This window comes from Neovison vison, chromosome 6, assembly GCF_020171115.1.
Source record: "Neovison vison isolate M4711 chromosome 6, ASM_NN_V1, whole genome shotgun sequence".
Classification (NCBI taxonomy): Eukaryota; Metazoa; Chordata; class Mammalia; order Carnivora; family Mustelidae; genus Neogale; species Neogale vison.
Genome location: NC_058096.1, coordinates 217,142,185 through 217,273,941, shown reverse-complemented (window position 1 = coordinate 217,273,941; position 131,757 = coordinate 217,142,185). Strand labels below are relative to the sequence as shown.

Here is a 131,757-nt window from a genome sequence, read left to right as displayed (position 1 = left end):
GTGACGTCACGGCTCCGGCCCGGAGCCCGGCGGGGGCGGGGGGCGCCCAGACTGCCCCCACTCCCCAGGCCCCGGCGCCGCCCCGCCGGGACCGCCCCCCCGGGTGAAGGCCCCCTGCGGCGGTGTTCCCCACCTGCCCCACCCCCACCGCCGCGGCATTCCCAGCCCCGCCCCCCCAGCGGTGTTCCCGCCCCCCTCCCCCCCCCCCCGGCCCCCGGCACTCCCGGGCCACTCTCCGCGCACAGTCCCTTTCGGAGCCCTCGGCGCTCGACCGTCCCCCCCCCAACCCCTGGGCTCAGTGGGCAGCTGCCCCACGCGGACCACCCGAAGCTGGCAGGGACCCGGAGTCGCAAGCCCCCACCTCCTACGGTTAGAACACCGACCCCGGCTCTCTGGAACCCGGGAGCGCAGGCGTCGCGGGCCGTGGGGGCGAGACCCGTGCGCGCCCCTGAATCGGGCAGCACAGGGTCTCCTTTCCCTCGGGGAAGGGGCTTCCCCGGTACCACTCTGGGGACCCCTCGGTGGATTCGGGACCAGGGAAGCCCGGAGTAGTAGGTCTAGAGCCAGTGGACGCGACCGCTTGGATGACGGTGCGGCAGTGGGGGGGGTCACCCGGGCAGCCCGGAGGATTTCCCACTACACCGAGGGGCGCATCGTAACCGGGGGCGGCTGAGACGGAGGAGCCAGCCTTTTGCAGACTAGTCCCAGGCGGGTCTCCACTCACAACTCGAACTTGGGGTGGGGGCGGGAAACTGACACTTGGGACCTTCCTCCAGGCCCCAGGGCTCGGGGCTCGGGGGTCCGCCCCTTCCACGCCGGGGGAGTGCAGAGCGGTCCCCAACCCACCCACGCACCAGCCGGCGGCGGGGGCGGCAAGGCGGCCGGGAGGAGCACCCGGCGGGTTTTAATTTCCTCTGTTTTCCCTGCAGTCACGCCCCCTCCCGGCGTCCCCGCATCACCTCGCGCTGCCGCCCCGGCCGCCGCCGCCGTCGCCCGCAGCCCGCGGCCGCCGCCGTCTGGAGGCGGCGATGACTCAGGCCTTTCCGGGCCGTGGCCGCTAGCCGAGGGCTCGCCGAGGGAGAAGCACTCAACACGGCGGTAGGGGTCTTGAAACTGCCCTTTTTTCTGAGCTTAACTCCGAGGCAGGTGCTGAGCCCTGGTGACCCCCAGCAAAGACCCCTCCGCCTCAGTTTCCTCATCTGCAAAGGGGGTGGTTGTGAGGACCCATGTACCTAATATGTGTAAAGGGCTCAGCTGTCCTGATAATCAAAGATTTACTGAACATCTACTATGTGCAAGGAACTGCGAACAACAGATAAAAATGCCTTTGTGGAGCTAAACACTGCATGGGGCAAGGTAGACAAGAGGTAGGAGGGGGAGCAGGAAGAAAAAGTAAAATAGGTAGGGTAAGGGGAGGAAGGAACATCCAGACAAAACAGGAGAGTAAACTTTAGTCAGGATGGTTGGAGAGTGATATTTGGGCAGAGACCTGAAAAACATAAGAGAGGAAGCCATTTGGATATCTGAGGTAAGAGTTACAAAGAAAACAGCAAGTGCAAATGCCCTGAGGTACTAAGATAACTTCAAGGAAAGGCCAGTGTGGTTGGAGCAGAGTGAGCTGGGAGAGCATGCGTGTGTGTGTCTAGGGGAGTGGATGCTGTGCTTATAAAGTACTTTGCAGTGCGTCTGGGCCGTGCCAAGCATTTAATAAGTAGCAGCTGCCTTTATTATTATTTGCAACTAATGATAAACTTTAAAAAATGAGATGTGTCCTAGCCTCCTTGCACTACAGCTTGCATTTACAAGTGCTGAACACTTAGCAAATGTGCTGGCTGAGCCCCAGTTGCAACCTCCCAGGAAAAGTACAGCAACATCCCTATTTGCAGGTGAGGAAACTGGGCTTGAAGAAGAGAGGAGACCAATTTGAGGCGACCCAGCAGGTAAACAGGGGCTCAAGATTTTAATCCAGGCCTGTCTGATTTCAGACTCCAAAACCACTGGGCTCCAAGATCTCCCCACCTAGAGAATTTGGAACCCACTGACATTCTCTCACTCACCATTGGTGCTGTGGGAACATGCCCTATAGCTCTTCCCATCAGGCTCTTCCAAGGAGTGGTCTACCCTCACAGCTGCTTTTGCTGTCTCTACTGCCTCACCTCCTGCCTCCTGAAAGCTCCCAAACTCCTCTCACCAAAGGCAGTAGTGACCTTCCAACCTGCCCATCCCACAGCCTCACATGAGCCCTTATTTAGTTATCCCATAGGTTATAGTCTTCATGGATCATTCCCTCTTCCTTTTTTCTTTCTTTCTTTCTTTTTTTTTTTTTTTAGATTTTTATTTATTTATTTGACAGAGGGAGAGAGATCACAAGTAGGCAGAGCAGCAGGCAGAGAGAGGAGGGGAAGCAGGCTCCCCGCCAAGCAGAGAGCCAGATGTGGGGCTTGATCCCAGGACGCTGAGATCATGACCTGGGCTGAAGGCAGAGACTTAACCCACTGAGCCACCCAGGCACCCCTCATTTCTTCTTTCTTGAAAGTAATTTCTCTTTTGACTTCACCAACACCTTATCATTTCCTAGTTCCACTCTCCCCTCTCTGGCTGCAACATCACTATCCCCTGCCTTTTCCCTAAATGTCTATGTCTCCCAGGATTTTGTCCTGGGTCCCCACTCATCTCATTCTGTGTAGGGTGCCTGGACCATGACACCCACTTCCAAAGTTTTGGTTCTGTCTGGCACACTCCCACCTCAGGACCTTTGTACTTGCTGTGCATTGCTGTCCACTCTACCCAGAACACTTTTTTTTAAGATTTATTAATTTACTTGAGAGAGAGCATGCATGCGAGTGGGGGCGGCAGAGGGAGAGAGAGAGAGAATCCTCAAGCCAACTCCCCACAGAACTCAGAGACTGACATAGGGCTGCAGCCAAGCACCTTGCAATCATGCCCTGAGCCAAAACCAAGAGCCAGATGCTTAACTGACTGAGCCACCCAGGTGCCCCCCAGAACTATTACCACAGATACACATTTAGCTGTTCCTTTATTTATATCTCTGCTTTATCATTGTGTAGGTCAGAGGCATGCCCTACCTTTCTCCAGAAAACTACATTTCCCAGGTTCCCTTACACACTGGCTTCCTGTTAGGCTTATCCAATGGGAGGCACTGGAAGGAGACTGGAGGGTGCAAGGGAGAGAGAAGCCAGGGTATTTCTCCCTGCTCGTTCTGCTTGGGGTTGTCGTGCTTTCTGGTGGAGGCTACATCCCCCACCATGGCCCCAGCTCCCACAGAAGAGCCCCCTTCTCATCACAACACCCATCTGTCTGGTCCCTCAAGCAGTTTTGTTCTCTGGTCTATTGCTGGATGCGCTGATCAACCCCATCAGTTTGGCTTCTCAACTCTTCATCTTACACTTAACCAATTCCCCGTATTAAAGTCCCTCTCCTTGAAACACCTAGAGTGGTTTGTTTCCCCAGCTGAAGTCTGAGTGATATGGCCATCGGGTCTGAAGGACCTTCCCTGACCACTTCATTGACGATAACAGCCCCCACCATACTCTGTCCCTTACTCTTCTTTATTTTCTTATTTATTTATTTATTTGACAAAGAGAGATCACAAGTAGATGGAGAGGCAGGCAGAAAGAGAGAGAGAGAGGGAAGCAGGCTCCCCGCTGAGCAGAGAGCCCGACGCGGGACTCGATCCCAGGACCCTGAGATCATGACCTGAGCCGAAGGCAGCGGCTTAACCCACTGAGCCACCCAGGAGCCCCAGGGGAAAAACATTTCTTGACCTGGCTCCTGGTCCTGGTGCATTCAGTTTGCTCTAATAGAATACCATGGATTGAGTGACTCATAAACAATAAAGATGTATTTCCCATAGTTCTGGAGGCTGGGAAGTCCAAGATCAAAGTGCTGGCAGATTGGGTGTTTTCTCTCTGTTTTCTTATATGGTGGAAGGGAGACAGAGCTCTCTGGAGCTCTCTTTCTTAAGGACACTAATGCGTTCAGCCACCGTCATGACCTAATCACCTCCCAAAGGCCTCATCTCCAAATACCATCACATTATGGGGATTAGGTCTCAACACAGGAATTGGGGGGTGGGCCACAAACATTCAACCAAAGGCACTCCCCACCACAGTGCTTAGAGTGATGGTAGTGATAGGGAAGAAGGGATACATTCCTGGGGCGCCTGCCTGGCTCAGTTGGAGGAGCGTGTGACTCTGGATCTCAGGGTCATGAGTTTGAGCCCCACATTGGGTGTAGAGATGACTTAAATAAATATCAGCGGTGCCTTGGGAGGGCACAGTCGGTTAAGCATCACACTCTTGGTTTCGTCTCAGTATGTGATCTCAGGGTTGTGAGATCAAGCCCTGTGTCAGGCTCCAAGCTCAGCATGGAGTCTGCTTAAGACTTTCTCACCCTATTCCCCTCCCCACCTCTGTAAAATTAAAAAAAAAATCATATATATATATATATATATAGAGAGAGAGAGAGAGAGAGAGAGAGAAAGAAAGAAAGAGAAAAGGAGAGAGAGAGAGAAGGAGGAAGGATAGTTTCTGGAGACATTTCTGCATCAAGATCAGTGAGCATTGGTTTGAATGGAGTAGGGAAGGAGAAGGAAGGATATGGGGCCATAGTCCATAGCTTCTAACTGAGGTAACATCTGGGCCAGGACCATGGGGGAGCAAGCAAGGAAACGGGGGCACAAAATTTAAGGACTCCTCACATCAGTGCAGTTGCAGGGCACATCAGGGGAGGGGGCTTGAAGGGACAATTTAAGAATGCTCCCCCTGAACAGTTTTGTGGAGGTGTAATTTACATGCCAAAAAATCTACCTGTTTAAGTGTGCAATTCAGTGACTTTTTAGTAAATTTTCAGAGTTGTTCAAATATCACCCCAGTCCAGTTTTAGGATATTCCATCACTCCCAGAAGATCCCTCATACCCATGTGCAGTCCATCCCCATACCCACCCTTAATTCCATGCAATCACTAATCTAATTTCTATCTCTATTGGTTTGCCTTTTCTGGACATTTTGTATAGATGGAATCATACAAAATGTGGCCTTTTTTTTTTTTTTTAAGATTTTATTTATTTCACAGAGAGAGAGATAGAGTGGTCATAAGTAGGCAGAGAGGCAGCAGAGAAAGAGGGGGAAGCAGACTCCCTGCTGAGCAGAGAGCCCAAAATGGGCTCGATCCCAGGACCCTGGGATCATGACCCAAGCTAAAGCCAGAGGCTTTAACCCACTGACCCACCCAGGTGCCCCAACCTTTTTTTTTTTTTAAGATTTTATTTATTAGAGAGAGAGAGGGCAGGAACCAGAGGAGGGGCAGAGGGTGAGGGAGAGGGAGAAACAGACTCCCCCCTTAGCAGGGAGCCCAATGTGGGGCTTGAACCCAGGACCCTGGGATCATGACCTGAGCTGAAGGCAGATTCTTAACTGACTGAGCCACCCAGGTGCCCCAAAATGTGGCCTTTTGATTCTGGTTTCTTTCACTTGGTGAAATATTCTCAAGATTTGTCCATGTTGTAGCACATGTTTGTTCTTTGTTTCTTTTTATTGCTGAGTGACATTTCCTGTATGGATGTACCACAGTTTGTTTATCCATTTGCTACTTGATGGGCGTTTGGATGGTCTCCTTCATGATCAAAAATGTTGGCATGAATATTCACATACAAGTCTTGGAATGGACTTATTTCTCTCAGGTATATGGTATTGTTGGGTCTTGTGGTAAGTTTCTGTTTAACTTTCTTTTAAAAAAAGAGTATTTACTTATTTATTTATTTTAGAGAGAGAGTGCAAGCAGGGGCTTGGTGGGGGAGGGAGGAGGAAGAAGGAAAGAGGGAAAGAATCTCAAGCAGACTCCACACTGAGCTCATGACCCTGAGACCATGACTTGACCCAAAACCAAGAGTCCAATGCTCAACCGACTGAGTCCCCGGGCGCCCCTGTTTAACTGTTTAGGAAAGGGCTAGATTATTTCTCAAAGTGGTTGCAACATTTTATATTCTCTGTAACAACAGGTTCCCATATCTCTACATCAGCAGCAGCACTGCCCGTCTTTCTGACTAAGATTGTTCTGGTGGGCGTCATGTGGTATGGTCCTGTGAAACACAGGTGAGAATGTTCAAGAAGCAGATGGGCATAAGGTCTGAACTCCAGCTGAAGATCTGAGCTGTAGATATACCTTTGGGAGCCTTAGCTATAGATTCATTTAGTCAGTCAATCAACAACACTTTTTTTGAGCACCTACTATGTGCCAAGCACTATTCTAAGCCCTGGGGTTTCAGTTGTGAAAAATATGGCTAGGTAGGTACTCTTGTGAAACTGAGGGTCTGGTGGAGGAGACAGACCATAAACAAATAAAAATCATGTTACATGGGGATAAATGCTGTATGAGAAAATAAAGAAGAGGGCTCCTGGGTGGCTCAGTGGGTTAAGCCGCTGCCTTCGGCTCAGGTCATGATCTCAGGGTCACAAAAATCTACTTGTGATTTCTCTCTGTCAAATAAATAAATAAAATCTTTAAAAAAAAAAAAGAAGAAAGAAAGAAAGAAATGTTTTTCCCCTGACCTGAAAATTCTCCGGAGGGAACAAGTTGACAACGGTAGGAAATAATTACCACGGTTGCTAAGGTTTACGGAGTACGAATCCCATGCTAGGTATCACAGGCAGCAATGTACGTGTAATAATTCACTTAGCCCTCAGAGGTAGATAGGACTACAATTCCTATTTTTTAAATGAGGAAACAGGGGCACCTGGGTGGTTCAGTCATTAAGCAGCTGCCTTCAGCTCAGGGCACCGTCCCAGGGTCCTAAGATCGAACCCCGCATCAGGCCCCCTGCTCGGTGGGAAGCCTGCTTCTCCCTCTCCCACTCCCCCTGCTTGTGTTCCCCTTCTCACTGTCTCTCCCTCTATGTCAAATAAACAAAATAAAACCTTAAAAATAATAAAACAAAATGGGCAAACAGAGGCACAGAGATGCTAAGAGATTTCCTGAAGGCCCCCAGGACACGATCCCAGACGGTCAGGCTCCCAAGTCTACATGGTGCTTGGTCAACTAGGTCTATTCACAGGGGAAAGAAAAAATGTTGATCCCTACCTCATATCCTATGCAAAGATCAATTCCAAATGGATTGTGTATCTAAATGTGAAAGTCAAACAATAAATCTTTTAGAAGAAAATACAGAAGAACATCTTCATTACTCTGAGGGTAGGCAAAGATTTCTAAAACCGGACACTAACAAGCACTAACCTTAAAAGGGGACAAATATTATCTGAACTACATTAAAATTAAGAAGTTCTATTGATCAAAGACTCCATTAAGAGAATGAAAAGACAAGCCACAGAGTGGGAGAAGATGTCTGCAACCCTTACGTCTGACAGAGACTCATATCTTATTTAATCTCTATGAGGTCCGTATAGATAAATACAGATCCATATCTAAAATCTGGATACACAGGGACACATAGATTCCTACAAATCAGTAAGAAAAAGGCAGGCAGCGGAATGGAGCATTTCACAAAAGGGAACACTGAGTGGTCCATAAACATGTGAAAAGGTATTTAATATTAATCATCAAGAAATGTAAATTAAATCCAAAACATGTTACCACTCCACACCCACCGGAACAGCTAAAGGAAAAAGGAAAGACACCACCAAGTGCTGCGGACAATGCGAAGCAGCTGGATTGCTCAAATCCTAAGAGTAAATGGAAAGACTGAAGAGTCTTTGAGACTTTGGAGGAATGGCAGCATTTCCTAAAGCTCCATATATTCCTCCCTGCAGCTCGGCGCTCTGCTCCTTGATGTATACAGTGGAATCTCATTATTTGCAGATTCCCTACTGGCAAACTCACCAACGTGCTACGATTTATGTGTAACCCCAAAGTCAATACTCATGGGGCTTTTGTGGTCATTCATGGACATGCATACAGGGGCACCAAAAAAAAAAAAATTGAGTCACCATCCCACAGGTTCCCAACTGAAGTCCAACACAGCCATTCTCTGCCTTCTTGCTTCAACTCTTAAAACTGTAAACAAGCGTTTTTTTAAAAAAAGATTTTATTTATTTATTTGACAGACAGAGGTCACAAGTAGGCAGAGAGGCAGGCAGAGAGAGGGGGAGAGGAGGAAGCAGGCTCCCCACCTGGCAGAGAGCCTGATGTGGGGTTCGATCCCAGGACCCTGGGATCATGACCTGAGCCAAAGGCAGAGGCTTTAACCCACTGAGCCACCCAGGCACCCCAACAAGCATTTTTTTCACTGGTTATTTGGTGCCAAGGTTTTCATTTTTTTGGTGTACTTTTCATTATCATTGGTGATTTCACTATTTTTTTTTAAGATTGTTATTATTTATTTGAGGGAGAGAGGGAGAGAGCATGAGAGCGGGGAGAGTAGAAGGAAGAAGCAGACTCCCTGCTGTGCAGAGAGCCCGATGGGGACTCGATCCTGGGACTCCAGAATCATGACCTGAGCCAAAGGCAGTCGCTTAACCAACTGGGTCACCCAGGTGCCCAGTGACTTCACTATTTTAAATGGCCACCAAGCAGAGTGCTAACTGCTCTGTCGTGTTACAAAGTACATGCAAGCTGTGACATGTCTTTGGAGAAAACACATCTTGTCAATAAGCTTCGTTCAGGCTTGAGTTATAATGCCTTTGGCCGTTGAGTCTGATGGCCGTTGAGTCTGATGTTAATCGACCAACAGTACATATTAAATAAGGTGTTTTTTAAGCAGAAACATACATAAAACTAGGTGGCATCCTGTTTGGTCAACAAAATATGCAACCAGAGGCTTACAGAACTCTAACCCCGCTTTGATCCCCCGCCGTCAGTCGGTACCGTCAGTCGGTACTCGCGAAAACCCAACAGAAATGCAAACAAGCATTTGCTGAAGACGGAGTGTCAGAATATTGATACCAGCACTGTCTGTGTCAGCCGCCAGCTTCATGCACCCGAATGCCCAGAAAGAGTAGAATGAATAGATCACAGTAGAGTCACACCATGGAAAGCCACAGACAAAGACCACAAAACGGGAATATTTTTGGAGGCATCTTACAAACATAATGTTAAGTGAGGCCAGCTGGGTCCCCAGAACAACATACCTCCCGACTTCACGAAGTTACAAAGCTGGCCCAACCCGTGCATGGTGAGAGATGTTAGCGTAGAGCTAACTCGTGGGGAGCAGGTGGTAACTAGACAGGGCACGAGGGGGCCTTCTGGATATTTGAAAAATTCTGCTTCTTGACCGGGGACTGGTAAGACCATGTCACTTCAAGACAATTTCTCAAGCTGCACCTTTACGATCTGCACACTTCTCGGTAGATAGGTTTCACGTCAAGAAGAAAATTGACTCGATATATGAATTCAGGTATAAGTTCCTTCCCTGTTTGATGTGCAGCAGGTAAAAACGATGGGACTTTCCGGCAGAAAAGCTGAGAAACACAAACCCAAAAGAAACCAAAACAAAACACAAAGCAAGCAAAACTAAGTGTCCTCTGCAAGAAGCCCTGTGGCCTCCTTTATTCACACGTAAGGAAGTCATGAATTCATGTACACACACACACACACACACACACACACACACACAAAACTTGGCACGCCTCAGAACACAAAGGGCGTTACTCTCCCGGCCCAAGCCTGCTTTCTGCGTTTTGCTTGGCGACAGCAAGCGTTTGGAACTGGTGTTGAAACATGTCTCGCTTTCGTCTCCCTGCAAGGCTCAGAGCCCCACACCCCTCCTGTCATCTCTGCTTTCCTGCCTGGTTCAGAATTCCAGGAGGAGGCTGGGAAGGAGACAGTTGTCCTTGTTAAGGATCCCAGACAGAGGTTCGAACAGAGAGGTTCGCTCCTTCCATGCCCCAAATGTTAGTCCTGCTAGGCCACTGGCTGCCACCAATTTGCCCCAGGACTGCCAGCTCCTGTGGTAATCCTGTCTTTTTGCCTTCACTCTCCCAACTGCAATGTCTTTCCATGTTATAGCCAGAGCTCTGGCCCTCACCCAAATCCAACCAGGTCTCATTCTGGGCTTTAAAATCTCTTACTTAGGGGCACTTGGGTGACTCAGTAGGTTAAGCGTCCAACTCTTGATTTTGGCTCAGGTCATGATCTCAGGGTGGTGAGATCAAGCCCCCTGACTGTGCTCACAGGGGAGCCTCCTTTAGATTCTTTCGGTTGGGACACCTGGGTGACTCAGTTGGTTAAGCGGCTGCCTTCGGCTCAGGTCATGATCCCAGTGTCCTGGGATCGAGTCCCACACTGGGCTCCTAGCTTGGCAGGAAGCCTGCTTCTCCCTCTGCCTCTGCCTGCTACTCTGCCTGCCTGTGCCACTCGCTTGCACGCTCTCTCTCTCTGACAAATAAAGAGAGTCTTTAAAAAAAAAGATTCTTTCGGGTGCCCGGGTGGTTCAGTGGGTTGGGCCTCTGCCTTCAGCTCAGGTCTTGATCTCAGGATCCTGGGATCTAGCCCTGCATTGGGCTCTCTGCTCAGGGGAGAGCCTGCTTCCCCCTCTCTCTCTTCCTGCCTACTGACTGACTACATGTGATCTCTGTCAAATAAATAAATAAAATCTTAAAAAAAAAAAAAGGTTCTCTCTCTCCCTCTCCTTCTGCCCTTCCCCGTCCACTCTCTCGCCTTTTCCTTAAGGAACAGAGAAACAAACAACCTGATTTAAAAATGGACAGAAGACTTGACGTATTTCGGAAGAAGACACACAAGCAACAATAAACACGTAAGAAGAAGCCCGGCATCACCATCTCTTCGCAAAGTGCAAATCAAAACCACAGCGAGAGATGACGTCACACCCGTGGGCTCAAGTCAAAAAGCCAAGGAGTAACAACACTGCCGGCGAGAGGCAGAGAAGTGGAGCCCACGGGCACAGGTGGTGGGAGTGTGACCTGGTGCAGCCGCTGTGGGGAACAGCCAGGAGGCAACCCCACCTCCGGGCACACGCCCCAAAGAGTTGGACACCAGGTCTCCAAGAGCTATTCCCGCCTCCTGTCCACAGCGGGGTTATTCACAATAGCTCCACATTCTGCTTATCCCTTCATCCTTCAGTGGACATCTGGGTTGCTTCCGCCTTTTAGCTACTGTATGGGGCGGGGAGAGTGGGCACAAGCAGCGGGAGCGGCAGGCAGGGGGAGAAGCAGGCTCCCCACTGAGCAAGGAGCCTAATGTGGAGCTCGATCCCAGGACACTGGGATCATGCCTGGAACCGGAGGCAGCCGCTTAAAGGACTGAGCCATCCAGGAGCCCCGGCGAATTGTACATTTAAAAACGGCTAAGATGGTAGATTTTGTTACGTGTATTTTGCCACAATTTTTAAAAATCTTCTTTTTTGTTTTAAAGGTTTTATTTATCTATTTGACAGAGAGAGAGATCACAAGTAGGCAGAGAGGCAGACAGAGAGGGAGAAGGAAGCAGGCTCCCTGCTGAGCAGAGCCCGATGCGGGGGGGCTCGATCCCAGGACCCTAACATCATGACCTGAGCCAAAGGCAGAGGTTTAACCCACTGAGCCACCCAGGCACCCCTAAAAAATCTTCTGTTTAAACACACATACACACACACACGTCCTCCTTAGTCCTGAGAAATACTGCACAGTGGGCTGCGTCACACACTTCTAAGTCCTCACTTGGTGTGTTTCACATAGAAATGACTAGAGACATGAGGAAGACAAAGAATCCGGTTTACCATGTGTTCATCACGTATTTTGGGGGGAATAACTGGGACTTTCTCGGGCCAAAAAGGAAAGGAGCTATTTGCCAATTTCATCCAGTGGCTTCAACTGACTTTGCCTTGTGGTTTCTTGCTTCTCCCGCTGTGACTCCCTGTCTTCTCATCTATTTTTTTTTAAACATTTTATTTATTTACTTGATGGGGGAGACAGAGAGATCACAAGTAGGCAGAGGGGGAGGGGGAAGCAGGTTCCCTGCTGAGCAGAGAGCCCAACGAGGGGCTCAATCCCAGGACCCTGGGATCATGACCTGAGCCGAAGGCAGAGGCTTAACCCACTGAGCCATCCAGGCGCCCCCGTCGTCTCGTCTACTAAGCAGGGCCCAGATGCGAGCTGTCCAGGATGTCCAGAGCAATGTGTAAGTGAGAGTAAACGGGCTCGGAGAAAGCCTACGGGGGCTCCCACAAGCAATGGACACAGACTTCATAGACTCTATTCTGACTCCTCTCTGTTCTTCCTGGTTTCTCCTTGGTTTGTGGCTGAGCCCTAGATGGGTGAAGCTCGCTGTGAGATGCACGGGCCTTCCACACAGCACAAAGACATATCCGTGTTCTCAGGCGAGAGTTCCCGAAAAGTGGGTAACAAGCTCTCCCACTCCTGTCACAACCCCCTTCTTCCCAGCACAGCCAGACTCAGCTTCAGAGAAGTGCAATCTACCATCCCACCCCTTAAGGGCTCACGTCGTCACCCAGACCTTGGTGTCTGGTGTGAGGCTAAAATGCAGAAGATTCCCAACGAGCACTTTCTAAATTAGTGAAAACAGCAAGTTACCACCTCCCAGGTGCTGATGCTGAGTTCTGGGGACAAAAGTCATTGCCCAGACCTGTTGCCAGGCTCGTGAGAAACTCATCCACATGCACGTGGTCAAACCATATGAAGATAGTCACTGTGGACACCTACCCACGTACGTGATTATGGCACACACATGCCCCTGTGCCCAGCTCGGTCAATGCCAAGTACGGGGTCCTGAAACATATGCACACCCCCGTGCACACCGCAGATGAGCTCCTGTAGGGCCAGGGGTCGTGAGGCAAGTGATATGAGTCATTCAAGGGCAGAAAGAGTTCCATGGTTTATTTAAAATTTCGATATTTTGTATCACAGATTTTTTTTGTATTAATTTTGATTTTCTTAAAATATTATTTATCTTAGTTTCTGACTTTTTTTTTTGTCATCCCTTACAATTCTGCACCTGAGGCTAGTGCCTCAGTTACCTCACCCTGGCCCGGGGCATTGACACACTTTCTGCCTGCACATCTTCAGCAGAGCCACGCGCGGCCACACACCACCTCTGCACAAACCTCATTTTACCACTAGGTGTCGCCGCAGCTCTTTCATCTTGAGCCTGGGTTTGACTCCCGGCCCCCCTCCCCCTTCCCTAGGAAGAAAATGTCCAATTCACTTATCTGAGTGTCCTCAAGACTTCCTTTTACTTCCTTCCACCTGGGACATTTACATTTTCTAAAGGAGCCCAAGCGAAGAGGGTGTTAACCCCAAAGAGTGGTGCCCTATAATGGTGGGATTTGAGGCATAGATGAAGAAGGTGGGGTTTCCTGATGCCTCCCATCGAAGAGCGGAGGTTGAGTTGAAATGGGTAGGGCATGACCCAAGGGGACAGTTGTTCCCTCCTTTCTCCTTTGGTACAAGAGTCCCACTGTTTGAGAAAGAAAGAAACTCTGTGGGAGGAAGAGGGAGATTCATCCATTCACTGAAGTTTTTATTTTAACAGATGCTTGTTGAGCACCTACTGGGTGCCTGGCTCAAAGTCCACCGGACCCTGAGGAGCTGCCACTCTAGGGGGAGTCAGACAATGAATGAATAAACAAATTGTGGAGAAGTAGTGACAGGCTATGAAGAAAAACAACAGAGTGAGAGCTCAGAGAGTGGTTGTGGGGAGGTCATTTTAGAAGGCTAGTCAGGGTGGGTCTCCTGGAGGAGGTGTCACTGAAGTGGAAGGAGAGGGAGGGGAGAGTGTCCCAGTCAGAAGGAATGGCAAGTGCAAAGGCCCCGAGGTATGCGGTACAAACTGAATTATTCTTCCCTCCCATCATTTGGGGACCCCAGGGAAGAGATGATGTCAGATCCACAGAGTGGCCAGTCCAGATCTATAGCTAGATCTTAGGGAGGACTTCCCAGTAGTCAGGAAGTGGGCCTCTTTCACTCAGGGAAAGCTATCTGGTAGTCTCCAAGGCAGTCACAGGCCAGACCCAGAACATCTGACACAAACCCTGGATGGATAGATGGATGGTTGACTCCTTGGACAGGTGCTACTCCCTGTTCTCAGGGTCAAATCCAAACTCCCATCTATAGCCCACAAGTTCCCACTGCATCTGGCCCCTGCTGGCTTCCCTGGCCTCATCTCTCGGCAATGTCCCCTCCCCTCACTCCTCTCCAGACACACCAGCCTCCTTATCTGCTCCTCAAAAATGCCAAGATGCTTGCACCTCAGGGCCTTTGCACTTGTCTTCCCTCTGCCTTCAATGCTCTTCCCCCGGATCCTCAGAAGTTATCCTCTCTGACCTCCTTCAGGGGTCACCTCAAATACCACCTCCTTAGAGACATTATCTCTGGCCACACCTGTTAGAATAGCTGCCCACACCACCACAATCCCTCTTTAATCCCCTGGTTTTTATTCTTCACGCCACCTGCACTGTATTATACATTCATTTTGTTGCTGACACTGTATTACACATTTACTCAGGTCTTGCCTGTCTCCCCCCGCCCCCCAGAGGGCGGGGATTTGATAACTTGATCTCCCCAGTGCTTAACCACATCTGTTGTTCAAATGGACAAATAAAGGATTTCCAGCAAGGACCGCTGGTGGAGCCCAGGACCCATCAGGGACTGAGAAGGGGACTCTGGGACCAGATGGGGTGTGGACAAAGGACTGAGCATTCATTCTTCAGAGCCTTTCCTTCTTTGGAGCGCCAGACTGGGTGGGCCTGCTAGGTGCTGAGGCCAGTTTAGGACGCTGTAGTTCCCGTGGTGGCCGCCTGGAGGCACTGCAGCTAGTTATAGGACCCCGCCACCGCCAACTGACTACCCCAGCTTAGCCCCGCCCTCCTAACCCAGTTTAGTCCCGCCCCCCCAAGCAACTCCCTTGGCCTCAGGGGGTCCATAAACTCACAGCCCCACCCCCACCCCCGCAGCACCTTTCTCTGCACTCTCCTGCACCACTAGCCAATCTCAGGGCTAGCAGGGGTGGAGGAGAATCCAGAGGTGGTGATTCCCAAGGGTCCTTCTTGGAAGCCAAATTCACCTTCCCTCCTGGTTCATTTTTGTGCCAGCGTTCTCTCAACCTTCTTCCTCTTTAGGTCTCTCTTTACTTCTCTCTGGCTGGCATCTCAACTGAGCGTCTCCTGTGTGCGGCCTGATGCCAGGCACTGGTCACACTCCCCATCCCAGCCACGATGTGGGTCCTGAGATGGGAAACCAAGAAGTGAGGGCTGGGGCCCCACAACCTCTCTCCCTGTGGCCTGGAGGTCTATTTAAAGTCGGACCTCCAGCCCTCCCATGGCCCCCTGCGGTGGGCATTTCTTCTCTTGACCAGGAAAGAGAAGGTGCCAGGACAGTTTTCCCTCCGAGCTTCTACCTAAAACACTCTTCTAGTTTCTACACAGGCACTGTCCACACCCACGGAGTGGATTATTTAACAAGAAGGTAAATGCGTGGGCTCAGGCACGGGACTGCCTTTGTTCAATTCTGTCTTGCCACTCCTGAGCTGTCTCAGCTTGACAAGGGACTTAACTTTTCTGTGCCTCCGTTTCTTCGTCTGCAAAATGAAGGGAACAGTCACGCCCACGGGCGGGTGCCAGGAGGGCCTTCTTTCTCCTTGTGTGCTCCAAACAGCGCCCAGCACATAATGAGCACTTAATACATGTTAGCTGTATTATAATTATTATTTTAGACTCCAGCTTCCCTCTGAGCTCCTACAGATCTGGGGATTGAGGGGGCTCCCGCCTCCAAGATGGAGGAGGAAAGAGGTTTCCCAACAGCTGAAGAAAACTGGGACACCCCCTCCCATTCTACAAGGCCCCCCAAGCCTGCCCAAGAGATGGGGGAACTATGAAGAGGAAGACTTGTTTCTGGGAAAGCATGAATGGGGCGTACGAGGCACCAACACACACGTACACGCACACACACATGCATGGATGTACCCGTCTGCACACACAGCTCCTGGTCTTCCCCCTCCCTTTCAAAGCGATTTACTCAAAGGCATAGAATAGCACACGGTCACCCCGAACTCTCACACAGCCACACACCTGGTCATGCACATTTTGTACAACACCCAGACAGACGGAAAGAATCGTGGGGACACACACAGATGTGTATACACAGACCTTTATACACGGCTTCAGTTGCCCAAACACGGCCAGGATTAACACAATCCGCGCTCGCTGTCACACCACCAGCCTCACAGACACACAACTCCAGGTGGCAGGCTCACAAGCCTGGCACTGTCACATCACCCCTCCAGCCACAGCCTCCCACTGTCACACACAGGCTCTCCCTCACGCACAAACACGCTCTCCCATCACACCCCAACTCAAAGCCGAACACACAAACTCTCAGTCACACCCAGCCGTGACACAGACACACACACATTCACCCAGCACCTCACACACGTTCCCATCAGTCACTCACACGTGAGTCCCGCCCCCTTCCCCACACTAGGGGAGCAGGAGAGGAGAGGGGGGCTGCAAAATTTGGGCACCTCCTGCCATAATGGGGGGGAGTGAAGGGTAAGCAACACCCCAGGCCCCCCTGAAGTTGCCCCCGCAACCCCACTCAGCTTCAGTGAGATGGCGGGTGTGGGCTCCGGGTCACCGAGAGGATGAGAACCCCGAAGCTGGGGTCAGACTGTCCCCCAAACCATCTCAGCTCGGGGCTGGATGTGAAGCCCCCTTACCTTTCCCCAAAGCTAGTGTAGATGTCCCAGCCCCTCCCCCGCTGCGACCTCCGCCCCTCTCAGCCCCGGGACGCTTATGAAGCCCCAAACCGCCTTTCCGTCGGGACCCCCTAAGACCCTCTCCCCTCCTGGAGCCCCTTGCGCCTGCACCTGCCCGCCGGGCCCCTACCTGTCCGGCGAGGCCTGAACACAGCAGCAGCAGCAGCAGCGGCGGGACTGTGAGCGGCCACATGACGCGCCCCCGGCCCGGCTTCCCGTCCCCCCGCCCGCCCTAGCGGCGCCTGGGCGCGGGGACCGCCACCTTGCGCGACCCCGCCCGCCCGGCCGGGGGGACCCTCGCCGCCGCCTCCCCCGCCTCGCCGGCGGCTGGGATTCCGCCCCACCCCCGCCCCCCTCGCGCGCTCCCAGTCTTTGTTACGGGCTCCGCCCCCCGCCCCGCCCCCAGCTCGTCCGCGGGCGCGGACCCCGCTTGGGTCTGGGGGCGGGGAAGGGGGAGGAGCTGGCATCTGGGAGGAGAGCTGGGGACAAGGCCCGGCAGTCCCCTAGGCCCTATGGGGACGGGTCATGGAGATGGGGGAGGGGGTTCCGTCACGTGTTTGTAAATTTCACCCTCCCAAGATCTTTCCCACGTTGGAAATGGGGGTGGGATGGGGGTCAAGGGGCAGGGAGAGTAGGAGGAAGACCTGGTAACGTAGAAGAGAAATGGAGAGGCCCCCTCCTAAAAGAACTCAAGAGTCCACAGAGAAACTGAGGCAGAGCTTCTCAAATGGGACGTTGAGGGAAGGGGGTCAGTGCTGGGACAAGGGAGGTCGGACGGAGATGGAACGAGGAGTGAGATACCAGTGACCGAGAGGGATGGCCAGCTGGGTGGGCCCGGCGCGGGGCTGCCTTGTTTTCCCTCTCCCACCCCATTCTCCAGGCTCCTCTTCCTCAAAGTCCGCCCTCCCCCGCCACACCCGAGACAGTTTCCCACTCCCGGTTCCACCACCTGGGAGACCAGACCTCCAGAGGATCAAAATATTAACACCCTGAGGAGAACCGTCTGCACATGAAGGGCGTCCTGGTTCTGCCTCCAGCTCCCTCCGCTTCTCCGCCCATAACCCCTCAGTGGCTCTTTTTTGATGGGGAGAGCTGGAATCAGCCAAAACCTACCCGGAGGGGGACGGGGTGGAGGACGGGTATATATGCCAGGCAGATAACAGGTTATGGAGAGTTTTGTCCACGCAAGAAATGAGCTTGTCCAACAGAATTGGGTTTGACCCTGGTTCTGTCACTTCTTGGCCATGTGTCCTTAGGCAAAGAGCTTTCCTCCTCTCGGGAGACCAGTTTCCTCATGGAGGTGTCGGGAGACAAGTGTGAGTCTTGAGCAGATAGGGCACCCAACCAGCGCTCAGTCACCACAGTGAGGCGCGGAGCTAAGACTTGCCATGGCATGTGGGACACAGAACAGAATCTGAGCCCGGGAAGGCATCGCCTTCATCCCTCAACGTCCTCTCTCCAGATGGAAGATGGTCCTTTGCTGACTCCTCAGACCCAGCCCCAAAAAGGTGTAGAGTTAGGAAGGGACGTTATGTTGGTTGGTATGAACCAGAAGCTTTTGGCCAAGTGTGGGCTGTGGTCAACACTGCGGGGGTGGGCAGGGGGAGTCCCCGCCAACTCTCACCATGTCTGTTTATCACAGAGCGGCACCCTTGTTACAGCTCTGTCTCAGGACCATGAACAATACCCTCTGCGCCCTGAGATGGTCATTGTCATGGTCCAACATGGCCTGTGTTACGCGGTGGACAGTGGTCCGTGTGCCCTTAGGTCCATGCCGCATCCTTCCCCAGCTCTGTTTCGGGAGTGGGGCCCCTGCAAACTACATTTCCCAGGCTCCCTTGCATCCAGTTAGAATGAGCCGGAGGGAGGCCTGAAGAGAGGTTGGGGTGGGGAGTGGGGAGAAGCCAGTGTTTCTCCCTCTCCTTCCACTTTGGCAGTGGCAGCTGAGGCTCCTCTGTAGTCTCAGCACCCTGGGATGGGAGTCCCCACTGTGGTTCAGGTCCTGACAAGGGGCGTCGGGCTCTGGACTCTGGTAAGTCCCTCCTCTTTTCAGCGTCACGGGCTCTCGGGAAGATGGTGATTGGCTACTCACTCTAGAGTCAATTCACGTTCTCCCATATACTCTTTTTTTTTTTTCTTAAGATTTTATTTATTAAAAAAAAAAAAAGATTTTATTTATTTATTTATTTGACAGAGCACAAGCGGGGGAGTGGCAGGCAGAGGGAGAGGGAAAAGCGGACTCCTTGCTGAGCAGGGAGCCTTATGCGGGGCTCGATCCCAGGACCTCAGGATCATGATCTGAGTCTAAGGCAGGCACTTAACCATCTGAGCCACCCAGGCGCCCCGATGCCCTCTCCCATGTATTCTTAAAGCTCAACTAACATCTCTATGGCTAAATCCCCATAGGAGATTTTGCTGCGGAACCACCCGGTGTGAGTTTTGTTTTTCTGACTGGATCCTGGCCAATACACGACCACAGCCATGGTCAGTAATAATTTGTGTCCCAATCACGCTGTGGTCAGTGTCCTGTGGATGTGCGATCTGTGCTAACCATCAGCATCCTGGTTCTACTGGGGTCAGCAGAGTGGTCAGTTTTGTGGTCTCCATGGGTCATTCTTGGTGGTGTTGGGATCAGCGTGCTGGTCAATTTCCTGGCTTTGATGTGCTCAGAGCCACAATCACTGTCCTGTCATGCTGTGATCAGGGTGACCTGGCCATGGTATGGCCAAAATTACGGTCAGGTCACACCGCGATCAGGGTCATACCCGAGTCCTGGTTGTGCTGTTGTTAGCCTCAAGGTCAGCACTACCACCAGAGCTGTGATGAGCACAGGTCTCCCTTCCTCCATGGTTAGTGTAGTGGTCAGATTTCCGGACCATCACTGAAGAGAGATCAGCTTCTCAAGGACCTCATGCAGCGAAACTGATGAACCAGGTGACCCAGGGGCTGGCACTGGACAGTTTTCTCTCCACAATGTGTGAAGGCAGGACAGAGGATCATTGGGTCCCCGCCAGCTCTCACCAGCTCACCATTGGCTTTTCCTAATTAGTGCTTGGGCAGCCATTGACTTTACTCTCCCGTGACCCCTTCCTGGGTCTAGCCAGAGGAAGACACATCCAGGCCTTTGTTTTCCCATACTCTGAACAGGGCCCACACAGAGATGACCAAAAGGAGTTTAATGAGTGAATGAATCAATGACACACGTGCTTACTCATGCTTTTGCTCTTGTGGGTCCCTCTGTGTATTATTCAGTAGCAAGTGGCAGAAAGGCAACTAGAACTGTCTTAACAAAAAATAATAATAATATCAGCTCATGCAACTGAAAAAAAAATTTCAGGGGTAACGGAATTCAGGCATAGTTGCATCCAGGGCTCCTGTTATACCATCAAGATTCTGTCTTTCTCCATTTCTTGTCTCTAAAGCATTGTCCTGGGTTATTTGTTGCACGTCTTTCCCTTCTTGTCAAATCCACATGGGCAACTGAGGGTCAGTCCTGCCAAGGACCCTTGGTCTTGAGAGAGGGTAGAAACTTCCCGTTGCCCCACCTGAGGGCAAGGGAGGTGGGTGCTTCTTCTCCAGGTCCTACATGTCGTTGAGGGAGGGCCCTTCCCTGGGGGTGCCCACTCTTTAGCATTTCTAGCCTGTCCAGTGTGTGAACTGAGACAGCCCTCAGGTAGGAAGAAGTATGCACAGGAATGTGTCAAAGTCAAGGGGATGTGGGCAAGGCACTGACTTCATCTGCCTTTGTCCCATTTTTCAGTTGGAGACATTGAGGTTCAGAGAGCTTAAGACACCGGCTGAAGGCCACAGAGAGGATGTACAGCACAGCTGAGACCGTAATTTGGTTCATGTCTGACTCCAGACATGAGAGTTTTAATGCTGTGTTTGTAGGGGAGTAGCTGGACCAGCCCCGGTGGTGTTCACGGCACCGAGAAGGCCCGGCAGCTCAGCTCACCGAGCATCACCTCTATGCCTCCCAAGCCCATGCGTCTCCACGGGCATCGTTCCAGTGCGCTCCAGGTCCAGGGCTCCCAACTCCGCACCCCCAAGTGCTCCCACAGAATGGGAGCTCAGCCCTCCTTCCATGTCCCAGGAGGTTCCCAAGTTCCACGCTCAACCCTGGGAGCTCCCCGCAGATTGTCTCCATTGCTCAGCCCCATTCTCTCCTTCTCTGGGCCATTACTCACTGTGGAACTGCAGCCACCCCTGGGACTCCCTCCCTTCCGGGTTTCTCTCTCTCTCTCTCTCTCTCTCTCTCTCACACACACACACACACACACACCATGGACACACAGTCACCCAGGGGCACCACACCACACCAGGATAAAGTGGTGTTTTTGGAACTGGCACACAAAAGCACATGCGACTCACAACCCAATACACACCTCCCAGGCCCGAGGGCGCCCAGAAATGCACACGCAAGATCCGATAGTAGAAGAACATCAGAGACAAAACAGCCATAATTACCCAAGACCTGGCACTCATGAATACAGTGGGTCCAACACACACAGACCCACCCAACACAAAAAAATGCACAAACCCACAATCTGGCCACACAGCGCACATGCACACAGATCCCCTGTGTGAGACACAGAGTTCACACCGTACAGAGAAACCCCACATGAACACGCCATCCCATATGGACAGCACAAAGCTCCTACACAAACACATATACCAGGCTCCAGGACAGTCATACACGAAAGGCAGGCACTTCCTACACAAGCACACAAAAGAGAAACATGGTTGGCGCCCCAAACACCCAGTGACCTGCGACTCAGACCCAGTCACACGCCCAGATGCACGGTACAAGGCACACAGTTCACACACACACACACACACACACACACGGACCCATAGGGGATCCACAGACACCCTCTGACACGCAAAGCCCAGGCCAGGGCAGCGTGGGAATGAGGTTGTGGGAAGGGGGAGGTGGACAGAATGACTAAGGAGGCCTCTCTTGGGGAAGCGGGGGGAGCAGGAGGGAGGGTAGGCTTGCATCCAGCACATGTGGTTCCCATTACCGGCCTGGGAATTGAGGGATGAGTTGGCGGGACAAGGAGACCCAGCATTGCTTCCCAGCCCTGCCAAGCCAGGAAGGAGCGAGGCCCTAATCGAGGTTACAGGCCCGGAACTTGGCTCGGAATCACAGCAGCTCCTACCAAGAAGGGTCGAGCCTGAGCCAGACCTGGCTGGGATTCCCTTCAACCCCTGCAGCAGTCCGGGGAAGGGTTTCATAGGAGAGGAAAGTGAGGGACCCAGAGAGGTTAAGCCACTTGCCTGAGGTCACACAGCTAGGACGTGGTGGAGCTAGGATTGGAGTTCAGGTCTCCGGGCGGCCCTGACTCAAGCCCCGTAGTAGACACAAGACTCCTCCGTTCATCCACAAGTAGAGACAAGGCACTCGCTCCAGGTCCAGCCTGCCCTAGATTTGTGACTATGAGTAAGAAAGCCTCTGCCCTCAAGTAATTGAGAGTTCGGTGTATGCATAGATGGACAGAGTTCTCTCTGAACCCTGAGTGTGTTTGGAGAGCCCTGATCTAGCCTGGGGGCAGGGCAAGTCGGGGCCAAAAATTGAGTAAGAGTTGGCAGGTCTCATTGGGCAGAGAGAAGAGCAGACGCAAAGGCCCTGAGGCTGCAGAGTGCAGGAGGCTTGCTCGCCTGTTGAGGGATGATGACAAGTGAGGCCAAAGCTGCCAGAAAGACTTGGGGCCTGAAAGGGAGTCCTGGAAGCTTGGGAGAGTGGTGAGTGGGAAGGGGAATGGTGTAGTTTAGCCAACTAGCATGAAGACTGCACCCAGGACAGCTAAAGATGTGTCTTCCCCATAACCCTGAATTTCCATTCGCCTATATTCATACGCCCCAGAGACATGTATCCATGTGCACAAAGACGCATGCCAGCATGCGTGAATGGAACAAAATGGAAAGCACCTAAAAGTTCATGAGTACAACAGACAGCCTTGCTGAGGTAAGCATTTAAAATGACAGGATTAGCTCGCAAGGCAAGTTGCCAAAGACATGTTCAATGTTGTACCAGTTAGAGACAGTTCAAGAACTTGCTAAACTCTGTGCGTCACCCATGGATATGGGCCCCCGGGATGCAGTAAACATGGAGAAATACTCCAAGGATAGAAGTTCCCATGTTCAAGGGAAGAGAGAAAGCGGGAATCGTGTTTAATGGCTATGGAGTTTCAGTTCGGGAAAATGACACAGTCCCAGAGACCGTGGTCATGAATGCACAATGTGAATGTACCCAAGGCCACCAAACTAGACACTTAAAAATGGCTACGTGGTAAATTTTATGTGAGGTATATTTTATCTCAATTTCAAAAATAAATTTGAGAGGCACCTGGGTGGCTCAGTGGGTTAAGCCTCTGCCTTCGGTTCAGGTCATGATCTCAGAGCCCTAGGATCGAGCCTTGCATCAGGCACTCTGTTCTCTGGAGAGCCTGCTTCCCCCTCTCTCTCTGCCTGCCTCTCTGCCTATTTGTGATCTCTGGCTGTCAAATAAAGAAATAAAATCTTTCTAAATAAATAAATAAATAAAAATTTAAAAATTTGAGTTCATACTCTTTTACCCATAGTGGGGAAAGGAAAGGCAGTCTATGGCAGAAATGTATACAGGAACATCAAATGTGTGTGTGATGCTTTGTTTTTTAGGCGGCATGGTGGGCACATGTTTATTATAAAGTTCTTGCTATATGAATTTTTTTTCTTTTTTTTTTTTGAGAATGTGCTCGCACAGGCATACACTCACACACACACGAGTTGGTGGGGCAGAGGGAGACAGATAGAGAAACTCTTCTTTTTTTTTAAAGATTTATTTATTTATTTATTTGACAGACAGTGATCACAAGTAGGCAGAGAGTCAGGCAGAGAGAGAGGAGGAAGCAGGCTCCCTGCTGAGCAGAGAGCCCGATGCGGGGATTGATCCCAGGACCTGGAGACCATGACCTGAGCCGAAGGCAGAGGCTTTAACCCACTGAACCACCCAGGCGCCCCTAGAGAAACTCTTAAGCAGGCTCCACACCCAGTGGAGCCCAAGGCAGGGCTCAATCTCATGACCCTGAGATCGTGACCAGAGCTGAAACCAAGAGTCTGACGCTTAACCAACTGAGCCACCTAGGTGCCCCCGCATTATATGTATTTTTTATAATAACAGTCTTTTAGCATTTTACCGCATGGCAGACATTGTTCTAAGTGACCTATTTTAAGGAACTTAACCCTCACACAACCCAATGCTTAGGTGCTGTTATTCATGGTGGAGACCGTGGTTCACAACAGTGAAAGTCACACTTGCCCCCGCAGAGGCGCTGGTACTGGACCAGATGGCTTGGCTCTAGCCGGGATAGCACACCGCCTCCATACACCTTCCATATTTCATTCATCGGCTTTGTAACACTAGAAATGGATCCAAGAAGAGGTGGTGTCTTGGAGGGGGCGTGGGAAGGGATATGAGGAATTTCTGGGGTGCTGGAAACAAGTCTGCATCTTGTTTAGGATATGCAGACATTTGTCAAAACTCATCAAACGGAACCCTGAAGATCCGTGCAAACAAATGTTTAAAAAGAAATACACCGGCTCCAGCAATCCCACTTCTGAGTATAGGTCCAAAAGAACGGAAAGCAGGGTCTGTAAGAGATACTTGCACACCCGCGTTCACGGCAGAATTTTTCACGACAGCCAAGCGTTGGGAGCAACCCAGGTCTGTTGACGGGGTGAAAGGAGAACCAAGATGTGGGGTACAGGCCAGGCAGGGGGTAGCATTCGCCTTAAAAGGGAGAGAAGCTCTGACCTTACATGATGGATGACCTTGAGGATATTATGCTCAGTGAAATAAGCCAATCCCAAAAGACGAACATGGTGCAATTCTACTTATATGAGGTCCTTAGAAGAGTTGAATTCACAGAGACAGAAAATAGATGGTGGGTGCCAGGGGCTGGGGCAGAGGGAATGGGGAATTGTTCACTGAGGACAGAGATACAGGTTTGCAAGGTAAAAAAGTTCTAGAGAGCAGCGCCTGGACGGCTGTTGGTTAAGCACGGGGCTCTTGGTTTCGGCTCGGGTCATGAGCTCAGGGTTGTGGGAGCCCCGTGTCAGGCTCCTCGCTCCACGGGGAGTCTGCTGGGGATTAATAAATAAATGATTATTAATTTATTATTAATAAATAAATCTTTTTTTTAAAGTTCTAGAGATCTGTTGCACAATGTGTATCTACTTAACACTAATGAAGAGTACACTTACAATGATTAAGATGGTAAATGTTGTTAAATGCTTTTTACCACAAAAATAAGATTAAATAAAATAATAAAAGAGATCTACCAAGAGCAGGGAAAGCCTATGGAAAGACAAGACCAGCATCAAATAAGAGGTAGGACAGCCTCTCAAGATCAGTTTGGTCCTCTCTCTGCTCAGGGACCCTCATCTCCCCAGTATCCCCACTGTCCTTTTAGGGTACAGGTCCACTCTCTTTTTTTTAATATATTATATTATTTATTTATTTGACAGACAGAGATCACAAGTAGGCAGAGAAGCAGACAGAGAGAGAGGAGGAAGCATTCTCCCTGCTGAGCAGAGAGCCCAATGAGGGGTTCGATCCCCGGACCCTGGGATGATGACCTGAGCTGAAGGCAGAGGCTTTAACCCACTGAGTCACCCAGGCGCCCCCAGGCCCACCCTCTTAAAAGGAAACTCTGGTGTGCAGAGCACTCTAGACACAGGGCACACATGCGCTCTCTTTGTAAGCTTGTGTGGTCTGTACCTGTTTGAGCCCGGACCTTGTTGTCTTGTGTCTCTGGGTCTGGCTGTGTGAGAAGTCACACGGCACCTTCCCTCTCTCTGAATGAGCCTGTTCTTCAAGGATGCCTCCTCCAGGCAGGCTTCCCTGACCACCCTGTCTCAAAGAACACCTTTCTTGTCCTCCTCTGTCTTCTTTTTCGTCACAGCACCATGCGACACGTCATATACATACTTGCTTACTGCCTGTCGGCCCCACCTGAGTGTGAGCTCCACGAGGACAGAGATCCTTGTTTGATTCACTGCTGGATCCCCAGACCCTATAACAGTGCCTGGCACAAGTAGGTGCTTTATAAATATTTGCTGATTGAATGAATGGTTGAATGTGCAGAGTCGGGGAGGGGATCTTGGAAACATCGACGACATCGGTTTACCTGAGCCTGTGTGTGTAGGTTGTATGCTGGTGGCATGTCTGTCTGGGTGGGGCTGTGTGTCCCTCTGCCTGCCTAGCATGTACCAGACCCCAGGATGCAGCAGTTCTGGGTGTGACAATGGGGGTCTCGGGTGTGCCAGCGCATCTGAGCGTGGGTTTATGAACATGGCTATGTGGCCGTGTGAGGGCGGCTTTGGGTGTGTGTCCAGGCACAACTGGGTGTGCACAACTGTGTGTGTGGGCTGCTATGCGCGTCAGCGTGTCTGGATCTGGCTGAAGGTGAATGGGTGTGTGTAACACGGGTCTGCCTCTCCGAGACCACCTGTGGATCTGGGATGTGACACAATGAGGGTCTGATTCTCTGGGCGGTTGGTTGATGTATGTCGCTGAACCTGATTGTCCCCAGTGAGGCTGCCTGTGTATGCAAAATTCGCTACTCCACCCACCTCCTACAGCCCTGAATGAAGCCATAGGCGGCTCCCACACCGGCTGCCATGCCCCAACCCCAGTTCAGAACACAGAAGGTGTAATTACAGGAAGCACAAGTGGTGGGATGAATTATGGCCACTGGATATGCAAATCAGCTGGGGTCCCCCCCCACCCCCGCAGCCACCTGGGTGCCAGCGATGATGCTGGGTAAAGACATAGAGCTGAGCGTGAGGCCCAGAGCTCCCTTCCTAAACCTTTGTCAATTACCTTAATTCAGTAGGGCCGAGAGTCTAACACTTTAACCAGCTTTTAGTTAATTAAAGAGTACTCATTACCCTATTTATTGTTCCTCCCTTCTAAAATACCTGCACCAGGGTGGGTCTGGAGTTGCAAAAGCAGAGCCCAGTGGACCTGCATTTATAAAATCCTGGGCTGTGTAGAGATGTAATGATTTTTATTTATTTCTTTGGGAGAGAGAGAGAGAGAGAGCGTGCAAGCACACAGGCTTTGAGTGGGATGGAGGGGGAGGGGCAGAAGGAGAAGGAGCGAGAGAATCCCAAGCAGGCTCTATACCCCATGCAAAGCCTGATGTAGGGTTCAATCTCATGACCCTGAGATCATGACCTGAGCCAAAATCAAGAGACAGACGCTTCACCGACTGAGCCACCCAGGCACCCCTAAATGTAGTTTTTTTTTAAATGATGGAAAAAAATTCCTCTAAAAGATAGTGGCTTTTTCCTGAGCTCTAGACTAGAACTCTAGCTCTGGACTCTGGGCAAGTTACTTTACCTCTCTGTTCCTCAGTTCCCTTACCTGCAAAATGGGGATAATAACAGAACCTTCCTCAAGTGTTGTAATAAAGAATAAATTAACTCATCCAGGGAAAATGTTTGATGAACGAGACCTGGCAGGTAGATGCTCAATCAGTAGTCTTTGTTATTAACAGTGTCAGTTGAACTAATCATGGATTGCATGGGGATGAAGATTTGGTGTATAAGGAGGTGCCTGGGTGGCTCAGGGGGTTAAAGCCTCTGCCTTTGGCTCAGGTCATGATTCCAGGGTCCTGGGATCAAGCCCCATGTTGGGCTCTCTGCTCAATGGGGGGGCCTGCTTCCTCCTCTCTCTCTGTCTGCCTCTCTGCCTACTTGTGTTCTCTGTCTGTCAAATAAATAAATCTTAAGATTTGGTGTATAAGAAATGTCGTGCATGGTTCTTCATAAGAAAGTGAGATAAATTTGATCTAAGTGTGCACAATCTTAGAGGAAAGGAATGAGGAGAGAAGGCAAGAGGAGGCATCAGGGAGGGAAAGATGGCAGACGGCAGCAGAATCATGGGAAATCCAGATACCACCAGTGACACCAGGGACTTTTAAGGACAAGGATATTCAATATTAAATTCTAATCTGTCAATGTTGCTACAGTGGGACCTCCCGGTTTGCACACATGCTTACATGCTGATCTTCAGTAAAAATTGGGCTCGTTTGCAGTATTAGTCAGGATAATTAATCATAGCTGCTGTAACAAGCAATTCTTAAACATCTCAAGGGCTTAATGCAATCAAGTTACTTGTTTGAAGGAATTCCCCTGTAGCATTCCTCCAAGCAGTAGCTCAGAGAAGTTGGCCCCTTTCTACTTCCATAGGAGACACTCCCATCTTACTAACTTACTTACTGTGATCTCCAAGGTCATCACAGACCGAAAGAGCTCAGAAGATCCAGCGGGAGATTTTATGGTTACCCACATCCCCACTGGCCAAAACCCAGGCTCGTGCCCCAACCTAACTGCAAGGAAAGCTGGGAAATGTGTTCCCAATTAGGAGTGCTCAGAAAGAGAAAAACAACACATAGCCTTGGTGTTACGTTACCATGTGCACTGAGTTAAGAATGTTTGGGAGAGGAACTAAATGGGAAGCAGGCCTGGGTGTACATTTGGGTTGACAGAACAGTGTGAAAAAATCAGCAAAAGCAACAAATCGGGAGAAGAGGTAACCAAGGGAACACCATCCCTTCAAGAGTCAGCATCGGTATTTTAGGGTTTCTGGACTCTTCACTGTGTAGAGGATACTTCCTCAAATTTCACATGGCTTTTCTTCTCAACCTTCAGGTCTCTCTGCTCAAATATTACCTCTTCAGTGAGATCTCTCCTAACCACCTTCTTTCTAATATCCACCACTCCATTACTCTGCATCTTGTTTGATTTTCCTGAAATCACACTACATAGCTATATGTTTGTCTACTCTGTCTCCCTCAGCAGTAAGATCCCTCAGGCGCCGCATCTTTCTTCTACCCCAGCATTTGGAACAGTGTGTAGCACCAAGTAAACCATCAAGAGAATGAAGCAAGTGAATGGAAAATAAACTCATCAGTCAAATCCTGAACCCCAATATTCTTCATAGCATCAGTAATGTTTATTGAATGCCTGAGGGAATCCAGGACACGCGTTCAGATGGCTTTATGGGACCTAGGTGGCAGGGCTTACCCTGGCTTTTGGAGAGACAATTCACCCCAACCTAAAACCTATAACTGCGCAAGCCCACCTGACCCAACTCAACTCACACCAGCCCTCTATCACTCGTAACTCAACTCAATTTGGCAAGGTCCAACAACTGATGAATGGATAAACAAAATGTGATATAACCAGACAACGGAATATGATTCAACAATAAACAGGAATCGAGTATGCACTGCAACATGAACCTTGAACCATTGTGCTCAACGAGAGCAGACAGATCCAAAGGGCCACATACTATATGATTCCATTTATATGAAATGTCCAGAACAGGCAAATCCATAAAGACAGAAAGATTAGCGGTTGCCTACCACTGAGACATTTGGGGGAAATGGAAAGTGACTGCTAATGGATATGTGATTTGTTTTTGAGGTGATGAAAATGTTCTAAAATTGATTGTGGTGATGGTTGCACAAGTCTGTGAATATACTGAAAACCATTTAATTGTATACTTTAAATGGGTGAATTATATGGTAAGTGAATTATATCTCAATAAATCTATTTGAAAGAAAACCTCAACCCAACATCTAACCCCCAATTCAAGCTACCTCAAACCCAACTCTCATCTTTTTTTTTTTTTTAGATTTTTTTTTTTAATTTATCAGAGAGAGAGAGGGGGAGACTCAGACAGAATGGCAGACAGAGGCAGAGGGAGAAGCAGGCTCCCTGCCGAGCAAAGAGCCCAATGTGGGACTTGATCCCAGGACGCTGGGATCATGACCTGAGCCGAAGGCAGCTGCTTAACCAACTGAGCCACCCAGGCGCCCCAAACCCAACTCTCATCTTAACTGATGCTGTCTTGACTTCCCAAACTGCCAATCCCCACTCCCCATTCACACCAATCCCTACTTACCTCTACTCCGTTCATCCTACTTCCCAAATCATTCATGTCAATCCAACATCTAATTCCAAACCCTAACTTCAATCCACTGATTGCCCTACCTCCAATTCAGCGGATTCCATCAATCCACAACCTCAGACTCATTCAACTCACTCCAAACCAACCTCCTATTAGACTGATCTTCAAACCATTTTCAATGTATCTCACCCAATCCCTACCCCCCAGTATCCAGCACACCTCAAAGCTCCTCTTCTAATTCAATCCTCTCTACCCTCAACTCAGCTCCTGAATGGCCACCCAGATGTTTCACCTCTAGTCATTTTTATCTCAAACCCAAACCACATCCCATGTCACCTCTTGATCCATTCCCACACCCTCAGTTCAGCCAGCGACTCCAGGACTAATCAAGGTCAACGTGGAGATCTAGCTACCCTCTCTCCCTCTTTCTTCTCCCTCCTTCTTCTCCTCTTTCTTCTTCAAAGTTTGAGGTCTTCCTAATAAGTTCACCATTTTTCCAGCTTTATGGACACAGAATTGACGACATATGATATTGTGTAAGTCTTTGACATACAACCTGTTGATTTGATACACTTGTATATTGCAAAATGATTACCATGAAGGGCACCTGGGTGGCTCAGTGGGTTAAGCCACTGCCTTCGGCTCAGGTCACGATCCCAGGGTCCTGGGATCGAGTCCCACATCGGGCTCTCTGCTCAGCAGGGAGCCTGCTTCCCCCTCTCTCTCTCTCTGCCTGCCTCACTGCCTGCTTGTGATCTCTCTGTCAAATAAATAAATAAAATCTTTTAAAAAAAATGATTACCATGATAGCATTAGCTAACACCTGCGTCACATCACATAATTAGCATTTCTTTTTTATGGCGAAAACATTTACGATCTCTCTTAGAGATCCGGCCACTTCCAACTTTTCTTCTAGGGACCTGCATTGGTAAACAGATCCAACATCTCCAGGGAGTGCCATTATAATCAGATGCTCCCCAGCTCCCAAAGCCACCCGTACCCAAAGACCCAATTAAGAAGGTGGGGGCAGATACCGCAGGTGACCCAAGAGCCTGACCTTAAGAAGGATGTAGCCAGCACTAGATGAAAGACACAGGGACACAGTTCACTGGTTTATTCTCAGACTTGAGATGCCAAATATGCCCTATGGCCCTGGAGGGGAGAGGAACATGCTAGAATCCGTCTCATCATATCCCAGCCCTCCCTAAGGAGGAAGCAGATTAAATATACAACAGAGGGGAATTTCCCTTTTAATCCAGACCCAGGTATAAATAGGGCAGCACCATTAGGATCCTGATTCACCCCCACCATCTTGGCTCCCATCCCACCTGGCATGGCAAGGTGCATTTGGGGAGATATGGGTGGGGGGCGGTATTCAGAGCTGGGCAGAGGCAGCAGAAGGAGCACCCAGCTCAGTCCAGGGAAGTCTCACTTCCCCCTGTGGTCTGACTTTAGTTCCTTCACTGTGAACCCACCTGAAAATAGGAATGAGTGAAGGGGTCCCAGCCTGGGATCAGGAGACATCCAGTGCTTAACTATGGGAAAGGGTAGCACCACAGGGTGTTGAGAGCACTGCCCAGGGAATGGGGAGGCAGGTGTGGGGGGCGTTTATCAGCTGTGAGTTGGAAGTTCCTTGCATGGGGCATCAGGGGTGAGGAATTGAGGGATGGGTGGGCACAGAAGGGAGAAAGAGCCAGACTACAGTATGTCAGCTACGGTGCAGTGAGGAGGAAGCCGGACCCTTGGGCCAAGGGTGTGCAGCCCCCAGCCGCCTGGAATGGAGAAGGGATATTGCTTGACCGTGAGGAGCAGACTCTCCCCGGGCTCCACAGTCACAGGATACGATAAATATGATGGCTTCAAGGCCTCAGCACCAAAAGTACCCCATCGGGGGCTCCCTCATTGTCCCTCCCACTCCAAGAACTCTCAGCTGCTAAAGCAGACAGGGCCCAGTTCAAACCCAAACTTCTGGTTCGTCTGGCCAAAGTCAGTAGCCGCCATGTCCAACAGAGGCAGAAAGCCCACTCGGGAAGAGCTCAACTCCAAGAGGGTCTTCGTCTGTCCCTTCCGGAGCTGACCGCGGGGAAGACAGAATGGCAGATGAGCAGGAGGGCAGCCAAGGTCCCTCCCCACTGCGGCCAGCCCCTGCTCCTCCCCTTACCCGGCAGCCATCATAGGGGACAGTGATGGTGGCCGCTGCCATCTGGTTGAAAGACAGCTCCTCCCCGTTGGCTCCGAGGAAGCGGACGGAGCGGCTGTGATCGCCTGCAGCTTCGTCCAGCCAGCCGGCAGAATTCTGGCAGGAGTAGGTGAAACTCTGGCGGGCTGTGGCACTCAGCAACTTTAGGAAGGTCATCTGAACCACGCTCACCGGGGACCCATCAGCGTCCACATAGGAGAACTGGGGGTGGGACCAAGCAGGCGGTGAGCGTGCCCCATTGGCCCCTACTTTCTTTCTAAGGAACCTACCTCTCGGGCTCTCCATCCCCCGACCAACCTGCCCCCTCTGCCTCGTCCCCTTCTCTGGGTGGGCCCACCAGCCATCCAGCACCCACGGGTGCCTGGCGAGCCCCGAGGCACTCACACGGGTCTGCTGAGCACTAGAAATGCACCCGATGAGGAGGAAACTGCTTAAAATGTTAACTAATTGTTGGATTTTAAATTATTTAATTATTTTGTTTTACTGTATTTGATGCATGACTAATAACTGAGGCTCAATCCAGTTATCAGAAAACTTGGGTGTGGAACAACTTGAGTATATATACGAATCTACCTTTTCAACTGCAGATTTTATGAAATCTAAGTACGGATCAAGAGCTTCCAATGAAATTTAGTATCCAAATTACGACGTGCTATAAATGTAAAATACGCATCAGACTCTGCAGAACTCGGAGGGAAGGAATTTAAAATGCCTCAGTAACCTTTATATTGATATGACACTCTTTTAGATGCACTGGGTCAAATAAAATATATTATTAACGTGTCATGGGCTTGAGATAACTGGCTGGTCAATCCGATTCTTCTGGCTTCCTTCTCTTCTCTGTATCATTTCCGAGTTCCCCGACTGATGTTTTCTGGAATCCCATCCCAGGTAAAGTACTTGCAACTGAGTCTTTGTTGAAGGGTCTCTTTTGGGGGAACCCAAACCAAAATACCCCCATACTATATTAGAGCTTTGTTTCTTTGGTTATTGTCTGCCTGTTTCCTTGTTCAGCTTCATGAAGTCAGGAGCCGTGTTTTATTTGCTGCCACATTTCCGGTGCTTAGCACATACATGTATGTTACATAAACAAATCCCAAAACGAACCCAAGTACCCCCGGCCCCGTCAAGGCTGTTCTTCCTCTCATTTACATATCTCAGAATCCCTCCCAGGCACCAGCCCACCAACACTCTCCTCCCTGCCCTCCATCTCAGCAATGACTAGGTCCTACTGACTTCCCTCCCAGAAATTCCAGGCCATGTCTTCCTCCCCACCCCCAATAGCAGAAGCTCCAGCCTGAACCACCTCTTCACTCTCCCAGACCAACATACCAATCTCCTCCACCCACTCCAACCTCACCAGTCCCGGACGCACTCTTCTAACAGAGATTAGATTTGGGTCCTTCCCTCACCTAAACACATTCCATGGCTCCCTGTGCCTCACAGGTCTTTCTGGGGGGTGGTAAGTCTAACCCTCACCTTCCTACTCCACCTCCTTTCTTAATCCTTTCTTCATACTTTCTTTTTTTTTTTTTTAAATATTTTGTTTATTTATTTGACAGAGATCACAAGTAGGCAGAGAGGCAGGCAGAGAGAGAGAGTAGGAAGCAGGCTCCCTGCGGAGCAGAGAGCCTGATGCGGGGCTTGATCCCAGGACCCCGGGATCATGACCTGAGCTGAAGGCAGAGGCTTTAACCCACTGAGCCACCCAGGCACCCCTCTTCATACTTCCTAGAGCAGAGCAAGTGGCTTTCTCTTGAAACTCACCAGACCCTCTTTTTTAAACTCTGGGCCTTCCTGTATGCTATTCCCTCTGCCTGCAACACTTTTCCTTGTCCTCCCTAACTTGCTGACCCAACTCATTGTTTAGGCTTCCACTGATCTGTGACTGCTACCAGGAAGCCTCTGGTACTTCCAGCACTGCGTCTGGATTTCCACCATACTCTGCATCCCCTCCATCACACATCTAATGCTGCCCCTCCCCCATTTGCCACCACCACCAAGCCTGCAATCACCATGAAGGCAGGGGTGAGTCTTCCCTGTTCCTTTCACTTCTCATAGCCTCTCCTCCAACTCCCCCTGCACCAGTTCCCACCAGTTTTCATACTATCCCCCCCTTGGCCTCCAGCAACTCACCTTCTTCCCTCGACGGAATGTGCTATACCAGTTCCCTGGCTTTTCCTTGGACCAGGAGGCCATTTTTACCTGGGGACAAGAGGGGCGTAGTGAGCGTAGATGCCCTGGGTGCACGCGAGGTCTTTCCTGCATTTACCCCCCACTGAAAGCTGCAGCCTGTATAGCCAGGACTCTTGGGCTGTTCTCTCGCCATGGAGGAGAGCTTGGCTGGTGCATAGGGCAGCCCAAGGGACCAGGGGTCCCTGCCCTCTGAACGCCCTCTGAAGCAGCCCACAACCCATGACTGACAAGATTGGTGGATAAATGCCTGCTCCCGCTCCCGCTCCCTCTCCCTCTCCCACTGGGTGGGACAATGCAGTCTCCCCCGATGTCCCCCAGTAGAACTGAGCTTTTAGTGCCCAATAGTGACATTTTAATCCTCATTGGCCACCTCCCCCAGACCCGCCCACTCCCCCGCCCTTCTCTCCTGGTGCCTCCTGAGATGTCCTTCTAAATCAATGACCTGCCCTCAAATCCTTGTCTCAGGGTCTGTGTCTGGGGAACCAACTCTGGATCATTCCTCAGTCCCCTCCCCAGCCCCTTTGGGCAGGAGGAAGGTGAGCTGGTGGGAACGGCTCAGGTCTCAGGGACCAGAAACCCTTTAGAGGTCAAGCCCTACATGACTTGGGGGTCCTGAGCTTGTCTAAATTCCCATATGGATGGGGTGGTTGAGCTCCTACCAAACCAGGGCTCTGACTAGTCAAAAATAAGCAACAAGAAGGACATCACCATGCCTTTCTGCAGGCTCTGTGCTGGCTGCAGATCTTACCGGCCGTGGAGGAGGCATTAGCACAGGCCCACGTGCTGCCTGTATCTTACCACTGAGCCTGACACGTGCGTCAACACCTCGATGGTACAACCATGCTGAGGCAGATACTGTCTTGAATCCCATTTTACAGATAAAAACTACTGAGGTGACACCTCTCTCCCAACCCAGCGTTCTAGAGCAGGGGCAGCTGGCCCGATGCCCTCCGCTGCTCAGCCCGGTGCTGGGGCTGGGAGGCTGAGGGCTCCTGATGGAGCACCCCAGTATTCCTGTGCCCAACCCACAGAGGGCAATGAGTCTGCGGGCCTATGAGGTAGCAGGTCGAGAGATGGTGGTTAAGGACTGGGTCTCTGGAGCCAGCCTGCCTTGGGGTAATCCCATCACTTCTCTGCCTTAGTTTCCTTCTCTGGGGATGATGGCCCCCGCACCCCACACCAGGTGGCTGGGACTCAGTGCAAATGCAGCTAAGTGCTCGGAACAGTCTGGCACATTTATCCCCTATTTAAAGGCTTCCACCGGGACGCCTGGGTGGCTCAGTTGGTTGGGCAGCTGCCTTCGGCTCAGGTCATGATCCCAGCCTCCTGGGATCGAGTCCCACATCGGGCTCCTTGCTTGGCGGGGAGCCTGCTTCTCCCTCTGCCTCTGCCTGCCATTCTGTCTGCCTGTGCTCCCTCTCCCTCTCTCTCTGACAAATAAATAAAATCTTTAAAAAATAAAAAATAAAAAAAAATAAAGGCTTCCACCATTTCTGTTTTCTTAATTAGGTTTTTTGGTCTATCTTTTCTCACAGACGGTGAGCCCCATAAAAGCAGAGTTTTGTTTGGTTTTTTATTCTCTGCTGTAGTCCCAGCCCTTCACAGGACTTGGCATACAGCGGGTGCTCAATAAATGTTGGCTGAAGGAAGGATAAGGATCCAAAGTCTGGTGCGTGCGTTCGGCAGGGAGGGGAGATAGGGGATATAGCTTTGGTGGTGGGGGAGGGGTTGAGGTGGTTTCCGAAGCCCCCCTTCTCCCCCCCAACCCTCCTCCTCCAGGCACTCACCATCTCAAACTTCTTGTCGGGATAGAGGCAGGTCTCTCCTCCCGCAGTGAAGTTGCAGAAAACCCTGAGCGAGTCCCTCGCACAGCCCTGGTTGGGGTCAATCCAGTATTCCCCTGCAGCAGAGCCAGACCGGTGAGTGTGCAGGGGCAGGACCCCATGGGCTTACCGCCCGCCCCGCCAGGGAGGGACCTCACCATCAGGCAGGTGCGGGTGGTTGCGGTGTAGCTCACTGCACACGAGGCCCGGGCGCTCAGCCGTGCCCGGAGGGCGCCGAATCTGCTCCAGCTCTAAGCTCAGCGACGTGAGGGAGGCCAACACCTCCTCCAGGCCGCTCTCGAGCTCCCCTGGGCCTGGGAGAGAGCGCCGGCGCCTGCGCAGCCCGTGCAGCTCAGCTGGGGGACCCTGAGCAGGCGCGGGGCGAGGGGGTAAGGAGGAGAGGGGAGCGGAGATGCGGGAGAGACAGGAAGAGAGACAAGCAAAGATGAGTCATGGGAGGTAAAGAGACAGGGTTGGGGGGGAGGGATAAAAAAGGGGAGAAAGAGGGCGATAAGCGAATAAGCGATAAGAAAGGGGAGAAGGGGCAGAGGAGATAGAGAGGCCGACAGAGACAGAGAGATAAACGGGAGGGAGAGATAGAAAGACCCAGAGTTGGGGAAAAGCCGAAGTAATAACACAATGAAAGAGAGATTCACAGGTGAGGTAAGGAAAGCGGAGAAAGAGGGAAGAGGAAGAAGAGAGAAACAGAGACAAAACAGGGGAACAAGTATTTGGAATAGAGACAGTAAAAGGCCAGGAGGTGGAGAGAGGTAGGGAGAGAGAGATGGACGGGGAGACAGAGCCAAGCAAGACAAGACCCATCAGAGCCCCCATGGGTATCCCCCTAAACCCCCAACACAGCCCAGACCCCCTCCGGCTTTCAAGGCACCTCCCTCCCCACCTGCATGCCACAAACACCTGCTGTGGGCTCCACCCAGTTCTGGGCACTGGGGGACCCAGGGGAACCCTCTAACATACTCCCTGGGGAACTTACCGGGGGGCCAGGGGGACCTGGGGGGCCAGTGTCACCACGGGGACCAAAGGATCCCTGTAGGGAGAAGTCACTGGGGAGTGAGCTCTGTCTGTGGGGACCCCTTCCTGCCAACACACATACACGCTCTCACACGCACGCCGTCTTGCACTCACTCGCGCAGTACCGGGGGAGGGACGTGCACTGCTTAGCCCCAAGTATAAAACACACATTTTCTTTCCATATCTTAACATCTCTGAAAGCAACATCTTAACATCTTTGGCAAATCTCAGTTTCCTTGTCAAAACTGCTTTCGCTCATAGTAGTTTCTAAAATAATGGCTCCTGTTAAAATTGATGGCGTCTTAGACTTGATAAAATACAACGGTAGGTGTTGAATAAATATTCAGTGAAAGTGTGATTGAATGAACAAACAAACGAATGCAAAGGCACTGAGGTGCGGTGATGTTGAAAGGGGGCAGGAAGCCAGGATGTAGGGGCCCAAGGGACAGCATATACTCACCGGGGACCCCTTGGAGCCCTTCTGTCCCAGAGGACCCTATGGGGTAGAGACAGGGAGGGCTAGAGTCCCAGCTGGCCCACCATGGTGACCCCACCCCATAAACCCCTCTTACTCACCGCCACGCCTGGGGGCCCAGGGTGGCCCAGAGAGCCGATGGGACCAGGGAGACCCTGAAGAAAGGAACATCAAGGTTATCACGGATGGGGTTTACCCCTATGATCCAGGCATATCCCCCAGACAAGCCTCTAGTCCCCTCAAGAGAACAAGCCACAGACACAGCCTCTGACTTGTAAATCCCCAGATAGAGGCCCCCTTTTTCCCCAGACACAACCCCTTTCATTCTAGACCCCAACTTCCCAAATGTGCGCTCTCCAAATGAGCCCCCGTTCTGCCTCCCCACCCACCCCGTCCTCTGAACACACTCTTCCCGCTTGGGATAGAACTCACAGGTTCTCCCTGGGGGCCAGGGGGGCCCTGCACGCCTGGCAACCCCTGATCCCCTTTCTCACCAGCTTCCCCGGGGGGGCCGATGAGCCCAATTAATCCAATGTGGCCCTGTAAGACAAAAGAGGCACATATGGGGAAAAAAATATGGTGGGGGGGGGATGCTTCTAGAGCCTTGGAGTTGTGGGTGTGGGAGCAGAGGAGACCCGAACCTGCCAGCCCTCTGGCCAGGGAGGCAGGTGAAGGTGGAGGAGATGGAGGTAATTGGGGGAGAATAATGGAAGGTCATATCCTTACCTTTTCCCCCTTGAGGCCAGCATCTCCCTTCAATCCTGGAAGACCAGAGGGCCCCTGGAAGGAGGGTGAGGCTCAGTTAGTGAGTCTCAAACATGAAATCTCAAGGTTCATGTGGGTAATTAGGGGAGAGTCAAATGGGAAATTACTCAGATTTCAAGTGGGAACTGCCAAGGATGTGATTATGGGGATGGTCAGGAGAGAGGAGGGGTGACAAGGGATAACGAAGGGGTTGGAGCACGGTAAATATGAACAGTCAGTGGTCAGAATCAGTATATGTGCTGCCGAAGCGAGCACGAGTGGTCAGAATCAGTGTGGAAGGTCAGGGTAGACTAGCAAGAGAGAGGGTCAGCTTGACCTATCAAGATGGAAGGTCACTGTGGACAGTAGGAACCACCAAGATGGAGGGTCGGTGTGGGTGGTCAGTGTAGACCATCCAGATAAGTGATCAGAGAGATGGTTAGTACAGATGGTCACGGTGGACGGTAGGATGGGTAGTCAGTGAGGGGTCAGCTTGCACCACCCGTACCCACACTCGCTAGATGGTCCCAGGACACCCAGTGTGGTTCTCAGTGCCAGGACATCAGGGACAAAGAAGTCTCTTACCAGGGGTCCAGGAGGGCCCATCTGTCCAGGTGGTCCCAGGAGGCCTGGTTCACCCTAGGATGAAGCCAAACATGGGGACGCTGCCCTCGGCCAGAACTCAGTGTGAGTGCCCTGGCCTCCACACACACCCCCGACCCCCACCCCCAGCCAGGGTCAGTTGCTCCAGATTATGGTGAGAAACTATAAGGGAGGAGCTGACCCCACCCCACTCCAACCCTATTCCCACCCAACTCACCACAGGGCCGGGGATCCCTCGAAGACCCTCGGGCCCCACACGTCCAGGGGGTCCTCGAGCCCCGACTGGGCCTGTCATGCCTGGGGGACCATCAGGACCTGGCTCCCCCTAACAGAACAGGGCAAGGGAAGGGCCAAAAGAGTCAGAGGGAAACTTCCCCCTGACCTCCTGAGGGAGGGGGAGGGAACGGGGACTCCTGTGTTGATGGCCCAGCTGTGGGTCAGGCATCGGCACAGGGACCCTTCCCTGGGTGGGGAGTACTCACCTTGGCCCCTTTCTCCCCTTCTCTGCCTTCCCGACCCATGCGGCCGGAAGGACCCTGAGGAGGGAAAGAGGATGTGGGGGAGGGGAGCTTTAGGGCTACAGGGAGCCTGTTGGGGTGACAGGGATCTGTGGGGGTTTAGGGGGACCTGTGGGAGTGAAGGGAGGCCAGTGGAGATGGGTGGGACAAGAATGGGCCCAGGAGAGCCAGGAGGCGGGTCTCACTCACCCTCTTGCCAGGAGGCCCAGGGGGGCCAGGCTCCCCAGAAGCCCCAGGCGGACCCTACGAATACAGAACAGCACCAGGATGGTATTAGCTCATGTTGGTCGAGGCGACTAGGTTTCAGGACGCCTCTGAGCAGACAGCCTCCCCCATACACCACGCCCACAGCTGCCATCCCCCGCCTCCTCACTGAAGTCGCTCATGTTCCTGGGGAAGCCCCAGAGAGGCGAGGCAAGGGCATCTACAGGGGCCCTAGGCATCTCATCCACCTACTTCTCTGTCCCCCAGTTCACTCCAGTTCACCCATTCACCCACCCAACCCCCCCACCAGCACCACATCCTCTGCTCCGCCACTCACCGGCCCACCAACATCACCAGGGTCTCCCTTCTCTCCCGGGGAGCCATCGATACCCTGTGGGGTAGGCAGGGGTTATGGAGGCACTTAAGGATTTAGGGGTGAAACATGGGGAAACGTGAGGGTTATTTGCGCCACAGACCTTGCCTAAGTCTATGGAGGGTGGAGATATGGGGACGGAAATCGGACTATATGGGGGCTTATGGGAGAGTAGGGCTCATACCCACCGAAACTCCAGGGTCTCCGGGGGGTCCTAGATCTCCTGGGAGCCCAGTGGGGCCCTGGAAGACAGAACAAGGACTAGGCACCTCTCTGAATTATCGGGCATTCATTCGTTTATTTGCCACATGAACTGTCCCCAGACACAGCCTGGGCTGCTGAGGATATGCTTGTGAACAAAACACAAAGTCCCCCCCCCCCATAGGGTGAACATTCTAGAGTCTAAGGTGTACAGGTGCTGAGCTAAACCCGTGACACGCATCACCTCACTCCGTCCTCCAGGCGCCTCCCAGCTCGGGACTCACAGGCAGGACTGACCCTCCGGAAAGGGGTCAGATCCAACTTGAGGTTCCGTAGACCCTGAAGGTCCTCACTGCCCCCCCCCGCCCCAGCCCAAGCCCCACCACGATGGTAGGAGGGTCTCAACCTCCACCCTGAGGCCAAATCCCACATCAGCCCCAACTCTGGGCATCTATCTCAGCAGCTCCAAAGCTTCCAGAATGATTCCGTGTAGAAGCAAGTTGCACCCACACAGTGAGCTATAACCATCATTCGTCAGTATTCAATCATGTTCTGGATTGCCTGGGGAATCAGCACACTGGAGGAGGAACCCCTCGATAGAAGTTGGGGAGCAGGTTCAAGAGGATGCAAGTGCCCCTCCCCGATCTCTCCCTCCACTTCTCCTGGGACTCACCACGTTCCCTTTGGCTCCATCCTCTCCAGGGGGGCCTTTCTTGCCTGGGGGTCCAGCAGCCCCAGATGGGCCTGAGTCCCCCTTTTCACCAATTTCTCCCTTGGGCCCCTTTGCAGAAAGAGTCAGAGGTCAGAGGTCAGAGTCAGCCGGGACTCTTCAGAAGTCAAGGGTTAGCTTCCCTGGACTCAGGGATCGGGAGTGGTCTGGGACTTTCCTGGGGTCAGGGGTCAGAAGAGCCTAGACTATCCAAGGGTCAGATGTCGAAGGCATCTAGGGTTTATTTGAGTCAGGGGCCGGGATGGTCCAGTTGCTCAGAGATCATAACCAAGGCTGGTCTAGCCCACATGCCATGCTGGAGTGAATTAGGAAAGGGGATCCCTCCGGGAAGTTCATCCCCCACTCCGGGTTCATGGTTTGGACCCAAGCCCCCACCTGCACCCTGTAGGTGCACCCTGAAGAACTCTCGGTAGCAGCTCTATCTGAGACCTTCCGGGGCTTGGGGATACCTATAGGTCTGACTCAGGCCTGCCCAGATTTCGTGAAGGTGGCCCTAGATGCCCAGAGGTCAGGGATTCCCTGAGACGTGTGCAAGGGTATAGAACACAGTCACTCACAGGGATGCCTGGGGCTCCTGGGGGTCCTGGATCTCCAGCCTCCCCTGGCTCACCCTGCAGGAGGCAAAGTCAGGGTAGGGAGAGCTCTGATTATGAAGGACAGGGAGGAGCTCCCCAGAACAGCCATCCCCAAGCCAGACTGGCTGTGCCTCCCCTACCCTAGGCAGCCCCCTACCCCCTCTCTCTCACCTTCTCGCCCACAGCGCCTGGCTGACCAACTCCCCCAGGCAGCCCTGGAGGGCCCTGGAAAGACAGCAAGCAGTAGAAGTGGGACTGTGGGATCCCAACAGCCCCTTTGGGGGAAATGGAGGTCCCCACCTCTCAGACATCCTGCCCCACCCGCCCCCAGCAAGTCTTCACCTCTGATCCACTGGGGCCATGGGGACCCCTAGGCCCTGGAGCTCCATGGGGACCCTGTGGGACAGTCAGAATAGCATCCAGTGACCTCATGACTCCCCAAAGGCACCACTAGCCACAAACACCATCCTTAATGCTGGTGACCAGCATCACCTTAAAATGACAATGTGCCCTGTGATACCGCCCCTCCAAAATTAATGTAATGGCCACCAATCACCCATCCTCTTCTGCCCCCCACCTTCCCCAGGTTGTCCATACCATGGACCCTACATCTCCAACCTCCCCTTTCTCTCCAGGAGGGCCTGGCAGCCCCTGTGGAAAAAAGAAGAAAGATTGGAGCACAGAGTGCAGGGAAAGAGGCCACATCCCCAAACTCAGACACCCACCTGCAGGCCAGGAGGGCCAATCACCCCCACGAAGCCTCTCACTCCATCATCTCCTTTCTGCCCAAAGAGGCCTGGTGGTCCCCGGCGTCCCTGAGCCCCATCTGCTCCCTGGAGAAGGACAGAAGCAGGGTACAAGTGGGGTCTGAGTGAAGGGTCTGGGCTCTGGGTCAAAGTCAGGACCGAGGTTAACAATTACAGTCAGGGCTGGGCTTAAGTTTGGAAAGGGTCAGGTTGGACTTGGCATTGGGGGTGCAGGTTAAAGGCCAGATTTGGGGAATTAAGTCAAGAGCTGAGTCAAAGTTTTCACATGGGCATTGGGTGGTGAATGGGCATTGGGTGGTGAGTTGAGGTCAAGGTCATGATACGGCTGAGATGGAATTTAGGGTTGGGTTTGAGATTGGGGCTGAGGTCAAAGTTTGAGTTCAGGTTTGGGGTCAGCATTGGAGGGTGGGTCAGATTTGGGGTTAGGGGTAGGATGGGGTCAAGGTTCAGATTTAAAGATAAAGTTTGAGTTAGGGTTGACGTTAAGGTCAAGGATAGGGTTAAGACTGGGCCTGTGAAGGCCTTCAGGATTCAGGTTGAGATTGGGATTGAGCCAGATTCTGGCATGAGTTCCTCTTGGATGTTGAGTTTGGGGTTGAGTTTGGGTCTGGGTCATGGTGGAGGACACTGGGATCCAGGAGAGGGTCACAAAGCCAGGAGCACTCACCGGGGAGCCTGGGTGTCCCACAGGACCCCGTACTCCTGTTGGTCCAGGTGGGCCCTGGGGGAGGGGACACAGCCAAAAAAAATCTCAAGTTCAAGATTAGGAGAACCCTCAAGATGACAATCACTCCCTCCCACTCCACCCACCAGGAAGCAACAGCTGCTTCCCCCACAGCCCTGTCTTCCTAGCCATCAACTGATGGGGTCAGACACAGACATCATCCTGAGCTTGGCTCATCAGGACTTTTCCCCAGAAGTCCCTCCAGGGACTGAGCTGGCTCACAGACAGACAGTAGGCACAGTGGCTGAAGTCCTGGGGGAAGCTGGAATGTGATGCCTCAGAGCCTCCCAGAGTCACAGACAGAAAATGATGCCATCAAGGAAAGGGAGAGGAGGGGGTAACCACCTCAGCTCCCTCCCCATTCTCTCGGGATCCCAGCTACCCACCCCACCCACCCCGCCCCTCTGCCTTCCCCCAGGACCACCTCCTTCCCTGGGGCCCCACACTCACCGCATCCCCTTTGTCACCTTTGCTCCCTTTGTTACCAGGGGCACCCACTTCCCCCTGCAGGGGAAAGAGCATGAGGGAGGACCAACTTGGACTCTCTGTACCCTGAGCCCCTGAGTCCTGCCCTCTCTGTGAACGCTTACCTTGTCCCCATCCTCGCCAGAAGGACCAACAGCTCCAGGGGGTCCAGGAAGCCCCAGGGGGCCTGGGATCCCATCTTTGCCTGTGGGGCCAGGGGAGCCACGCTCGCCCTGATGGGGGAGTAGATGGGGGTATGTCAGGAGTCAGGGCAGAGGAAAGGTCCTGGTATGTGGAGTCCTGAGGATGCTTGAGGAATGTAATGGGCAGGCACTCACCGGGGACCCCTTCTCGCCTGCAGGGCCAACAGGGCCTTGGCCTCCACTTTGGCCAGGAAGCCCAATGCCTCCTGCTGGGCCCAGTGGACCCCGCTCCCCCGGGGAGCCCTGAAAACAGGGGTAAAGGGTCAGGAAATAGCGAAAGTAGTTCTCACTGATAGAGGCCTTTCAAGCTGCCTGGCATTGAGTCAGGTCAATACTGCTGTCTTGGCCACTCTGTGCCCTTCCCCACAGCAGCCAGAGGGACACCCGAGTCAGGGCACACACATCCCCCTGCTTACCACCCTCCACAGCTTCCAGCTCACTCACGAAATGGGAAATCCTCCTGGTAACGCCCAGGCCTTGCACAACCTGCCCCATTACCTCCTGCCCTCTCTGCCTCCTATTGACCCCCTCGCTCCCTTCCTTCCAGCCACACTGGTCCCACCGTTTCCTCCAGCATGCTGCGCACACTCCAGCCCCAGGGCCTTTGCACATGCTAGTCCCACTGCCTGGAACGCTCTTCCCCTATATACCCACATGGCTCCTCCCAAACCTCCTTCAGGTCTCATCTCCAATAACACCTTCTCAGGAGGCCTTCCTTGAGCAGCTCATTTCAGCGGCTCTCTCCCTACCCCCCCTTCTCCGTGCTGTTCATGCCACTGATTCCTTATCTCCCCAACTAGAAATAAGCTCCAGAGAAAGGAGGTCTTTAATCTGTTGATGTCTGGCATGCAGGTAAGTAAGTGTGGGATAGATCATCTCACAGATGGGGCCATGTCACAGGTGAGAAAACTGAGGTCATGGGTGTGAGCCTGTTTGACACCCAGGATAGGGGACTTAATCATGGCAATGTCCAGCTCCCCAGATGCCCCAAGGCACCGCCACCCTGTCCCCCACCCAGCAGATGGGCTTATACTTACATTGGCTCCAACAGGGCCCGGGGGGCCTTTGTCACCCTTTAAGCCAATAGGTCCCTGAGGGAGGAGATGATTCAGTTAAGAGATGCCCAAGGGTGTGCCCAGGTCCTGTCTTCCTTCTGGGGGCTCACAGTTCCCCACTTCTTCCTGGCCACTGAAGGTCAGGGGTCTATCTCCTCCAGGTCCCGCCTGCTGTCATTCCTTTACTTTCATGGTGTCCCCACCCAGGATGCAACCACCATGTCCCTCCCCAGAGCACCCTTCTCCTTTTCTGCTTCAGAGTCCAGCCAGGTACGTTTGTGGAGGGGGGGGGGGCACAAAGGATACTCACTGGATCCCCAGGGGCTCCTTGGGGGCCGGGGAAGCCCCTGGGACCAGGTGGTCCTTCCTTCCCAAGAGGTCCCGGTGGCCCTAGGTCCCCCTGCAGGAGGGCAGAGGAGGAAGGTCAGGCTCCAGAGAAGGGGTGTTTCCTCCTAGTCTGTGAATCTGGGGGTGATTCTGAGCCTTGGGGTGGCATGGGCCCATTGGGGAACCTTTGGGGCCACTCAACTTGAGATTTTCCAGGGGGGTAGCATCTCACCTTGACACCCTCTCTGCCTTCCAGGCCTGGAAGACCTTGTTCACCAGGAGGTCCAGGAGGGCCTGGGGGCCCCCTCTCCCCCAGAGGTCCTGCTTCTCCTGTCTTCCCCTGAAGAGGAAGGAAGATAAGCTTATCTTGAACGGAGGTGGCCCAGCATGGGGGAGGGGGCCGTCTGGGATGCGCTTCCCCCCAGATATCTCCCAACTGGTGCAAAACTGGGAAGACCTGTGGGGTCCATTCTGACCTGAGGACCCACGACACCAGCCGGTCCAGGTGGGCCTGTCTGACCTTGGAAGCCCTGGGGAGAAAAATTAAAAGGGGCGTCCCACGGGAGGAAGAACTAGAGAGCCTAACGGGGTCAGGGGTCAAAAGTCCAGAGGCTACGCACCAAGTCTCCTCTCTGACCAGGGTGCCCAGGACGCCCATCTTTCCCTTGGGGGCCCTGAGAACAAGGTGGGACAGAGACAAGCCCTGACTAAGCAGTCTTCCCACGCCCTGGACCCCCTCCAGGCCACCCCCAGGCAGGGTGCACTCACTTACAGGGGGACCCTTTGGCCCAGGAAATCCAGGAGGGCCCTGCAGACCTGGGAGGCCCTGAAATGGAACCAGAAACCACAGCCTCACCCCTCCTGCCTGGCCGTGGAGCCCCGCATTCGGACAAGCATACTGAACACTTGGTGCACACCGGGCATGGAGCCAGACCCGTGACACACACTCAGTCATTTCCCGTGTCACCGCAGCCCTTTGCGGCGGGGACTGCGTTTATTCCCATTTCACAGAGGGAGAAAACAAGGCCCAGAGAGGCTGAGTGACTTCCCCAAAGTCACACAGCAGGCAAGTGGCAGAGCTGGAACTTAAACTCACAGCTCCCAACTTTAGAGGCTGTTCCTTCCACCGTGTCACAATGCCTCCCTCCCTCCTGGGTTTGTCTCCCATCCAGAAACACCCACACTCACCTTTTCTCCTGGGAACCCAGCGGCCCCATCCTGGCCCACATCGCCCTAGGACACAGTGCATAAGATTCAGGCTGCAGGACAGACCCAACTGGGAGGGCTTCCGGAGGACATCGGGAAGCCTGGGCGAGGGGGCCCACGTGGGGGCCTGATCACCCACCAGCCCATACCTTGGGGCCTGGTTGCCCAGTGGCACCTGGCTGCCCCCTCTCTCCGCGGGAGCCCTGAGTAGAAAAGAAGCAAAGATTAGAAGCGAGAGGGTGGGGGAAGCTAGGAGGTGAACCCGAGTCCTCTGGGCCCCTCCCTCTGGGATCCCTTCTTGCCCGCCCAGGGACACCAACAGAACCCTAACCCTCTTCCCTGCCTACCAGCATAACCTCCCCCCTCACCCCCCCACCCTCGCCTCTCCTCCTACAGCCCCTCCCTCCAGCCCCGCCCCCTCCCCCAGGCCAGGCAGAATGGGGGAGCCATCTTCTTACTGGTGGTCCCCGCTCTCCTTCCAGGCCTGGCTGCCCTGCCTTCCCCTGGAAAATAAATCAGGTGAGGGGGAAGCAGAAGAAAGCGACGTTGCAGATCTGACACACACAAATGCTTCCAGGCACAGACCCAGAAAGAGGTCTGCTGCACGTTTATTCACAAGCCTTTCTCTCTCTCTCTCTCTCTCTCTCTCTCACACACACACACACCGTGCGAAGATCACAGACACCCAGTTACATCTGTGAATGCATCTACAGGGTCCAAACCCAGGTGTGTCCGCCCAGAAGGACACCCACTTATCACAGACTTCATGCGGCAGCAGCACACGTTGGGTGACCCACAGCCTCGGATCGACACCTGGAGCTCCCCATGCAATCTGTTCCTTGCACATGTGCACACTCAACGTAAACACATGCACACACGGATTCACAGGAGGACACGGTCCTTATAAGCACAGCCGTACATGCAGATTCTTGTGTGTAGACACCGTGTCCACAGACACAGTGGCCACACTCCCACCATGCACGTGTCTGCAGACACTCGGGCACCTGTGAACATGTCCCCACCCTCGCACACACACACACACACATTTACATCTGCGGTCACACACGTGCAGGCCCGTGTCCTTGCTGACCACAGGCCCACAGGCTGCCCCCCCCAGATCCCTTCTGATCCACACTGTGAGGCGTGTGCCCACTGGCACATGCAAGCATGTGGGCAGGGATGCCAGGTGGGGTCACCTACGTGGGCCCTGTGCCATGTATGTGGGTATGTGTGCAGACATATGTTTCTAGGCTTACATGCAGCCACCCAGGGGCCTCCCCACTGTCCCGCAGAGCCACACATGTCATTCCCCTCGCCAAGCCCTACCCTCTCCCCTCACCCCTGGATCACGACTCACCCGCTTCCCTTTTTCTCCTAATGGTCCCAGAGGCCCAGGAAAGCCAGTAGATCCCTGAGTTGAGAGAATCAGAGAGAAAAGTTGTGGGTAAAAAGTAGGTGGTGAGGGATGCCTGGGTGGCTCAGTTGGTTAAGCAGCTACCTTCAGCTCAGGTCATGATCCCAGCGTCCTGGGATCGAGTCCCACATCAGGCTCCTTGCTCAGCAGGGAGCCTGCTTCTCCCTCTGCCTCTGCCTGCCATTCTGTCTGCCTGTGCTCGCTCTCTCCCTCTCTCTGGTAAATAAATAAAATCTTTAAAAAAAAAAAAAAGTGGGTGGTGAGTAAAGTTGACCCCTCACCCTTCATCCTTTCCAGAAGCTTCTTTGGTCCTTCCAGCCCCATCTTCCTCCAAGGCTTCCTCTTTCCCTATCCTCAGCCCTTGCGCATTCCACTCCCGCCACACTGGCCCCTCCATGCTATCAGGCACACTGGTTCACTCCTGCCTCTGGGCCTTTGCACTGGCTCTTTCCTTTGCCTAAACTGCTCTTCTCTCAGGTCCCCACAGACAGAGCTATTCTTCATCCTTTGGGTCTCATTTAGATGTCAACTCCTTAGAGAAGCCTTCTGCCACCGTCCTGACCACCACACCCTCCAAGTCACTTGCCGTCTATCACATTGTCCTATTTTGTTTTCCCAAAATATTTATATTGAGACAACCTTGTTCAGGGCACCTGGGTGGCTCAGTGGGTTAAGCCTCTGCCTTCAGCTCAGGTCATGATCTCGGGGTCCTGAGATTGAGCCCCGCATAGGGTTCTCTGCTCAGCAGGGAGCCTGCTTCCCCTCTCTCTCTGCCTGCCTCTCTGCCTACTTGTGATCTCTGTCTCTCTCTCTGTCAAATAAATAAATAAAATCTTTAAAAGAAAAAAATTCATTCACTTGCCTATTTACTCATTGTCTGGTTTTTCTGCTAGGATACGCTGCTCTGGTCTTATTCCCCTCAACCTGGTACATAGTCGGAGCTTACTTGATATTTGTTAACTAACTGGCTGCAGCCCATGCTGTCCTGCCCATCTTCGAGGCACCCTCCATCCACCCAGGGGAGGACATCACAGGCTCTGCTATCTCCTCCCACCCCTCACCATATTTTGAATCCCAGACCTATCACTAGACTAGCTGTGTGGCCCTGGACAAATGGCTTACCCTCTCGGAGCATCAGTTTCCTTACCTGTAGCCTGAGGATACCAATAATACCTCCCTCACAAGGTTTTGGTGAGGCTTAACTAGGATAACGTATAGAAAGTGTATGTGGCGTGTGGCATACAGTAAGTGTTTATGACACATTAGTTGTCATTCTTCAGGCTGATTATTACTGACTGCTATGGACCAAATATTTGTGTCCCCTCAAATCCATATGTCGAAGCCCTATGCTGAAGAATGGCATTTGGAGGTGGGACCTTTGGAAGGTTAGTAGGTGGTGACAGTGGAATCCTCATGAAGTGGATCAGGGTCTTTAAAAAGTTTTTTTTTTTTTTAACTTATTTACTTGAGAGAGAGTGATCGGAAGACAGAGAGAGAGCATGAACAGGGGGGAGGACCAGAGGGAGACAGAGAACCAGACTCCCTGCTAAGAGATGGGGCTCGATCCTTGGACTCCGGGATCACAGCCTGAGCTAAAGGAGGACACTCAACCCACTGAGCCACCCAGGCACCCCAGATCTGTGTCTTTATAAGAAAAGGAGACTCAGGGCGCCTGGATGGCTCAGTGGGTTAAAGCCTCTGCCTTTGGCTCAGGTCATGATCCTGGGGTTCTGGGATCGAGCCCCCCATCGGGCTCTCTGCTCAGCAGGGAGCCTGCTTCCCTCCCCCTCAACCTGCTTCTCTGCCTACTTGTGGTCTCTGTCTGTCAAATAAATAAAATCTTAAAAAAAGAAAGAAAGAAAGAAAGAAAAGGAGACTAGATCTCTCTCTCTCTCTCTTTCCCTCCTTCCCTGTCCCCTTCTCTCTCTCCCGGTCTCTCTTTCTCCCTCTGTCCCCCTCTCCCGCCCCAACCCCACCATTCGAGGACACAGAGAGAAGACAGCTGTCTGCAAACCAGAGAGTCCTCACCAGAATCCAACCACGCTAGCACTCTGATCTCAGACTCCCAACATCCAAAACAGTGAGAAATAAATTTCTGTTGTCTAGGCCACGCTGTCTAAAGTATTTTTGTTATAACAGCTAAGACAACAACCTCAACTTAAACAACACATCATGCCTTCTGTCGTGTGTTGCTCGCTGTCCAAAACACATGGACTGGTCTTGGCAAAGAGGCTTTGCTCTAACTCCCTGAACTCCTGCTCCAATCGGTTGAGTTCTGTTCTTAGGTATGGTGCCTTGAGTTTACTCGCCAATCTGTTTGTCAGTTGCCCTTGCTACTGGAGTCATGTGACTTAAGGAAAGTTTACAACAACTGATGGGATGCAGAAAGGAAAAGAAAGATGTCTACCAAATCTAAGTTAAATGGAAAAGTCTCAATAAAAAGGGAAGTCACTAAAAAAAGTCACGTCAGATGAGGCATGCACAAGATAACTGCCAGATGGAGATGACAAAAGTGTGGAACTCTGGAAGGATTTGGCGCTCGGATTCCTTCCCAAGTGTCCAAGTTTCTGTTCCACTTTATATAAACCCAAACTATAAATCTTCAGTGATGTAATGTGGGTGTGGCTTAGGCAGAAAGACCTGTCTAATCAGCAGCCTCATCCATTAAAAAATTGGCAGACAAATGTATCTTTTTATATAAGTGCATTTTATTGTAAGTTATAATTCAGTATTGCAAGATATGTATTTTTTTGTGATTCTCCTCCTTACTGGCTTGGTTTGAACCAGCCTCAATCACACCAGATAAGAAGGATGCTAGAGTTTTATTATCAAAATTATCAGTGTCATTATAATCAAACTGATGAGATAAAGACTACTAGGATCTCCATTTTACAAAGAAGTAAGTATGCTCAAGATACTTGCCCACGGTCACTAGGCAGGTAAGGAGTGGGTATTTGAATCCAAATCTGATACCAAAGCTCACATCTTTTGCTATCTCTTAGTGACCCAAGGGGTGGATAGCTCACTCCCCTAGACCACAACCTGGCCCTGAATATCTGAATGTTGCCTTTGCCTACTCCCAACCCTTTAGCTTCTTACCTTAGGGCCTGGACGTCCCGGATAACCTGGGAGACCTGGCACCCCAAGCTTGCCCTGCAGAGAAGTTATGGGACAAAGGTCAGAAATTGCAACCTCAAGGTCAGAAAAGAAAGGACAGAATGGCTAGAACATGGTGACAGGGGCAATAGGGTGAGATTCAGGGAAACATGAGTTCAAATCTTGGCTCCTGCCTGCTAGGAGCATGTCTCTGGGCAACACATTCTATTCTATTCCAAATCTTAGTTTTCTTGTCTGTAAAATGGGGATAAAAATGCCTGTTGCCTGTGGTGGTTATGGGGATAAAATCAGATACTGTGCATGAAATTGCTCTGTAACGCTGAGTTAAGAAATTAGAGATGGTAAGTGTGGTAGCAGCCTCCTGAGGTTGAAGATAAAAGAGCCAAGGGTAGAAGGCAAAGAGCCAGGGAGTATCTTGGCTGCAGGATGGGAAGCTGTGGAGTAGAATGGAGAGGGTGACCAAGGTCCAGTCACCTTCTCCCCAGCTGGGCCTGGCGGACCCTCCTCGCCAGGCAGCCCCTCCTGCCCCTTTAGCCCTTCTGGACCATCCTCTCCCCGGGGTCCAGGGGGTCCGGGGAGCCCCTGGAATAGAAAGGAGGTATTAGATCCTGTGTTGCTCCTGGTCCCTCCAGCCCCCTATCTTAGCCCCAGCATCCTCCCACCTCACTGGCTTCCCCAAGTGCCCCAGAATCACTAAATCCCTCATCTGGAAGGCATCTTACCCGATCTCCTTTAAGCCCCCCATCGCCCTTGAAGCCTGGGTAGCCACCTTCTCCCTGGGTGGGAGGAAGTGCAGAGGTCAGAGGTCAGGGCTTCAGGGAAGGGATACAACAAGAGCTCCATTATTAGGGCTCCCCCCAACCAGGAACCCCCTCCCTTCTCACCTTCTCTCCTTTCTCCCCCTGGAGGCCCCGGTTGCCAGAGGTACCCTGAAAAATAAAAAAGATCTCAAGTCCCTCCCCTGCTTAAGAAGGGCCCTCCAACTCAGTCCCCTGCCCCAAAACAAGTCAGGACAGTCCCAAAAGGATACTGGACAAGAGCGGAAGGGGGCAGCCTTAGAGGAAATGACCTTTCTCCAAAGCCTGCTAGTGTGGTGTGCAAGAGGCTGGCTCTCCACCCCTCTTCCCATTGGCAGCCTCCCAGGGTCATCTGTGTGGGGGTGTGCAGGGAAGGCCAAATTTCCGAGTAATTGATTCCAATCTCCCGGGGACACTGTGTCCACAGTTCCTTCTGGCAGGAGAAAGAGGATGAACATTCCAGGCCCCAGTCTCATTCTAAAGGCAAAGGAATGTTCCCCATTGTGCTGGCTACAATGCGACTCTGTGCCTGGCAACAAGGCGACTCTGTGCTTAGCTACAGCAAGGCTGCTCTGTTCAAGCCCAGGTGCCCAAACCCTGGGCTTGGGTTGCAATGAAAATTGCACTTGGTTACAATGTGACTGAGCTCAGACACTATCATGAAATTGCACTTGGATACAACATAATTGTGTTTTGACAATAACATGATTGTCTCTAGCCACAGAGAGATACAATGTAACTGAGCTCAGAGACTATCATGAAATTGCACTTGGATACAACATAACTATGTTTTGACAATAGCGTGATTGTCTCTAGCCACAGAGAGATACAATGTAATTGAGCTCAGAGACTATCATGAAATTGTACTTGGATACAATGTAACTGTGTTTTGACAATAGCACGGCTGTTTCCAGCCACAGAGAGACACAATGTAACTGAGCTCAATGTCCATAATGAAGTTGTACTTAAATACAATGTAACTGTTTTGACAATAGCATGACTATCTCCAGTCACAAGGGGTTCACTTGACCACAATTATCCAACCAAGCTTAGGCCACCCTGGCTACAATGTAGCTAGACTCAGTTACAACATAGTTTTTTAACTATATATAATTATGCCTGGTTACAATGTAACTCTTAGTTTGGCAACCCACAGGACACTGTGGCTGAATATAATAGAGCCACTTCCTTGGTTATAGTATAACTGAGCTTGCCTACAAAGCCACAATGTGATGAGTTGCCTCTTGGCTACCAGCAAACTCTGTTGTTAGACCACAGGTACCAATCTTGCTACAACGTAACTAAATTTATATTAGATATGATTCCAGTGTCCCCACCCTTGGTCAATAGTAGAGCTATTTCTGTGCTTGAGGATTGCATGGCCCTGGGCTTGCATTAAAGCCCAACTGTCTGCCTCACTACGGTGTGCTGACCTGGACTGTGTTTAGAGTGAAATGGGTCATGTCTCAAATAGGCCTAACTATTCTCAACTACAAGGCGACAGCTACATTGCAATACTTCCCCGGCTGTTCAGCTCCAAGTAACGCACATAATTCTACCTATTGTCACTCAGATTGAAACCCGACTCCTACCACACCTCTCCTAGCCAACTGATACCTCTCACCAGACATGCACACGTTTCCCATGAAGCTGGTTCCCCAGACCCAATGCCAATGACCCATCCCTACTCGCAGGCACCAAGTATCACGTACCTTCACACCCCGAGGTCCAGGATAGCCCGGGGGTCCTGCAGACCCTTGTGGACCCTGAGATGGAGATAAGATCAGTGCCATCCTGTTCTTCCCCTGCTCCATGGTCCTGGTGCCCTCATCTCTCTCCTCGTGAATCTTGCCTATCAAGCTCATCCCCAACCCAGTCTCTCTACAGGCCACTCACCTGGGCCCCTTTCTCTCCGGTGGGGCCCTCATGGCCTGGGTGACCCTGGGGAAAGAATTCATCAGAGACAGATTTGCCATTCAAATTCCCAAGCCTCCTCCTTCTCCCTCCTTTGGCCTGCACCCAGTTCTCACCGGAGGGCCATCAGATCCTGGAATGCCTGGAATTCCTGGGTTCCCAGGGGGACCCTGAAAGAAAATGAACAGTATGGGGAGTCTGGCATCTCACCAGGAACAGCCTTACTCAGACCGGCAGCTACTCAAGGTAACAGAACAAGCATATCCCACAAGCTAGGAAATTTCTTCCTAGCTCTGCCCAGACTTGCTGTGTGACCCTGGGTAAGTCCCCTTCCCTCTCTGAGCCTCAGAAATCCTCCATCTCTGGGAGGGTTTAGACAAAGGAGGTAAAAACAGTGTGGAGGGGTAAAAAAACAAACAAATAGTGGGGGGAGGCTCCTTAGCCACATCCTTTTCTTTAGAAGTGCCTCTGTCTTCATCTGATGAGAGGTGAGCCCAGGAAGGCATGGAGTGACCCCCTATGTTCTACAAATAGTGAATAGGTCCAGAAGTCGGCCCCTTGGCCCAACTAAGCCGATTAGATTTTCTTCTGAAATTTTGAGGTAAGCAACACCTCACTTCATAGAAACTACAATCAGATGAATTTGGGTAAAGAAACTGTAAGGTCAGAAGGAGCTAGGGGCGGAAATTGTGATTAAAGCAGCACTAAATTGTGTAGAAATAGAACCTGAGAGTGAGGACAGACTAAGATATGTGGAGAAAGAAGCCTGTCTGCTGGGGGAGATGGAACAGATGTGCACAGGAATAAGATGACACCACAGACCCCCAGAGAAAGGGCTCTCCTGGCCCCTGGGTCTTACTAATATTTGTGATGACTGGCATCTGTGGGTTCCCCTAAATTCTGAGAGTATCCCCTTATGTGATCTAGCTTTGGTGGATTTCTGTTTCTCCCAACCAACCCTTCCCCCCAACAATATTTTTTAAACTCTGGGCTTGTTTAAGGAATGTTACAATTTATCATTACCCAGGGCTAATAAAAGGGTCCTAGTGGGGGAGCTTTTCCTGCAGACAGAGTCGAAGGAAGAAGATAGGAAAGGGTGGTTGTGGGTGGGGCTGTCACTCACCTTCTCCCCAGGAGTGCCAATAGGTCCCTGAGGGCCAGGGAGTCCCTAGGGGCATAAAAAAGAAGGTAAAGGTGAGAGCACCCAGGTGGCTCAGTGGGTTAAGCCTCTGCCTTCGGCTCAGGTCATGATCCCAGGGTCCTGGAATGGAGCCCCACATCGGGCTCCCTGCTTGGCAGGAACCCTGCTTCTCCCTCTCCCTCTGCCTGCCGCTCTGCCTACTTGTGTTCTCTCTCCACCTCTCAAATAAATAAATAAAATCTTAAAAAAAAAAAAAAGAGGTAAATGTGGGGCACCTGGGTGGCTCAGTTTGTTGAGTGTCTGACTCTTGATTTCAGCTTGGGTCATGATCTCAGGGTTGTGGGATTGAGTCCCATGCTAAGCATGGAGCCTACTTAAGATTTTCTCTCTCTGTGTCCCTCCACCTCTTGCTCTCTCTCTTTAAAAAAAAAAAGGGGGCGGGTAATGAAGGCAAAAATGGGTAGTGAGCTGGGAAGTGGAAAGGCTGAGAGTGGTCTATGACCTTAGCTGACTACTGCCACCCCCAATTATTGAAAATGATAGCTCAAACCTGGGACCCGGGATTTCCCTGCTGTCCTGGAGGGCCTGGTTCTCCTGGAGGACCCTGCGGAGAAAGGGGAGGTGCTGTGAAGCTGGAAGGGGTCATGGTGTTGAAGTGTCAGTGAAGTTGAAATAGGGGTCATGAGAGTGGACAGGGATATGGATGGATGATCGTGGAGTCAGGGCATCAGAAAGCATTAAGTGTCAGAAGGCAGAACACGTACCACATTTCCTTTGGCTCCTGGAGCACCATCAATTCCAACTACACCCTGGGGGAGGAGAGGGTGTGAGACCCGGGCAGATACCACACAGGAGCCTGAGTCTGAGACACCGAGAGGCACAGGTAGAAAGATGAGCAGGCAGAGAAACCAGGTAACAGAAATGGACATGCAGAGGGGACAGAGGTGAGAAAAGGACAAGCAGGGATGTGGACAGAAAGTGACATTCTCACCGGCCGTCCCAGGGGACCAGGGGAGCCTCTAGGGCCGATCAGTCCTCGGGGGCCCTGCAAGGAGGTAGGAGCATTATTCCAGCATCACTGCCCTGATGCCCCATGAATCGTGACTTCTTCCCCTGTGCCAGGCAAAGGATCCAGAGGTCCCTGATACTCACGGGCTCCCCAGCCTGGCCAGTGGGCCCCGGAGGTCCTTCTGCTCCCTGCAAGAAAGCATTCATCACTTGGTGAGGGGGGGAAGAGAAACACTCAGAAAACTCAGAACACTCAGAACACTCAGAAAACCACCTTCCCTTGTCTGGGGAGACTCTTCCAAGGCACCCCAGAGTCAGAGCGTGAGGCAGTGATCAACAGAATGAGCACATGGGATTCAGTCCAGGCCCCTGACCCCAATCCTGTACCTGTAATCCTGAGTCTCACCTACTAACTCTGGTACTAGCCCCCAGCTCTCCATGTACCTTTTGGAGCCCCACCGAGGCTAATGACACACGCCTCTCACCTGTCCCCTGAATATTCTATTTCTCTCTGACCTTCATTCTGGCCTTCTAGCTTCTAGACCATTCTGTCTCCTCCAAACTTACCTTCTCACCATCCTCTCCTGGGGGGCCGGGTTGCCCCACATGGCCAAAATCGCCCTGGAGTTGAGAACAGAGGGAGTTCAGAGTGGAAACGTGGGGCTGGTCCAGGAAAGGATGGGATGAGAGCACACCCACAGCGATGGAGCCTCTGATACTGGGGGTGGAGAGGGTACCGTGGATATCAGGAGGCCTGGTATGGTGGAGGGAGCTCATACACTCACCCTTTGGCCCTTCTCTCCAGGCAGCCCTGGCAAGCCATCAAAACCCCGATCACCCTGCACAAAGAGACACCACCTGAGCCCTGAATCCCTGATCTGACAGACCCTCCCCATCCCAGTCCTGACCTTATCACCTACCTTAGGTCCTGTGTCCCCTGGGAGGCCCCGAGCACCATCTGCTCCAGAGCGGCCCTATCAGGGAGGTGACAGCATCAAGATACCTATTACTGTTTGTTGAGTACTTTCCTCCTGCAGAATCCTGGCGGATTCTCTGTGTATCAGTTTAACCTCCCAAATACATCTCGAACCTGTCCATTAGTCTTTACCTCCGGGCCATTTGCTCTAGTCCATGTCACCACCATCACAAAAATTAAAATCTTCAGTCTCCATTAAGTGTCCAGCTCTGTGTTCCTCATTGCATTTAAAACTGTCTGGAATCATCTTGTTCATCATCTCCCTCAGTGCACCAGTCTTTTCCTCTGCACGTGCTGTTCCCTCTACTTAGAAGACCCTTTTTCTCCTATTTACCTGGTTATACCTCAGATCTCAGTTCAAGCATCATTCCATCTAGAAAGTCCTCCTTGACTCTGTGTCCTGGCCGGATGCCTTTGTGACACACTCAGTAGAGCTTTACTCTCTGTTCTCAGTGCCCTTATCCCACCAATGACACCAGCAGGCGCTGGGGGCGAGAAGCCAAGGCGCATGTTGGGTGTTGAGGGACGGATGAGGGATGACCTAAAGACCTACAAGTTACTCACCATCTTTCCCTCCCGGCCAGGGGGCCCAAGAGGTCCCTGAAGGCCTCGGGGACCCTAGGAGAGAAAAAAAAAGGGGGAAGAAAAAGGAGAGGAAGGACTTACTTTAAATCATTCTCTAGGAAAGGCAATAATTACAAAGTTATCCTCAGTCCCTTTATCACTGTCCTCAAATAGCACTTCTCTGGGAGAAGGTCCTTCCCATCCAATCCTGTCCCCATCCCACCAATCTCACCTGTGGCCCCATTTCTCCCATCTCTCCTTTCTGACCAGGATACCCAGGGAGACCCTTGGAGGAAGAGAGATGAGGTAATGGAGTTAGAAGGAGGGTTCCCCCTCCACTGAGGTATCCCCCCCCTCCTCCATAAAGACTCCTTACTCACCACAGGGCCTGGGCGCCCAGTGAGCCCTACTGGGCCGGGAGGACCTTTCATAGACAGCTGGAAAGATGGAGGGGAACAGAACATCAGGTCTCCCAAAAATACCAACACCCTTCCAAAAGGCATCTTCAGGAGAAAAATACCCCCCTGCCTCCTGACTAGCCTTCATTATTCCCAACCTGTCACTCTCTCAATGTCCTCCCATTAGCCCCTATTGGTCCCTGATTCTCCTCTACTCACCTGAGCTTGTTGCAGTACTGCCTGAGCCTGGGCTTGCTGGAAGGAGACTGGGGGTCCTTTGAGGGAGCTGCTTGCAAACTGGAACTGGGGGCAGCTAGTCGTGAGGGAAGCCCAAGGAGAGGTCCCATCCCGGGTCAGGACTAAACCTCCAAAGATGTGCCACCCTATCTCCCTCTTACCGGCATCATGATCACAGTGCCTGGTAGACCCCGGATCCCATCAATGCCAGGGATTCCTGGGAGGCCAGCCGGACCCTGAGAGAGGGAGAGACACAAAGGGGGATGGAGGGAGAGAGATGGACATAGACAGAGATAAGAGAGTTGGAGGGGGAGAGGGGAGCAAGATGGAGAAAGACAGAGGCAGGGAGAGCAAGAAAGAGAGTAGGCAAGAGAAAGACAGAGAGAAGGAGGGAGAGTCATAAAAAGTGGCAGAGATGGCGAGACAGAAGACAGAGGTAGAAAGATGGAGAAAAGGGGACAGGGAAAGACAAAGACAGAGGGAGGAGAGAAAGATAGGGAGGCAGAGGGATGGAGGCAACAGAGAAAGACAGAGACATGGGGAGAAAGAGATGAAAAGACACTCAAGGATAGAGACAGACAGAACAGAAAAGCAGGGGAAGGCCCCCAGAGAAAGAAGATGGGTGACAATTCACAGATGGGGAGAGAGATGAATGGGTTAGGTCAATACCATCTTCAGCATGATGTCCTCAGTCCCTGACTCTCAGATCCACATTCAGACATACGAGTTCCCAATTTCCACCTCACAGCCTGAAACCTCACTCCTCCCAGAAGGATATAATCCAGAGGGAGTTTCTTACCGGTAGACCACGGTCTCCAGGGAATCCTGGGGGACCAGGGGGGCCTGAGGGGCCAACTACCCCCTGTTGAGGACAGAGGAACCAAAGTCATAAGAAATGCAAATCTTGAGCCAAGCCAACTTCTAACCCACCACCGACCCTGACCCTATGCACACCTCCTTACCCATCACTGAGCCATTCTCTGACCCCTCAAAACTATACTGACCCACATCTATCCCCCACTTTACATCCCAACCCCTATTTTGACTCATCCTGTGAGCTTCAAACATGTAATAATCTTTTAATGATATGGCAACATTATACCCCAGCCCTTTACCCCAGGGGCTCAAACACCCCAACTAGAAGAGAAAGGAAAGGGGCGGAATGCAGCCATGACTCACTCGGGGTCCTGGAGCTCCTGGAGGTCCCTCAAACTGCTGTCCCTGAAGGAGAAATGAGTGTGATCCCCACCCTAGCCCAGACCCCTCCACCTCCTTCTAGCCCCAGACCCCTCACCTGTTCAATCACTGCTGGTTCTCCTTTTGCTCCTTTCTCTCCAGCACTCTGAGGCAATGGAATAAAGAGAAAAAAAGATGTGAGTCCTGGCCATCAACAAGGAGGAGAGTGTGGACTTTGGAACATCCTGCAGGGTCCTAATCCTGGAGCTGCCTCTCACTACCTGGATGATGGGGAGCAACTTATTCAACTCCTATGGCCTCACCTGTAGAGTCAGTAGGTGAATGATAACTGTATATATCCCATGGAAAGAAGAATAAATTAAAACAATGGTTAGAACATAACAAGCACTCAGGGTGAGTTGGCTATGATTATTCCCCTCCTCTCCTGTCCAACGTCAAGGCTAGAACTTGGCTCCTTCCCTGTCTGCACTGTTTTCCTAAGCAATCTTATCCAATCCCTTGGCTAAAGGCAGCATCACTCTGGTGTTGATTTCCAAGTCTTATCTCCAGCCTAGATCATGTCCCTTGAACTCCCGAATCTTCTAAGCTATCACCCACTTGACATCTCCATTTGGGTGCCAAGCAGGGGCTGCCAATTTAGCACACCCAAAACGAGATTCTTAAGATTTCTCCCCCCCACCCCGCACCCGCTTTTCCTTTAGGCTTCTCCGTTTTATTCAAAGGCGCCAGCATGCACCTACCAAGTCATCCTTGCATCTTTCTTCATCTCCAGTAGCAAGACCAAAATGGAGCATGGCCCAAGTCTGTCCACTTCTCTCTATCCCCACTGCCACCACCCTCATCCTGGTCCCCAGGCTGTTGTTGCATAGACCACTGGTTTCCCTGCTGCCCCTCTGGCTCCCCCTACAGTCCATATGCTGTTCAGCAGCCGGAAGGAATTGAACGCTCCAGATCAGATCATGCTCCCTTTCAAGTGGCTTCTCGTCTTGCTTGGACTGAAAGCCAAATGTGCCGTCCTACCCACAGAGCCATCCGTTAGCACAGCTCCTGTCACATTAGCATCGTGCTAATATTTGTTGACTACAGTGGGGTGGTGGGAAGGCATTCTAGGCAAAATAACAAGAAAGCATAAGAGAAAATGTGGGAGGCAGCTCCAGGCAGGACTCCCTAACAATTCCCATCCCCCCACAGCCCAAATCCTCAGACTCACAGGAAAGATGTGGAACTGAGGCTGTGATGGCAGTTCTGCTGCCTGGAAGTCAGGGCCCATGGTGGGGCCATCTCCTTCTTTGTCCTCTTTGGCTAACTTAGTCTCCCGTGTTCTTAGTTCGGTTCCATTGTCAGGGTCCAGGTCCCCCTGAGGACATTGAAACAGACCAAAGTTTGCCCCTGGCCTCCTCATTGTCCACCACCACCACTGCCCCAGGACTTTCCCTTCCAGCCCTGTCCACTTCCCACTGACCTCTGGTAGGGTGACATTGTGGGCAATGGTCACAGTGGTGGTGATGCCCAAAGGTGTGGGAGTCGGAGGCAGAGTTGAAGCTGGTGTCTCTGTTTTGAGGCTGTCGCTGGAGGTCTGCAACAGGAACAGGAGTATCAGTTCTGGGGTTCAGTCCAATAAAGACAAAAAGAAGAGACAGGCTCTGCCCCCTAGGAGTGCCGAGTCTGGGGAGGGGAACAAAGGATTCCCAAAAAACACCAGAGAGGTATAAGGTAGGGGGCTGCCCAGTGGAGGCAAACATGTGCTGACTAGACCAGAAGAGCCAGCAGGGGGAGGCTTCTAGTGTGGAAGAGGAGCAAGAGGGAGCCAGGTCTGGAGACCTGGAAGGCAGAGTAGGACTGGCTCCAGAGCCCGGAGATCAGAGTCAAGGTCTAGTACTCAGGGCCAGACTCCTGGAAGCGTATCCTATATGTCTTCTCCCAAGGCACAGCTCAGTGGTCAGCAGGCAGGCCTCAATCAGAGAAGCCTGGACAGCTGCAGAGGAATTTGGTCAAGGGCACAAAGAGGGTAGGAGAGGCCCAGGTGAGGGGCTGGGACTAAGGAAGGAGTTGGGGAGGGGTTCTTTTTCTAGGCCTGAGTGGTCATTTCTTTCTCTCCACTGATGCTGAGAACAGATGTAGTGCAACCAATGACTCTCCCCAGCCTGGACCTCAGCCAATGGCCTGCACCAAGGATGACCCACCAGCTAACAAGCCCCTATTAATGGCCTCCAATTATTCCTACAACCAGTGACCCATTATTAACTCCAGTAACTCCAATTAATGACCCCCATCAATAACCCCTGACTAATGATCCCCACTAAAGGACTTAACCAAAGACTCCTCCAACTAATAACTCACATCATTGACCACACAGCAGTTGCTCCCATAACCAGTGACCCACCCGTGGTCCCCCAGTCAATGGCCCCAACCAGTTATTCTCCCATCCAGTGACCTCCCCAACTAATGACCCCAACCAGTGACCTCCTCCATAATAAGCACTAACTAGTGGCCCCTCAACTAATAAGCCCCACCAGTGACCCCTTAATTGATTATTCCCCAACCAGCGATCCTCTAACAATGAACACCCATGAGTGAGACCAACTCTTACTCCCCAACCAAAGACCCCCAAACAGTAATTTCACTAACCAATGACCCATCAATGACTTCCCAACTAATAACTCATCAAGGACTCCCAAACCTATTATCTCAACCAGGACCCCTTGAAAGTCATCCTTTCAACTGATGATTCCAGTTGGTGACCCCAGAAATGCCTTTTAATCAGTGGTCCCCTACGGATGACCTGCCTTCCCAATTGATGATACCTAGCAATGACCTCCTACCATTAACCCTAAATCAGTGATACCAGTAACACCAACAGTGGTCTCTATCAATGACTTCCAACAATGACCTTCATCTAGGAACTTCCCAAACATCGACCTCAATCAACATCCCTATAGTGACCCCCCAAGCATCAATCTCTTTCATTGAAGCCAAATAATGCCCCCAAACTAGACTCCCTCAATGAATAACCCTCACCAGTGGTCCCAATGAGTCAACCCCAAACAATGATGCTCTAACTAATGAACCCATTATTCACCCCAGCTAATGGCTGCCCTTAGTAGCCTTCATCAAGAACCCCTTAACAATAAGGTACTCATCTGGGTATGCCCCCTTCCTCCAGCCCTTAAAACTGGATGTTGGGGGTCAGATATGGGAAAACTCATAGGACAGTACCAGCCCCCACCACACACACACACACACACACACACACACACACACACAGAGTTATGAGTCAGCTGAGAAGAGTCAAGGTCAGGGACTGGAGACCAAAGGCAGAGAGCTTGGATTGGGCACCAGCAATCAGTGCAAAATCAGAGACCAGAGGTCAGAGGCAAAAAGCAGAGGTGAGTAACCACAGATCCCTTACCTCTTTCTCCAGGGAGCCAGGAGGTGGGCTTGGGGTCAAATTTTCCTTGTTCTTCTTCTTCCTGCCCTTCCCCTTCCGACCTCGCCCTTTTTTCTTCCCTTTTCCCTTTCCCTTCCGTCGAGGAGGAGGAGTTTCTGGCTCACCCTGGGGAACCTGGGAAGATGACCCCCATCAGGTCCAGAGCCCCACAATGGAGGCTCCATTACTCTGTCGTCTGGGACCATGCTGGCACATGGCCCATTGGTCCTATGTTTTGAAGCCAGGGCTCACTCAGCCCTGCGACCTAAGGTCAATCATATGATCTGGGGCTTGGAATCACTGTTATGTGACCTGGGTCAGGGTCACTCATGCCTAGGATCTTTCTGAGGGCAGGGGTCAGAATTCACTCATTCCTGGGACCTGGAGCCAGGGATGACTCAGCCTGTGACCTCAGAACAAGTGCCTCACTCACCCCTGTGGTGGTAGGGTCCGGGCTGTCACAGCCAGGAAGGTATCGCTCACAGGCCTGGAAGGCAGCCAGGGGATCCGGACTTATCAGAAACTCCTGAATATCTCCCTGGAGAGAGGATGGGGGTCAGGGAAGGGAGCCACAGGCTGACTCTGACACCCCATCCCAAGCACCAAGGCTCCCTTTAACCAGAGCAGCCTAAGTACAAGGAGGGAGTGGCAATCCCTCTGCCCATCAAAAGTGAGAGTAGGAAGAGTCTATGAAGGTCACGCCAAATCACAACGGCAAACCACACCCCACAACATTTGTCTCATCAGAGGCACATTATTCCTTTGCTCTCAGGCACATGGTGACCCTTAATACGTGCCAGGTGCCCTTCCCGGCTTTGGGGTTAAGGAGAAGAACAGGACGGATGTGGCCCCCGGCCCCCGGGAGGGGACACGTATCACAACCACACACAGCACAGTCACCACACCAAAAACACCTCTGTCACCAGCCACCCAACGGCACGCCTTGCCAGCACCCAGCATCACAACCCCCCCACACACAGTTACACATCATAACAACCAGAGCCGTCCGTGTCCCCAGCTTACTCTCCCCCAACAAGTCAAGTATGCGCCATCATGCATTATCATTCTGTGACTCTACAATCTCGCACACCATGAAGATGCACACTGGACAGCTCCCTTCTCCTATCTGCTCCACATTCAGGCTGTGGACAAAACTCCCACCCATCCTCTGCCTCGGTTTCCCCGATCACTGAAGCCCTACCTCAAAAGTCTCCTCCCCGAGGTCTTGGGTCCCCAGCACAGTGAGTCCAGCTGTGCTAATGAATCGAGGCCCTTGGCCCACCATGGGGGGCTGAGGCTCACAGTCAGCCACCAGAGTCACCATCCTGCCATCCACACTGACTGCCACACGGTGCCACCTGCAAGGGGACAGTCTCAGTGGGGGGTGCTTCTCACCCCACTTCTCTCTGGACCCCAACTTTCCCTATACTCACTCGCCATCCATGAGGTTGACTTGCTGGGGGAGGGGACTGAAGGAGTCCCCTAGGAGGCTCAGAGCTGGCCCCAGAGCCAGGCCCAACTGCCGAGCACCACCCTCATCATAAATGGAGAGAAGGACAGACTGGTTGGCTGGCTGGCCCCGCAGGGTGATCAGCATGGAAAAGTTCTCAGGAAACGGCCCATCTGAAGGGGCAGAGGGAAAGGGGCATCTCAGATGGTCTAGCAGTGACCCATGCTCCCAGAATGACCCCTTCCCACCCCTCCTGCCCTGACTCACCTGGAAAGAGCTCCCACGTGGGGATGCCAAGTGTACTGGCCTTGCCAACCCTGAATGCCCGATCACCCTCTGGGTCCCTCTGGGGGCAGAGGCCAGGCCCCTCGAGGACCCCAGCCTGGCCCTCTCGCACGCCCAGGGCCTTCAGCACATCCACAGGGCCTGCTGGAGAGAGAAGCCAGGGTGCAGGGCAGTTAAAACAGACCCAGCACTTCAAGTGAGTAGCTCAGATTTGGGGAATTCAGCCTCCCGCCGTGTTTATGGGTCCGGGAGAAGGAGCAGGCCTGGGACCTGCGTCCACCTCACCACCCCACAGCTGTTCCAGCTTCATCAGCCTATTGACTCCTGTTTGGGTTGTTTTTTTTTCCACCCCCTTGGTTTTTTTGGTGAGGGAAAAAAAAAAAAAATGCTGACCTACTTCTGGGATGAATCAAGGCTTCCTGGCCTGAGCCCCGGAGCCAGACTGTCCCCTTCTCTGTACTCCCCCACACCAACTGACTCCCTGGGGCTTCTTCCCCAGCCTGAAGCCCCCTGCCAGGGAAAACCCACTTGGAAAGGAGGGGCTCCCAGTGTTGTGTGTTTTTCCTCCACTTTCTCCCTCCAACCTCCTCCTTTGACCACCACTTCCTCTGAACTCCTCCTCCCTGACCACCATCACCCGCGATCTGCTCCCTTTCACCACGACCTCTCCTGACTTCTTCCTTCTGACCTCCTCCTTGATCCCTATCACCCATGACCTCCTCCTTCTGCCTATCCCAGTCTCCTCTATCTGACCTGTGACCTCCCCATTTTATCACCCTCTCTAGCCTCCTCCTTATGACCACCTCTCTCTAATAACCTCCTGACCTCCTCCCTCTGACCCTGTTACTCTCCTCCCAGGAAAGGAACTGGTCTGGCCCAACCAGATCCGAAACCAGGCCATCCTACCAGCCCCACCCCACACAGCAGGCCAGTGCTAAGTGGAACCACATGGTTTGAGCGGGGAGGGTGGGAGCTTCCCCTGGGCCCAAAGCCCCTGCCTGCTCTCCCCTCCCCCCAACAGACTGTCCCACTGACCCCCTGACCCAACCTCTTGGCAGAAGCCAGTTCTGTCAAATCCGCCCATGACCTCACCCAGGGGGAGTTTCTGCTGACCTCACCATTGGGAGTCAGGGTGGGGGGCCAGACTTGCGGGAGATAGGGGCTTGGATGAGGGACCCCCATCCAGCTCCTCCTGGGTCAGATCCTTCATTCTCCAAAACTTACACACCCCTATTCCAGCCTCAGCTCACTCCTGCCCCCAACCTCCTGTTCTTTCTTTCTTCTCTCCCCCTCCCTGCCCTTTCTCTCTGTCCCACTTTCTCTGCTGGTCTTTCCAGGTTCCTCTCTGCGTCCAACTCTGAATCAGTGTCTCTCTTTCTCTCTTATTTCCTAACTCTCTCCCTGTGTCTGTTGGTATTTCATATATATATATATATATATATATATATATATATCTGTGTAGATTACTCTCCCCGTCCTTCTCTCTCTCTCTCTCTCCATCCACGCCTCCCAATTCTGCCGCTGCCACCAGCCCCCACTCTAATTGCCTGTTCTCTGGCTGGGCTGTTATTAAGAGGTATTTGGGTTACAGTCCCTTGGGACTAAGATCTGAGCTCCCAGGCTCTGTCAACCACAAGGGTCACTCCCCCACAGAATGATCATCCCAGCTGCCCCCTCTCCAGGCTGCAGCCCAGTGGACAGCTGAGATCCATGACCCCATGCAGTGTGGCTCTCCCCTCACCCAGACCCCTGTCCCCATGCTGTGGGAAGGGGTAGCCTCTCGCCCAGCTGCTCATTCACATTGAAAAAGTCCTTCCCAGCACCTAACCCAAATGTTTCCTGCTTCAATCTTGTATCTCCTCTGTAATGACCTTTCAGAAACTGACTGCCCTTTCTTTTCATAGCTGGCTTTGTGACAAGAAGACACACAAGAGGCATTGAGTCCTGCCTGCAGGCCCAGAGGGTGGGGGTCGGCCAGGGACCTAGCCTGACCTTCCCCCACACTCTCCCCTGTGTTGGTCAGGGCCCCAGGGAGATGTTGGATGGGGTCTAGGATATGAAGGGAGGCAGGCAGGCCCTAGGTTGGGATCTCCTCAGAAAGGTAGGAGAGCATAGGAGTGAGTGTATGTGCCATTGCACAAGTACATGAGATCGTGCAAGTGTGTCCATGACTCTATATGGACCAGGGAATGGCTGAGCATGCGATCTGTGGATGTGTGGTGTGTGCCGAGTATCTGACCTCCAGTGGGGAGATTAGGTGCGGGTGTTCGGTGAGTGACTGGACATGCATGTGGGCTCGGGTCCTGTCAGTGAGCAGGTGAGTCTGTGATTGTAACAGATGAGACTGGAGATGAGGGAATGTGGTTATACGTGAGAGTATGGCCACCTCGGCAAGCGGGTGACTGGCTGTGAATGCTGACAGGGTCGCGTGGATACCAGTGGAAGCCTGTGCCAGGGCTGCAAGGCGTAGGAGGGTGACAAAGGCTGTGACCCTGTGGCGGGTGGCTGCTGGGGTTGCCTGGGGCGTGGGCACCGGTGTTTAAAAATTCGTGGTGTCCCCGAGGGCTTATATTCTGAATGGATGCCTGAGATTGCACGACTGTGGGGATGTGTGAGCATGGGAATGGGACATGGGCCAGTTTGGGACAATCCACGTGAACAGGCACCTCCATGGACTCCAGAGAAAGTGAGAAAGTGTAGGATGGGGTGTGTGTGTGTGTGTGTGTGTGTGTGTGTGTTGGGGGCTGAGTTCACATTAGGGAGGGACTTCCAGAAGTGCCTAAAGCCCAGCCTCTCTCAGACCAGGGATGCCACTTGAAGGACCATGACCTTCCCAAACCCTTGGGCGCCCCCAACCCCGAACCCTGTGGGGCGGAGCGCGGCGTCCAGCCAGAAGCGCGCAGCTGGGCGTGCGTCAGCGCTGACTCACTCGTCCGACGGCCCCCGGGACCCCTTGAGGCCCCTGAGAAATTCCTCAGGAAAAACACCCGCGGCTCGCTCAGCTGGGGGGGGGGACTTCCACTTCCGCCCCCGCCCGCGCTCCGCCCCGCCCCGCCCCGCGCCCCGCCCCGCCTCGCCCCTCACCGCGGCCCTCCCGAGGCCCTGTCCATGGTGCTGATCGCGGCTCTGGGGAGAACAGGGTGGGGGGAGGGGAGAAGTGGGGGCAGAGGAGGTGGGGGCGCGCCAATTGGAGACAGAGGAGGAAGAGGAAGAATACGATGAAGCCATTAGGGGCGATGCAAAGGAAACTTTGAATGCCCGATTAGCCCCCTCCCATACTCGTCCCCACTCAGCATCACCCCCAGAATCATCCGCTCGCGTCCTCATGGGCCACTTTTTACACCCCCAAATCACAACCGAACCCCTCATCGGGTCACCCAAAGACAATCACACGCGTAACACGGTTATTCTCTAAGTCTGCCCTACACAGACACACCCACAACTCACAATCACAGACTTGGCTAGGGATCACACATATTCATCACACATATTCATACCATAATCGTCAACTCCCACACACAATTTCACTTCAAATGGCCTCACACACATTGCTACACACACACCTACAAATTGCATTCACTCCAAGGCATCCACCAGTAAAACTCGGTCACACGTATCCCCCCTCCCCCCAGCTGTCACATCCACAAATTGCCCAGAGTCGGTTACGCGCGCCCAACAGAGCACCCCAGCCACTTGCTACACTCACGCCCCCCTCGCACGCCCCCCATTCCTGACTCCACCCCATCTTTTGGGAGCTCGCTAGATCCTGCCCTCTGGATCCTACTCCTATCTCCTTCTTTCCGGCTCACCCGCATGCGTCCGGAGAAGAAGCTGCAGCGAGGCCAAAAGCAGACAGAGGCCGGTCCGCGGCTGGCCCGGGCCTCCGCGACTCCCCATCCCGGCGGGGCCCACACGCAAGGCGGGGACCGGCCGGGGCGTCTACGGGGCGCGGCGACTCCTCGGGCTCCGGGCACTCGCTCGCCGCGGCCGGCTCCACTCGCATCGGCAGGAGACTGCAGGAGACCCCGCCCTGGCCTCGCCCTGCTCTCCCGCGCCCGGCCGGGCGGGGCTCGCTGGAGGAGGCGGGGGTGGCTGACAGCTGGTGGGGGAGTTGGGAAAGTTTGTGCCGAGTGCTGATTGGCCGGCTAGGGCTGGAGCCTTAAGTCGGGAGCGGGGGCCCTTCTTGCCCCACCCCACAGTGGAGGAAAAGGGTCACTCCTACCCAGCCTTAGAATTCGGGGTCCCAGACTTACCCCAAACCCTTTCCTCCTAACAGGCCCCCTCAAAACAGATGTTAGCCCCATTCAAACCTTCAGCCTCCATCAGCCTCCACCCAGGCCCTGGAGTTAAGGCTTTATACAGCTTTTTTTTTTTTTTTAAAGATTTTATTTTTATTTATTTGACAGAGAGAAATCACAAGCAGGCAGAGAGGCAGGCAGAGAGAGAGAGAGAAGGAAGCAGGCTCCCTGCTGAGCAGAGAGCCCGATGCGGGACTCGATCCCAGGACTCTGAGATCATGACCTGAGCCGAAGGCAGCGGCTTAACCCACTGAGCCACCCAGGTGCCCCTTTATACAGCTTTTTTATATCAAATATTTTCTGTCTCACCCAGGCCCCCAGAAGGGGTCCCAGCCTGATGCCAAATTTTCACCCACTTGCTTTATCCCAGTGGCTTAGAAACAATGGAAGGTACCAGCTTCATCCCAGGCCTTCCCTTTGAGGTCTAAATAAAGAATCCTCATCCCAGGGGCGTCTGGGTGGCTCAGTGGGTTAAGCCTCTGCCTTCGGCTCAGGTCATCATCTCAGGGTCTTGGGATCGAGTCCCGCATCGGGCTCTCTGCTGAGCAGGGAGCCCTTCCTCTTCTCTCTCTCTGCCTGCCTCTCTGCCTACTTGTGATCTCTCTCTGTCAAATAAATAAATAAATAAATAAATAAATAAATAAAATCTTTAAAAAAAAAAAAGAATCCTCATCCCACCTCCAGCCTCATACCAGATGACAAAATGGCATTCCCAGCCTTACCCCAAACCCTCATTTCTCCACCCAAATTCCAGAATTGGATGTCCTGGCCTCACCCCCAAACCTTTGACACAGATTCCAAAACACAGTCCTCAATTTCTCCCAAACTCTTAATCTTCAAATAAAGGGTCCCATTTCCATCCCTAGCCCTCTCCTCCCCTCTCCATGATTCAGGTCCCCAAATAGATGTCTTAGCCCCAATTCCAAATCTTCACATATGCCCCCATTAAATGGGGGAAGTCTGGCCCTACTTCAAAGCAGGGCACTGCCTTAGGGAGAGGTCGATACCTGCCATTCTTGGGGTGAGGTAGAGCTGCCCTTCACCCTACTGGGACCCCCCACTGTGAAGCTCCCCCAGGGGGTCACATGGAGTTGTCTGTGCAATTGAACAAGCACAGACTTGTGGGATCTGAGGGAGCTTCTGCAGGGAGAAACCTAAGGGGCGTATCCTCGGCCCAGAACTGCCCCACCAGGGGGAAGAGGGAGAAGCCTGCTGTGTCTCCCTCCCAGCCTCTGGTTCGGACAAAGAGTGTCTGTCTCCCTAGAGAGGAGGGGTGGAGCCCCATCTGGCCTAAGGGTGAAAAGGGGGCAGTGGGGTGGGGAGAAGAAAGGGAATTTCCCCAAGCTGCTTCTTCTCCCTCCTCAGGGACCTCAGAGACTAAGACTTCTCCTGCTAAAAATTCTCATAGAGAGCCCTGCCCTGCCTTGCTGGGAAGTTCTTCCTAGTCTTCCCCAATCATGTGACATATCTACACCCATTCTCATCTTTGAAAGGAGCCTTCTGGGACCACACGCTCTGCCACTTTCTCTCACTCTCTCCTTCGCATCAGAGATTCTCTGCCCAGAATCGACAGGAAGAGAATGCCCCTGCTGATTCCCCCACCCCCAAATGATTTACAGTCATAATAAAAAGACCCTCGTTGTGAGTGTAGCAGTGAGAAGAGATTTTTAACAGATAAAAGAAAGAGGCTATTTTGAGGTTAAAAGATTTCCCCCACCCAGCTGCCTGCCAGGGTCAGTTCAGAATTGGTGTCTTCTGGGGCCCCTTCACCTTGCAGGGGAAAGACGGGAGGGTGTCTAGGAGGTAGGGGGAATGAGGCTAGGATGGGTGGCCGGAGTCAGGTGCTGGCCAGCAGAGGTCACCCATCCCGGGAGGGACCGACATGGCGGACGCACCCCGGACTGTACTGATCTCAGGCTGCTCCTCAGGAATCGGCCTGGAGCTTGCAGTGCAGCTGGCTCATGACCACAGGCACCGCTACCAAGGTTAGAGGCCCAGGTGGGGCTGGGAGGGGCAGGGGTGGGCATTCTGAGGACCTTCAGCCCTCCTGGCACCATTTCCACTAGCCCATCCCGTCAGCTGGATGTATGGGCTTGAGGAGGACCAAGGACACATGGAAGCCCCTTTCCCACCTCTGCTCATGGGTTATCCCCTCATCCAACAAATATTTCGTGTGCACCTACTGGGCGCCAGGCACTGTTCTAGGGGCTGGAACCACAGCTGTGAACAAAACAGACAAACATCTCTGTCCTCAGTGTAAGGAAGGAGCAGAGCGAGGACAGACAATAAACAGACTTTTTAAAAATTGTATAATATGTCTAATGCTCATAAGTGCTAAGAAGCAAAGTAAGTGTGGTATATGGTAGGAGGTTGGGGGGAGCGGGGGCGGGGTAGGTGATTTTTTTAAAGGGCTGGTGGGGAGGGCTTCCCTAAGGTTCCTCTTGGGCATTCCCTAGGACTCCCCTCCCCCACCCCTCCCCAGATTACTGCTCCAAGATAAGCCTCTTAAGTGACCCTGACCTTGGGGGCTTAAAGGGGGCCTCTAAATCTAGGGACTTAGCCTCCGGCAACTCTGGAGTAAATTGCCTCCGTCTGCACTCCACCCATGGGAACCTCTGACCCAGAGCAGGCTGCAGCTGAAGTGGGCAAAGGGCTGCTACTTACAGGAAGGTTGCAGGGGGCGAGGGCATTGCCCCAGTTGGCAGAGCAGCTTCTCCCAACCCTCTGCCCTCTGTCTTAGAGACACACACAGTCTTGGATGGGACAGACCGAGTGCCAGTGCGCAGGGAAGTTGTTGTGCTGCGTGTGTCCCTTTGTCCCTGGGACACTAGTCATAGCCCTGGACAGGCAGATGAGTGCATAAAACTGAGAGATGTTTATGGAGTGCTTACAATGTGCCAGGTTCCGATCTAAGTGTTGTGCGTCTAGTAAGTCATTTAATTCCCCTATCACCCCTATGAGGTGGCCACTAACATTAGCCCCACCTTAGAAATGAGGAAACTAGGACACAGAGTGCCAAGGATTCTGGCCCAAAGTCGCCCCGCTGGAAAGTGGCAGAGCCTGGATTTGAGCCCAGGCAACCCACACCCTGGGACCACAGTTGTCACTGTATGGAGATGTATGTGCTCCCATTCATCTGTGCGACACCCGTGAGTCACACAGGCCCACAGACTATATGAACACAGCGCCCGGCGCTGTGCATGCACGATCATGGGTACACGCATGAAGGATACAAACATGTATACAGGGGTTTGAGCTCAGCACTCCCGAGGTTCAAATCCCAGTTCTGACACTTACTAGTGGTGGGACAGGCAAGGAACTTCATTTTCTTAGCCTCAGTGTGTTGATCTCTGATAGGGACAGTAACTTTACCTACGTATTCTGGCTACTGTTGCTAAAGAACAAATCATTCCAAAATTTCTGGTGTAATAGGACAATGGTAGTCACGGTTTACAAAAGTCATAGTTTACAAAACGCATGGTTTTGTAAAACCATGGTTTTTGGTTTACAAAAGCCATAAATTTGGAAGGGGGCAGCTAGGTGATTCTTGCTCAGGGTCAAAGGCTACAACTGGAACAGTGGGGACTAGTCACAGCTCTGGGCAGGCATCTCTCCTCCTTTTAATAATGTCAGGTCTTCTCCATGTGGTTCCTCTGTCTGGCTAGCTTGGGGCTTCCTCCTAGCATGGTGGCCTCAGGATAGCTGGGCTGCTACAAAGTGGCCAAGGATTTTTTTTTAAGCTTTTATTTATTTATTTGACAGAGATCACAAGTAGGCAGAGAGGCAGGCAGAGAGAGAGGGAGAGGGAAGCAGGCTCCCTGCTGAGCTGAGAGCCCGATGTGGGGCTCCATCCCAGGAGCCTGAGATCATGACCCGAGCCGAAGGCAGCGGCTTAAACCCACTGAGCCACCCAGGCGCCCCGTGGCCGAGGATGTTAAGAGTGAAGATTACAGGGCTGCCTGGGTGGCTTAGTCAATTGAGCATCCAACTCCTGATTTCGGATCACGTCATGGTCTCAGTGTCATAAACTTGAGCCCTGCATCAAGCTCCGTACTCAGAGCGAAGTCAGCTTGGGATTCTCTCTCTCCCTCTCCCTCTGCCACTCCCCCTACTCCTGCTCTCTCAGTCTCTCTCAAATAAATAAATAACTAAAATCTTTTTTAAAAGAAAAAGAATGGAGCTCCTGTGTGGCTCAGATGGTTAAGCATCTGCCTTCAGCTCAGGTATGATCCTGGGGTCCTGGGATCAAGCCCCGCATCGGGGTCCCTGCTCAGTGGGGAGCCTGCTTCTCCCTCTGCCTCTCTCTCTTTCTCTCTCTCTGTGTCTCTCATGAATAAATAAATAAAATCTTGGGGAAAAAAAAAAGAAAAAGAATGAACATTAAAGCAAACAGAGCAGAAACTGCAATACCTTTTCTGACCTAATCCCAGAAGCCACACAATGTCACTTTCACTGTGTACTGTTAGCGCCCAGCTAGACACCAGATGCAAGGAGAGGGAAATGAGATATCATGTCTTGAGGGGGAACAGCAAAATTCTCAAAGAGCATATGCGATGAAAGAGGCTGTGGCCACCTTTGAAAATAAGCCCATTACCTTATCCTAGGGTTCTCGTGAGGAGTAGAGACAATGCTTATAAAAGTGAGTAGCACAGTGTTTGGCACAGAGTAGATATTCAATAAATCGCCAGTTCTGTGGCTGATGTAGATGTGGCTATTTGTATTTCCATGTATGCACGACGCACATATATTGACCCTAAATATGCATGCATTTCTTTTCTCAAGGCAATGTGTTCTCTATTTATTTTATTTCCTTACTCACTGGACTGTAAATTCCGTGAAGTCAGGGACTTTGTCTATCTTATTTCATGCAGGTGTCTCAGCACCAAGAATAGAGCATAATGTGTACTAAGTCTATGCTCAGGAAATGTTGGATGGAGGGTTGGAGGGCTGGAGTGATGCAAGGCTGGATGAAAGTACATGTAAATGTATTCACACTATATGCATTTGGGGTTGTATAGTAAAATAGGTGTGTAAACCTGTGGGTCTCCATCCCTCTGTGACGGCTCATGCAATATCATGGAGATACGTAAGTGAATGCACAGGCGAAAGGAACCCAGTGCTTGCCTCAACCCTCTTCTTTCTGTCCCCAGTGGTGGCCACCATGAGGGACTTGGGAAAGAAGGGGACCCTGGAGGCAGCTGCCGGGGAAGCTCTGGGGCAGACCCTCACCGTGGCCCAGCTGGACGTGTGCAGTGACGAGTCAGTGGCCCAGTGTCTCAGCGGCATCCAAGGAGGGGAAGTGGATGTGCTGGGTGAGACTGAACAGCCCCTGGGGTCACCCCCCCTTCCCTGACCTAAGCACACATCCTCATTGTAGTGAATCCTCTCCAATGTCTGAGCACGAGCATTCTTGCTTCACCAGCAACCTCTAGCCCTGGACAGAAGGGGTAGGCAAGCTGGCTAAAAGCCCAGGGTACCAGTTCATTAGGGTTACAAGAAATAAACTGAGTCCCGGGGGTAGGGTAGATTTTACTGAATAGAAGAACACCATATGGTGTTCTGTTACATATGGTTTTTCTCCAAAAACCATATGTTGGAAAACTTGGAAAAGTTACTTTGATGAGTCATTTGGGAAACGGAGGATGATGTAGAAGCAACACATGATCTCTCAAAGACCTTCGAAGGAGGGTGGGTGTGGCTGGTTTGATGCAAATTGGGGTCAGAGCGGAATTGCTCTTGCATTAAGGGGAGGCTGCTCCCAGCAACCCTACCCCCCCCCGGAGTTCAGGGTCCTCATAACAAATGCTAAACTATATGTAAAGATCATCAAGGTTCCACAATTGTCCACTCAGGATATTCTGGACTGGCCCTGAATTTGGAGTAGGGGGTGGGATAATTCAGGAAGTGTCCCTAGAGGAGTGACACTAGAAGGCTTGGGGGGACCTCCAAGTAACCTTCAGTCTCCTCCTTAGTGAATAATGCTGGAGTGGGCCTGGTGGGGCCCCTGGAGGGGCTCAGCCTAGCTGCCATGCAGAACGTCTTTGATACCAACTTTTTTGGGGCTGTCCGTCTGGTCAGAGCTGTCCTTCCTGGCATGAAGAGAAGGCGAAAGGGCCACATTGTGGTGGTCAGCAGTGTCATGGGGCTGCAGGGTAAGCCCTGGGGACCCACCCCTTGGAATCCTCCTCGCATCTGACCCTCCCCAGGCTAGAAGAATGGCAAATAGGTTTTAGCTCATATTCCAAATGAGCCTGTGTTGAGAAGGATTCTGAAGCTCTATAGGAAACATTTGCAGATTAGATTACGTCGGCCATGCTGCGAGAGCTAAGCGGTAGTGTTGTAAATGTTATCCCCATCCCCATCCAGTATCAGTGCTACTTCTGGACACCTCTAAGCCCAAGGCAGGGCTCGAACTCACAACCCTGAGATCAAGACTTGTGCTGAGATCAACAGTCGGACGCTTAAGCAACTGAGCCACCCAGGTGCCCCAGAACTCCTTTCCTGTGACATTTTTTGACAGATACCTCTAACCAAGCCCAAGAGATGCCTAGCTTTGGCGCTCTGAGGTTCTGCAGAAAAAGAGAGCAGTCATTGTTTAGCAACATCTGCCATGAGCCTACTATGGAGGCCACTTATTTGCCATCCATGCTCCTGGGTCTTTCTTCCTTGAACCCCTCTAGATGCCCTTCCTCTCCCTGGAAATTCCCTGGGATCTGCCCTTACCTCCTCAGCAGCCTCCTGAAGAATCCACAGTATTTGTTTTTTTGTTTGTTTGTTTGTTTGTTTGTTTTAAGAATTTACCTTATTTGTTACCCCACCATGGGGAAACTATAACTACCAATCAGTCCCATCCCTTTGGCCCCTCTTCCAGCTGTAGCTCCTGACCTTAGGAGTCACATTCACTCTCAATAAGGACAGATAAGAAAGCCGCTGAATAGTACTTGCCCTCAGGGACCCTGGCAACTCTATGCTCAAGGGGCCCAGAGGTTTAGAGGATGAACAGAAGGAGGGTTTTCCAGGGCCAAGGGCAAATGGAACACAGGGAAGAGGCAGCACGTGGCACCCCAAGACAATCTCATCCTAAGCATATGGGCTCATCCTTCAACATATGCTCCCATCATACATACGTACACTCATCCTGTTGGCCTTAGATATCCCCCCCCCATTCTGAACTTTAAACCCTCTTCGCTCAGTCTCCTGAAGACCCCATGTCCCTCTGGACCCACAAGCCTGTCGCCCAGACCCCAAAGGGCCCAACCTCCTCCAATCCTCTCAGGTGTGGTGTTCAACGAAGCCTATGCAGCCTCCAAGTTTGCCCTGGAGGGATTCTTCGAAAGTCTGGCTGTCCAGCTGCTGCAGTTCAACATCTTGTGAGGCGGGCATTTGGGTAGTGAAGGGGGAGGACTGGGAGACAGGTGGAGAAAGATGAGGGAAGGGGACGTGGTGAGGGGACGTGGGCTGGGAAGGCCGAGATGGTGGCAGGCAGCAGTGAGAAAGTGGAATCAGGAATGGGGGAAAGAAAGGGAGTTACCGGAAGACAGCTGAGGAGTATGGGGTATGGGCAGAGGAGAAGCTGGGGGAACCAGGAAGGATGAAGTAATGTTGAGAGAAATCGGGGGAGAGAGGAGAAGAGGGACTGTGACGGGAACGAGAGTGGGTTGGGTTACCAGACCCCCTACCCCTACTGATATCCCCAGCATCACCCTGGTGGAACCTGGCCCAGTGGTCACTAACTTCGAGGGGAAGCTCCTGGAGCAGGTTTCCACAGCTGAGTTCCCAGACACTGACCCCGACACCTTGCACTACTTCCGGGATTTCTACCTCCCTGCCTCCAGGGAGCTCTTTCACTCTGTAGGACAGAGCCCACAGGATGTAGCCCAGGTGAGTGGGGAACCCAGAGTCCCAAGACATGGCTCAGATATGTGAGGGTGCCCACCCTGCAAAGTCCCCCTCCCTGAATCCAAGAGCTCAGGGCTCCACCCCATAGGTCATTGTCAAGGTCATCAGCTCCACCAGACCACCCCTGCGCCGACAGACCAACGCCCGCTACACCCCACTGATTGTGCTCAAGACTGTGGACCCCTCAGGCAGCCTGTATGTACGCATCACCCACTGCCTGCTCTTCCGCTGGACACGCCTTCTCAACCTTGGCCTTCGATGTCTGGCCTGTGGCTGCCTCCGCTTCCGAATATGGCCCCGGTGAGCAGAGCCTCCCTGGGAGGCTTCCTGGAGGAGGCAACACTGTTGCTAGACCTTGAAAGATGAGATAAACTGCCTCACTCAACCTCTGGACTTTATTATCTTGGGCCTGGGAATATAAGGGTGATCTAAAACCCCTTCCACATAGAACTGAGTTGACTAACAGATCTTCGGACTTTTCTGGTCACACACTCTGTCAGCAAAATGTTTGTACACTCACCAATAGTGCAAGTATATTTTTTCATAAAATACGTATTTGTATCCACGAGTAATCACTATATTAAATATTTAATAAAGCTCAGTTTCTTGTGTCTAAATTAAAAAATTTTTTTAAATAAGTTTCACTTCAAACACATTAGAATGGCTACTATAAGTAAACCAAGCAAAGTAACCAGTGTTGGTGAGGATGTTCAGAAATTGGAGCCCTTAGGCTCTGATGCTGAGAATGTAAAATGGTGTAGTCACTGTGGAAAAGAGTATAGTAGTTCCTCAAAAAAAAGAAAGAAAGAAAGAAAGAAACAGAATTATCACGTGACCCAGCAATCCCATTTCTGGGTATTAACCAAACAAATTGAAAGCAGGGTCTCAAAGCCCATATTTGCACACCCGTGTTCATAACAGCTTTATTCACAATGGCCAAAAGGTGGAAGCAATTCCATCCATGGGTCCATCAACAGAAGACTGGATAAACTCAATGAGGATATCCACAAGATGGAATATTATCCAGCCTTAAAAAGGAGGTGAATTCCAACACCTACTGCAACGTGAGTAAACCTTGAGGACCTTATGCTCAGTGAAATAAGCCAGACAGAAAAAGGACAGATACTGTCTGATCCCACTTAGATGTAGTCCCTAGAGGAGTCAAATCCACAGAGACAGAAGGTAGAGATGGGGGGAGCCAGGCAGGGTGAGACATGGAGTCAATGTTGAGCGGGGAGAGAGTTGCAATTTTGCAAGACAAAGAGTTCCGTGGTTGGACGGCAGTCATGGCTGCACGGCCATGCGAGTGGCCTCAGTACTAATGATGTGTACGCTCAGAAATGGTCAAGACGGTAAATTGTGTGTTTTGTACATTTTATCACAATTAAATGTTTTAAAAAAGCAACCGGGGTCCAAGTTTCTTGGCCCTCGTGTGGAGAGTTTGGAAGCAAATGGACTCTGGGTATAAATGTTGACCTTGTCTCTTGTTCACCGGGTGACCCTGGGCAGGTGAGTTCCTGGTGTCGTCTTCTGGAAAGGGGAGCTAACAATAATGGCAGTGAAATGACAGGAAAAGCACCCTGCACTGTGTTCCATTTCGCTTGGAGCTTTTGGTGTGGCTCCTGTTTAGCTGTCTCCTTGGAATGCCAGGCTCGGGGTGAAGGTGTTTTAATTAATGTCTGCTCTTCAGCCTTGTTAGATAGAGGCTCTTGGAACCAGCCCGGTCCATTAATGAGGAAACTGAGGTTGTCCAGAGCAGAGGGGAGGGCAGGACTCAAGCCTAGGTCTGTCCAGCTCAGTGTATGCTGGGCCTTAAGGGTCTCTAGTAACCTCTTCTAGGACAAGAGAAACTGAGTCCAGGGCCCGTGAAAGAGGTCTCTTTGAGTCAGTGCACATATACTGGGGCCGCTTAATATTTTTGGTCAAATGAACCCCTCCGTTCTCCTCCCCGACACTGGATTTTTGAAGTTGTGTTGGAGTACGGAAAAGAGTACATGAAAATGGGGTCCCTGGGGGGCTCAGTTGGTTGAGCATCTGCCTTCAGCTCAGGTCACGATCCCAGAGTCCTGGGACGGAGCCCTGGCTCCTTGCTCAGCAGGGAGCCTGCTTCTCCCTCCTACTGCTCCCCCTGCTTATGCTCTCTCTCTCTCTCTGACAAATAAAATCTTTTAAAAAAAAATGTTAAAAAGAATATATGAAAATAGATCATGACGATGGTTGCCCAGCCTTGTGACTATACCAGAACCACTGAATCGTGCACTTTAAAATGGCAAATTTTATGGTATATGAATTATATCTCAATTTAAAAATTAAATACATTCTTTTGAAGGAATATATGAAGCACACATGTGCGAGAGGTCTTTGGAGTGCCACAGGAGGCCTCAGCAGGAGCTGAGAGGCAGAGAGGAGAAAGACCAGAGTATTTCTCCCCCAGGCTCCCTCCATGGGGGTCGCGTGTATTAGCAGCATCTCTCCATCCATCCAAGGCCCCAGCTCCAGTTTCTGAAAACCACTCCCTCCCTATGCCCCCTCCAGCCAGTGATGGTGTTGGGACCCCCACTATTGCCATCAGAATGACACCGCACTATCTTCCCTAGGGATACACACCTTCTGTCTTCACCTTTACGATTGTCCCTGTCTTCACTGACCTCCAAATTACCCACTTTGAATATATTATCTTTTTCCATCCGGGACTCTGACAGACCCAGTGTATGTGTGTGAAAGAGCCAGGGAGCAAAACGCATGCACACTAGCTCACCGTCAGACTCCACCGTTAGAACGGTACTGATATTTACTGCCTGCCTTACCCCGAAGGTCTTCACCATCCCGATTTCTAAGTGCAACATTATCTTGTTTTTCAAGAAACTCCCTTAAATAAATTATTACAAATGACTAATTTGGGGTGCCTGGATGGCTCAGTCGGTTAAGTGGCTGACTTCTGCTCAGGTCATGATCCCAGGGTTCTGGGATTGAGCCCCTTGGGGGACCATCATGGGGCTCCCTCCCTGTTCAGTGAGGAGTCTGCTTCTCCCTCTGCCTCTCCCCCAACTCATGCTCTCTCTCTGTCTCTCAAATAAATAAATAAAATATTTTTTGAGGTTTTTTTGTATTTTATTTATTTGTCAGAGAATGAGAGTGAGTGAAAGAGAACACAAGCAGGGGAAGCAGCAGGCAGAGGGAGAAGTGGGCTCCCCACTGAGCATGGAGCCCAATGTGGGACTCGATCCCAGGACCCTGGGAACACAACCTGAGCCAAAGGCAGATGCTTAACCACCTGAGCCACCCAGACATCCCTACATAAATAAATAAAATCTTAAAAAAATAAAAAAGACAAGTTATCTTCTTCCCAAGAAGGAAAAGCCATCATAGACACCGTAAGTGAGGCCAAATTCGGTATTTACAGGTAGGGCGTACGATATTCCAAATCCTATACTCATAGGCTCTTGGTACAGGAAAATACATCTCTCTCAGATTGGCCTTATTTCCCAGATTGTCTTGCAACTAGGGAGTGAGGCTGTCACCCCGATTCCACTCAGGTACAAAGTTAGATTTGAGAACCCACCACCCAAAGGAGGAGAGATCAGGAAAGGGAGGTAGCGGAAGGGACAGGGGTGTTGCAAATGTCCAGGGCCGTCAGCGAAAGCCAGAGCTGCCCTCTGGTCTTAGCTGCTGGCCTGCGCCCTTCCTTTGCCCCTTCCGTCTTCGAGGGCTGGTGATTTCATTAGCCACCAATATCCACCCAATAAATTCCTTTGCAGCTTAAATCACCCTGAGTCAGCTTCTGTTGCATATAAGGAAGAATCATCACCAATCCAGATGGCAACATAAAAGCAAATTCAGCGGAGGAGGAAGAAATGTTATTATGGTCTAGCGGAATGCCACTGCCGACCAGCAGAAATTGGCCAACGTTCAGAAGGTGCTGAAGGCGCACAAACCCTTGTTCTTGATTTCTACAGCCCCACCTGCCCCTTGGTCCTCCCCGTCTTAGCAAAGATAAGTCTGTTTTAGTTGTTCATGCCAAAAATCCTGGAGTCATCTCTACTTCCTCTCTCTCTCATACCTCACAGCTAATCAGATCTTGTTCACTGGACCTGCAAAATATATTCAGAACTGACCCTTTCGCAACACCTTCTGGGTCCCCACCCGAATCCAACCACCATCATTTTTTTTTTTAAAGAATAATTTACTTATTTGACAGAGAGAGTGAGAGAGCACAAGCAGGGGGAACCGTGGGGGAAAGAGAGGTAGAAGCAGGCTCCCCGCCGAGCAGGGAGTCTGATGGGGGGCTCCATCCCAGGACCCTGGGATCATGACCTGAGCCAAAGGCAGATGCCTAACCATCTGAGCCCCTCAGGTGCCCCAACCACCATCATTTTTCAGCCGGAGAAGAGCACCAGCAGCCCCCCCAGAAGAGCACCAGCCCCTCCCACCCCTTGCTGCTCCCTCCAATCCATTCCCCACACCACAGCCCAGAAGACCCTTTAAAAACACCTTCTGAATTGATAAAATCTCAGTGTTTTTAAAAATCAATACATATGCGTCTATGTACATATAAAAGAATATTTTAAAAGCAATATTTTATAAGTTCAGAACCTGGGTGGCCCAATCGTTAAGCGTCTGCTTACAACGGCTCAGGTCATGATCCCAGGGTCCTGGGATAGAGCCCCACATCGGGCTCCCTGCTTGGCGGGAAGCCTGCTTCTCCCTCTCTCACTCCCCCTGCTTGTGTTTCCTCTCTCGCTGTGTCTCTCTCTGTCAAATAAATAAATAAAATCTTTAAAAAAAATAAAAATAAAAAAATAAAATAAAAGCAATTCTGCCAGCCTCCTCTTTCCCTCAACTGCCTAATTCCTGATAACCTCCCCCTCACCTCAAGTTACCTATCCAGATTTTCCTTCGGATTATACCAGGGGGGAAAAACCTGATAAATGGATAAGCAAACCGCAGCAGATACATCCAAAGGAATGTTATTCGGCCTTAAAAAGGAAGAAGATTCTGGCACGTGTTACAACAGGAATGAAACATGAAGGCATTATGCCCAGTGATATAAGCCAGACACGAAAGGACAAATACATTACCGGATTCCGTTTATTTAAGGTACATAGAATATGCAAATTTGTAGACAAAAAGTAAAACAATGGTTAACAGAGGCTTGGCGGGGGTTGGAAGTGGGAAGTAAGTGTTTTATGGGGACGGAGTTTCAGTCTGGGAAGATGGAACATTCTAGAGATGGGTGGTGGGGACGGTTGCACAGTGATGTGAATGTGTTTAACAGCATTCTCTGCACACTTGAAAATGATGAAAATGGTAAGTTTCATGGTGTTCAGATTTTACCACAATTTAAAAAATGAATATGGAGTATTCTAATGGAAAAACAGAATATATAGGTACCTACACAGGTGTATAAACGTATATATATATATATATTTATTTATTTATTTAACTTTTCACAGAAATCAGCATACTTTACACCTAAATGCGAACTTCAGTTCTTTCCTTGAATAATATGTCTTAGAAATGTTCCCATATCAGCCCAAGCAGACATCCTCATTCTTTTGCACAGCTGTGATATATCCTGTTGTGTACGTGGACAATGATTTATGGAACTGGTCCTGTACTGATGAATCTTTGGGCTCTCTCCAATCTTTTCCTATTATATAAACGGCTGCAATGAATAACCTTGTGTGCATATATCATTTCACACATGTGCAAGTGTTTCTGTCATGGGATTACTTGGCCAAAGAACTATGCATTTGTTATTTTTATGAACATTATCAAATTCAACTCTATTGGGAAAAACTGATGTCCATATGTTAGCACGGTCACTTCCCCACAGCCTCACCACACTGCACATGATTAGTCTCCTACATTTTGGCCATTCTAATAGGTAAAAATTACTATCTCCTATTTCTCTTATTTAAACTTGGATTTCTTTTATTATGAGTGAGGTTGACTGTCTTTTCACGTGACAAAGAACCTTTTGAATTTCATTTTTTGTGAACATTCTGACTGCGCGTTTTGCTCAAGTTTTTCTGTTGGATTGTTTATATTTTTATTAGTAATCCCTAGAAACTCTTTACATATTAAGGAGATTAGGGAGACTGTAATATGAAGTGCACTTTCCCCCTAATTTTTCAACTTTTCTGTGGTGCATTTGGTCTTATTTTCATGTCATGGAATTATCTGTTCTTATTGTTGTTACCTTCGGATTTCAAGTCAGAGTAACAAAGGACCTACCCCACCGATTCTGTTAAAACAGAAAAATAATGTCACTCTTCTTTTCAAAATTCTCCAACGGTTCACCCCTTACTTAGATTCAAATCCACAACTATGAGACCTCCTACATGATCTGATCCTTGAATATTAATCTCAAATTATCTCCCACTCTTTCCACTTCACCGACTTCGTTCTAGAACACTGACCTCCTTACTGTTTCTTAAATACTCCGTGCACATTCCCTTTTTTTTTTAAAGATTTTATTTATTTATTTATTTATTTATTTATTTATTTATTTGGCAGAGAGAGAGAGAGAGACAGCGAGAAAGGGAACACAACCAGGGGGAGTAGGACAGGAGGAAGAAGGCTTCCCAGTGAGCAGGGAGCCCTACACAGGGCTTGATCCCAGGACCCTGGGATCATGACCTGAGCCGAAGGCAGACATTTAATGACTGGGGCTCCCAGGCACCCTCCATGCACATCCCTATTTCAGGGCCTTTGTACTTGCTGCCCCATCTGCTAGAACCTTTTTCCCAAATAGCCACATGGCTCCTTCCTTCAGTTCACCTTCTCAGAGAGGCCACAAGACAGTACCCTGTCACTCTGTCCCCTGAACCTGCTTTATTTCTCATCACCTGACATATGTTAGTTATTTGGTTTTTGCTTGAAACAAGAACTCACTAGAACATCAGCTCCATGGGGAGGAGACTTGGCTCACCTACATCCCTAGCACCTACAAGAGAATGCGGCACAAGGTAGATCTCCACATATTTGACAAAGGAAAGAATGAGTGGATAAATGAAAGCATCCAAATGAGACTCTCCATGGCCTAAGAAGGATTTCGAGACCCTTTCCTTACTACTCCTCAGATCACCTCCTTTCCAGATTTCTGCCTGGGCTGTTCCCTCGCCCAAAGCAAAACCATCTTGCTGTCTCCCTCCCCTAATCCTTTCCCGGGATTACCTTTACTTTTCTAGACTTCAGGGTGTCAGCCTAAATACCGCTTCCTCCAGGATGCCTTCTTTGACTCTCCAGCCTGGTAGGGTTAGGAGGTTTCTCTGGACCCTCGTAACTGCTTATTCTGGGACAGTTTTCCCTGATCGGGCTGTCAGTTCTGTTGTGGCACCTATCACACTGTTTTCAGACCCAGGAATCAACCCCGAACGTGACTGCTGAATTCTTCCCTCTCCTCCCATAGCAAGCAACAAGCTCCCCCTGAAAATTCTCCCTGCGAGTCAGACCTCCTTGGACCAGGAGGGGAGGCATGGGATGGATGCCCTTAGGGACCAGGAAGCAAGGCCAGTGCCTGAAGCCTTGGGGAAAACAAGTGCATGATCAGAAGCCCTCAGGGACCAAGAAATGACCATGACTGGAGCAGCCTGAGCTGAGACAGGAAGTGACCCAGCAGGGTAAGACGTTAAGACGCTCCTGATACCTCCTACCGGAGCAAGAAATGTCACCTTTCTGAGCGTCGGTTTCCTCACCTGTCAAATGGAAGGGTTGCTGGGGAGAAAGTCCCTACTAAGTGCCGGAACTTAGGTGTTTCAGAAGTGACAGCCATTCACGGCCATGTTGTTCTGGGCATCACTCCAGCCTCCTGGATCCTGTCCGGCCTTTCCCGGGAAGCTTTGGGCTGGAAGCCTGGAGAAGGAGGGAGCGAAAACAGAGGCCACACATCCCTGCAAAGTCGTCCCTCCCGCCCTGCAAACCCGGGGTCCCAGGGAGGGGAAGGCGGGCGGGATCTGAGCGGCGGCGGCAGCTGCTCTGGGCGTCGGGCCAACGTGCCCTCCCTCCACCGCCCGCATTCCTGTGGGAGGAGGCCGAGCGCTCCTCAGTCTGGCTGGAGGCTCGCTCGCGCCCTCTCGCGGCCAAGTGCGAAAGGTTGAACTTGACCATTAACTTGCTGTAGCGGTCCTGGGTGGATCCCACAGCGGGTCTGCGACCCTCTACCCTCCTGGAGCTCCCTCTCCACACGGGTTCGCTTAACTTGACGTGTGATCTGAGGCAAGTCACTTAACCTCCCTGTGCCTCCGTTTCCTGACGACACAGTTAGGTTTTTCCATCTGCAAAGTGGGTCAATGGGAATTCTAATGAGAATGCTGAGAGGCTGAAAAGGGACCGTCCAGGTGAAGCAGCTACAGTAGACACCACTCCCTAAGGGGAAGGGGTTTCGGTCCTCTTCACTGCTGTGTCCCCAGCACCTACAGCAAGGACAGGCATGCAAATGGTGCTCCCGGTTATTTTATGTATTAGTTATTGAACAAATGCTGCCTCTTCTTTTAAGGGACCTGAGGCTGGGTGGGGAGGAGGGGACAGAGGTATGAGGGGTGAGCTCCAGTCACTCATTCACCCATTTCCACCTCCATGCATTTGCTCATCAGATGATAAAGCTGTATCGCCTTGTTTTCTTTTCTTTTTTTTTTTAAGATTTTATTTATTTATTTGACAGAGACAGAGGGATCACAAGTAGGCAGAGAAGCAGTCAGAGAGAGAGGAGGAAGCAGGCTCCCCGCTGAGCAGAGAGCCAATCCTAGGACCCCGAGATCACGACCTGAGCCAAAGGCAGAGGCTTTAACCCACTGAGCCACCCAGGTGCCCCCACCTTGTTTTCAAAGTAGTTCCCACCTCCTCTGTTTTTCCCTTCCTGGACCCACCCCCAAGACAAAACCAAAACTCAAAGAAGCTGCAGGCTTGAACATGTTTCAAAAGCCTCAGATAGGCTTCCCTGACCAGGTTTCCCACTGGGGAGACAGAGACCCTGGCACAGTGAGCGGGAGCCCAGACTGGACAAAAGGTGGGAGGGACTGAGAATCCCTCACCTTTGGACCGTGCCTTGTTCTGGACACCGAGGAGTCCCTGGGACAGAGGGGGATGTGGACACCTCGCGTGGGGACCAAGATGTGAAGGAGAGAGCTCACACCCAGCTGAGGGAGGGCTGAACAGAACCAGCAGGGATTCCCTGAGGGCACAGGACAACAGCAGAATACACCACCAACGTGGACACCAATGTTCTAGAACCTTCCAAATTAGGTCTCCCCTGCTTCCCCGATCCAGGTCTTAATTTGATTCTGCCAATTCTTTGCTTCACAAGGGACTGTTGACCTTGGACTCTAGAGCATCACCTGGAGCCTCACGGCTCCCCTGCCCAACCCAGGGCAAGTTGCCTTCACTCACCAGGCCTCAGTTTCCTTATCTGTACAATAGGTGGGAATTCTTACTTTAGCATAAAGGGGCATTTATGGTTCTTCTGTCAGTGCAGACAGAGCACATAGAACAGCATCTGGCACACAGTGAGGAATAAATGACTAGATCCACACTGGTTTTATAGCTCTCTACAAAGATAGAGTCTGGAAAGCAGGCACAGGTTGAACCTAATTAACAAGAGGCTATGAGGTTTAGGGCAGAAATGTACCTTAAGCCCTTAGTAAGTTCTCATTAAATGTCCACTCCACAGGGGCAGGGATTTTGGCGGAGTTGGACACTGCTGTGATCCCAGCATGCTTAGGAGGGCTGGGCTCATAGCACATACTTAATGAATCTTTGTGGAATACATGTATTTTATCATTGTTTCGGGGAGATCTGGTGCTTTCCAATAAGCAAGACTGTCCAGATTGGCAGTGGAAAAAAAAACTGGGAAAAAAAAAAAAAAAAAAGAACCAGACAAACTTGTCTGCTTCTAAGAGGCAGACACCACAAAGTGGGTCCAACATCTTTAAAGGGCATATTAAACAGGCAGTGAAAATTATTTCGGGACAGAGAAAGACTTCTTCCAGGAATGCCTCAAGCAAGATGTGTTTTTGTCCCTGGTTTAATATGTATAATTTGCCTTCTGGAAAAGGAGCCCAGAGAGCTTGGTGTGATTTAGGAACAATGAACAATGGTCACAATTTACCAAGCGTAATTATGCAGAAAGATCTGGAGCCCAGCAAGAGGATTTGACCTGTGCCTTTTTGAGAAGGTTCCATTACGGCGGGTCCCGGGGCCGGATGGCTCAATGCCATGGCTGCTCATGCTCTGTGATTGGGGAAATGAAGACATAATCCCTGGGCTGCCCCCGTTTGGGCAGCTACCCCAGAAACTCACCAATTTCACAAGGGCAGAGGTGGGAACAATTCTGTTTCTTCCTGCCCCTCTGGGTCAGTCCCAAACCAAGCTCTGAGCCAAGTCTCCCAACCCAAGGCTTCTTGCTGGTAGAGGGGAAGGCTTCCAGGTAAGACCTTATGGGTCATGGAAAGGACAACCACCCCCCTCCACCACTCTGGCCTCCAAGGGGGCACCTGGGATACTTCCTAGTGCAGCTGTCCCCCGCCTCCCATGGAGGATGGGCTGAGAAGGGAGGAGAAGCTCCCTCTTCCCCCATTGGAGTTATGGGGATTCCCTCCCCATGCCTGTTTAGATATTAACTGAGCCAGAAGAGGCCAAAGCAAACAGAGCAGACAAGAGGACAGGTGTCCGTGGCCTGGGGCTGCACATCACCCCCCTACTGCCATGGATGTGCCCTGGCCTGCGGGGTTGATTCTGCTCCTCCTGGGGACCCCTCTTGCCCATGCTGAGCCGCTGTGAGTGTGGGAGACAAAGGGCACTCAGCCGCTGCCTGTGTGATTCCCTGCGCGTGTGCCTGCCTTTCCGAAGCTGCTTCCCCCACTTGAGTCCCACCGCCCCCATGCTCCTGCGTTTGTCTACTGGCAGGTACATCCTGGTGACCCCCCGAGCCCTGCGGGTCGGCAGCCCTGAGATCATTCACGTACAGGCTCACTCGGACTCCCAGCAGTCCCTCAAAGGGACCCTCGAGGTGAACCTCACCATATGGGACTTCCCCATGAAGAAGACAGTGGTGGCTAAGAGCCACCTCCTTCTCTCAGAAGCAAACAACTTTATGAAACAGGAGTCCGTGACGGTAGGTGACAGGCCAGGATGGGATGGGTGGCGGCAGAGGGAGGCTCTGGGTCAGCGGCAGGGATGGAGAGGGGCAGACTCCAGAGGGACTCCCCACGAGAAACACTGGAGAACCGAGGCAGGGTTTGGATATACTTACCGCTCCTCTTATGTCCTGTGCAGTTAGAAATCCAAAGTCCCCCGCCCGAATCCGGGCTCCAAGAAGGGCAGCGATTAGCCGGTATGAGATCTCTGGGAGAATTAATAAGGGGCGCCCTCTGCTGGTGGTTTGGGAGCCAGACTGTGGACTGGATTGCAGTCCCACTTTGGCGGGCCGCCCTTGTGTAGAACAAGCGACAAGGCCACCTTGCTCCCAGCCCCAGAGCCAGAGGGCCCCCATTCAGTTGTTTCTCCCAAGATCTGGCTCAGGGTTTTGCTCCCAGGGATGGGGAGTGCAGAGCCTGAAGAGTGTGGACCTCTCTCCCCAGATTCCCGAGAGCCTGATATACCCCCCACAACCCGGACAGCAGCATGTCATCATCCAGGCAAACTGGGCATCCACCTTGACCACTTCATCCATGGAGAGGATAGTCCCAGTGGCTCCCCATGCTGGCTACATCTTCATCCAGACAGACAAGCCTCTCTACACCCCGGAACACTTGGGTAGAGCGCCCAGGCACTTGGCCTCAGACAGACGCTGACTCTCATTCCCCGCCTCCCCCAATGCCTGTCATATTCCACCTCCCAAGGTCACCCTCTGCCCAAAGACCCCTATATCCTAATGCCCAAGATCCTGACGACTACCTCCCTCTTCAGATTCTATCCAGAACTCAGAGTCTTCCCTCTCCCCCCAGTTCAATACCGGGTGTTTGCTGTGGACCACAAGATGGATCCTGCCCAAAGGATATTCACTCTGGACATCAAGGTGGCCTCTCCTGATGGGAGGGTGGATCCTACTGGGTAGACCCATGAGGTTCTATCATGGGCTGAAGGCCTGGGGCATGAACTACACCCCTTGTCGCCACAGAACCCGGAGGGGATCACTGTGATCAGCCAGGATCTGCTAGCCAAGGACGGTTTCTTCGCAAAATCCTTTAAACTCCCACAGATTGTCAGGTGCTCTGCTGGGAGCCCTGTGGGAGAAGGGTTGGAGGCTTTCCTCAGTCTCCATCTCTTCTAATTCTCTGCGTCTCAGTTTTGGGACCTGGAGCATCGAAGCCAGTTACCAAAGTGCAGCGAAGCAGAAGTTCAAGGCAACCTTTGAAGTCAGGGATTATGGTGAGTAGGGTGTGATGAGCAGGGCACGGTGGGATATGCAAGACACAGGGTTGGAAGTGGAAAAGAGGGATCATGGTGCACCTACTATGTGCTAGGACCTAAGCTGGGTGCTGGTGAACAGAACCATGTGTTCCAATCCTTGGGGATTGCAAGAGTCACTGAGGAAATGGTGAACAGGGAGGGGACATAGAGGGGGACAGCAAAATATGGAGGGTGTCCTCTGCCTTTACCCCACCCAGTGCTCCCATCATTTGAGGTCCAGCTGAAACCAAACAAGACTTTCTTCCACCTCAACGATGAGGCTCTGGGTGTGGACATCGAGGCTTGGTAAGTCCCCTTGTCCCCAGCCTGGCCAGAGGACCAGGAATGCCAAGAAACTGAATGGGTAGAGAAGCAGATTACTTCTGTGGCATTTAAGGTATGGTGGAGGTACTCACTGCCACCCATGAGGTATTCCTGGAAACCTACATTGTTTTGTGAGGTTGTCCAGACCACATCTGCCACATGTAAGTAGTACAGACCATTCCTTCTGGTCTCTGGGGTTGTATAGCACATCTTGTCCACCAAATAAAGTCATGCCATGTCTCACAGCTCAGACCATCTCTGAAGGTCCACAAGGTTGCACAGGCACATTTGTCATCTTATGAATTTGTTCAAGCCATCTCCACAGTACTATGAGGTCATACAGATCATTTGTCCACCTAAGGTTGTAAGGGCCCTATCTGCCACTTCTTAACACTATGCAGACCATCCCTATAGCTTGCTATGCATGCCCCCCTAGTCTGCCTGATGAGGTTTTAAGGGCTACCTCCACCATCTTGTGAGGTTGCACAGGCCACATCTGCAACCCAACACAAAGCTTTATGGAACACATATATCACTTCCCAGGGTTGTATAGGTGAGCAATGAAACCATCTGAGTTTCCAGGGGCCACCTCTGCCCCTCCCAAAGTTTTACCACCATCCAAGCAGCCTCATGAGGTCATACAGGACATCTCTGCAACCACATGAGGTTGTGTAGGTGATTCAGAGCCCAGTGGAATGACCCTCCACCCACCCCCAGTTATGTATTCAAAGAGCCAGTGAATGGACAGGCTCTGGCCATCTTCGGGGTGAAGCTGCCTTCCCGTCGGATGATCATCCAGAGCTCCCTGCAGAAAGTGGAGGTAACTGAGTCTTGACCTCACCCTCACCTAACTTCCCCCTCCACCAACTCTTTTCTACTCCCCAAGAAACCATCTCCTCTTTTCTCTCTCACCCTGAGAGCAGATTTCTGAAGGCCTGGGTCACGTCTCCCTCCAGAAGAACACACTGATGTCCACATTCCAAGGCCCAGAAGAGGACTTCATTGGGGCCTCTATCTTTGTCGATGTCACCGTGTTCTCTTCAGGTGCCACCTTTACCCAGTCTCCTGGCTGAAGTCAGGACAGTGTCCTTACCCAAACTAGACATTCCACCCGTGTGACCACGGGCCACCTCCCAGCCTGTTTCCTCATCAGAGAAATGCAAAAATGCCAGAAAGGCTGGAAGGAGCTGAGATTGTGTTACTATATCTTTCCATGTCCTCACCAGGACAGGCTTCCCATACCAGCAGCTCTGTCATTCTCCCAAGAAACTGAACCTCCTCCGCAGACCTCACAGTCCCCTGTCTCTCCAGGGGGTGAGATGGTCCAGGCTGAGACCCCAGGGGTGAAGATTGTCCGGAGCCCATACAACATCAAGTTCATCAGGACTCCCCAGTATTTCAAGCCTGGGATGCCCTTCAACATTAAGGTCAGAGTCTGACTTCATTCCACCCAGGGACTCGGAGCTCACTTCCCCTAACAGACCCCTCTCAGGAGACAAAAAACCACACTGGGCTCATCTGTTCCCGACAATACATCTGTTTGAGAACTGAATCCATCATGCCTCTCAGGCCAATCCCAAGTCTCTCTCAAGTCTCAACCCAAGTTGCCCCAAAGCACTGTGATGGTTCCATAATTTCTCTGTGGGGGGCTTAGTGGTCACAGTCAGGCTAGAAGGTGGTGCACAGGGAGTTATCTTTAGGCTACATTTGCACAGCAAGAATGCTGGTTTTACATACATTCATTTGAGGTGACTTTGAGAGGTCTGATGGACATTAGGAAAACCAGAGACATCCTTTGGTGCCAGTCCTACTGAAGACTTCCCCAAGCCCTCCTCATCTCTCCATTCTAATCCCTTCCACCCCCATTACCCCAGCACACCAACCCCCAGGGCCACCACATATGACTGCACACTGCAAAACTCTAATATGTATGGTTCTCCCAGTGTTGTTCAGTGCACAACTTGTACAGCTATACAAGGCAGTCCTGTCCAGATCGGATTCCCAGTACCCACTTCTCATACCAGGTCACCACCAGGCCTGTCTTTCATCTCACCCCTATTCCACCTCAGGTCTTTGTCTCAAATCCTGATGGGTCCCCAGCCTCTGGAGTCCTTGTCCGATGCCAAGACAAACGAGACCGAACCTCAGCCAGTGGAGAGGCCATTTTGACCATCAACACAAATGCAAATAATCAGGAGAAGCTCCCTATCCTGGTACCAACCTAATGGGGCAGGGATGGTGGAGCTGTGTGAGCTAGAAGAGCTGGAAGTTTACTTGCCCATCACTCTCCCCAGGTAGAAACTGAAGAACCTCTGCAGCCAGAAGAGCAGGCTTCAGCCAATATGACGGCTTGGCCTTACTCGACTCAGGGTGGGTCAGGAAACTTGTTGCACATTGAGGTGAACACAGTCGCAGAGGTAGGCAGCAGCATCTACCTGAGCCTTGTCACAGGACATCAGAATCATGAAACAAAGAAACAGATCACTCACTTCACCATCCTGGTGAGTTGGCTAGGACTAAAACTTAAGCCAAGGAATGATTTCCCTGGAACATCCCTGGCTAGCTGGTTTGGAGAAACTGTGAACAGTGGTGTGAGGGTGGGAACCATTTGGGGTGGCCTCAGACTAAGGAGCCGAAGCAAAAGAACCGTGAGTCTCCCTTGTGAGCTGAGATGGTCTCCGAAAAAGATTGACCCTCCCCTTCTCATTCTTGTCTTCTCTTATCTCCAAGGTTCTGAGTAAGGGCCGGATTGTGGATGTCAAACATCAGTTAAAAAGTGACTACACAGTAGCCACTATTGATGTTACTTCAGAGATGCTGCCCTCCTTCCGCATCCTGGCCTTTTATATACTGCCCAGGGGAACAGGTCAGGATCCTGAACTGGTGGCCGACTCCGTATGGGTTGACGTGAAAGACAGATGCATGGGGACGGTGAGCCAAATTCCTTGAAGTTGTACATTACCATCATAAAGCTTGGATGGGCAGAAACGTCTGTCCAAGTTGAAGGGCTCCAAGTCTAAGGACGGGGAGAGGAAAAGGAGATGTGCCCTTAAATGCTCAGCCTAGGTGGGGCACCTGGGTGGGTCAGTGGATTAAGCCTCTGGTTTTGGCTCAGGTCATGATCTCAGGGTCCTGGGATCGAGCCCCACATTGGGCTCTCTGCTCAGCGGGGAGCCTGCTTCCCCTTCTCTCTCTGCCTGCTGCTCTGCCTACTTCTGATCTCTCTCTGTCAAATAAATAAGATCTGAAAAAAAAAAAAAAAGAAAAAGCTTGGCCTAGGGCATGGAGACTATGCAAGCAAATGTATGGAGTTGGGATTGGCTTAGTGAAGTTCCCGGATGCTTCATCAGACCCATAACGAGTTTTTTGGGTTTTTTTTAAAGATTTTATTTATTTATTTGACAGAGAGAAATCACAAGTAGACAGAGAGGCAGGCAGAGAGAGAGGAGGAAGGAGGCTCCCTGCTGAGCAGAGAGCCCGATGCGGGACTCGATCCCAGGACCCTGAGATCATGACCTGAGCCGAAGGCAGAGGCTTAACCCACTGAGCCACCCAGGCGCCCCCCCATAACGAGTTTTAAACTTGAAAGTGGTCTTGTTGGGGAAATCCCTTGGTAGCATATGAGGGCCTTTTACTGACATCTCTCTTTTTCCTGGGTCAGCTGAAGGTTGGTTTAAAGAAAGAAAGACAATTCCAGATTTTGAAACCCAATAGCAATGTGGAATTGAAGGTGACAGGTGATGAAGAGGCCACAGTGGGGTTGGTGGCCGTGGACAAGGCTGTTTATGTCTTGAACAGTAAACACAAGCTCACACAGAAGAAGGTAAGAATACATGGGCTTTGGACCAGGAGGTTGCCTAGAGGTTCTAAAACTGGGGCTTCAGCTTCTTCAGCTGTAAAGTGGGCAACATTGATGGTTGCAAAGATTCAAGGATTCAAGGAGCTAGTGCACAGCTCGAGATTGGAAGGTGATAAGAGCTCAATAAATGGGAGGCGGTGTGAGAATTATTATTTGAGCCAGCAATTTTAGTGCACCATTGCTCCTTCCCTGAAAAGGTCACCCAGGCTCCAAAGCTAGGTTCCTATCTTAAACCCCCAGGTCTGGGATGTGGTGGAGGAACATGACATTGGCTGTACATCGGGCAGTGGGAAAGATGGACTTGCTGTGTTCAAGGATGCTGGCTTGGACCTGAAGATGAGCACAGGGATGCATACCCTGACAAGCTCAGGTACGGGAAGGAACATGCCAGGGGCAGGATGGGTGGGCAGTGCTGTCTAGTGGTTAAGAACATGAGGTCTGGTGTCAGACCGGCTAAAATCTAGGAGCATCCTACTTATCATGAGTCAGTAACATTTCCTCTCTGAGGCTCAATTTCTCTGCCGTAAAATGGGGATAATAATAGAAGTGACTCCCTACGTCTTCGTTAAGATATAGGTTTGGCCATGGGTATCAGAGATACAAACTAACATTAGCTTAAACAAGGTAGAAGGTTATTCCTCACTCAGTAACAGTTCTGAGGTCATTCTGGAGCTCAATCTCCTTCTAGCTTGTTGCTCTGCTACAAGATGGCACCTCGTCAGGACCTCCTGCCAGGCAAGAGTATGAAGGGAAGTGAGAAGGGGAGATACTTCCCCAAATTTCATTTGCTGGAACTCAGTCATGCAGCCCTGCCTAGGTGCAAGGGAGGCTGGGAAATGTAGTCTTCATTCTAGAGTGATATGCAAAAGAGGGAGGTTTAGTCCCCATGGATGAAGGGGGAGAGTGAATACTAGGGACAACTAGGAATGTCTTCTTCCAGCTATAAATAATGATATCAGTAACAGTTTCTATTTACTACAAGCTGGACACTGTGCTAAGTACTTTTATATGAATGATCTCATTCATAGACCTAGGATTATGCCAATTTACATGGCTGGAGAAATTAATGCCCAGAGAGGTTAAGTGACTTGCTGAAGATTGCACAGCTTTTAAGTGGTGAATCATGAACATGAGGAGGTTACAGGATTAAAAGAAATGATGCTTAGAAAGCACTGGGCATTCTGTCGGCACCCAATAAATATCAGGGATGTTGATAACAATCTTGATGACAGCGACCCCCCCCATTCTTCTGACCCTCAGACTGGCAGTGCCCTCAGAGTCCCCCTGCCAGCCGCCGCCGCCGCCGCTCTCTGAAGAGGCTGGAGACCAAGAGGAATGCAGGTCAGAGCTAAAGCTGGACATGTCCCTCCTGGCTTCCTAACCTACTGTATTCATCAGAGCTTAGAAGAGAAAAACTGAAACCGCTCTAGGTACTTCAAGCAGAAAGGGAGGGATTCAATGATGGGAGTTTGGTGCTTTCAAAGTCATTAGAGAATCTGTAGGAATGGCTGCTTGCTGGACTCAAAATCACCTCACTGCAGCTTTGTAATATGTGACATCTCAGGAAACTGCTGCCCATATCTCGTGCGATGCTGGTGGGTCAGTAATGAAGTGCAGAAATGTGCCCATTACAAAAACACACATAGACTGGGGTTCACCCTTCAGCTACCCCTGCCAGGGAAAATGGCCTCCACCTCTTCCACCCTCCAGATCCTACACAAGAGTGTCTCGGTGGCAGAACCTTATCTCATCTAGAACCCTAGCGGCAAGGGAGTCTGGGAAATGCAGCTTCAAGCTATGTAGGCTCTGTGATACAAAAGCAAACATAGACAAAAGGAGAGATGGGTGCTGGGTGCCCATAGCTAATAACAAACCTGCCATCCCCAAGGCCAGGATGTGGACCAGAATAAGAAGCTCTGAGCCTGGGGTAAAGGGAAGATGGGAGGCAGCACTGAGTGGTGTTGGAAGCATGGGTTTTGCAAATACTAGATTTTTCCGTCTCCTTGAGCAATGCTTGTGACTTTGTGAATCTAAATAAAGAGAAAGTAAGTGAAACCTAATAGAAATTGAGGTAAAACCGTGACTCTAATTTTGATATTAAATTGTGCTAACCCCCTGGGAAAAGTTCATAATATAAACTCTTGTTTTATTTATGATAATGATAAGTTATAAAATTTAACTATAATTATGTTAATCGTAAACAATAAGAGTTTTTAATTGCTATATATTATTTATTTATTTATTATTTTCAGGAGAGAGCAAGTGTGAGCAAGGGGAAGAGCAGAGGGAGAGAAAAAGGAAAAGAATCTCAAGCAGACTTTATGCTGAGTGCGGAGCCCCATGCAGGGCTCAATCCCATGAGCCTGAGATTATGAGCTGAGCTGAAACCAGGAGTTAGACCCTTGACCAACTGAGCCATTCAGGTCCCCTGAATATTTTTACCTTTAAGTGTATTCCTTCAGTTTCCTAACTTAGAAGCATTCAACTTGACATCATGCTTTATAACATGGTTTATGTTTTGATTTTTTTAAAAAAACACATGATGGAAATCAGAAGTTGAAATGTTGGGGCGCCTGGGTGGCTCAGTTGGTTAAACCTCTGCCTTCAGCTCAGGTCATGATCCCAAGGTCCTGGGTCGAGCCCCACATTGGGCTCCCTGCTCAGTGGGGAGTTTGCTTCTCCCTCTCCCTCTGCCCCTCCACCTGCTTGTGTGCTCTCTCTTTCTTTAATAAATAAAATCTAAAAAAAAAAAAAAAATAGATGTTGAAATGGCATCTCTAATATGCAAACATGGCATTACCAATCCCTGTCAAGAAGGGACAGGAGGGGGGCGCCTGGGTGGCTCAGTGGGTTAAAGCCTCTGCCTTCGGCTCAGGTCATGATCCCAGGGTCCTGGGATAGAGCCCCGCATCGGGCTCTCTGCTCAGCAGGGAGCCTGCTTCCTCCTCTCTCTCTGCCTGCTTCTCTGCCTACTTGTGATCTCTGTCTGTCAAGTAAATTTTTTAAAAATCTTAAAAAAAAAAAAAAAAAAAAAGGAGAAGAAGAAGAAGGGACAGGAGGAGGAGGGGGAAAATGAGAAGCAGCAGCAGCTTGGATTCTAGTTCCGGCTCTGCCACTTGGGAGCTGTGTGACCATGGGCCAATGAATTAGCCTCTCTGTTGCTTAGCTTCCTCTTCAGAACCCAGCATATGGGCTCAATGTGAAGCTTCGGGAGGAAGATACAGGCAAAGTGCTGGGACCAGCATCTGCCAGAGTTAAGGGTAAATAGAGACCAGGTGTACGTGGCATTGAGGTAGAGGAGTCCAAGTTTCCTCTAGTTCCTCTCAGCCCCTCCTCTGTCCCTCTACCTCTGGCCCACAGTGAACAAGTTTGAGACAGAGCTGGAGCGAAAGTGCTGTGAGGCTGGGCTCCAGGAGAGCCCCATAGGGCTGTCATGTGAAGAGAGGCAACGGCGTGTCCGCCACGGGCCAACGTGTGTTGCTGCTTTCCTGAGCTGTTGCCGTCTGTCTGAGGCCCTGAGTCAGGAGGCTCGGGAGGAGCAGCTGCTTTTGGGGACATGTGAGGAGGCTGTGGTGGGGGGTGAGGGGGTGGGGGTTGGGGCTTGCCTGAGGGGCATGAAGTCCTGTGGGACAAGTCATGGGGAGATATGGGCCCCGAGGGGACGGGGTGGGAAGCTGCACCGGAGACGCCGCCCCACATCCTCTCCTTGCAGCGGATGAAGATGAGGATTTAGGTGACATCTTCCTGGAGGACCAGCCTATCCGAACCTTGTTCCCCGAGAGTTGGCTCTGGACAAAGTTTGAACTGCCGAAAAGTACATCCAGGTAGGACCACAGCCCCCTCGTCCCTGGCAGCATCTGGTCCCTGGCCCTTCCAGGCATCAGTGGACGTCAGTCATAGCCGGTGCCCCCAATGGTGACACTGAGCTCAGTATAGTCACTACAACCTCCCTGGAGGGGATTAGAAATCCCAGTGTTTCCCCCCCAAGGACGACCCTCTAGTGATGATGTCTCTGATAAGGTGACCCACTGACCCCTGGACAGTGACTTCCCAGTGCAGAGGCTCTGACCACAAACTCACTTATGCCCCCCCTTCCCTCACCACTTCCAGAGGCATCTCCCAATACAGTTTTTCTGTGAACGTGCCAGATTCCATCACCACGTGGGAGTTAGTGGCTGTCAGCCTCAAGCCTGGAAAAGGTGACTCCACAAGCCCAGGGCTGAGAAGATGGGAGAATGGTGGTCCTGCCCAGCCCCGGGACAGCTGGCCTCTCCTTAATGCCCACATACCCCCGGGCTCTAGGTCTCTGCATCTCAGACCCCTTTGAGCTGGTAGTTATGAAATCACTCTTTGTGGATCTCAAGTTGCCCTCCGCCGTGATCAGGAATGAGCAGGTCCAGATCCAAGCCATGCTGTACAATTTCAGGACGGATCGGGTCAAGGTGAAGCCTGAGCCCTCCCCTCCTCTCAAACTATCCATCAGTGTGTTTTACAAAGGGGTTGGAGTGTGTCCATTATTCAAAGGGGTCAGCCAAGTGGTTGCCCTTTTGAAAAGCTCCTGGGGTATTTTCTCATTTAAAATGCACAATAATCCCAGCAGATGGCTGTTATCATTGCTTTTGGAAAGGAATGATAGGAAACTGAGGCACAAAGAGGTGAAGGGGCTTTCCTGAGGTCACACAGCCCATAAGTGGCAGACAGGCCTTTGCTCTCAGCCACTATGCTGTGCTGTCACCTCCTTGGGATTTTCAGGGTGAGGAGAGGGAGGTAATTGTGACTAGGGTCCTAGACGACCCCATGCATCAGGACCCCCTAATTGCCCACCCTGCCCCAGGTCCATGTGGAGTTCCCCTACAAGGAGCCACTGTGCAGTGCATCAAAGCCAGGAGCCCCATCCCGCCAGGTGGTGATCGTGCCCCCCACCTCCTCCACGATGGTGCCCTTTGTGCTTCTCCCACTTGAGATAGGCAAAGTGGATGTGGAGGTCAGGATCAGGACAAGTGAGACTGTGGACCACATAAGGAAGACACTTCTGGTCAAGGTAATGGGGGCCCCCACCTCTTGTTACTGGTGCAGACAATGGGGCTTCCCCGGGGGTCCCCAGCTGTGATCACAGGACCGACAGGTATGCCCAGGATCAACAAACAGAGCTCTCAGATGGGAGTGAGGGGCCAGAGAATGGATTTGAAAGTTCAATCACAGAGCCTCCGCTATGGGACTTTGTTGTCACAGTGGGTTTAAGCCTTGTCTCTGCTGTGTGACCTTGGACAATTTACTTAACTTTTCTGAGCCTTTGTTTCCTTATTTGCAAGGTGTGATAATCATCACACCCACAGCCGTGAGTAATAATCAGAAAGCTGTGAAAATTATATCTCATATCTGGTTGTGCACAACCCATCAATAATACTTTATTTACTTCTCTTATTTACTTAACAAACACATGTTCAGTGCTTATGATATAAACTCTGTAAGAATAGTAACTCGTTGAGCCATCAGAACAACCATGTGAAGTAGGAACCTTTTGTGGATGAGAAAACTGAGGCACAGAGAGGTTAAGTAATTTGCCCAAGGTCACACAGCTAGAACATAGAAGGGTTGGGATTTGAACCCAGATATTTGGGATCCAGAGTCTGTGCTCTTTACAGCTAACCAATGCCTCCTCCTACTGTCATTGTGATTGTCATCATTACTGTTACTGCTGTTGTTTTTAACTTGCTTCATCATTGCCTCTCACAGGCAGAAGGGCAGATACAGCAAAGGTCTCATAGCATCCTCCTGAACCCCCAAGGTTTGTGGGGTCTGCAGGGAGCATGTGGGATCCTAGGGCCACATCAGGAGGGAGGGAGGAGCTGAAATGAGGGGGTCCGGCCAGGTGGGCAGTACAAGCTCCTCGGGGGTCTGCACACCCTGAGTTCCCCAACCCCAGAATCTGCTTGTCACAGAAGGTTGTGTCGGCTTAACCTAGGTCAAACCCAGATTGAAATGGTGCCAAGACAGAACTTTTTCAACATGGTGCCCAATACAGAAGCAGAAGTGTTTGTCAGTGTCCAAGGTGCTTGGGACAGAGATGACTCGTGGGGGAAGGGATCGGGAGACCGAGGAGCTGGCTCCCCCAACGCCTGCCTGGGCACAGGGGGAGGAGGGGCTGGGGTGTCCATGTTGGGTGAGCCGAGAGCCATGGTGGCTTATGCCATTCCTGAGATGATTCTGTTCGTCTGATAGGGGACATCCTTGGCGAGACGATCCTGGGCACCCTGACACCTAGAGAAAAATGGCAGCTGCTGAGGGTGCCGACTGGTTGTCCTGAGCAGACACTAAGCAAATTGGTACCTGCGGTCATCCTGACCCGCTATTTGGACGCTGCTGGCCAGTGGGGCAAGGTTGGAGTGGAGCTCAGGGAGCAGGTGATACAGAACATTGTCAGAGGTGAGAGGGGTTTCTTCCTGGGACTCTCTGGAAAGGTAGTTGGGGTACCCCCAGGGCTGGGTGTGGACCCCACGAGACTCTCCCTGACAACAGCATTCATACTCCGACTGATCTCCCAGGATGCAAACTGGTACCAAGTCCCACCGGTACCCCTTCATCTGGACCCCTCTCACAGGCTACAGTCTGACAACAAACACCCTGGTTTACCCCCAAAGCAGGAGCCCCCAAGTTCTATTATATCCAGACACTGTCCTAGGTTACACCCAGGGACGTGCCTTGGGTTATACCCCTACAGAACCCCCAAACAGACAGCTCCAGGATAATCCCAGGTGGTGGTCTCCCCACTACACCTTTCCAGGCTATATCCACACCTCCCGGTAACAACCAGAGATGCACAGTCCTAGTTATACCCAGACAGAGACCCTCGGTTCATCAGGGCACTGACCCTTCCTCCCAGTTGCACTCAGACACCATCTCTCCCTCCAGGGGCTCTCAGCCATAACCCTCGGGTAACACCTTGACACTATTGCCCCCAAAGTTACTCCCAAACGGGTAATCGCCCAGGCAACTTTCAGGTCATACTTTAGTAGCAACACTAGGAACACACCTGAGAGGTATCCCCAGGAGTAGCTTCCCCTAAGCCACACAGACACAGTGACACCCCTAATTTACAACCAAGAAACAACCCCCAAGGAAACGGCCAGGTAGTGGCCCCCAAAGTACCCCCTTTCCTGGGTTCCATCTTCCATGATTCATCTGAGCAGAAATTCCTAGTCATACCCTTCCATTGTCCAGGTTACTCGCAGATGACCCTGGACACTGGCTCCCACGGTCACACCTGGGCCCCGCAGCCACCTCCTGATACACCTAGACAAGTCCCCTCCTATGGTTACGCCTCGATAGGAGGAGCCCCCAAGCCACACCCACATCTTGCCCCCCCCATGTCCATACCTGATGACTGACTCCCCTTTACGGCCACACCCAAATGCCAAATCTCCCTGAAAACCTTCCTCCACCCATCTCCAGGTTACACCCACATGCTGACCCACCGGAGTGCACACGGCACCTACCACATCAGCAACGGACACCCGGGCAGCACCTGGTGAGGATGAGGATGATGACAGGCCTGCCACCGCCACCCTGAATGAAGCCCAAGGGCCAACCTGGGGCCTGATGACCCTAGGGGCACCCACGCAGCAGGGGCTTGGGGCAGGCAGCCTTTGGGCCAGAAGGATTGCTACTTGGGTTTTACCTGAAGGATTACCCGGGAGTTTATGGTTTGGGGGTAACTGTGGGGGTGATAGTGTCCGGGGGTTACCTAGGGGTTATTGTTGAGAGCACCTGAATGGAGAGTTGGTGTCTGAATGTCAGAGAGAGGGGTTAGTGTCCATGCCGGCCGACCTGGAGAGCAGCAAATGAACGGTCAGTCTGGAATAGTCTGGAGCAGCAGGTGTGGACTCCCCTTAGTGTAGACGCCCCTGTCCTTGAATCCCCTTGGCTGCCATTCCCAGTCATCACCCATCCCATCTACCTCCGGACAGGCTCACGAGCTACGTGTTCCGGGTCTTTGCCCTGGCCTATTCTATCATGACGACCAGCACGCTTGATCTGCGGTCTCTCTGTGCCACTGCCAACTGGATCATCACCAAGAGGCAGGCAGAGGACGGGCACTTCTTGGAGAATGGCCCCGTGATCATGGCATCGATGCAGGTGACCACTGCCCTCCCTGTTCCTGGGCTATTCAAACCCAGGGCTCTGTGCACTGTTAGGGGGAACCTCAGCCCCCTGACCTGTTTGCAGGTAAAATGAGAACAGGAAAAAGCCAGGGCCCAGCATCCAGCATCACATCTCCCTGCTCTGGACCTCTCCGAGCTCTGTTGCAATGTCAGAGAGGCTGGGCACATGTGGGACCCCGTCCCTCTCTCACTCCCACTTCGAGCAGGCTCCAGTCCTGGTTCTCTTCCCTCTGAGCTGAGTCTTCTCAAACCCCCGGCCAACACAGCCATCCTTACCAAATATTCCTGCACATCAGCCTCCAGAAATAGCTTTCAAACAGTCTGGGATGTCTCTCCCCTGTTCAAACACCTTCTATGGCTCACAGATGTCTATGACAGTATCTCTCTGTTATATCCCTCTCTTCTGTATCTCCCCCAAGACTTACCCCTCACTACTCCCTGATCACGGATTCCTCCAATTCACGGTCTTTGCTTAAGCTGCTCTCTCTGCACGGAATAGCCAAGCCCCATCCCTTTTGCTTTTCCTTGGCTGGCCAGATTGTGTTTTCTCTTTTGATTTAAGCTCAAACCCGCCTCTTCCAGGGGTCTCCCCTGAATGCCTGCCCTGTGCTTGTCTCTATTATTGTACCTACCACAGTAGGGGTGTCATTCACTCATTCAACAGGCATCTATCCAGCAACTGCTCTGTACCAGGCCTTGTCCTAGGCAGAGGGGAGACATAGCAGTAAACAAGACACCTACAGCCCCTGTCTTGTAGTACTCACAAGCTGGGGTGTGGGAGGAAGATGGAAGTTAGCCAAGTAATTACAACAAATGATTGTTTACATCACAACTGTGCTGAGTTCCATGGGAAAGAAGTAACAGGAGAGGGGCGCCTGGGTGGCTCAGTGGGTTAAGCCGCTGCCTTCGGCTCAGGTCATGATCTCAGGGTCCTGGGATCGAGTCCCGCATCGGGCTCTCTGCTCAGCAGGGAGCCTGCTTCCTCCTCTCTCTCTGCCTGCCTCTTTGCCTACTTGTAATCTCTCTCTGTCAAATAAATAAATAAAATCTTTAAAAAAAAAAAAAGTAACAGGAGAAAGTATTTAATAGGGACCATGCCTGGTCAGGGAACCGCCAAAGAGACAACAAAGGAGCAACCTGAAGAAGGGATAGACATAGTAGAGGAAGAATGGAAAAGAGAGCTCCAGGCAAAGGGATCAGTACATGCAAAAGTACTGAGGCTTCGGCAGACCCAAAGATGGGAAAGCAGGTAGCCTGTCCTGAGGCCTGAAAGGGAAGAGAGATGCCAGGCCCTAAAACCTGCAGGGTCTTGGGGACCTTGGTGAGGATTTGAAATAGTCTGCTCAAAGTTTGCTTTCCCTGCACGATGACATGCAGTTGGGGGAAGCAGGCCTGATTCATCATAGCTGGCAAATGTTTGCTGAATAAAACTCTGGTTGAGTGCATAAACCCAGAAAAGACAGATTGCAACCCCAGATGAAGAGAGGAGTTAGGGGGTTGGGAGGCCTGTCTGGCAGCAGCCAGATGCTGTACAGGACGGTGGCACAGAGAGGGGTTACAAACAGGGTTCACAGGCTCCCAGAAAGGAGTTTCTTCCTACCAACGAACACTTATCAGGCACCTAAACGTGCCAGGCGCTGCTTTAAGCACTGCGGACCCTTCTCATGCGGGGTGGATGCTTTTGTGAAGGACAGGCAATGGGCGTGAGAGAAACCTAAATGGTGTGGCATGCATGGCAGAAGTGACACGGGGAAAGATGCAGGGAGACGGGAATCAAGGCGATGGTGTGTCATCTGGGGAGGCTTCAGGAAGAGATGATGTTTGTTAGACACCAGAGGAGGTGAGGGAGCAAGTCACGTGGATAATCAGAGAAAGAGTGTTCCAAGCCGAAGAAACACGATGTGCAAAGGCCCTCAGACCGGAAGTGTCCACTATGTTTGAGGAACAGCGAGGAGGCTGGGACAGAGTGAGCAACCCTGGAGGACAGGAGGAGGAGGAGAGCTGAGGCAGGGGTGGGACAGATGGTGCAGGGCCTTTGGGCTTCAGGGAGGGCTTGAGCTTTTCCTCTGAGATGGGAGCCATGGAGGGTTCTGAACCAAGGAGGGACACAACTCGATTCAAGAGTTCACAGGCTTGGGACGCCTGGGTGGTGCAGTGGGTTAAGCCGCTGCCTTCAGCTCAGGTCATGATCCCGGCGTCCTGGGATCGAGTCCCACATCGGGCTCCTTGCTCGGCAGGGAGCCTGCTCCTCCCTCTGCCTCTGCCTCTGCCTGCCTCTCTGTCTGCCTGTGCTCACTCTCGCTCCTCTCTCTGTGACAAATAAATAAATAAAATCTTAAAAAAAAAAAAAAAGAGTTCACAGGCTTCGTTGGCCACTGTGGGAAGAAGAGACTGTGAGGTGCGAATTAATTCTTTGGGGTTCTTGTAAAAAGTACCACAAACAGGATGGCTCAAAACAACAGAGATGTATTTATTTTGTCACAGTTCTGGAAGCTAGAAGTCCCAGATCGAAGTGTCAACAGGGCCATGCTCCTTCTGAAGGCTCTAGCGGGGACTCTTTCCTTGTCTCTTATGACTTGATGGCCTCTGGGCAGTCCTTAGCATTCCCGAACGTCTGGCTGCACCACTCCAACCTCTGTCCTCATCTTCATTTGCCCTCCTTCCTTCTCTGAATCTTCCCATGGCCTCCTTTTAAGACAGGAGTCACCAGGTAGGGCCCACTCTAATCAGTATGACCTCCTACTAATTTAACTAATTACATCTGCAAAGACCCTATTTCCAGGTAAGAGATTCTGAGTGGACACGAATTTTTTTGGGGCAGGTGACATTATTCAACCAATGGAAAGACCACCTCTCTGACCACGACTTCCCTCATCAGGAAAAGGGAGCTGCTGAAAGAATGCTTTGAGATAGTGTAGAGTTGAACACATCACCTTCGACAGTGTTGGCTTTGGTTGGTAATACAGACCCTACACAGGCAAATCTTGAGGTGGTTCCTCCTCCTCCTTCTCTCTCTCTCTCCCCATCCTGCTTTTGGTATCCTCCAGCCCAGAGCTGAGCACCTGGGAGCTTTTCAAGGTCACACAGGAGAGCTTTTCAAGGTTACACAGGAGAGGTTGGGGAAAGTCTTTCTAAGACACTAGGGGGATCATGGTGTGATCCTGCTTCCACAGGGCGGCTACCGAGGTTCTGAAGCAGACATATCCCTCACAGCTCTTGTTCTGATTGCCCTAGATGAAGGGAAGGACTTGTGCCACCAGGAGATACCGGTAAGACCCAAAGAGGAGTGCAGGCTCTGCAGAGCCCAGCCCTCTAGATCCTCTGCCCAAAGGAAGTTCCCCCATCCTCATGTCCCTCCCCGTGCATCCCTCTCTTCCAACTCCTAGATCACTTCCCTCTAATTGCCCCCCTTCTAGTTAGCTCTCTCTAACTTTCTAGAACTTGCCTGCGAGCATGGAACGAGCCCGTAGCTTCCTGGAGGAACGCCTTCCCAAAATTAATACAACATTTGCCATAGCCATAGTCTCCTATGCTCTGGCCCTCACCAACAGCCCCCGAGCCAATGACCGCCTGGACAGCTTCGCCAGCCGTGGTGAGCGTGGGCCGCTTCTTAACCAGCTGTGTGTGAACCACAGTCATGGGGGCAAGGGAGGGGAATTGTGTGATTTAAAATTCAGCAATGTGTGATTCATCACTTTGCATTTATTGGGCATCTATGGTGTGCCAACTCTTGAGTTCAGACTCTGAGAAATCAAGGTGGACAACACTAATATAGTCCTTGCTCTCAGAGGTCCTACTACCCTGGGGGAGGGCAGCCAAAAGACAAACAGATCAACTACAAACTGAGATAAGCACAGAGATGATAACATATAAGATGGGTGGGAGAGATGGAGAGGGAAGAGGAGTATGGATTGGAGAACTGCCAAGGCCTCTCCGAAAAAAGAACTAACTCCATAGCTGGAGTAAAAGATAAGAAGGCCCACCTGTGTGAAAGGCCAAAGACATTCCAAGCTAGGAGAATGGCATGTGCAAGTTCCCTGAATTGGGAAAGTGCTTGACATGGTCAAAGATGGGAAAAAGGTAATAAAATGTAGTTAACTGAGAGGGTCTGCCTCCCTTGGCCTGCCCAAGGGTACTTATCCCATCCTCCTCCATGTCAAGAGGAATGGAGTTAGGAAAACTCACTTGCAGTGGAAATGGTGGGACTTGGAGGACCTTGAACCTTAATTTCCCCATCTCTAAATAGTTAGAGTCCCTGTCTCCTAGACATTTAGGAGACATCGGTTCCAAAAATAGAATGTCCATATGCCTCCTCAAAGAGTTTCATATAAAGTAAGTGCTCAGTAAAAGAGTGGATGAGAAAATTGGGGCCAGATAAACAGGAGAGGACAGGTTTTGGTGAATGGGCCCAGTTTGGGAAGACAAAGTGGTCATCCATCTCCTAGATAAAACCCACTGGCCCCAGAACAAAGTGGACAGGAACTCCCAGTACACCATTGAGGCCACGGCCTATGCGCTGATGCAGAAGGTGGTGTTGGGTCGGCACAATGAGACACACGCCATTGCCAAGTGGCTACTGGAGAAGCGGGAGCTAGGCGGAGGCTTCAAGTCCACCCAGGTGACCCGGGGCCACGGAAAGAGGGGGTTGGGGGAGGGACGCTAGCCGAGGTGCTGACAAGTCCAGCCCACCGGTAGGAGCTTCCCATGGTGCTGATTTGCCGCCCCGCGCAGTGCAGGGGCGCTGTCAGTGGTGCTGATGTGAGGCCCCACCCCAACACCTAGACCACTGTGGTGGCCCTTGAGGCCCTCACTCTCTTCCGCGAAGCTGTCCCTCACAATGGTGGCCAGGATCTCCGGATTCAGATAAGAGTGCCCAAGAAGGCTGTGAACTTTGAGTGGGTCATCGATCAGAGGAACGCCTACCATCTGCGGTCAGCAAAGGTAGGGCATGGAGGGGTTGACAGGAAGGTCATACAGAGGTGGCACTGGGGGTGAGGCCAAGAGTCCTGTTCCTGCCAGTGTCCCTCTCTAAGATTATCTCACAACCAGTGTCTATACTGTCAATGTATTGACTCATTTATTCCACCATTTCTTTTTTTTTAAGATTTTATTTATTTATCTGACAGAGAGAGAGAGATCACAAGTAGGTAGAGAGGCAGGCAGAGGGGGAGGGGGGAAGCAGACACCCCGCTGAGCAGAGAACCCGATGCATGGCTAGATCCCAGGACCCTGGGACCATGACCCAAACTGAAGGCAGAGGCTTAACCCACTGAGCCACCCAGGTGCCCCTATTCCACCATTTCTTGAGCACCTGTTGTGTGTCAGTCACTTTCATGGGCAGTGGGGATGCATTATGAAGCCTCTGCTCACAGGAAACTTATAGTGTAGAAAGAAACTAAGACAAAAACTATTTTAAGCTTTCTGGACATATGGAAAAGAAATAATGTGTAAAGGGGAAGATACCCTGGGTGTGAGGAAGGAGGTAATCATGATCTTACTCCATGGAGGAAGAGATATTTACCTCCAATCCTTTGACCCATCTTTACTGAGCACTCACTGTATGCCAGGAACTATTGTAGGTACTGGGAATATAGCCATGAATAAGACATATTAAAAATCCCTTTCCATGTAGAATTTTATGTTTTAATAGGTGAGACAGACAATAAAGAGATGTGAGGAAGTAGAATATGTAGTGTGTTACATGGTGGCAAGGGCTATAGCTAAAAATTAAGCAGAAAGGGGGGATGGGAACATTAAGGAGTTGCAATTTTTGATAGGTGGGGCAGGGAAGTTCTCTCCAAGATGGTAATATTTGAGCAAAGACCTTAAGGAAAGGAAGAAGTAAGGCTTGTGGGTATCTAAACAGAGGAAATAGCAGGTGCAAAGGCCCTGAGGCAGAAGCATCCCAAGAATAGCAATGGGGCTTAAGCAGAGGTGATGGGAATAGATGTGAATTTGTAAAATTTTTCTCTGGTTGATAAAGGAAATGTATGATGGAAACAAGAGTAAATGCATAGATGCCAGGGAGAAGAATCTCGTGGTGGCTCCATGCACAAGAAACTCTGAAGACACTGTAAAGTGGATGGATTGAACAGATGTACATTAGAACACAGCCTGGGTTGGCAGTAGTAGTTGACCTGTGACAGTGTAGACACCACAAATGCTCTATCAAAAGGAAAAAAGTAAAATCATCTATGTGGAGTGAGGGAGGCAGTGAGTCACTAGAGCCCAAGTTAGGGAAATCACTGAGGCCTCATTGCCCATGCATGTTTTCCTCCCCAAACCCATTGCATTTGAGCCATGTTTTGCTGCTTCTTGTTTGCTCAAATCCTCTTCTTGCTTCCTTTCAGTTCTCTGCCCAGGATGACCTAGAGATCAAAGCCAGTGGCAGTGGGAGAGGCACAATCTCAGTAAGTCTGGTGTCCCACCACGAGGTCCTTAGCTGGAAGACCTCATGTACGACACCATCCCCCTTGTTGGTGGGAATAGAGGCAGTTTATTGCAAGACAAGATTGAAATCAGCAATAATTTTAGCTACCATGTAGGGCAATACTATTTACTAGGAACAAAGTTAAGGACATCTCAAAACCTGCCCCTAGAAAGTTGGTAAAAATATGGACTCCATTTAACAGGTGGGGAAATAGAGACTCGGAAAAATCTTCACTTGTTATAATTCAAGAGTCAGGAGAGGTAGAGGCCAGGGGTCTTTGGACCTGTCTGCTCCTTCCATGCTGAGTCCCTGAAGGGATGTTTCTTTCTTCCCTCCCCCCCAAAGGAAGATTGTCCCTCCAGCATGCCCTCCAATGCCCAGAGAATGACTCCACACTTCCCCCTCTGCTATGTCTTCTGGCTCCATAGCCTGTGGCCCAGGAGAACAGAGCTCTTGTTCACTGAATTTGAGCAACCTGTTTGCATATTTCTGGCAATGGAGTCACAGTTGAATCTCTGCCTTTGTTGTGTGACTTTAGGCATGTCATACTCCCCATGAGCCTCTGTTAAATCTGAGTTAAATGAAAGTAAAAATTCAGTTCCTCAGTTGTGCTAGCCACATATCAAGTGCTCAATAGCAACATATGGCCAGTAACTACCATATAGAGAGCACAGGGAGAATCTACTTCAATTACTACAGAATGCTCTCCTGCAAGGAGGTGGTCTAGACTCTAAAAAGTGTTCTAGTCACTGCACCCAGGAATTTGGGGACACGCAGACTTTGCTGTGAATTATCCACAGGGACAGAACCTGGATAGCCAAGGACTGGAGTGAGGAGGAAGGGAGTAGGTGGAAATGGTCTCTTGACACCTTTCCTTCCCTGGCAGATCCTGACGATGTACCACAGGTCCCCAGAGTCCGAGGAGGATGCCTGCAACCTGTACCACCTGAATGTGACTCTCCATACTACCTTGAAAGGTGAGCCTAGACCCAAAGAGTCACAGACTTCTTTTTTTATTACTTTATTTTAGGTTTCATTCAGTAATGAATGCACATGTATTGCCTTATTCGACTCTTCAACAAGTATTTATTGAGCATTGACTATGTGTCTTGCCCTGTTTCTGGACCCTGGAACACAGGCATGAACAAGAAAAAATACTCCACATTCTAGTAGGGGGAGACAAACAATAATATAACAATAAATACATTATACTCCTACTGCTATTACTTACAACAACCTGCATTATAAAAAATAAATATATAGCACACTAGTAGGTGATGATAAGTACCACAAAAAATAAAGCAGAAGAGGTGATACACATATGGAGGAAGTCCAGGGAAAGCTCTCTGGGGAAGTGGCATTTGAGCTCAGACATGAAAGAAGTGGAGAATGAGCCAGGAAGGATCTAAGGGAACAGCATTCCAAGCAGGCAGAACAGCAGGTGCAGAGGTCTGGAGACAAGAATGAGCTTACCTGGTTTGAAGAAACCATTGTGGCCAGAGAGGAGCAAGGGGTAGGGTTTTAGGAAAAAGAATTGGAGAGATGATGGGGCAGACGGTGCAGGGGTTCATGGGCCCTAGTGAGAACTTTGGGTTTTGCTTAGAGTGAAGCAGGAGCTATAGAGGGCTCTAAGTAAAGGAGGGGTATGACCTAGCACAGGTTTGCACAGACTGTAGAGGGCAAGGGCAGAAGCTGGGAGACCAGGGAGGAGGTGACGACACTGGTCGTGCAGGAGATGATGGGGGCTGAACTGGGATAAGGGGCTGTAGAGATTATAAAAAATGAGATTCTCGAGTTCCTAGTCTGGGGTGCCAAGGAAGAAGAGACAGGACTCTGCCGTTGGGAGCTCACTGTAGGGATGAAGGGAATAAGCCTTACCAGCCCCAAGACTTGCAGGCTTTGGCTTGGATTGCATTTCTAAATAATAATAATAGGAGTAGTAGTGGTGGTGGTGGTGGTAATGGTAATAAGAGTAATTGACAGTTATAAAGTACCAGTAAGGCACTACATTAGTGCTTTATTGAATTAACTCAGTTAATCCTACAACTCTGCTGGATTGGGAATATTATGCTCCCCATTTACTGATTAGGTAACTAAAACAGAGAGAGTTTAAGGAACTTGCCCAAAGTCACACAGCAGAGCCAGGAATTGAACATAGGAAGCTGTGTTCCCCAGCCTCTAAACTCCTGCCTTCTCTCTGCAGATAATAAAAAGGGGGAAGAGACCTTCCAGCTCCGGATGGAGACAAGGTTAGGGCACCCGGATCTTGGGCTGGGCAGGAGGAAGTCCTCCCTTCCTGGTATCCAGACTCCTTACCAGCTTTCCTTATGTCTTGAATGGAGAGTGGGAATCAGCCGAGCTCCCTTTTCCATGCTTGCCCCTTCATTCTACCACTCATTTTGCCCTCCCCTGCCCATCCCCCCTGGCCTCTTCCCCTGTCTTCCCATGCTTGTCTGCCATCCTGCTCCCCAGTCCTGTCCCTCAACCTGCCTGTCCTGGTGGGCTCCGTCACGGCAAACCTGCTCCATGTCCCAGATGCCCAGGACTGATTCCAAGCCCATAGCTCTCTCTTCCCTCCTCTTCTCAAGACATCCCACCCCTCACCCCAGTTCTGCCTTGTCTCCCAGATGCCTTCACCCAGGTCTGCCCCAGATAAAAACATGTGTTGAGCATCTACTGAATGCCAGGCTCCGTCCTAAGAACTGAGGGCACAGCTGTGAGCCAGGAAGCTCTCCTCTGCCTGGTGGAGCTCACTAAATATGGCAAAGGAAAGACCCAAGGAACCACAGGAGAGCAAATTAGAGAACGACCTGCTGCCTGGGCAGGAGAAGGCTTCCCAGAGGGAGTGATGGATCAGTGGAAATTGCAAAGATGCGAGCATGTTTCAGGGCGGAAAGAGGAGTGAGGACTCCAGGCTGAGAGGACAGCATGTGCCAAGGTCCAGTGCAGGAGAGAGACACTTAGAAGCAATCACATGAAGGCTGGGCTGAGAGGAGGCAAAGCGGAAGGGTGAGACAAGACACCTGGTAAAGGCTGTTAAGCAAGGAAGCAACCCATCAGATTCCTGCTTGCTAAATCTGTAAGCTTGCTGGGGGCAGAGGAGTAACGGGGAGATCCAGGAGGAGGCTGCTGACTGCCTTCATCCAGGCATGAGATAGATGATGGTAGTAGGAGCATTGGGGGAGACACAGGAGGAAAGTGGGAAGAGATAATGGAGTTGTGAAATCCCCAGGTTCCTGGGAAATCGAGAGGCCACAATGAGCATCATAGAAGTCTCCCTACTCACCGGCTTCTACCCCAACGAGAATGACCTCAAACAGGTAATGTAGGTCCCACCTGCCTACTCCTGAGCAGGGTGGGGATGCCCTAGCAACATCCCACATTCCCCGTATGAGCATGGCGATCAAGGCCCCCAGATTAATGCCCCATGGTCCATAGCCAAGATCACACCTGATTGCTTCCCTCCATGACCTTAGACAAATTCTTGCCCTGATTTGCCTCAGTTTCCCCGACACTGGTGCTGATAGGACAAAGGCTGGGAGCTTGAGAGTTACTTCACACTGACCAGAGCTCCTAGAGCTGGGGACCTCAGCGGGGGGGTCTCTGACAACCTGCAATCCTCACCCTCTGCCCCAGCTTACAAGTACTATGGAGATGTATGCCTTCCACTATGAGATCAAGATGAATTCCACTGACAACACCGTTGTCCTCTACCTGGATAAGGTAAGGAAGGCTGGCTGTCCTCCTCCAGAGGCCTATGGGTAGCCCCGTGGGCAGAGAATCCACAGTCAGCACCTTGGACAGTGTTGCCAAAGACCCACAGGGTCTGAGGTCAGCTCCCCAGGCTGCAAGGACACGTTGTCAGTGTTATGGTCAAGGCCCTGTGGTCAGTGCTCCGTGGTCAGTGACCCTGGTCAGCTCAGACAGGATTCCGTCTCCCCAGCTCTCCCATAAGGAAGACACCGTGCTGGGCTTCCGGGTGCACCGAATGCTGCAGGTGGAGTTCCTGCAGGCCGCCCAAGTCACCATATATGACTACTATGAGCCTTGTAAGCATGGGTAGGGGTTGGGGGGTGGAAGGGTATCCAGAGAGGGGACTGGGAAGCACTGGGCCAGGAGGGAGAGATGAGGGGCGGGGCCAGGAAGGAGGACTGAGGCGTGGCTGAGAGGGGCCTGGGCAAGGGGAAGTAGGGAAGAAGGGTAGAATGGAGCTGAAAGGGACCCACACGGGCGTGGTGATAAGGGGCGTGGCCTTCCCGGCCGGTCGAAGTTGTGGGGAGTCTGGAAGGGGGTGGGAGGGAGACGTGACCGGGCGCGGCCTGCGGCAGGAAGAACCGAGTCTTCAAGGGGGAGGGGCCTTCGGGGGCGGAGCCAGGGGTGCCCCAGCCCGCAGGGACGCTGGCCCAAGCCCACCCCAGGCACTGGCCCCTCTCTCAGCCCGGAGGTGCAGCTCCGTCTACAACCTGCCCGCGGAGCACTCTTCCCTGCGGAAGATCTGTCACAAAGATGTCTGCAGATGTGCGGAAGGTGAGGTCATGGGGACCCAGAGACCGGGGTTGCCATGGTGGGGGGGACCCAGGAGCCCTTCATCACCTCCTGGCTGTCGTCTAGGCTGAGTTTAGACAGAGAGAGGCAGTGAGACGGGAAGACAGAGACAAAGAGAAACAAAAAAGGAGACCCGGAGACAGAATGACACAGCCAGAAATGGAGGGAGACGTCAAGAGACTTGGAGGGGAGAAAGAGACCCAAAGAGACATGGAGGAAATGAGAGAGTACCCTGACTCAGAGACCCAGAGGTGGCTGGCCTGGGGCCAGATGGGGATGAGATGGGAGGAAGCCCCCTCCCTCAGCACAGCCAGAGCAGCTGCCTTCCTGACCCCCCAGAACAATGCCCATCTCCGAGGAAGATCAGCACCGGACTGCGGCAGGAGGAGCTCCAGGCAGCAGCCTGTGAGACCGGCGTGGACTTCGGTGAGTGTGGGAAATGGTCGGCGCGGGAAGAGGTCTGCCTGCAGGCCACATGCCAACAGGACACCCTCCTGCCCCTGCTTTCCCAGTGTACAAGGTCAGGCTGGAGTCTGTGCAGTCCTCCGCCTCTAATCCGTACATCTATTACAACATGAAACTCGAAGACATCATCAAGAGGGGTACGTCCGAGGCGGCCGAAGAGGCAGCGCGGGGTTCTACCCTGGGGATCCCAATGTGCAAAAGGGCCAGACTTCTGTACACTCACACGCTGGGTCTCCTCTCCTCCAGGTACAGACTCTGCCGTGTCCCTCACCAGGAAGAAGTTCATCTCTCACGCCACCTGCCACAACTCCCTGGGGCTGCAGGAACAGGAGACCTACCTCATCATGGGCCACGCACTGGACCTGTGGAAAGTCAAATCTGCGTGTGTGGGGGCTCCTGCTGTCCTGGGACTCAGGCGGGGGGGCCCCCCTTCCCTACCCAAGCCCAGTCCCTAGTGTCAACAATTCCTATCAACACCTGTCACCTATCAGCAGAAGTCTCAGGTTTCAGGGCTGCCCTGAAGGGAGGTGTAGGCTACGCACTGCTCAACTCCAGCTGGGGGGTGGGGGGTGAGTGGGACTCCATTTGCATGTAGATGTTGTAGATAGAAATTCGGTTTTCCAACAAAAGGAGGTAAAGAATCAGAGGAAGGGGAGGCTTTTCTAATGCCCAGCTATGCGGGCTACATGCTGGGGGACCCAAAATGGCCTGGTGGAGTGAACATGACAGACTATGGCTCTGGGAGGCTGCCTATCAGGGCAGAGGAGCATGGCAGGGAGGGCTCCATGCTTCCAGGTCCCAGGGCTCTCCTCACCCTCCTTGCCGTGTCTCACCCACAGTTACATCTACGTCCTGGGCCAGAAGACGTTCCTCATGCAGTGGCCGGCCGATGGGGATGTGGACAAGAAGGAATTGCTGGACCAGCTGGAGAGATTTTCAGAATATATGAGCACTCATGGCTGTGAGTCCTGAGACTCTGAGGTCTCTACCGCCCTCAGAAGGTTGTTTCCAAGCAGGCACAGGGCACTGGCCTTGACTCCAAATGATGAGCATGGAGTATCATACCCAAAGTCCGTACATTTGTCCCTGCTCCAACATTCATCAAGGGCCCTGACATCGCAAGGACATGCCTCCTCCCTCTCCCTCCTACTGCATTTCAATTACACTGGCCTCCTTTGTGTCCATCAAACACCCAAGTTGATTCCTACCTCAGGACCTTTGCACACACACTGTTCCCTCTACCAAGTACAGCCTTCCTCCAGATATATGCATGGGTTGAGCCTTCCCTTATCTGGACTTTCTTTGTCCTCGTGGCTGAATAATATTCTGGAATTGAAGTGTTTAAGTGTTGCTTCCTCAAAGATATTTCCTTTAATAACATATCTAAAAGAGATCCCCCTTCCTTCACTCTCTCCCCTTACCCTGCTTTATTCTCCCAATAACACTTATAAATACATTGTATATGATATTATCAGTCTGATTGTTAAATGGACATTTCTCCTGCCTTTACAATGTCGGCTTCTTTTTTTTTTTTTTTTGAGATTTTATTTATTTGTTTGACAGACAGAGATCACAAGTAGGCAGAGAGGCGGGCAGAGAGAGAGAGAGGAGGAAGCAGGCTCCCTGCAGAGCAGAGAGCCCAATGTGGGGCTCCATCCCAGGACGCTGGGATCATGACCTGAGCCAAAGGCAGAGGCTTTCACCCACTGAGCCACCCAGGCGCCCCTACAATGTGGGCTTCTTAAAACCAGGGGCCATGTCTGCCTTGTTCACTGCAATGTTCTCAGTTCACACAGCAGGGGGCTGGTACACAGTAGGTGCTCAAGAAATGACTGTTGAATGAATGAATGAATTATGAATGAATTTGGTGCCCACCCTGCACTTGGTCCTGATGGAATATTTGATAGGGAACCCCCGGCAAGTGGGGAGCGGAGACAGGGGCCAAGGGAAAGTGAACGAGTTTCATCATGTGGCCTGGGAAGGGAGTGGGAGAGCCACCACACCAAGGCAGAAACTCAGTGTCTCCAGGAAACCCCAAGTGCCAAGGGACTGCAAGGCACCCAGGATGGCTTGATCTTGGGGTGTCAATGAGGGACCGAGATAAGACGGAGAAAGAGAGAGATGGGGCAGGGAGGCTGCTGGGTTGGCTGACTTCATAAAAGGTTTTGAATCCCAGGCTAGAGGATTTAGTCATTATCAAGGGCAGCAGGGAGCCATGGAAGACGTTTGACCAAGAGAGGCGCTGACCAGCCCTGAGGTAGAAGGCCCAGCTGGTTGATGGATGAGAGCGGAGTTGATAGCCCGGGGAGGAGACCCGGGAAGGAGGCTGGAGCTGTGGGGCCACAAGAATAGCGCGGCGGCCACTGCCTGAGTTCAGATTCTGCCTCCACCTCCTCCTGGCTGTGTGACCTTGGCCAGTTTGTCACCTCTCTGTGCTTTGGTTTCCTCGTCTTTACCATTACTTCCCTCAGAGAGTAATTGTGAGTGCCAGCATACAGTAAATTTTCAGTAAATCCTCACTGGCCTTCCAATGAGGCCTTTTGTCAAAGACCATGGGAGAGAGCAGAGTTGCTAGAATCTACAGGTCAGAGAAAAAAATCAGGTCAACAACTCCTGCTCAAAGCCCTCCCAACACCTATTGCTCCAACGCCACATCCCTCAAAGCCCTGCACTGTGGCCCCGTCACCTCTCTGATCCCATGGTCCCTCACTCCAGCCACACTGTCCTCCACAGTTCCCAGAAACTTCTAGCTCTTTCTAGCCTCTGGGCTATTGCATAAGCTGTTCCTTCTGCCCAGAACATGTTTCCCATGATTGCTTACTCTTCATCCCTCCAGTCTCCACTCAGAGACACCTTCTCCAGCCACCCCAGCCAGATGTCCTGGACCCTTTTCTCTCCCTGAAACCTGCTTGTTTCCTTCAGAGAACATGCTATAGAGCATGTGACATGCTGGGTCCTTTACTCACAGCTTTGCTGTCTGTCTCCCATACGGCTAGGAAGAAAGACAATTTAGTCACAGTTACAACTGCAGCAGCCCACTCAGGGCCTGGCACACAGTAGGTGTTCATTTTGCTGAATTAATGACAGAGTAAATGAAAGAGAAGAAAGGGAGAGGAGAAAGAGAGAAGGGAATGGAAAGAAGCCAGCAGCAGAGGGGGAGAGGGGCTCACAGCCCTCAAGCTAAGAATTTTCTTTTTTTTTTACATTTTTTTAAAAGACTTTATTTGTTTGACACAGAGAGAGAGAGAGAGATCACAAGTAGGCAGAGCAGCAGGCAGAGGGTGGGAGAAGTAGGATCCCCGCTGAGCGGAGAGCCAGATGCGGGGCTCAATCCCAGGACCCAGAGATCATGACCCGAGCTGAAGGCAGAGGCTTAACCCACTAAGCCACCCAGGCACCCCTGTTTTTGTTTTGTTTTGTTTTGTTACATTTTAGAAGAGTTTAGGGGTGCCTGGGTGGCTCAGTGGGTTAAGCCTCTGCCTTCAGCTCAGGTCATGATCTCAGGGTCCTGGGATCAAGCCCCACATCTGGCTCTCCGCTCAGCGGGGAGCCTGCTTCTCCCTCTCTCTCTGCCTGCCTCTCTGCCTACTTGTGATCTCTCTCTCTGTCAAATAAATGAATAAATCTTTTTAAAAAATAAAAGAATTTTTATTTTATTTATTTATTTTTTAAAGATTTTATTTATTTCACAGAGAGAGAGATCACAAGTAGGCAGAGAGGCAGGCAGAGAGAGAGAGGAGGAAGCAGGCTCCCCGCTGAGCAGAGAGCCTGATGCGGGACTCGATCCCAGGACCCTGAGATCATGACCCAAGCTGAAGGCAGCGGCTTAACCCACTGAGCCACCCAGGCGCCCCTAAAAAATAAAAGAATTTTTAAAAGAAGAGTATGTAACAGAGACTGGGTGTGACCTGAAAAGCCTAAAATATTTATTACCTTGTATTTTATGGGAGAAAAAAAAAAAAAAACTGCCTATTCCTGAATTACTGCCTTAGTTTTATCTATTGCTATGAAACAAATTACCCCAAAACCTAGAGGTTTGAATCAGTAAGTATTATCATTTACAGTGTTGGTGGGTGGGGAATGCACAGGGAGCAGCTGAACTGCACGGTTTGGGCTCAGGGGTCTCTCACAAGATTACAGTTAAATGTCAGCTGGGGCTGCCGTCATCTGAAAGCTTGACTGAGGCTGGAGAAGCCCTCTCCAAGGTAGCTCCCCCACATGGCGGGCAAGCTGGTGGGGATTATTAGTGGAAGATCCAATTCCCTACCGTGTGGACCTCTCCAAAGCATTCCTTCATGTCCTTATGATATGACAGCTGGCTTTCCCTAAAGTGAGCAGTTGAAGAGAAAAAGCAAGGAGGAAATCACAGTGCCTTTTAAGAGCTAGACTCAGAAATCACACAGCATCATTTCCACAACTCTACTGGTCTCATGAGCCTGCGTGATTCAGTGAGGACAAGGACTATACAGGGCATGACCGTCAGGAGGCAGCAGTCCCTGAAGGCCGTCTTGAAGGCTACCAACCGCAGTTTAGTGGCAGAGTTTGGTATCTGAACCCAAGCAATCTCGCTCCAGAGTCTGCATTCAGTACCAAGTACGTATGTCTCTCAGTGGCAAAGGATGGGCACACTTGTAAAACAGACCTCATTTTTTAGATAAGTTTTAAATTTACAGAAACACTGAGAAGAGGGTACAGAGAGCGTTTCCATAGGGAAACTCTGCAGTTTCCCTAATATCAACATCTTACATCACCATGATACATTTGTTAGAAGTGGCAAACCAGTGTATCTTTTAATATTTTATTAATGTACTTGAAAGAGAGAGAGAGAGAGTGAGAGAGCATGAGAAGGGAGAGGGTCAGAGGGAGAAGCAGACTCCCCACTGAGCAGGGAGCCCAATGTGGGACTTGATCCTGGGACTCCAGGATCATGACCTGAGCTGAAGGCAGTCGCTTAACCAACTGAACCACCCAGGTGCCCCACAAACTAATATTGATACATTTTGTTCCCTGAAATCCACACTTGAGATTTCCTCAGTTTTCACCTAATTGTCCTTTTCCTGTTCCAGGATCTCACCCAGGACGTCATATTATATTTAGTCTGTGACAATTGCCCAGGCTTCTTGTTTTTTTTTTATGTCTCCAACACTTTCGAGGAATCCTGGCCAGGGATATTGCAGGATGACCTTTTATTGCGATTTATCTGATGTTCTTTCATGATTACCCTTGTGGGGTTATAGGTTTAGAAAAGGAATACTGCAGGGGCGCCTGGGTGGCTCAGTGGGTTAAGCCTCTGCCTTCGGCTCAGGTCATGATCTCAGGGTCCTGGGATCGAGCCCCGCGTCGGGCTCTCTGCTCGGCAGGGAGCCTGCTTCTTCCCTCTCTCTCTCTCTGCCTGCCTCTCTGCCTACTTGTGATCACTCTCTGTCAAATAAATAAATAAAATATTAAAAAAAAAAAGAAAAGGAATACTGCAGAAGTAAAATGACATCTCCATATTATACCAAGAATATATAAATCAACATGATTCATGACTACTGATGTTGACCTTGATCAACTGACTGACGTAGTGTCTGTCAGGTCCCCCACTGTAACGTTACTATCTCTGCTCCCTTTTGCACAGTGCACTCTTCAGAAAGAAGTCTCTCTGTACAGTTCATATCAAGGGGGAGTATGTTCCCCTTCCTTCATGGCAGAATAGTTTCATGAATTACTTGGAATTCTTCTGCACAAGACACTAGACTCTTCTCCCGCATTTATTAACCTATTTAATCACTAATCGTATTAATTGGAGTATAGCTCAATATTACTTGACCTTGTTGCTCAAATCATTCTCTTTAGCCAATGGGAGCTCTTTCAGCGGGCTCCTTATAGGTGTGTACTACTAAATTAGATCCTAGGAGCGCCTGGGTGGTTCAGTGGGTTAAAGCCTCTGCCTTCGGCTCCGGTCAAGCCCCACATCGGGCTCTCTGCTCAGCAGGAAGCCTGCCTCCCCCCTCTCTCTGCCTGCCTCTCTGTCTACTTGTGATCTCTGTCTGTCAAATAGATAAATAAAACCTTAAAAAATAAAAATAAAATAATGAATTAGATCCTAATAGAGTTGGAAGTTTATATTCTCACTGCACCATAAACTGAGGTTTTTCTTTTTTCTCAAGATGAAATTCACGTAACATACAATTAATCACTTTAAAGTGCACAATTCTGTTGCTCTTAATGTATTTAAAATATTAGGCCACCAGCACCTCTCTTGAGTTCCAAAATTGTTTCCTCACTCCAGAAAAACACTCTGACTCCATTAAGTAATCACTCCCCACTTCCCTCTACCGCCCAGCCCTGGTAACCACTTTAATCTGCTTTCCGTCTCTATGGATTTGCCTATTCTGGATATATCATGAAAAGAAATCAGGCAACGGGGCGCCTGGATGGCTCAGTCAGTTGAGCATCCAACTACTGAGTTCAGCTCGGGTCATGATCTCAGTGTCGTGAGACTAAGCCCCAGATGGGCTCCACACTCAGCCCAGAGTCTGCCTAAGATTCTCTCTCCTCCCTTTGCCTCTCTCCCCCAGTCGTGCTCTCCCTTTCTCTCAAATAAATAAATAAAATATTTTTTGAGAATAAAAAGAATCACGGGGCACCTGGGTGGCTCAGTGGGTTAAAGCCTCTGCCTTCGGCTCAGGTCATGATCTCAGGGTCCTGGGATCGAGCCCCACATCGGGCTCTCTGCCTGCCTCTCTGCCTACTTGTGTTCTCTGTCAAATAAATAAATAAAATCTTAAAAAAAAAAAGAATAAAAAGAATCAGGCAATATGTGACTCTTTATCTCTAGCTTCTTTCACTTGGCATATTTTCAAGATTCATCAACGTTGAAGCATGTTCTTTGTTCTTTGTTTCTTTTATGGCTGAATAATATTCCATTGTATGGATGCACCATATTTTGTTTATCCATTCATGTGTCCTTAGACATTTGGGTCATTTCCACCTTTTGACTACTGTAAATAAGACTGCTATGGGGCGCCTGGGTGGCTCAGTGGGTTAAGCCGCTGCCTTCGGCTCGGGTCATGATCTCAGGGTCCTGGGATCGAGTCCCACATCGGGCTCTCTGCTTGGCAGGGAGCCTGCTTCCTCCTCTCTCTCTCTCTGCCTGCCTCTCTGCCTTACTTGTGATCTCTGTCTGTCAAATAAATAAATAAATAAATAATCTTAAAAAAAAAAAAAAGACTGCTATGAACATGGGTGTACAAATACCTATTTGAGCCTTCCCTGAACATGTCCTGAGATAACTGCCACTTGGCCACGGTGTACAATCTATTTAACGTGCTGTCAGATTCGGTTTGCTAGTGTTATTTATCTGCTAGCTCTTGTTCTCCTGGTTACCTACCAGCTCCTGGTTGAGGCTTGCCCCAAAGGGCATTAACAGCTGTGCGCGCTGAGAACCAAGGCGACGCTGAAGAAGAGAACAGAAAAATGTGTGTGCCTTCTTGAGGTAGGATTTGCATTGCATGGAAATGTCTCTGGCAGGTCCAGCTGGAATCCAGGGAGGCCAAGGAGATGGAAAGCAGGGCAGCAGGAGGTACACATACAGATACAACATAGACACGTTACACATATCTACCCGTGTGTGCATGTAAATATACAGTTCCTCTCTCTGAGGCTGCACGATGTTCCCGTCCTACTTTTCTATACATTTGTTTCACTCTCCACTCACATCAGTCACACATGAACAAAATAGAAAGTTTTAAAAATTAGTAAAGTTTGGGGCACCTGGGTGGCTCAGTGGGTTAAGCCTCTGCCTTCAGCTCAGGTCATGATCCCAGGGTTCTGGGATTGAGCCCCGCATCGGGCTCTCTGCTCAGCGGGGAGCCTGCTTCTCCCCCTTCTCCCCGCCTACCTCTCTGCCTACTTGTGATCTCTGTCAAATAAATAAATAAAATTTTTAAAAATAATTAGTAAAGGTTATTAGCTTAATCACAGAATTCGACCGACTCTGGCTAATTTAACCAGAAAAGTTTATGAAAAGCTTAAGAGTGGGAGCATCTGGATGGTATGGTCGGTTAAGTGCCTGACTCTTGGTTCCCACTCAGGTCAGGGGCCTGGGATCCCACCCCACGAGGGGTCCCACTCCACTTGGAGTCTGCTTGAGATTCTCTCTCCCTCTCCTGCTGCCCCTCCCACTTCTGTGCACGTGCTCTTTCTCTCTAAAATAAAAATAAATAAGGGGCTCTAAGGTGGCTTAGTTGGTTAAGCCTCTGCCTTTGACTCAGGTCATGTCCCAAGGTGCTGGGATAGAGCCCGGAATCCGGCTCCCTGCTCAGTGGGAAGCCTGCTTCTCCCTCTCCCACTCCCCCTGCTTCTGGTCCTTCTCTCGCTGTGTCTCTCAGTGTCAAAAAAAATAAATAAATAAAAATCGTTTAAAAAAATTCTTTTAGGGACGCCTGGGTGGCTCAGTTGGTTAAGCGGCTGCCTTCGGCTCAGGTCATGATCCCAGCGTCTTGGGATCGAGTCCCACATTGGGCTCCTTGCTTGGCAGGGAGCCTGCTTCTCCCTCTGCCTCTGCTTGCCACTCTGTCTGCCTGTGCTTGCTCTCGCTTCTCTCTCTATGACAAATAAATAAATAAAATCTTTAAAAAAAAAAATTCTTTTAAAAGATGAAATATTTTAGAGGCGCCTGGGTGGCTCAGTAGGTTAAGCATCTGACTCTTGATTTCGGCTCAGGTCATGATCTCAGGTGAGACGGGCCCCCCCTGGGATCTGGGCTCCGTGCCCAGGTAGAGGCTGCTCAAGATTCTCTCCCTCTCTCGCTCCCTCTGTAAAAATAATAATAAAATAAAACAAGATCTTTTAAAAAAAAAAAAAAGGAACATTTAGGAGCAGGAGCAGGCAAACTAGGCATAAGATCAGGGTGGAGGCCAAGGCGGCACCGGGGACAGTGGAGCTTACCGCACGCCACTGCCCTGCCCAGCTGGGAAAGGACCGAGAACAAGAACCCAGCGCCCTCTCGCTGCAGACATTGCTGCCCAACCTCATCACCTCCTTGATGAAGGCCTTTGACTTCCTTGTGGACGGCGGAGGCCCTCAGGAGTTCACGAAGCAGCAGCGCGCACAGAGCAAGGGTTGCTCTTCCCGCTGGGGATTCCGCCGCGAGCACGCGAGCAGTGTCACTGAATGGTAGCAAAAGGCCATCTCGTGCGTGTTTGCAGCAGAGTGGGCAGCAACCATCAAATCGATCACGAAATCATCAACAGTATCCACGAGAGGCTGAAAGCCTGTCACCAGAGGGACGGCGACAGCTGCAGGCAGAGCTGTCCCAGGAGCTGGAGCAGTTCCCCTCGCGTAGCCAAGGCCTCCCGGGACCAGGATCACCACTTTGCGGCAGAAGCAGGGCATGGTGGCAGAGGGAAAAGCCCCCAGTAAGGCTGCTGATGTCCAAGGCAGCGCCTCCGGCCCTGTGACATGACTACCACCATCCCTGAAATAGTTAAAACCTGGACGGAAAACAAAAATGAGAAACAAACAGACAAAAAAACGAAAAATAAAATAAACAAGCAAACAAACCAAAAACAAAACTGGGGAGCGATAGACAAAATATCCGTACTGTGGAATATTATTGGGCAGTAAAAATAGCAATAATAATAATTTGCTGTCCTGGGGCGCCTGGGTGACTCAGATGCTTAAGTGTCCATCTTTCGCTCAGGTCGTGATCCCAGAGTCCCAGGATCGAGCCCCGCATCCGGCTCCCTGCCCTGGGGGAAGCCTACTTCTCCCTCTCCTTCTACTGTTCCCCCTGCTTGTGTTCTCTCGCTGTCAAAAAAATAAAATCTTAAACACACAAAAATCTTGCAGTCCTGACACGGGCTACAACACAGATGAACCTCAAAACAGTGCTGAGTGAAATAAGCCAGACACACAAGCCTTCACACTCTGTATGATTCCATTTATATGAAATGTCTAGAAAAGGCAAATCTATAGAGGTTACTGTGGCTCGAGGCTGGAGTGAGAATGGGAATTACCCAAACGGGCGCAAGGACACTTCCTGGAGAGACAGAAACATTCTAACCCTGAATTGCAGCAATGGTTTCACAACTGAGAAAAATTATTAAAAAATCATTGAGGCGCCTGGGTGGCTCAGTGGTTAAAGCCTCTGCCTTCAGCTCAGGTCGTGATTCCAGGGGTCCTGGGATCGAGCCCCGCATCGGGCTCTCTGCTCAGCCGGGAGCCTGCTTCCTCCTCTCTCTCTGCCTGCCTCTCTGCCTACTTGTGATCTCTGTCAAATAAATAAAATCTTTAAAAAAAGAAAATCATTGAGGAGACACCTAGGTGGCTCAGTTAGTTAAGTGTCTGACTTCAGCTCAGGTCCTGATTTCAGGGTCCTGGGATTGAGTCCTGAAATGGCTCTCTGCTCAGCGGGGAGTCTGCTTCTCCCCCTCTGCTAACCAACCCCCCGAGCACTCTCTCTCTCTCTCTCTCTCAAATAAATAAAATCTCTTTGTTATTGCTGTTGTTTTAAAGAGCTTATTTCTGGACGCCTGGGTGGGTCAGAGGGTTGGGCCTCTGCCTTCGGCTCAGGTCATGATCTCAGGGTCATGGGATCGGGTCCCACATCAGGCTCTCTGTTCAGCGGGGAGCCTGCTTCCTCCTCTCTCTCTGCCTGCCTCTCTGCCTACTTGTGATTTCTGTCTGTCAAATAAATAAATAACCTTTATTTTTTTTTAAAGATTTTATTTATTTATCAGAGAGGGGTGGAGGGGGAGCGAGCACAGGCAGACAGAATGGCAGACGGAGGCAGAGGGGGAAGCAGGCTCCCCGCCAAGCAAGGAGCCCGATGTGGGACTCGATCCCAGGACGCCAGGATCATGACCTGAGCCGAAGGCAGCTGCTTAACCAACTGAGCCACCCAGGTGTCCCAAATAAATAAATAATCTTTTAAAAATAAATAAATAAATAAATAGCTTATTTCTTTATTTCTTTATTTGACAGAGAGATAGAGAGAGAGCACAAGTAGGCAGAGTGGCAGGAAGAGGGAGAGAGAGAAGCAGGCTCTCAGCTGAATGGGGAGCCCTACATGGGGCTTGATCCCAGGACCCAGAGATCCTGAGCTGAGCCAAATGCAGACACTTAACTGACTCAGCCACCCAGCAGCTCCTAATTAAAATATTTTTTAAAAATGGGGGTGCCTCAGTGGCTCAGTGGGTTAAAGCCTCTGCCTTCGGCTCAGGTCATGATTCCAGGGGTCCTGGGATCGAGCCCCGCATCGGGCTCTCTGCTCAGCCGGGAGCCTGCTTCCTCCTCTCTCTCTGCCTGCCTCTCTGCCTACTTGTGATCTCTGTCAAATAAATAAAATCTTTAAAAAAAGAAAATCATTGAGGAGACACCTAGGTGGCTCAGTTAGTTAAGTGTCTGACTTCAGCTCAGGTCCTGATTTCAGGGTCCTGGGATTGAGTCCTGAAATGGCTCTCTGCTCAGCGGGGAGTCTGCTTCTCCCCCTCTGCTAACCAACCCCCCGAGCACTCTCTCTCTCTCTCTCAAATAAATAAAATCTCTTTGTTATTGCTGTTGTTTTAAAGAGCTTATTTCTGGATGCCTGGGTGGGTCAGAGGGTTGGGCCTCTGCCTTCGGCTCAGGTCATGATCTCAGGGTCATGGGATCGGGTCCCACATCAGGCTCTCTGTTCAGCGGGGAGCCTGCTTCCTCCTCTCTCTCTGCCTGCCTCTCTGCCTACTTGTGATTTCTGTCTGTCAAATAAATAAATAACCTTTATTTTTTTTTAAAGATTTTATTTATTTATCAGAGAGGGGTGGAGGGGGAGCGAGCACAGGCAGACAGAATGGCAGACGGAGGCAGAGGGGGAAGCAGGCTCCCCGCCAAGCAAGGAGCCCGATGTGGGACTCGATCCCAGGACGCCAGGATCATGACCTGAGCCGAAGGCAGCTGCTTAACCAACTGAGCCACCCAGGTGTCCCAAATAAATAAATAATCTTTTAAAAATAAATAAATAAATAAATAGCTTATTTCTTTATTTCTTTATTTGACAGAGAGATAGAGAGAGAGCACAAGTAGGCAGAGTGGCAGGAAGAGGGAGAGAGAGAAGCAGGCTCTCAGCTGAATGGGGAGCCCTACATGGGGCTTGATCCCAGGACCCAGAGATCCTGAGCTGAGCCAAATGCAGACACTTAACTGACTCAGCCACCCAGCAGCTCCTAATTAAAATATTTTTTAAAAATGGGGGTGCCTCAGTGGCTCAGTGGGTTAAAGCCTCTGCCTTCGGCTCAGGTCATGATCTCAGGGTCCCGGGATCGAGCCCTGCATCGGGCTCTCTGCTCAGCGGAGAGCCTGCTTCCTCCTCTCTCTCTCTGCCTGCCTCTCTGCCTACTTGTGATCTCTGTCTGTCAAGTAAATAAATAAAATCTTAAAAAAAAAAAAAGAGTAAAATATTTTTAAAAAATCATTGAAATGTACACTTGAAAAAGGATGATTTTGTGATATGTAAAACCCACCTCAATAAATCGGATTCAAAAGACAGTCTTTGGGTACTTAACGAGTTTCCAGGAGAGGGGAAAATAAGGCTCCAGTTCTCAAAGACACAGAACCAGTTCTGAAGAAGATACAACCGTCATGGCCATTGGGTTGAATCACAACTAATAGTGGACCCTGATCTATTGCCAGACCCACTGCCCCAGCAGCCTCAGAAAACTGCATCTTGTTACTACTGTCCATCACTGGTTGGCTTCCGTGTGGTCTCTCCTTCCCATCATGGCCTTTGATGCAAAGTCAGGAGCTGGCTGGGGGAGGCAGGAGGAGGTCTGGCAGAAGCAGCGCTACGTATCCTTGCTTTCTGATCGCTCTATTAAATGACATGTCCCAGACTCCTGGGCAGGTGGAGTGAGGTCATGGACTCCCAGAGTCCTCTCCCATCACATGCGGCCTGGCTGATCGAGTGAGCAGAAGAGATATGCCCCTCCTGATTCAGGCAGTCAAGAGTGGGCATGCTTTCTCTACAGGTACCACTGTCATAAAATCCATGGGTTCCATTAAAAAAAGGGCATTTTTAATTTTTTTTAAGATTTTATTTACTGGGGTGCCTGCGTGGCTCAGTGGGTTAAGTCTCTGCCTTCGGCTCAGGTCATGATCTCAGGGTCCTGGGATCGAGCCCCGCATTGGGCTCTCTGCTCAGCAGGGAGCCTGCTTCCCGCACCCCCACCTGCCTCTCTGCTTACTTGTGATCTCTCTCTGTCAAATAAATAAATAAAATATTAAAAAAAAAAAAAGATTTTATTTATTTATTTATTTGAGAGAGAGAAAGCACATGAGCAGGGGGAAGGGGTAGAGGCAGAGGGAGAAGCAGGCTCCCTGCTGAGCCAAGAGCCCGAGGTGGGGCTCGATCCCAGGACCCTGGGATCATGACCTGTGCTGAAGGCAGACAGGCGCTTAACCAACTGAGCCACCGAGATGCCTTAACGGGCATTTTTTAAAGCAAGGAGGGCTATTATATATTAAAAGACATTTGAGAGGACCATCTACCACATGATATGTGTAGAGCTTATTTGGATTCTGGTTTAAATAAATTAACCAAAAATAAGACATTTTGGGAACAAAACACCTTTAGAAAACCTGACTGTTGATTCAGTGTGAGATATTAAAGAATTACTGTTATTTGCTTGTGTGTGATAATGATATTGTGAGCACGCCTTTTTTAAAGTCCTTATCTGTTAGAGAAACATGGGAAACATTGACAGGTAAAATTATAGGATGCCTTGGATTTTCTACTCCCACCTTGGGGCACCTGGGTGGCTCAGTCGGTTGAGTGTCTGCCTTCAGCTCAGATCATGATCCCAGGTCCTAGGATAGAGCCCCACATGGGGCTCTCTGCTCCCCGGGGAACCTGCTTCTCCCTTTCCCTCTGCCTGCCTCTCCCCCTTCTTGTTCTCTCACTCCCTCACTCTGTCGAATAAATAAATAAAATCTTTTTTTTAAAATGCATCCCACTTTTTTTTAAAGATTTTATTTACTTATTTGACAGACAGCGATCACAAGTAGGCAGAGAAGTAGGCAGAGAGAGGGAAGAGGAAGCAGGCTCCCTGAGGAGCAGAGAGCCTGATGTGGGGCTCGATCCCAAGACGCTGGGATCATGAATGACCTGAGCTGAAGGCAGAGGCTTCAACCTACTGAGCCACCTAGGCGGCCCATAAATAAAAACTTTTTAAAGAATAATAATAAGGGGCGCCTGGGTGGTTCAGTGGGTTAAAGCCTCTGTTTTTTGCTCCAGTCATGAGCCCCGGGTTCTGGAATCGAGCCCTGCATCGGGCTCTCTGCTCAGCAGGGAGGCTGCTTCTTCCTCTCTCTCTGCCTGCCGCTCTGCCTACTTGTGGTCTCTGTTTGTCAAATAAATAAATAAAATCTTTAATAATAATAATAATAAAATAAAATATTCCTGCCTAGAGGTTCTGGTTCCCATCAAGATGGAAAAAGCTCCTTCCATCCTGTCTCTCCCAGGAGTGCCAGAGCAGCTCTGGGAAGACTCTGAAAAGTAAATGGATTAAGAGAATATAAACACGAGCCACGAATGGGAGAAAATATTTGCAAAGCACAAATCCAATAAAGGACTTGTATCCAAAATACACAAAATAATCAAAGAATCCTAAAAATCCAATGAGGAAAAACAACCAGATTTGAAAATCAGCAAAAGAGCTGAAAAGTCACCACGTAAGGTATACAAACAGCCAACAATCATATGAAAAAATGCCCAACGTATACATCATGAGGAAATTGCAAACTAAAACAATAGTGAGCTACTACCACATACCTTTTCAAACAGCCAAAATCCGAAACACCGACACTATCAGGTTATCTGTGTGGTTCAGTCGTTAGAACGTGCAACTCTTGATCTTGGGGTTATAAATTCAGGCTCCAAGTTGGGTGCAGAGATTACTTAAAAAAGTAAAACCATTAAAAAAAAAAAAAGAGCTTGTTGATATTGTATACATACATACATACATACATAAAATATTTATTTATTTATTTTTAAATCATAAAATATTTTTTAAAGGGGTACCCGGGGGGCACCTGGGTGGCTCAGTGGGTTAAAGCCTCTGCCTTCGGCTCAGGTCATGATCTCAGGGTCCTGGGATGGAGCCCAGCATTGGGCTCTCTGCTCAGCAGGGAGCCTGCTTCCTCTTCTCTCTCTCTGCCTGCCTCTCTGCCTACTTGTGATCTCTGTCTGTCAAATAAATAAATAAAATCTTTAAGAAAAAAAAGTGGGGAGGGCACCTGGGTGGCTGTCAGTTAAGCATCTGGCTTCAGCTCAGGTCGTGATACCCGTGTCCTAGGATCAAGCCCTGCATCCGGCTCCAGCTCAGCAGAGCAGGGCTTAAACACACACACACACACACAGAGTATGAAATTCTGGCAAGGCTGTGGCACAACAGAAACGCTCATTCATTGGGAATTGAGAATTCAAGATGCTATAACCACTTTGGAAGACAGTTTGGCAGTTTCCTACAGAGCTAAACATAGTCTTACCATAGAATCTAGCAATTGCGCTCATAAGTATTTCCCAAGTAGGTTGAAAAATTACGTCCACCTGCACACAAATGTTTATTGTATATCTTTTTTTTTTTTTTTTTTTTTTTAGGATTTATTTATTTGAGAGAGAAAGAGAGCATGAGTGGAGGGAGGGACAGAGGGAGAGAAGCAGACTCCCTGCAGAGTGTGGAGCCCAGTGAGGGGCTGGGCTCCATCTCATCACCCTGAGATCAACACCTGAGCTGAAGTCAAAAGTTGGCTGCTTGGGCGCCTGCGTGGCTCAGTGGGTTAAACCCTCTGCCTTCAGCTGGGGTCGTGGTCCCAGGGTCCTGGGATCGAGCCCTGCATTGGGCTCTCTGCTCAGCGGGGAGCCTGCTTCCTCCTCTCTCTCTGCCTGCCTCTCTGCCTACTTGTGATCTCTTTCTCTCTGTCAAAAAAAATAAATGAAATCTTAAAAAAAAAAAAATGGGCTGCTTAACAAACTGAGCCACCCGGGCACCCCAAGTCTTTTTTTTTTTTTTTTTAAGTAAATGGTAGCAGTCTGATTGAGGAAGGAAACCGTAACTCAAACTGTCACCAAACCAACAAGGACTTAGTCATTATTTTTGCTCTGGTATTTCCAAGCCTAGACTTAAAGACAGCCTGAAACTCAGAACCACTCACGAGGTGAAAACAAAAAGAACTCTTAAAAAAAAAAAAAAAACAAAAAAACAAATCTGGTCTGAAGAGCAGGAGGGGAAGAGCTATGGGTCATAGAGAGTGGGTAGTACGCACGGGACAGATCCAAATAGCACGCGACGTCCTAGAAAACTGAACTGATGCGGAACCATATCCTGGAGAAAGTGGGTTGTGACTTGCAACCCGAACTGAGTTGATAGCCTGGCTTCCTGCCAAAACAAAACAGCATTCTCCTTAGGATCTGAAGGAAACCCAGGGCACTGGGGTGGCTCAGGCAGTTGAGCATCTGCCTTTGGCGGAGGGTCATGATCTTGATGAGGGAGCAGGAGGCTAGCTGAGAACGGAGCAGGGGCTGGCGCCTTGCACCCCCTCTCCACCCCCTCCCCTTGGTAATATGTGTGACATTTCACAGGCACCCCTGACTGCCCTAAAAGAAGAGCAAATGGTTATCTTGCAGAGATCACAGTCCTGCAAGGCAGGAGTCTCTCTTGGTTTACAAATGTCCTTGAGATTTACAACAAAGAAGTTACCTTATCAATAGCCCAATTTCCAAAGACACATAACTCAGTTCCTCAAGCCCTAATGTCACCCTCCCCTCCATAAAAAACCGAAGGAGGCGGAGGTAGAAGGAAAAGTAAATAAAGTTAAATTTCTTCTAAAACCTAAATCTCACTAACAAGGACGCTTGATAGCAGGAATGTGACATTCCACCAGGAGACTCCCAATTGTCTTTATGTTAGTGCCTCATTAGAGGGAAAGTGGCCTTGGCTTGATAGTAACCAGGCCTTCAATATCCTGACAGTCTTCTTTCCCCAATAGCCCTTCTGAACACCCCTTTGTCCTCACCTACCCAACTCCCGTGTATATAACCAGCCACTCCTCACAGGCCCTGGGCAGCCGCGTCTCTGCCTGCCCACGGGTCCTGTCCCCGTGCTCTAATAAACCACCTTTTTGCACCAGAGACGTCTTAAGAATTCTTTCTTTAGCCATCGGCTCCGAACCTCACCCCACCGAATCTCACCTAGGTTCGAGAACTTCATCAATCTCAGGGTCCTGGGGTCGAGCCCTGCATCAAGCTCCCTGCTACAGTCTGCTTTTCTGCCCCTCCCCTAGCTTATGCTCTCTCGCTCACTCTCTCTCTCAAACAAATAAACTCTTTTTTAAAAATAAAATAATAAAAATAAAAAATAAACAAAACCCAGGATATCACAATTGAACATTGTGTTATATAGAATATTCAAATTTTCACGAATACAATCCAGAATTACTCAATGTATGAAGAAGTAGGATATTCCCAGCCACTCACAAAGGAAGGAAAATCATCATATACCAGCCCTAACATAAAGCAGATGTTAGAATCATCAAATACTTAATTTTTAAAAAGATTTTATTTATTGGGCACCTGGGTGGCTCAGTGGGTTAAGCCTCTGCCTTCGGCTCAGGTCATGATCTCAGGGTCCTGGGATCGAGCCCCGCATCGGGCTCTCTGCTCGGGAGGGAGCCTGCTTCCCCACCTTCTCTCTCTGCCTGCTGCTCTGCCTACTTGTGATCTCTGTCAAATAAATAAATAAAATCTTTTAAAAAATTTTTTGTAAAGATTTTATTTATATATTTGACAGAGTGAGCATGAGCAGGGGGAGTGCCACTTAATGAACTAAGCCACGCAGCGCCCCATCAACTATAAACCAGGTATTGTAACTATGCCCAAGAAGTAAGAGCAAACACTTTTGAACTAATGGAAACAAAGAAAACCTCAATAGAAAAATAAAGTTGTTTAGAAAAAGAACCACACATGGGAAACCTGAGTGGCTCAGTCGGTTAAGCACCTGTCTTGGCTCAGGTTGTGGTCCTGGGGTTCTGGGATCGAGCCCCGAGTCCGCTCCCTTCTCAGAGGGGTATCAACTTCTCCCCTTCCGCCCCCCAGCCCTCCCTGCTCATGCTTTCTTTCACCCTCTCCCTCTCTCAAATAAATAAATAAGATCTAAAAAAAAAAAAAAGAAAGAAAGAAAGAAAGAACCACATGGACGTTTTGGAACTGAAATATACAATAACCAAAATTAATAGTTCACTGGATGAGCTAAGTAGCAGAATGGAGATCGAAAAGGAAAGAGGCAGTGAACTTGAGGAGAGAGCAAGAGAAATTATCCGATCTCTATGCCGGCGCTGTAGCATACTAGGAAGAGGTCCAATGCTCCTCTCATCAGAATCCCAGAGACAGGGGCACCTGGGTGGCTCAGTGGGTTAAGCTGCTGCCTTCGGCTCACGTCATGATCCCAGGGTCCTGGGATCGAGTCTCGCATCGGGCTCTCTGCTCAGCAAGGAGCCTGCTTCCCTTTCTCTCTCTCTGCCTGCCTCTCTGTCTACTTGTAATCTCTGTCTGTCAAATAAACAAAATCTTTAAAAAAAAAAAAAAAAAGAATCCCAGAGACAGAGAAGAATCGTAGTACAGAAAAAGATGTTTGAAGAAGTGCTGGTGGAAAACTCCCCCAAAGGACAAAAGATAGAAGCCTGCTTCAGGACAGAGATTTTTGTCTGTTTTCCTCACGAGCAGAGCAACACTTGGCACTCAGCATCTGTTGGATAGTTAAGACCCGGTGAGGTGCGGGAGCATCTCCAGCAGATCCGGAGTGGGCACCGGAAAGTTGCCTTTTAACGAGTGAGGCTCTGGTGTTCTGGGAGGTTCGAGAACCAATTCAGTTCTTCCTCCTTCTCCCACCCAGTTCCATGCCTGTAGCTTCTAGCATCCCACATACCACCTCCTTCTGGAACACCAGCCAGACGCTCCCTCCTCTGCCTGCCTGGATATACATATGGAACATTATGGTTCTTTCCTGAAGCCCCTAGGGACCCTTTGAAGCCAGAGCGGGTATCTCCAGTGTGTCTCATTCTCTCGTTTAACCCTACAATAGGCACAAGTGCTGTTTCCCCATTTCGTGGATGAGCAAAGAAAGGGCTTCAGGAGGTTCAGCCATGGGTTTGGGGTCCCCCATGGATAAGCGGCAGAGAGAGACCACATTCTGGTCTGAGACCACATCATGTGGCAAGAGTCAAAACAGGGGCGCCTGGGTGGCTCAGTGGGTTAAGCCTCTGCCTTCAGCTCAGGTCATGATCTCAGGTTCCTGGCATCCAGCCCCGTGTTTGGCTCCCTCTCTCTGCCTGACTCTCTGCCGACTTGTGATCTCTTTCAAATAAAGAAATAAAATCTT

At 50.9% G+C, this 131,757-nt stretch overlaps 3 protein-coding genes across 4 annotated transcripts; 2 read left to right on the top strand and 1 right to left on the bottom strand.

Annotated features, from left to right (window-relative positions):
• Positions 1 to 30,741: 30,741 nt before the first annotated feature.
• On the bottom strand, positions 30,742 to 67,934 carry COL5A3 (collagen type V alpha 3 chain). 2 transcript variants are annotated; one of them, XM_044254258.1, is made up of 67 exons: positions 67,798 to 67,934; positions 63,971 to 64,132; positions 63,687 to 63,876; positions 63,455 to 63,611; positions 62,687 to 62,791; positions 62,236 to 62,388; positions 60,289 to 60,402; positions 60,037 to 60,183; positions 58,924 to 58,971; positions 58,809 to 58,850; positions 58,429 to 58,491; positions 57,791 to 57,865; positions 57,612 to 57,695; positions 57,375 to 57,431; positions 57,227 to 57,280; positions 56,995 to 57,048; positions 56,375 to 56,428; positions 56,240 to 56,293; positions 56,022 to 56,075; positions 55,599 to 55,643; positions 55,438 to 55,491; positions 55,211 to 55,255; positions 54,997 to 55,050; positions 54,429 to 54,473; positions 53,422 to 53,475; positions 53,288 to 53,332; positions 53,104 to 53,157; positions 51,479 to 51,523; positions 51,317 to 51,370; positions 51,069 to 51,176; positions 50,577 to 50,630; positions 47,421 to 47,474; positions 46,522 to 46,566; positions 46,213 to 46,266; positions 46,046 to 46,090; positions 45,630 to 45,683; positions 45,478 to 45,531; positions 45,334 to 45,387; positions 45,090 to 45,197; positions 44,841 to 44,930; positions 44,513 to 44,566; positions 43,611 to 43,718; positions 43,398 to 43,505; positions 43,258 to 43,311; positions 42,751 to 42,804; positions 42,042 to 42,149; positions 41,914 to 41,967; positions 41,659 to 41,712; positions 41,488 to 41,541; positions 41,299 to 41,352; positions 40,685 to 40,792; positions 39,999 to 40,052; positions 39,775 to 39,828; positions 39,423 to 39,476; positions 39,198 to 39,251; positions 38,933 to 39,040; positions 38,698 to 38,751; positions 38,095 to 38,148; positions 37,801 to 37,908; positions 37,470 to 37,523; positions 37,354 to 37,389; positions 36,856 to 36,909; positions 36,020 to 36,227; positions 35,826 to 35,938; positions 33,979 to 34,047; positions 31,804 to 32,043; positions 30,742 to 31,715 (listed from the first exon to the last, which is right to left on the bottom strand). In XM_044254258.1, the coding sequence occupies exons 1-67, from the start codon at positions 67,883 to 67,885 to the stop codon at positions 31,569 to 31,571; spliced, it is 5,241 nt and encodes a 1,746-aa protein (XP_044110193.1). In that variant the 5' UTR covers positions 67,886 to 67,934; the 3' UTR covers positions 30,742 to 31,568. The 2 variants fall into 2 exon arrangements, with proteins under 2 accessions (XP_044110193.1, XP_044110194.1); XM_044254259.1 differs by having other exon boundaries at positions 63,971 to 64,129.
• Positions 67,935 to 70,168: 2,234 nt separating this feature from the next.
• On the top strand, positions 70,169 to 76,681 carry RDH8 (retinol dehydrogenase 8). Its single transcript, XM_044255401.1, has 6 exons — positions 70,169 to 70,271; positions 73,437 to 73,598; positions 74,259 to 74,438; positions 75,563 to 75,656; positions 75,984 to 76,167; positions 76,274 to 76,681. Exons 1-6 carry the CDS (start codon positions 70,169 to 70,171, stop codon positions 76,487 to 76,489), a joined length of 939 nt encoding a protein of 312 aa, XP_044111336.1. The 3' UTR covers positions 76,490 to 76,681.
• Positions 76,682 to 86,845: 10,164 nt separating this feature from the next.
• LOC122910771 (complement C3-like) lies at positions 86,846 to 113,879 on the top strand. The gene is made up of 41 exons (XM_044255400.1): positions 86,846 to 86,960; positions 87,091 to 87,298; positions 87,765 to 87,939; positions 88,131 to 88,201; positions 88,304 to 88,392; positions 88,472 to 88,554; positions 88,794 to 88,881; positions 89,617 to 89,719; positions 89,823 to 89,943; positions 90,211 to 90,326; positions 90,969 to 91,112; positions 91,194 to 91,400; positions 91,630 to 91,830; positions 92,561 to 92,722; positions 92,999 to 93,128; positions 94,019 to 94,099; positions 96,119 to 96,316; positions 96,471 to 96,582; positions 96,869 to 96,957; positions 97,061 to 97,200; positions 97,593 to 97,799; positions 98,495 to 98,546; positions 98,724 to 98,810; positions 98,981 to 99,184; positions 100,211 to 100,286; positions 100,726 to 100,894; positions 104,094 to 104,189; positions 104,359 to 104,512; positions 105,366 to 105,538; positions 105,703 to 105,861; positions 107,271 to 107,330; positions 108,237 to 108,327; positions 109,554 to 109,599; positions 110,583 to 110,670; positions 110,987 to 111,073; positions 111,294 to 111,399; positions 111,788 to 111,877; positions 112,235 to 112,321; positions 112,408 to 112,497; positions 112,607 to 112,742; positions 113,200 to 113,879. Exons 1-41 carry the CDS (start codon positions 86,890 to 86,892, stop codon positions 113,330 to 113,332), a joined length of 4,980 nt encoding a protein of 1,659 aa, XP_044111335.1. The 5' UTR covers positions 86,846 to 86,889; the 3' UTR covers positions 113,333 to 113,879.
• The last annotated feature ends 17,878 nt before the right edge of the window (positions 113,880 to 131,757 follow it).

Bases quoted from the DNA above. Each gene is read 5' to 3' on its own strand.
- COL5A3 (XM_044254258.1), bottom strand. From the start codon at position 67,885: ATGGGGAGTCGCGGAGGCCCGGGCCAGCCGCGGACCGGCCTCTGTCTG. The intron at 51,524-53,103 runs GTACGTGATACT...TTTATTTTTCAG, and splicing joins CTGGACCTCGGGGTGTGAAG to GGTACCTCTGGCAACCGGGG. The intron at 46,091-46,212 runs GTATGGGCTGGT...ACTGTGTCCTAG, and splicing joins CTGGGCAACCAGGCCCCAAG to GGCGATGTGGGCCAGGATGG.
- RDH8 (XM_044255401.1), top strand. From the start codon at position 70,169: ATGGCGGACGCACCCCGGACTGTACTGATCTCAGGCTGCTCCTCAGGA. The intron at 73,599-74,258 runs GTGAGACTGAAC...TCTCCTCCTTAG, and splicing joins AGGGGAAGTGGATGTGCTGG to TGAATAATGCTGGAGTGGGC. The intron at 74,439-75,562 runs GTAAGCCCTGGG...CAATCCTCTCAG, and splicing joins CAGTGTCATGGGGCTGCAGG to GTGTGGTGTTCAACGAAGCC.
- LOC122910771 (XM_044255400.1), top strand. From the start codon at position 86,890: ATGGATGTGCCCTGGCCTGCGGGGTTGATTCTGCTCCTCCTGGGGACC. The intron at 89,720-89,822 runs GTAACTGAGTCT...CCCTGAGAGCAG, and splicing joins GCTCCCTGCAGAAAGTGGAG to ATTTCTGAAGGCCTGGGTCA. The intron at 111,400-111,787 runs GTAAGCATGGGT...CCCCTCTCTCAG, and splicing joins ATATGACTACTATGAGCCTT to CCCGGAGGTGCAGCTCCGTC.